The sequence below is a fragment of the Eptesicus fuscus genome, chromosome 1 (assembly GCF_027574615.1).
Source record: "Eptesicus fuscus isolate TK198812 chromosome 1, DD_ASM_mEF_20220401, whole genome shotgun sequence".
NCBI lineage: Eukaryota > Metazoa > Chordata > Mammalia > Chiroptera > Vespertilionidae > Eptesicus > Eptesicus fuscus.
In genome coordinates this window covers 14,459,613-14,602,840 of record NC_072473.1, presented here as the reverse complement: position 1 = coordinate 14,602,840, position 143,228 = coordinate 14,459,613, and the positions used below count along the sequence as shown (strand labels likewise).

The 143,228-nt window shown below is 44.3% G+C and overlaps 3 protein-coding genes and 1 non-coding gene across 9 annotated transcripts; 1 reads left to right on the top strand and 3 right to left on the bottom strand.

Moving 5' to 3' along the window:
- Nucleotides 1-4,557: 4,557 nt before the first annotated feature.
- On the bottom strand, nt 4,558-7,465 carry SAT1 (spermidine/spermine N1-acetyltransferase 1). Of its 2 annotated transcripts, XM_008161309.3 has the most exons (6): nt 7,208-7,465; nt 6,872-6,923; nt 6,694-6,777; nt 5,345-5,446; nt 5,209-5,249; nt 4,558-5,071 (listed from the first exon to the last, which is right to left on the bottom strand). In XM_008161309.3, the coding sequence occupies exons 1-6, from the start codon at nt 7,271-7,273 to the stop codon at nt 4,901-4,903; spliced, it is 516 nt and encodes a 171-aa protein (XP_008159531.1). In that variant the 5' UTR covers nt 7,274-7,465; the 3' UTR covers nt 4,558-4,900. The 2 variants fall into 2 exon arrangements, with proteins under 2 accessions (XP_008159531.1, XP_027994456.1); XM_028138655.2 differs by lacking the exon at nt 5,345-5,446.
- Nucleotides 7,466-33,533: 26,068 nt separating this feature from the next.
- Nucleotides 33,534-67,479, top strand: ACOT9 (acyl-CoA thioesterase 9). 3 transcript variants are annotated; one of them, XM_008161311.3, is made up of 16 exons: nt 33,534-33,714; nt 40,616-40,713; nt 41,673-41,699; nt 42,304-42,349; nt 45,257-45,427; nt 45,670-45,707; nt 52,193-52,276; nt 53,418-53,521; nt 59,484-59,557; nt 63,728-63,795; nt 64,257-64,368; nt 64,786-64,876; nt 65,051-65,136; nt 65,819-65,906; nt 66,051-66,201; nt 67,188-67,479. In XM_008161311.3, the coding sequence occupies exons 1-16, from the start codon at nt 33,695-33,697 to the stop codon at nt 67,316-67,318; spliced, it is 1,389 nt and encodes a 462-aa protein (XP_008159533.1). In that variant the 5' UTR covers nt 33,534-33,694; the 3' UTR covers nt 67,319-67,479. The 3 variants fall into 3 exon arrangements, with proteins under 3 accessions (XP_008159533.1, XP_054576730.1, XP_027994454.1); XM_054720755.1 differs by lacking the exons at nt 33,534-33,714; nt 40,616-40,713 and adding an exon at nt 40,936-40,983; XM_028138653.2 differs by lacking the exons at nt 33,534-33,714; nt 40,616-40,713 and adding an exon at nt 40,936-40,983 and having other exon boundaries at nt 41,673-41,726.
- Nucleotides 60,384-60,454, bottom strand: LOC114229576 (small nucleolar RNA SNORD56). Its single transcript, XR_003615589.1, has one exon. It is a non-coding gene; the product is annotated as a small nucleolar RNA SNORD56 (small nucleolar RNA).
- A 16,020-nt stretch (nt 67,480-83,499) lies between the features above and the next one.
- Nucleotides 83,500-102,654, bottom strand: PRDX4 (peroxiredoxin 4). 3 transcript variants are annotated; one of them, XM_028138654.2, is made up of 8 exons: nt 99,588-99,937; nt 95,984-96,101; nt 93,729-93,845; nt 91,614-91,736; nt 87,958-88,088; nt 86,908-86,942; nt 83,831-83,877; nt 83,500-83,613 (listed from the first exon to the last, which is right to left on the bottom strand). In XM_028138654.2, the coding sequence occupies exons 1-8, from the start codon at nt 99,829-99,831 to the stop codon at nt 83,610-83,612; spliced, it is 819 nt and encodes a 272-aa protein (XP_027994455.1). In that variant the 5' UTR covers nt 99,832-99,937; the 3' UTR covers nt 83,500-83,609. The 3 variants fall into 3 exon arrangements, with proteins under 3 accessions (XP_027994455.1, XP_054576716.1, XP_008159530.1); XM_054720741.1 differs by lacking the exons at nt 83,831-83,877; nt 99,588-99,937 and adding an exon at nt 102,323-102,654; XM_008161308.3 differs by lacking the exon at nt 83,831-83,877 and having other exon boundaries at nt 99,588-99,936.
- Between the last annotated feature and the right edge of the window lie 40,574 nt (nt 102,655-143,228).

The following is a 143,228-nucleotide window of genomic DNA, read 5'->3' as shown; positions in this document are numbered from 1 at the left end:
ACGGGATGAGAAAATAATGTATAGAAAAGGCTAAATATAATAACTGGTTCCTGGAGAGTACTTACTGTTAGCTCTTATTATCAACCGTTATGTTGATAACCATCTGGAAGCTACTAAAACACTTTTCTGGGCTAATGTGAGCCCCAAGAAAGAAAGAGGTGCCAAAACCGGTTTGGCTCAGTGGATAGAGCGTCGGCCTGCGGACTGAGGGGTTCCGGGTTCGATTCCGGTCAAGGGCATGTATCTTGGTTGCGGGCACATCCCCAGTAGGAAGTGTGCAGGAGGCAGCTGATTGATGTTTCTCTCTCATCGATGTTTCTAACTCTCTCTCCCTTCCTCTCTGTAAAAAATCAATAAAATATATTTTTTAAAAAAAAAAAGAAAGAAAGAGGTGATGGGGGAAGAGGATGCTGGGAGAATATTCCGAAGAAGAGCACTTGGTGGCCTTTGATAAGTGGGGCAACAAAGGCAATGATGACGGGGGTGGTTCAGTAAGGGTATAGGCCTGCCAGTCTGAGCTGTGGATGACTGACTGCCTTCAAGCTCTGGCTTGCAGCACAAAGGGTTGAGAATGAAGCACAAGCCACCCTGAGCTGACAATCCTCAGGAGGAGAGGATGAAGCAGGAAAGCAAAGATGAGGCCAGTCAAGCAAACAGATAGACTCCTAGGAGCAGACATGGTCACCTGCAGACTGAACGGGAAGCCAGGCCTGCCACAGTCAGGAGGAGGTAAATAGTTCCCCGTGGCATGACCAGCTCCATCACTTGCTATTGAGCAGCCACTTGCCTCAAGGAGCAGTGATAAGTGCCATCCATCTAGGCCCTGCTGGGAACTCACAGGATAGGGCACAGTGGCCTTACGTCATTCATAAATCATTAGGTTTCTTCTGAGTTGTTGCTTTCTGCATTTCTGTGAAAAAGACTCCACTTTCTTCCCCTGGAAAGGCTGTCCCATGAAATCTCAGCAGTTGATGATCTTGGGCTACCGCTGGGACAATGACAGACTATAGCTCTACTATGGACTTTAGTCAGATCCGTAGCAGGATGTCACAAGCCTATTCGCAGACAAACCCAGCTACTTCCCGTTTCACTAAAGAATGGCCCCCAAGTGTAAGAGTAGAGATGCTGGCAATTCGGATGTGCCAGATAGAGGCCATAAAGTGCCTGCGTTAAGGGGAAAGGTGAGTGCAGTGCAGTAATAAATTTTGAGAGACAGAAACTGAGGTGACATTCATATAACTTTTATTACAGTATATCATTATAATTATTCTATTTTATTATTAGTTACTAGAGGCCCAGTGCACATCCATGCACCAGTGGGGTCCCTCGGCCTCTCCTATGGGGATTGGGCCGAAACCGGTTCTCTGACATCCCCCGAGGGGTCTGGGATTGTGAGAGGGCACAGGCTAGGCAGAGGGACCCCACTGGTGCATGATCCAGGCCAGGGAGGGACCGTGGGAGGGCTCCAGGGCTTGTCCGGCCCTTCTGGCCCAGTCCCGATCAGCCGGACCCCAGCAACAAGTTAACCTACCAGTCGGAGTGTCTGCCCTCTGTTGGTCAGTGTGCGTCATAGTGACTGGTCGAACGGTAGAACAGTTGGTCAGACACTTAGCATATTAGGCTTTTATTATATAGGATTGTTGTTAATCTCGTACTGTACCTAATTTAGAAATTAAACTTTATCATAGGTATGTATGTGTAGGAAAAACATAGGATATTTAGGGCCTGGTATTACCTGCGGTTTTAGGCATCCACTAGAGGGTCTTGGAAGCATTCTCCGTGGATAAGGGGGGAACTGTATAAAAATTTTGATTTTATGTTTTTTTAATTTGCCAGCTTTATTTTTCTATTTATTTTTTTAATCCTCACCCAAGGATATTTTCCCATGATTTTTAGGGAGAGTGGAAGAGAGAGGGAAAGACAGAAACTTCCATGTGAGAGAAACACATTGATTGGTTGCCTCCTGCACAAGCCCGACCAGGGCCTGGGCCGGGGCAGAGCCTGCAACCAAGTACGAGCCCTTTGGTCCATAGGCCATCGCTCTAGCCACTGAGCCAAACCGGCTAGGGCTGCCAGCTTTATTGTCTTTACTTTATTTTTATTGTTGACACTATTACAGATGTCTCAATCTCCCCCTTTCCCCTCTCCACCCCCCCGTTTGCCCACCTGCACCCAGCCCCGCTGCCCCCCTCTCTGGCCATCACCACACTGTTGTGTCTGAGTTATGCATAAACACTGAGTGGCCAGATTATTATGATCTCTGAACGCTTAATAATCTGGCCACTCAGTGGATAGCCTATATAATAAAAGGCTAATATGCAAATTGTCCCCTCGACCAGGAGTTCAACCAGCAGGCAGGCCAGCCAACCACCCATGTCCCCTCCCCCTGGCCAGGCTGGCCGGACCCCACCCATGCACGAATTCATGCACCAGGCCTCTAATATATATATATATATATATATATATATATATATATATATATATATACATATATATATATACACACACACACACACACACATACACACACACACACACACACACACACACACACACACACACACTGACTGGCCAGATTATTATGCGTTCAGAGATCATAATAATCTGGCCACTCAGTGTTTGTTCTTTGGCTAATCCCTTACCCTTCTTTCATCCACTCCCCCCTCACCCCTGATTTTATAAGTTTTTTAAGGGATAGAATAAACTTAGCAAATAATAGTTATTAAAAAAAAATACACACACACCAGAGAAAACCCCAAAATAGCCTTAGGCCAGCAATACTATTCCCAAATGACTGTCAGGGATAATATTTTAGTAAAATAGTAATTTTAGTTATCTTTACAGAGGTGTTGCTTACATGGACTTTTCTCCGTTTCCAGGCTTACGATTGTTTAATATTTCCTTTCATATCATTTCCCCAGAACATGTTTTCTTACTTGCCCAGTGATTTCAGGCTTTTCAGGTTTGTTTTATAGTTCAGTTTTTAAAGGGGTGTCTTTGTGATTGAGGTGAACATATAGTGAGCTGGTGCTGGGGTGTTTCAGCTTCCAATATTAAACTTCAGGGACTTGTTTAAAATGGACACAAAAATTTCATAAAAGCTTTTGTGCTGACAACACTGGGCCTTTAGGATTAAGCTCTAAGAATGAGAAAACAAAGAGTTGTTATTGTAAGTTGCTTGGTTAATCTAATTTATTCACATATTTAACCACAGTCAGCAGGTAGTTGTTTTCCTCAAAGAGGCTCACTTTCCAAAACACAATTTTCAAAATGTTTTCTTTCCCCACAAGCTCCTTGTGTTCAGTTAACCCTTTTTATGCTAACCAGCGTCTTGCCTGTGGTTACTGGCCACCTAGCAGGACCCTGGTTGTGGGTGGACTCTGTAGGCCTGTTTTGGGGGCATGCTGAGCCACCAGTAAGATCTCCCCCGTATTAATCCAATACGGGTCCACACTTGTTTATATGGCTGCCGTCTAATTTAGGAGCCATAACAAACACTGAAACAAAGGGATTCAAGGCAAAATCCCCCTTCGGAGGAGCCCAATATTTATTTCCTAGACCAGCGATTGCCAACCTTTCGGTTGGTGACCACTGTCCTAGACAACACAGAAAGCAGAAGTGGAGGATGGGTTTTTCAGGTATGTCAACTTCTTTTGGAAAATATTAATCTTGGAAATCGGTACAATTGTTCTTATCAACTACCATTTTCCTTATTGTGGTCATTAGCGGGTTGAGGAATTATTTTTTAAAAATTATTTTATTGATTTTCTACAGAGAGAAAGAGAGAGGGATAGAGAGTTAGAAACATCGATGAGAGAGAAACATCGATCAGCTGCCTCCTGCACACCTCCCACTGGGGATGTGCCCACAACCAAGGTACATGCCCTTGACCGGAATAGAACCTGGGACCTTTCAGTCCACTGAGCCAAACCGGTTAGGGCAGGGTTGAGGAATTTAGATCAGTGTAATGGGTATAAAAGTAGTTCTAAAATAGTCTCTTCCTCATGCCTCTTCTGAACTTCATTTTTAGTCATGGGGAATATTTTCTTTCTTTCCCCCTGGTGGTTTTAAGCACGTTTTAAGGAACTGCCCTCCAAATAGGATGCTAATTTCCCTTCTTGGCACCTGTGTTCAAGTCCAGCCTATTTGCAAATGTCCTGTACGAATGTGGAATTTTTTGTTCCTGCCCGATTAGCAAAGTGATCCACTTTTCCTTCTGAGTAGTATTTTATGTAGGATGAAACTGTTTTGGGCAAGGTGTTTTTGCTCTAATGTTCAGAATCCCACCTCTGACTCTTCCTTGTGTAACATATAGGCTTATTTATGGAGTTCCAAAGCTCTGGAAAATTCTGCAGATGAAATGTACAGTGTCAGCAATATAAAGTTATCTTATAGGTGTTGCTACTAATAAAACCTTGGATTTCAACTGGCTTCTTTCCAGAGTTGTTTAGACAATTACAAAGTTTTAGGTTATGTTTCTTGGCCATTTTATTTTATATTCAATAGGAAAACTGTCTTAAGAAATAAAGGATTAGTAAAAATGCTTACAACAAACAATGAAATCAAAGCGTAATTTATTAAAAAAGAATCAAAACAGAAACTCTAAGTACCAGTGTGTACATTGTACACATTTAAATGACTCACAAGAATGAAGTTTTTTCATATACATTAAGATTACACCACCATGTTATGTTATCAAAAGATGTTCAAGGATAAATCTGACTCCAAACTGCATTGCCATCTTAAAGTGACCACATTTCAAACATGCAACAACGCCACTGGTAATAAAGCTTTGGAATGGGTGCTCATTCTCTTATTTCACTACAAACATGATAGAAAGAAGATAAGTTGAGAATTTGCTCTAAAATACAATGGGAGGTGTAGTCTACACCAGCACTCCTCACTCCTCCGCTGCCATTTTTAGCAAGTACTCCTTGTCGATCTTGAAGAGTCTCCATCCCTCCTCGCTGGACAGATCAGAGGCACCTCTCTTTTTGTAGAAGTTGATAGATGGTTTATTCCATTCTGCCACCAGGAAGTGCATGCTGCTGCAGCGACATTTCATCGCAACCTGTTACAGAGTGGAGAGTGAAATACAAACTCAGTGACATTTTACTTGCTTTCCAGGATCCAGTTTTGATTCAGTCATTAAAATAATCTAGTTAACTCTTACAAATTTAGGAACCCAAAACCAAAACCAAAACGTACCTGGCTTAGATTCTTCAGAATTTCTGATCCTATCCCAAAGCCTAAAAGGAAGAGAAGTACCATTGAAAAAAATGTCACTTGAAGGACTTCCAGCCCTGATTTCTCTTTAGAGCCACCCTTCTGAACTCAACCATACCTCTAAAATCACTCATTACGAAGAAGTCCTCAAGATACAAGAGTTTTCCAATCCATGGGTCATAGGTAAAATAGTACATGGCGAAACCGACAATGCTGTGTCCTGTAATCAGAGTATCATGTGAGCTCTGGACAAAATGGATTCATAAAAGTTGTAGTTGCAAAATCCAAAGCCTATCATAGGTTTTAAAAACATACATGCATGTATTAGCGAGAATGCTTTCATTACTTGCCAGAGCAAAACTGCTATAGTCTTAAACTAAAGCCACACATTATTCACATCCTATTGATATACTGGTATGGTGACTTGGGGATAAGGCTTACACGGCAGTTCAGAATAGTAAATATCTGTAGTTTAGAAACCCTGCTTCCTTAAGGTCAGGACATTAGGCCAAAAATGCAACATTTAATTTCAGAACTTGCCTTCCATTTCAAACATTTTCAATTTGCTCTCCCCAGTTTTTAAGCCAGAAGAAGCAGAGGTAGCCAGAAACAGATATTATGTAACATCCATATATCTCTAAAAAATACTACATCCCTTATGCTTTCTGCTCATTTCTTCTAGCTTGGGGAACAGACTTCCGGGGGAAAAAGAAGTAAGCACCTACTCAAACAACTTCCCCTTTTAGTTCTGGGTTGTTTTTTTTTAACCAGTTAATAGGGACCAGCAAAATAAATAAAATCAGACTCCCTTTTATTGAGTGTCTATAATTCCAAATGGAGGCAAAGGTTTCAAATTAAACTTTCTTGCCATTTGCTAGTCCTTTGTAAATATAGGAAGCGAGTAGAATAGAGTTTCTGATCTACCGTGTTTAATATCTACCGTGTGATAGTAGGGCCTTACCTCATTTTATCATGATCATCTACTTTATTGTGTAAAGGATCTTTTAGTTACCTCCCCGCCCATCCATGTACACGGAAGGGCCATGTACATGGCGAAGCTAGAGACTGTAACCTGAAGATTGGGACAAATTAAGAAAAAAACGTGATTTAACAGAATTACAAAAATAAGAGGTTACGATAGGGTCAAACAAGAACCATTTATGAAACTGAGTTACAACAAATGACATACCTAAGTCTCTTGGGTCTCCACAGCACTCTAATACTTACTTTTAAACAGCTCAAGTTACTTCCGGTCTCCACGGCACTCTGATACTTAAATAGCTCTTTTAACCCGCCCTAATAAGCGTAGTACCTCTATTTTATTTCCTCATTAGTTAGAACACTAGCTGGCTATTATTTCTGGCCACATCTCAGTAACTTAGCCTGTGTTGTCAGTAGTTCTACACAGCAGACTACGTTTATATAACACTAGGCCTGTCTGGTTTCTGGAAGGGGAGGGCGGTTTACCTTCCGGAGTGATGTGCTCCTTGGATACTTCGGCCACCAGGCAGTGGTAGAAGGGATGCTCTCCGAAACCATCCTCCAGCAGATCTGCGAGAAAGGGGGGTGGGGACAGACAGTGTTGGCCTCGGGGAAGGTGACAGGCACCTGACGCGCCTCCTCCTCCCCGCCACTGTTGTGTTACCTTTTTCAGTTATTATTACTTGTTCTTCCATATATTCATATTTAGCCAGTTCCTAAGGCGATGCACATAGGAGAAAGGAAAAGAGGCAGAAAACTGAGTGAGGGCCCGGTCAGCCTAGAGAGAAGGTGGGGGGGGGGGGTTGGCGAGGCAGGGCAGGGCGCGGCGGGGCGGTGATTCATTGGGGAGTCCCATCCAGAGCCGCTGCCCGGCAGGGGGTGGGGGAGGAGGGTGGAAGGAGAACCGGCCTGAGTCACAGACTCAGCGGAGAACGCAGCCTCCGATCTCCCGTCTCGGCCCCCCCACCCGCCCTGGGAGAAGCCGGCTCCTCCGGCTAACCTTGATCAGGCGCAGGATGTCACTGCAGTCGGCGGCGGTGGCGGGGCGGATCACGAAGTTAGCCATTTTCGTCTTTTGCTTTTCTTCCCTTTGCGGACTAAGCCTCTGTACTTGAACAACAGGAGAAAGTGGTTCTTCATTCGTTTCCCGGGAGCGGCCTCTTCTCAGTCAGGCTGGCACCATGACCCGGGAAGCCTCGGTGAGCAACTGAAAGACGTGACCAGAGCCGATGGGGAACTGCGAATCTGTGGCGCAGCTGACAGTCTTTTTAGCGCGAAGAAGCCCCGCCCCCGTCGTGAGGCGATGGCTCCTCGTCCAATGAGGCTGCGACCTCCCTCCCCCTTCTTCCGGGTGTCGTCCCCTCTTCCGGCGCCCGTGTGAACCCTTCAGGCGCGGGCGGGGCGATGACGCACGCGACCAGTTCTCTAGCGGCGCCCTCTAGCGGCGTTTTGCTGAATCTTCCGGAAGCCCGACGTTGGAGCCTAGGTGTCCCCAGTCACCTTTGCAACAGGAAAGAGGGTGACTTTACTGTTTCCCACCAGCGAGTGACTTTACTGTTTCCTCCTTGACACGTGAGAGAAGGGAACTCAGGAAACCTGGCCTTGGGCGATGGGGCTTCGAGCAGCGGTTCCCGAAACTGGGGCCTGGGGGAGTCTTTGGGCTCCACGATCCTTTTAGGGAGTCTGTGTCAAAACTAGTTTCATAACAATAGTAAGACGTCATTTGCCTTTTTCAATCTCCGTAGAATTTTCCAGAGGCAACCTGATGTGTGATTAAGTCATTACTCAGATGACTTAAGGAATGGGTTCTTGTATATTCTGTGTTTTGTAGCATTTCCTAAAGTAAGCTATTTGGATTTCTCAGTAATTTTTTTCTCCTGTACAGTACTTGTAATTTTTAGAGTTAACAGAAAGTTTTCTTTTATACTTTTTTCCATTTTAAATCTTTCATCTTCCTTGTGGGAACACTCCTAAGTTACACTCTTCATAATTTCCTTTAGTGAAGGTCTGCTTTTGTAAAATTTTCTGTTGTGCTTGTATAAATGTATTTAATTCTTCTTAAAACTCTTTTTAAAAAATATATTTTATTGATTTTTTTACAGAGAGGAAGGGAGAGGGATAGAGAGTTGGAAACATTGGATGAAAGAGAAACATCAATCAGCTGCCTCCTACTGGGGATGTGCCCGCAACCAAGGTACATGCTCTTGACCGGGATCGAACCTGGGACCCTTCAGTCCGCAGGCCAATGCTCTATCCACTGAGCCAAACTGGTTAGGACTCGATAATTTTTAAATGTCAAAATGTTTGAGAACAGTTGTACTAGAATATAGTTATGTCTGGATTGTACCCACTGGAACAATTATTCAAACCTCTTGCACAGTTTTTCTTTTACAACCCACCTTCCCAGACAGACCCTCCTGAGGGGCTTGCTTGGACTGCCCTGCCTGGGTTTCCGGATGAGTCAAAGAGAAAGCATAAAAGGGGCCTGCAGTGTGTTCAGTCTGTAAAATGAGAGGTTGAACTATCACCAAATGATCCCCACCCCAAACATTCAACAAGTGATTTTCTGCCTTTGCTAGGAATATCCCACATGTAGAAAAGAAAGCAAAAGTAGGTTCACAGTTACGAGAACCTTCTGGGGATGTCATTCGTAGTGAGTCACAGTGGGAGTTTACGAAATGTCTTTCTCAATGATCTTTAAAAATGTCATTAATTCTCAGTTGCCTAAGCTACTGTAGGTGTTTTCTTTCCTGACACCTTGACGCACGGATGACCATTCGTAGGCTCTTCCCTCCACCTACTTTGGTCAAACATGCAAGAGGACTTAGGAGAACTTGCTACAAATTTACTGCTAATTATAAATTAGACTTCCATGACTAGGCTGTAATGATAGCTGCCTAGTTGAAGCAAAATCAAGCCATTTTAATATATATATATATATTTATTGATTTCAGAGAGGAAGGGAGAGGGAGAAAGAGAAACTTCAATGATGAGAGAGAATATTGACTGGCTGCCTCCTGCACGCCCCCTACTGGGGATCGAGCCCACAATCCGGGCATGTGCCCTTGACTGGAATCGAACCTGGGACCTTTCAGCCCACAGGCTGATGCTCTATCCACTGGGCCAAACCAGCTAGGGCAGTGGTCGGCAAACTGCGGCTCGTGAGCCACATGCGGCCGCGGTTTGCTGCTCTGTTGACTAATGAGTTTGCCGACCACTGAGCTAGGGCAAAAAAAAAAAAAAAAAAAAAGAGCCATTTTTGATTTGGATTGCTTAGTGTTTTAGAAATTGAGCCAAAACCAGTTTGGCTCAGTGGATAGAGTGTCGGTCTGCGGACTGAAAGGTCCCAGGTTCGATTCCAGTCAAGGGCATGTACATTGGTTGCGGGCACATCCCCGGTGGGGGGGTGTGCAGGAGGCAGCTGGTCGATGTTTCTAGCTCTCTATTCCTCTCTGTGGAAAATCAATAAAATATATTAAATAAAAATTGATTATTTCATTAAAATGCATTATAATGTTTTTTCTATTTATTTTGTTTTTCCAGTTTTTCATGCTCTTATGCTTTGCTTTGTCCTTATGACAAGAGTCTGTCATAATGAAAACAGATGGCTAAAAAGCTAATTGTGGTTGTGTTTGTGCACTAGTAGAAGCTTAGAACCCTAAGAAATTTGAATTTTCTTCATGGCAGTGAATCAACGAGGCCCGTGGTTGGCAAACTGCGGCTTGAGAGCCACATGCAGCTCTTTGACCCCTTGGGTGTGGCTCTTCCACAAAATACCACGGCCTGGGCGAGTCTATTTTGAAGAAGTGGCATTAGAAGAAGTTTAAGTTTAAAAAATTTGGCTCTAAAAAGAAATTTCAATCGTTGTACTTTTGATATTTGGCTCTGTTGACTAATGAGTTTGCTGACCACTGAACTAGGCTTTTCCATTGTCATAAATAGATAGATGCAATGGATGAAAAACATTATCCCCTCTTGATACTGGGGTCCTATCTAATAAAGAGGGAATATGCTAATTGACCCTTATGCCATCGCAAAAGATGGTGGTGCCCACAGCCAATAAGGAGGGAATATGCTAATTGACTGCCCCGCCCTCAAAGATGTCGGTACCCACAGCCATAAGATGGTGGCGCCCAGTCCCCTCAGCCCTGCCAGGGCACCTGCCTTTGGAGTCTCCCAATCCCTTCAGCCCCCCAGCCATCCAGGGCCAGCCCAAGGTGCAGGCAAGCCTCGGATTGTGGCTGCCCAGCCGCGCAGGGCCACCCAAGGCTCAGGTAACCAGGGCCAGCTGAGGCTTGCACTGCCGGCAGTGGCAGCGGCAGAGGTGTCGCCTTCCCCTGATCGCCAGGTCACCTCCCGCCCCTGAGGGCCTCATTGCTTGGTCCCCCCCAAACCCGGGCGGGGCTGACAGGCCCAGACACTGCATCAGCGGTGGAGCAGGGAAGCTAGATCCGGGAGGCGGATCCAGCCTCGCTGCTCCTGCAGACAGGCCGGACACTCCAGCAGCGGGGCTGAGGGGACTGGGCGCCGCCATCTTGTGGCTATGGGGGCTGCCATTTTGTTGCGGAGTGATGGTTAATTTGCATATTACTCTATTATTAGATAGGATATATGTGTGTGTGTTTGTGCACACTATCTAATAAAGAGGGAATATGCTAATTGACCATCACACCCTCACAAAGATGGCGGAGCCCACAGCCAATAAGGAGGGAATATGTTAATTGACTGCCATGCCCTCAAAGATGGTGGCGCCCACAGCCACAAGATGGTGGCACCCAGTCCCCTCAGGCCTGCTAGGGTGGCAGGTGTGCGGCACAGCTGGGCCCGCCCCCAGGTGGGTCCAGCCACCTTGTGCGCCTGCCTCCGGAGTCACCCAGGCCCCTCAGCCCCCCAGCCACCTAGGGCTGCCCGAGGCTCAGGTAACCAGGGCTGGCCAAAGATTGTGCTGCCAGCAGTGGCAGCAGCAGAGGTGTGATGGGGCATCGCCTTCCCCTGATTGCCTGGTCACCTCCTGCCCCTGAGGGCTCCTGGACTGTGAGAGGGAGCAGACCAGGCTGAGGGACCCCCCCTCCAGTGCATGAATTTTCATGCACTGGGTCTCTAATATATATATGATGCTGGCCCTGGTATGACCCAAGCCATGCCAATCAGAGTCTTTTCTCATTTGTGCCAAGAAAGTCCTTCCCTGGAGACTAGGCTTTGGGTGGTGAGCACATTATATAGTACTAGAGGCCCAGTGCACAAAATTTGTGCACGGGGATGTGTGTCCCTCAGCCCAGCCTGCACCCTCTCCAATCTGGGACCCCTTGAGGGATGTCTGACTGCCCGTTTAGACATCCCTCTCACAATTCAGGACTGCTGGATCCCAACTGCTTGCCTGCCTGCCTTCCTGATTGCCCCTAACTGCTTCTGCCTGCCAGCCTGATCACCCCCTAACCACTCCCCTGCCAACCTGATTAATGCCTAACTGCTCCCCTGCCAGCCTGATTGCCCCTAACTGCCCTCCCCTGCAGGCCTGGTCACCCCTAACTGCCCTCCCCTGCAGGCCTGGTCCCCCCCCCCAACTGCTCTCCCCTGCAGGCCTGGGTTCCCCCCAACTGCCCTTCCCTGCAGGCCCAGTCGCCCCCAACTTCCCTCCTTTGCCAGCCTGGTCACGCCTAACTGCCCTCCCCTGCAGGCTTGATTGCCCCCAACTGCCCTCCCTTGCAGGCCTAGTCCCTCCCAACTGCCCTCCTCTGCTGGCCATCTTGTGATGGCCATCTTGTGTTCAAATGGGGGCAGCCATATTGTGTGTTGGAGTGATGGTCAATTTGCATATTACTCTTTTATTAGATAGGATAGAGATCTTATAAAGTTGCACACCTGAAATTTACATAATGTTATTAACTAATGTTACCCCAATAAATTTAATAGAAAAGAAAGTCTTTTCCTTTCTGTTAGCATATCTGGGAAGATGTGGAAGTCTGGGACAATGACTTTGACCTGCCATCACATTTGAGTTTCTGGCTCTGCATAGCCACATCTGGGTTGGGCTGCATCCTCCCAACCACCACTGTTGCCTACTTTGACTGTCTCACTCCCCAACTCCACTCACCATCACCACTGCACACACTTGTAAAGAAAATGGAGCCAAATGATCAGAAAGTCTCCATTTCACTTAACACAGAAAGAAGTGTGCATAAGAAGCTCCTTGGCCAGATAAGGAGGTTGGGTGGTAAATGCTGTTTGGGAATATGCAGAAATAGGGGTGATCACACTTTAATTCACATGAATGTGCCCAGTTCTGCTCATTTCTGACCCTCACAAAAGGAATGCCTGTAGCAAACCAAAGAATAAAAAGCTATACCAGTAGACTGGGACGGAAACATTCTGCTGTTGTAAGGAGTCATCCCAAGCCCTTATCCTATATAATAAAGAGGTAATATGCAAATTGACTGTCATGCACTCGCACAAGATGGCTGCCCACATGTGGGCACAAGATGGCTGCCACAAGATGGCCAGCAGGGGAGGGCAGTTGTGGGCGATCAGGCCGGCAGAGAAGGGCAGTTGGGGGGGACCAGGCCTGCAGGAGAGGGCAGTTGGGGGCGACCGGGTCGACAGGGGAGGGCAGTTGGGGATGACCAGGCCTGTAGGGGAGGGAGGGCAGTTGGGGGGGACCTGGCCAGCAGGGGAGGGCAGTTAGGGGTGACCGGGCCGGCAGGAGAGTGGTTAGGGGGTGATCAGGCTGGCAGGCAGAAGCGGTTAGGGGCAATCAGGCAGGCAGGCAGGTGAGCAGCTGGGAGCCAGCAGTCCTGGATTGTGAGAGGGGTCCCAGACTGGAGAGGTGCAGGCTGGGCTGAAGGACACCCCCCAGTGCACAAGTTTTGTGCACCGGGCCTCTAGTACTATGTTATAAAAACCTAATATGCTAAGTGTTCAGTCATCCGTTCAACCAATCAAAGCATAATATGCTAATGATATGCTAAGGCTGCTCAACTGCTCTCTATGATGTGCACTGACCACCAGGGTGCAGACGCTCTGACAGATAGGTTAGCTTGTTCCTGGGGTCCGGTTGATTGGGACTGAGAAAAACGGGCCGTACATGTCCTGGAGCCCTCCCACGGTCCCGCCCCAACTGGCCAACCTCCCTCTTGCAATCCAGGACCCCTCAGGGGATGTCAGAGAGCTGATTTCAGCCCGATCCTGCAGACCAGGCCAAGGGACCCCACTGGTGCACGAATTCGTGCTCTGGGCCTCTAGTCTATAAGATGAAATCTATTTACCCTTCTGGCCTAAATCTATCCCAGGCTATTACAATTGCAATCCATGGGGTCCTTACTGAGGGTCACAAAAATTTATGGCAGAGACAGACCATAGAGACTCTTTGGTTGAAGTTTAACAGATATGATCATGCCTCTTTTCTTCCTGTATAGTGCTCTATGTGAGGAGGCCAGCATAGTGGCAATTTTACTAAAGCCACAAAGATTATCCCCTGGAAACCAGATGTAGAGGCTGAGTGATTTTTAGATAAAGACATGGACATATTCAAAGGCTATGAATGTTTATGACTTAAGATTGGTCTTGTTGACCTAAGAGTCATTGGTCTCTACCATGAACACTTTAAAAAATATATTGTTTTGTTGATTTTAGAGAGGAAGGGAGAGGGGAGAGAGAGCTAAAAACATCAATGATGAGAATTATTGATCGGCTGCCTCCTGCATGCCCCCTATTGAGGATCGAGTCTGCAACCCAGGCATGTGCCCTTGACCAGAATCAAACCCAGGACCCTTCAGTCCCATGCTCTCTCCACGGAGCCAAACCAGCTAGGGCAACCATGAACACTTTATTTCAAGGTTCCACAACACCAAGACAGTTATATGAAAGCAGGTTGTATAACTGTACAGAAACTTCATTTCTTTAATATGACCTTTTCTCCTTTCTTTCCTTTAGATTCAAACTGGCCTCATCCAGCACCTAACTCACCTGTTTCCTTCTCCCTTGCATGTCCACTCCCTTAATCATTAAGCCCGCAGGACAGTGAGGCTCTGGTCAGCATCACGTAACCTTAGGAATAAAACCTTGGGTCTGTTGACCTCAGAGACAGTTTCAGTCAAACTAGAGATAGCATCTAGGCCTCAGCTGTGTTTCAGCTCCAGGCCCTGCAAAGTGGCAAAACCAGATGGAGCAACGCCATGGCTGATATCAGGACCAGAAGTACTGATCAACTACCTGGTACCCTAGCACCAACCAATCAGTAGAGACCTCGACCCTAACTTCCTTAAACACCATAACTAGTGATTCCCCCCCTATATAAACCATCCCCTAGAAGCCAACTGGGAGCTAGGCCTTGCAGTGGTTCTCAACCTTTCTAATGCTGCGACCCTTTAATACAGTTCCTCATGTTGTGGTGACCCCCAACCATAAAATTATTTTCGTTGCTACTTCACAACTGTAATTTTGCTACTGTTTTGAATCGTAATGTAAATATCTGTGTTTTCCGATGGTCTTAGGTCCACAGCAGCGGTTCTCAACCTGTGGGTCATGACAGGTTGAGAACCGCTAGCAGGGTCGCCTAAGACCATCGGAAAACACAGATATTTACATTACGATATTAGGACCCCTCAGGAGATGTTGGAGAGCCGGTTTTGGCCTGATCCCTGCAGGCCAGGTGGAGGGACCCCACTGGTGCACGATTCTGTGCATTGGGCCTCTAGTACACTTATAAATGGCTAAGATGGTAAATTTTATGTTATGTGGGGTTTTGTGAGAGGGCACAGGCCAGGCTGAGGGACCCCACCGGTGCAAGATCGGGGCCGGGGTAGGACTCGGGAAGGCTCCAGGGCATGTCAGGCCCGTCTTGCCTAGTCTCAACTGGCCGGACCCCATCAAGCTAACCTACCAGTTGGAGCATCTGCCCCCTGGTGATCAGTGCACGTCATAGCGACTGGTCGAATGGTTGGACACTTAGCATATTAGGCTTTTATTATATAGGACTAGAGGCCCAGTGCACGAAAATTCGTGCACTTAGTGGGACTCCTCAGCCCAGCTTGCACCCTCTCGCAGTTTGGGACACCACGGGGGATGTCTGACTGATGGCTTATGCCTTCTCCATGGGGGATTGGGCCTAAGGTGTTAGTCGGACATTCTTAGCGCTGCCATGGAGGCAGGTGAGGCTCCCACCACTGCAGCTGCGCTGGCCAGCCATGAGCTGGCTTCTGGCTGAGCGGTGCTCCCCCTGTGGAAGCGCACTGACCACCAGGGGGCAGCTCCTGCATTGAGCGTCTGCCTCCTGGTGGTCAGTGCGCATTATAGTGACTGGTTGTTCCTGGTCGTTCCGCTGTTAGGGTCAATTTGCATATTACCTTTTTATTATATAGGATAGTAGTGTTAACTAAATGCATATTATTCTGTAACAGATCTCCAGAACTTGCAAAACTGGAACTCTATATGTACATATTGAACAATTCTCCATTTCTCCCTCCCTCAGCCCCTAGTAACCACCATTCTGTCTCTAGGAGTTGGAATATGTACTTTAGATGCTTCATATAAGTGGAATCATATACAGTAGTGTCTTTTTATGACTGGCTTATTTCACTTAGTAAAAAGTCCTCAAGATTTATCCATGTTATAGCCTATGGCATAAATTTCCTTTTTCAAGGCTTACTAATATTCCAATTTATGTATATACCACATTTCTTTTTAAAAAAGATTTTTATTGATTTCAGAGAGGAAAGGAGAAGGAGAGAGATAGAAACATCAGTGATGAGAGAGAATCATTGATCGGCTGCCTCCTGCACACTCTTCACTGGAGATTGAGCCCACAACCCAGGAATGTGCCCTGACTGGGAATCGAACCATGACCTCCTGGTTTATAGGTCAATCAATGCTCAACAACTGAGCCACGATGGCCGGGCGATACCACATTTTTTTATCCACTCACCCATCAATGGATATTTAGGTTTTCTCCACCTTTTGGTTATTATGAATAATGGTGTAATGAATATAGAGGTGCAAATGTCTCTTTAAGATCTTGTTTTCAATTCTTTTGGTTACTAGAGGCCCAGTGCATGATTGAATCATGCACGTGTAGGGTCCCCTACACGCTTTCGCTTTCGATCGTGATGGAGCTGGGTGCCTGTCCGCTGGTGCACCAGGCCTTTCAGAAGCCTCCGGCACGGTGAAGGCTTCCAAAAGGCCTGGTGCTGGAGCGGACAGGAACCCAGCTCCCACGCTTTTGATGGTCCGCGGCGGGATGTGAGCTCGCTGCCCCAGAGGCCCCTTCTGTGCTGCAGCACAGCCATGGCGCAGACGCTGAGCTCTCGCCGCCACTGGCGACGCGAGCTCAGCGTCCTGCTGGCCCAATCGGCTACCCCGGCCACCCCGAGTCCCGCCCCCTGCGCCTCCATCTGGGCCAATCATGGGCGTAGCGGAGTGATGATAATTTACATATTACCATTTTATTAGGTAGGATATACTCAGAAGTGGGATTGCTGATCATATGGGAGTTCTATTTTCAATTTTTTGAGGAGCCTCTATAGCAACAGTGCACAAAGGTTCCCTTTTCTCCATATCTGCACCAGCACTTGTTATATTCTGGGTTTGTTTTTTTATTTTTTTGGGGGTAATGGTCATCCCAATAGGTGTGAGGTGATATCTCATTGTGATTTTGATTTGCCTTTCTCTGATGATTAGTGATGTGGGCATTTTTTTTTTATTGAATCTATTGGGGTTGGCATTGGTTAATAAGATTATATAGGTTTCAGGTGCACGTTTCTGTGATATATGATCTTCATATTGCATTGTGTGTCTACCACCCAAAGTCAAATCATTTTCTGTTACCATATATTTGACTCCCTTTACACTTTATGATCCCACTCTCCTTTGAACATCTTTTTATATGCTTATTGGCCATTTAAATGTCTTCTTCTGAGAACTGTCTATTCAAGTCCTTTGCCCATTTTATTTTTTAAAATATATTTTTATTGATTTCAGAGAGAAAGGGAGAGAGAGATAGAAGCATCGATGATGAGAGAGAATCATCGATCGGCTGCCTCCTGCATGCCTCCTACTAGGGATCAAGCCTACAACCTGGGGAGGTGCCCTTGACCAGAATCCAACCTGGGGACTCTTCAGTCCGCAGTCCGATGCTCTATCCACTGAGCCAAACCAGCTAGGGCTCAAGTCCTTTGCTCATTTTTAAATCAGGTGTTTTGTTATTGAGTTATAGTAGGTCTTTGGGTATTCTGGATATTGACTTCTTATCAGATACATGAATTGCAAATATTTTCTCCCATTCAGTAAGTTGCTTTTTTACTCTGTTGGTTGTTTGCTTTGAGGTGTGAAAGTTTTAAAAAGTTTGATGTAGTCTCATTTGTCTATTTTTTGCTTTTGTTGCTTGGCAAGAGAGAGTTTTACATAATGTAACAATCCTGGAAGCGACATGCTATCACCTTCAGCATATTCTGCTAATTAAAGGCAAGTCACAGATCTTGCCCACACTCAAGCAGAAAGGGTAATACAGAGGTGTAAACACCGGAAGACAGGATCATGGGGGTCACCTTGAAGTCTGTCTGCATTTGAAGGGCAGTAAAAGCCTGCTTGTTATTCAACAAATATTTATTAAGGTCTGCTTCCTGCCAAGCACTGTGCTAGGGGAATGCTGAAATTAATAAGGCTTAGTCCCTGCCCTCCAGGGACTTATAATTCAACATTACAGTCCCTGACAGTTCTAGTTACGGTTGGAAGGGATTCAGCCACCTGGAGAAAAAAAGATAGGAACAATCAGAACTGAGGGGCAGAGACACAGTCAGTCACCCATTCAGCATGACCTACCTTCTCCAGGCCGCCCTCCCTTTCTCTCCTTCTGAAGTCGTGCCCAAAGAGAAGACTCAGCTCATGGTCCAAGACTTAACTCCTCATAAATGTGTAGGAAATCTGCAAAGTGCAATCAGCTATCCTTAGGCGTCCTGAAATGTCACCTCTATGAATCTGAGTATGGAGGTTACTCAATAAGATCAGTCTAAATAATTGCCTATTGGTACACAAAGTAGAAGACACCCCCTGTTTTCCCTGTGGCCCCGGGGCATACACAATAGATATTAAAGTTCAGAATCCAGCTTCCCATTCTTTGTACCATTCATAAACTGGCAATTACATGCTAACAGTGATTCCAGGAAAATAGAGGATACTTCAAAGAAGGAAACACAGTTGGAAGTGAACTCCACTTGAGCAGCCTCTGTTGACCTGAAAATAAAAGAGACCCACGTGCTTGCCTCGTGTGAGTGGATAGTGGGTATATTCTGCTGGAGACAACAGAGGTTATTACCTGAGAACTCATGCTGGAGGTGGTGGAGGATATGGGGCGAGTCATTCCTTATTGGGGGATGATGGAAGTGGGAGAAGGGTGCAAGATCAAAAGGGGACCCAAAACCACAGGATTGAGAGAATTGTAATACTTTTTAAGGTCTCCTTAAGAGATTAATCATAGGAGGCTGCTACAGGAGAGGAAGAAGTGAGATACACAACTAGCATTTCTTAGTGTCTACTATGAGTGGCATGGCATGCCTTGGTTGGCATTTTACAGATGTGATTTCATTTAGTCTTTTAAAAAATTGATTTGAGAGAGAGAGAGAGAGAGAGAGAGAGCGAGAGAGAGAGAGAGAGAGAAAGAGATTGTTCCACTTATTTATGCATTCATTTATTGCTTCTTGTATGTGCCCTGACCAGGGAATGAACCTGCAACCTTGGCGTATCGGGATGATGCTCCAACCAACTTAGCTACCCAGACAGAGTTCACATAGTATTAATTACTTATTTTTTACATATGTCCTGCTATGTCATCTAGATTTTTTTTTAATTGAAAGGATATTTATCGGTATACTAAAAAAAGGGTTAACTATACAGTTCCATTCAGAGTTTCAGGGAATATAATCAGTCATTTAAATAAAGCTGGCCTGGATAAATATAATCTGAAAGAATAAGGATTTTTTCCTTCAAAGCTCTTTAGTCTGGGTTGTTGAGCATTTTGTCATCATAGACATATAGAATGTTAATGATTCTCTAGTCCCAAATTCCTCATCTGAGAAAACCGAAGCCCATAGGATAAAGCACGTGTCCAAGGTCACACAGCTAGAAAGTAGCAGAGTCAGAAATACAACTGAGAGCTCCTGACTCTTAGGCAAGAGATCTTTGACTCTACACCCTGTAATTACAGCTCTCATAGATCTTCTGACAAACATGGAAAGTTTAAAAACAGATTTTATAAAATACTGTCCTAGGGCTGGCCCTTCGGCTAAGAACTGTAAATATTCAACACATTTGGTCCCCTTTTCACAAATTAAGTTTCTCTAGCACACACCTTGATTAATCACAACAAGAATGCTTGCTCTTGACCAGTTCCAGTCTTCCCAACATGTCCCGCTTCCCTTCTTTGCCCTGCATCTATGCCCCCATACCAAGAATGGGACTGATAAGTAGGACTGCAGTATGGATCGGGAGCGCCTACAGCCTGAGATAAGTACTAGTAAACAATCAACTTGCTAAGAGATCCCTGCACCCTCAGAGGCTGCCCCCATCCAGACTCCTTCACAGAAGGAGAATTCTAGAGGCCATAGGACTTTCTGCTTGTGGAGGATTCCTCTCTGGATGTCTAGTCAGTGAATCTGGGGCATCATAATAACCATCATTCTTTCTGAGATAAGTGCTATCCTACTTTGAAAATGGTCCACTGTTCTTCATTTATGTTCTTCCCTCTTAGAGAGCGTACCTCACTATCAGACAGGAAATTTGCGTTTTCTTATCCAACCAAGTGACTTAGACAATGCCAACCTGTTGGCACGGAGCCGAAGGGTAGTTGACTCAGTAAGTACGTTTTTTAAAAATTTAAATATGTTTTTTTATTGATTTCAGAGAGGAAGGGAGAAGGAGAGAGAGATTGAAACATCAATGATGAAAGAGAATCACCAATCAGCTGCCTCCTGCATGCCCCCAACTGGGGACCAAGCCCAAAACCCGGGCATGCGTCCCTGACTGGAATTGAACCCGGGACCCTTCAGTTCACAGGCCGACGCTCTATCCACCGAGCCAAACCGGCTAGGGCAATAAGTAATTTTTGATTGGTGGAGTTGAGTTCACTGGTTTGGCAGGAAAAGTAGGGATTTTTGAGGTCAGACAGACCTAGATGCAAACCCCAGAGCTGCCAGTTATCAGCTGTGTGATTTGGGACAGGTTTTTGAAACTCAGGGTGCTTATCTGTAAAATAGGGTTAAAAGTTTTCTCCTTCTAGGGTTGTGAATATTAAATGCTATGGTAAAGTCCTTTGTAGAGTGCTTAAAATATACACTGAGTGGCCAGATTATTATGATCTCTGAACGCATAATAATCTGGCCACTCAGTGTATATCCTATATAATAAAAGGCTAATATGTAAATTGTCCCCTCAACCAGGAGTTCGACCAGCAGGCAGGCCGGCCAACCGTCCATGTCCCCTCCCCCTGGCCAGGCTGGCCAGACCCCACATGCACGTATTCATGCACCGGGCCTCTAATATATATGTGTGTGTGTGTGTGTGTATGTGTACACACACACACACACACACACATACACACACACACACACACACACACACTGAGTGGCCAGATTATTATGATCTCTGAATGCATAATAATCTGGCCACTCGGTGTAGTAGGTACCCTCTAGTGATAATTCCAAAACATATGTCTACTTGGTAATATAAGAATAGCAATTTTGGATTAGGAAGAATAATTGTGAATGTTTCAATGAGGCGAGAGAAGGATTTGTCCCTAAATCTATTTTTATCCTGCCTTTACACAGGATCATTCTCATATTCATTGACCTATGTCACGAAACTTTGACTTTCCTCATGAATAACAAATGTGCAATGATTCTGTTAATGTTCCCAACCAAGGAGTCCTGTACCAATGGTCATAGAATCAGGAGTCAACATTGCAATGCCTATTGCACTCTGCCCAGAGTATTTTGTCTGCCTGGGCATGGTCTCTATTGATTGGTTGGGTAGTTGGTAAGTGCATCTGGTCCTGATGTGAGCCATGGAGTTGTTCTGTCCAGTTTTGCAAGAATTTGTTCTGTGGAATTGTTCCACTTTCCTGGGTTCAGAGCTAAAACACAACTGAGGCTAAGATATTATTTTTTTCATTTTTTTATTAAGGTATTATATGTGTACATATCTTACCATTGCCCCCCCACCTCACTCCCATACATGCCCTCACCCCCCAGTGTTTTGCGTCCATTGGTTATGCTTCTATGCATGCATACAAGTCCTTCGGTTTATATCTTATCTCCCCCACCTCTCCCTAACCTTCCTGCTGTAATTTGACAGACTGTTTGATGCTTTACTGCCTCTGTATCTATCTTTTTGTTCATCAGTTTATAATGTTCTTTATTATCCACAAATGTGTGAGATCATGTGGTATGTTTCTTTCATGGACTGGCTTATTTCACTTAGCATAATGCTCTCCAGTTTAAGATATTATTTTTAACGCTATCTCAGTAGTCAACAGACCCAGGACCTTGTTCCTAAGATTATTGGATTCTGACCAGAACCTCATTGTCCTGAGGGCTTAATGATTAAGCAAGGGAGAAGGGAGGTGGGTGAATCCAGGGCATTAGGTGAGAGGCCAGTTTGAGTCAAAGGAGAAAATAAAGGCCAGATTAAAGAACATAAAGTTTCTGCGTGATTGCAATCTGGAGGGATCAATTACAGAGAAAAAAGGTAAATGTTTCAATATTGCTTTCAAAGGTGTAAAGCAGGGGTGGGGCACCTTTTTTCAGTCAAGGGCCATTTGGATATTTATAACATTATTCGAGGGCCATAAAGATTATCAACTTAAAAATTAGCCTGCTGTACTTGGTCAAACATTGAATTAACTCACCCCTAATGGCTTGGCAAGGCCAGACCAAATGATTTCTCAGTTCTTATACAGCCCTCGAGCCAGATGTTCCCCACCCCTGGTGTAAAGAATAAAAATTATTTATATCTGCAAAACAAAAGATTTGAAAAATTACCAACATTTCAAATAGAGAGTCATGCAATTTTAGCTCTTCTCACCAGTTCATTCAGTCGAGTGTAATTCAACTTGCTCTGCTGGAATCCAGTTTCCCCATTAGTTCTCTCGGCCTTGACTGACAACTGAGGGTGATAGGGCTGGTGATGAGGTCAGTGATAATTCCAGGAAGTTTACAGGGCCATCCGTCACGTCTTGTATGACTTGCTTGGGTGCCTCGATCACTAGAGATTTTGGAAGATATACCCCAAGTGGGAAACATTTTCTAACAGTTTCTTTGCCATTGTGAGGGCATCATCCTTGTGGCAGGGGAAAGCTTTAACTCATGCAGAAAACATATACACAACAAGAAGAACATATCGATAACTCAGACTAAGTGGCAATTGAATGAAGTTCAGCCCAAATGGTCTAAGGTAGATGAAGGAATGCAAAAAAAAAAAAAAAAAATGAAAAGAACGCCAGGGAACTGGGAAGAACAAAGTAGCCATTTTGGGTTTCCCATAGCCCTAACTATAGGTTTCTAGATTATTTTTTGTTTCCCAGTTTGGTCCCTCTCACTCTGCAGAATCCCATGATTCAAACAGTGATTGCTGTTATACAAATCTGGAATCAGGAGCCTAATTCCCCAGATCTACTCCCATTATCAGTTTTTCAGGGCAAGACTGGGGTACAAGACTGTGCCCTCTGGTGGAGAAGGACACCACTCACTCCACATCTGTAATAGCTCTTTAGACAATGCTTGCTAGTCATCACAATTTTTTTAAAAAGTTATTTAATGTCTCTATAACCCGATCTCCTTATCTATAAAATAGAAATGATGGGATTATCCCTCTCCTAGGCTTTGTGAGGATTAAATAAGATAATTGAGCAATAAGTGCTCCATAACTAATGCTTCTAATTCCTCATTTTTAAAAAATATATATTTTTATTGATTTTAGAGAGAAAGGAGAGGGAGAGAGAGATAGAAACATCAATGATGAGAGAGACTCATTAATCAGCTGCCTCCTGCATACCCCCTACTGGGGATTGAGCCCACAACCTGGGCATGTGCCCTTGACCGGAATCGAACCTGGGATCCTTCAGTCCACAGGCTGATGCTCTGTCCACTGAGCCAAACCGCCCAGGCCATTTCCTCATTTGTTTAATAACTATTTATTATGTATTTTTCAACATGTTAAGCACTGAGATAAATATTTGATACATGGTAGCTATCATACTGCTATTTAGTTACTTGGTCAATCCATATTATTTCATAATTACAGTGTATCAGGCACCATGCCTAGTATAAGATCCACAGCAGTAAATAGACTCTGCATAAGCTTTTCTGGTTCTCCCTTATGAATTCTTTGGACTTATTTATTTATTTAAAAATATATTTTATTGATTTTTTACAGAGAGGAAGGGAGAGGGATAGAGAGTTAGAAACATCGATGAGAGAGAAACATGGATCAGCTGCCTCCTGCACACCTCCTACTGGGGATGTGCCCGCAACCAAGGTACGTGCCCTTGACTGGAATCGAACCTGGGACCTTTCAGTCTGCAGGCCGACGCTCTATCCACTGAGCCAAACCGGTTTCGGCTCTTTGCACTTATTTAATGATACCTTCTCTTCAGTGAATGAGATCACTGTTAGATGTCTTCCTATGACATGCCAGGTTCTGGCTGACTATAGGCTGGAAGGGGGTATAAAAATGGGAAAAGCCTTTGGCTCATATAGGCAGATAGGAGATAAGCTGCTCATGATGAGGGCTTTTTCCTTCCTTTCGCTCCCCTTTTCTCCCCTTCTCCTCCCCTCCCCTCTCCTTCTCTTTCCTTCCTTTCCTTTCCACTCTCTCTCTCTAAAAATCAATGGAAAAAATATTCTCCGATGAGGATTAAAAAAAAGAATGCACTTTTTACTATAAGAACTCTTAACTTTTCTTTCTTTTTTGAACACTTCTGGGGTTTTACTTAGCTGTGTTTCTGAACTGCAAACCCTAAGACCTGAATAAATCTTATTCATTTATCTCTAGCCAAAGTCTCCAGACTCTCTGAGTTCATTCGACATGACCCATTGGGGGACTTTATGCTGCCTGAAGCTGCAGCTTTGGGCTCTGCAGAGTTTGAGGTTCTGTTCACAAAGGGTCACACTCTTGCCAATGCACATAGCAAGGATCATTGAACTACAAGTATGGCTATTGCCAGGGCTTTGGATTCCTGTGGTCAAAGAATCACCATCTTGGCAGGGGTAATTGCCTTCAACCAGCAGGAGGATGTAAGACTGCTGTTATGCAATTGGGCAGGGAGGAATGTGTGTAGAACTCAGGTTGGTGTGTGTGTGTGTGTGTGTGTGTGTGTGTGTGTGTGTGTGTGTGTTTATATATCCTATATAATAAAAGCCTAATATGCTAAGGGTCCGACCTTTGGACTGTTTGACCAGATGATATGATGTGCACTGACCACCAGGGGGCAGATGCTTCAACCGGTAGGTTAGCTTGCTGCTGGAGTCCGGCCTATTAGGACTGGGCAAGAATGGTCGGACATGCCCTGAAGCCCTCCTGCGGTCCCTCCTCGGCCCTGATTACGCACTGGTGGGGTCCCTCAGCCTGTCCTGTGCCCTCTCACAATCTGGGACCCCTCGGGGGATGTTGGAGAGCCAGTTTTGGCCCAATCCCTGCAGGCCAGGCTGAGGGATCCCACTGGTACATGAATCCGTGCACCAGGCCTCTAGTTTATTATATTTATACTAGAGGCCCAGTGCACGAAATTCATGCACGGGGGTGTGTCCCTCAGCCCAGCCTGCACCCTCTCCAATCTGGGACCTCTCTCACAATCCAGGACTGCTGGCTCCCAACTGCTCACCTGCCTGTCTGCCTGATTACCCCTAACCGCTTCTGCCTGCCAGCCTGATCACCCCCTAACCACTGCCCTGCCAACCTGATCGATGCCTAACTGCCCCCCTGCCAGCCCTATCACCCCCAACTGCCCTCCCCTGCTGACCCGGTCACCCCCAACTGCCCTCCCCTGCAGGCCTGGTCCCCCCAACTGCCCTCCCCTGCTGGCCTGATCACCCACAACTGTCATCCCCTGCCGGCCATCTTGTGGCAGCCATCTTGTGTCCATATGGGAGCAGCCATCTTTGACCACATGAGGGCGGTCATCTTTGTGTGTTGGAGTGATGGTCAATTTGTATATTACTCTTTTATTAGATAGGCTAAATTTTTGGTGGGTGTAATAGGCAAAATAAAAGCCTCTCAAAGATGTCCCCATCCAAATTGCAGGAACCTGTCAATATTTTAGGTTACATAGCAAAGAGGTGTTAAAGTTGTAGATGGAATTAAGGTTGCTAATCAGGTGGATTTAAAGTAGGGAGATTATCCTGGTGAGCCAAGTATAATTACATGAGTCATTAAAAGTGGAAGAGAGATGCTCAGCTGAGGTAGCTCAGTGGTTGAGTGTTGACCTATGAACCAAGAGGTCATGATTTGATTCCTGGTCAGGGCACATGCCTGGGTTATGGGCTAGATCCCCAGTGCGGGGCATGCAGGAGGCAGCCAGTCAATGATTCTCTTTCATCATTGATGTTTCTATCTCTCCTTCTCCCTTTCTCTCTGAAATATATATATAAAAAAGTGGAAGAGAGAGGGTCAGAGAGTCAGAGGGATATGTGAAGAAAGGCACAGAGAGATGCAACGTTGCTGGCTTTGAAGAGGGTGGAAGGGGGCCATGAACCAAGGGGTGCAGGTGGCCCCTAGAAGCTGGAAAGGGCAAGGAAATGGATTCTCCCCTAGAGCTTCAGGAAAGAAAAGAGCCTTGGTGCCACTTTGATTTTAGCCCCATGAGACCCATGTCAGACTTTTGACCTCCATAACTGTAAGATATAAATCTGTGTTGTTTTAAGCCACTAAGTTTCTGATAATTTGTTATAGCAGCAATAGGAAACTAATGTAGTGGGTGAGACTCAAAGGTATCCAAATCACATTGTTCAGCACCAATTCACTCTTGCTGTATCAGGGGTACTCTGCCTATTCCTCTATTAGAATAGATGTCATTAAATTACACTGATTTGTTTCCATGTTCCCCTCTCTCTCAGGCTGTTTGCTTCTCCTGGTCCAGGACTGTGCCTTATTCATCTCTGTATTCTGAGTCTCTCAAATGTCACTGAATCTCTGTGTGTCCATGGTGGTGGCACAGAAAGTGGGAGGCACATGGGGAGGAGACGCAGTGTGGTGGCATCAACATTAGAGAGGGCAAACACAAGAACTGGTGGGGACTGAATCCCGTTGACGTTAGCTCTCTGTGGTGTGGGCTGGCAGAGTTTGGTAGGCTGCAGGCACGGAGAGGTAGTGTCACAAGCAACTTGGTCTTGGCAGGGCTCTTGGTCCAGGACTGATTCAACAGAATTCTGAGCCTCCTGGATATGCCCCATCAACAGTGAGCTCCTCTCTAATCCCCTGCCACCCACTCCACCTCCTGCCACCCACAGTGTTTCTCAACTCGTTGTTCCAGACTGGAAGCCACAGACTTCACTTAGATACAGAGCAGCTCCAATCACCAAAGTATTCAATTGGGTTTCCTGGGAGTGACACTTTCTCTAGTTTTCTAACACTAGACCTTTGTACTTTGAAGGACCCTGAATGTACAGTTTACTAGCAAACCCAGACTCTGGCAGGCTTGGCTTGAGACATGTATTCCAGTCCATTAGAGCAGATTTCTCGCAGTGTGTGTGTGTGTGTGTGTGTGTGTGTGTGTGTATCTACACTGAGTAGCCAGATTATGATGATCTCTGAACGCATAATAATCTGGCCACTCAGTGTACTTATGGATAAGGGAAAGCTTGAAAATCTTGATATGTCAAGGGATCAGGAGATAGTGGCCCCCAGCCTCTGGCTAGTAAGTCCTCTGCTTCTTTCTAACTACCCACAATGCAGTTCTTATACATTGAAAAACCTTATTTTAAAATCCCAACTCTGTGGTCAGTCTACACTGAGTGGCCAGATTATTATGCGTTCAGAGATCATCATAATCTGGCCACTCAGTGTGTTTGTGTGTGTGTGTGTGTGTGTGTGTGTGTGTGTGTGTGTGTGTGTATGAGGCCCAGTGCATGAATTCGTGCATGGGTAGAGTCCAGCCAGCCTGGCCAGGGGGAGGGGACATGGACGGTTGGCCGGCCTGCCTGCTGGTCGAACTCCTGGTCAAGGGAACAATTTGCATATTAGCCTTTTATTATATAGGATATACACTGAGTGGCCAGATTATTATGCATTCAGAGATCATAATAATCTGGCCACTCAGTGTATGTTTTATTGATTTTAGAGAGAAAGGAAGAGAGACGAGAGAGAGAGAGAGAGAGAGAGAGAGAGAGAGAGAGAGAGAGAGAGAGAGAGAGAGGTGTGAGTGAGAAACATTAATCAGTTGCCTCCTGCAGGCCCCCAATGGGAACAAAGCCTGCAACTGGAAATCAAACCAGTGCCTTTTTGGTGCCTGGGACGATGCTCCAACTAACTGAGCCACACCGGCCAGGGCACAAAATACAAATTTACACCTGAAAGCATGTTATGTAAATTTAAACAACTAGCATGATTTTAGCATTTATAAAATATGCAAATCTTCACTATAAAGTACGTTCCAAAAGCTGTGTGCACTCTGAAACAGGATGTTTTGCAGAGATGGTGGAGCATGTTTACACTCCGTTCCCTCATCCTGGTGCAGCTGCCATGGTATTGGAGGTACTTTTTGGTTTTCCTTGGGCTGAGAAACGGCAGGGTTCGCACCCTGGCCCAGCTGAACAGGCTGCCCTGGAGTCTGAAGGAAGGCTTTTTTTCCCAGCCGGGACGGTAGCAGTTGGGGTGGTGTGAAAAAAAAATGATGAACAGTGGGTGGGCAAGAGAATGGGGAGACATAGGATGCAGAGTGAGGAATGAATGGAAGAGAACTGAATTTGTTGGAGAAAGTGGCTTAAGTGGGAGGCAGGGTGGGCATGCCAGGGTGAAGACTGTAAGGTTCGGCATGGGTAGGGGAAACAGCCATTGAAATTTTACCACTTAAGCCCTATTTTATTGAAAGAGGCCTCTTTATTAAAGATGACACCCTGAAATGAAGATGTCCTATCCTAAAGAGGCCCTCTGATCCCCTGTCACTAATCGCATGACATGTCGTGAATACTCGCCATTTTGAAGCAAGAGGAAATTGTTAGAGGGAAAAGAACGTTGCTAAAGACACAACGTTCGCCCTGGCTGGTTTGGCTCAGTGGATAGAGCGCCGGCCTGCGGACTGAAGGGTCCCAGGTTCAATTCCAGTCAAGGGCACATGCTCGGGTTGTGGGCACGATCCCCAGTAGGAGGCGTGCAGGAGGCAGCCAATCAATGATTCTCTCTCATCATTGATATTTCTATCTGTCTCTCCCTCTCCCTTCCTCTCTGACATCAATATAAAATATATATATATATATAAAAATAAAGACACAACGTTCTAGGAGCTGCTATAAAAGTGGAGCCTAGGAAAGGCAGGGAAAGTGATAAAAATCACTGCCATTTCCAAATCACCTAGCTTGGGTTTCACTTCTGTTAGAGCAAGTGGATAAAATACTAAGGATTTATGTAATAGTTCACTGGTCTTTCCAGTTTTTTTTAACATTGAGAGGGAAAAATACCTTTCCATTGTTTCCTCCTCCCTCTCCCACCTTTATTCTATATCCTTTTGTATAATCACTATAATCTGGGAAATAAGGTAATTTAAAAAATATATTTTTATTGATTTGAGGGAGAGAGGGGGGGAAGTGAGAGAGAGAGGGAGAGGGAGAGGAAGAGAGAAACATCGTTGTGTGAGAGAGAAGAATCAATCGGTTGCCTCCTGCACTCCCCCTACTAAGGATCAAGCCTGCAACCAGGGCAGGTGCCCTGACCCAGGGTAGAACTGGTGACAGCTTGCCCTGACCGGTTTGGCTCAGTGGATAGAGCATCGGCCTGCGGACTGAAGGGTCCCAGGTTCGATTCCAGTCAAGGGCATGTACCTTGGTTGTGGGCACAACCCCAGTGGGGTTGTGCAGGAGGCAGCTGATCGATGTTTCTCTCTCATCGATGTTTCTAACTCTCTATCCCTCTCCCTTCCTCTCTGTAAAAAATTAATAAAATATATTTAAAAAAAAAGAACTGGTGACAACTCGGTGCATGGAATCATACTCAACCAACTGAGCCACACTGGCCAGGGCAAGCTAATGTTTTAACAGTGGTTTCTCATTCTTATGTAATTATAGCATGAATAAGTTTGTTTGAAAGATAATGACATTTCCAAGAACATTTCCTACCTGATTAGATATCCAAAAGTATATATGATTCAGCAGCCCAAGGTAAGATGGTTACTAGATACTTTTCATAATTCTAAATGGAACTGACAACACATATTGTTAGGTTTTATTTGATTTGATTCTTCTACTTGTAATAATGACATTGATAATATCTTATGTATCTGTTAGGTGCCTTTTATTTTATTTTAACCCTTTGCACTCGCTTGCTTTTTTCTCGATTCCTTTATTCTAATGCTAACCGTGTCGAGTCACACTCGACATCCGAGTGCAAAAGGATAATGATACATTTGATGCGAGCTCTGTTTTCCTGGCACCATATCATAATAGAACTATCTATATATATAAAAGCCTAAGCAACTGTTCGGTCACTATGATGTGCACTGACCACCAGGGGATAGACGCTCAATGCAGGAGCTGCCCCCTGGTGGTCACTGAGCTATCACAGCAGGAGCGCCGCTCAGCTGACCAACGGGTGCCAGACGAGCGGCAGCGAGCCTACCGAGCAGCGGAGCTGCAGTGGCAGGTGCAGGGGGGCTGGGATGACAGGAGCAGCAGGCAGCGTTGGACTGCCAGTTTCAGCCTGATCCCCGCAGGCCATGTCAAGGGAGCCTACCGGTGTGCAAATCCGTGCACCGGGCCTCTAGTTGGAACATAATAGGAAACAATAAAGGTGGGGCGAAGAATCTGTTACAGTGATTCTCACCACTAGACAATTGTTGCATGTTTCCTGGTCTGATTTTGTGACCACTTTGTCTTCTAATCCCTGCTATCTAAAATTTGGTATAGCATATGTGCTTTATACACACACATACACACACAGACACACACACAGAAATCAGGGTTGCTAAGCTGTTTTAAGAATTAATGCATGCTGCCAGTTGAGATAACTGTAGACACATGGATGAATGCTGGGTGGCTAGGTTTTAGCTGGGGTTCTCTGAGCTTAGGACTGAGGTATGTGAGCTAAGCGATAAGATCATTTCCCCCTCTTTAAATAACACATGCAGTGGACATCTATAAGATTGGCTGCTTGGTACTCTTTTTTTAAAAAAAAAATACATATTTTATATATTTCAGAGAGGAAGGGAGAGGGTGAGAGAGAAACATCAATGATGAGAGAGAATCATTGATCCGCTGCCTCCTGCATGCCCCACACTGAGGATCGAGCCCACAACTCGGGCATGTGCCCTGACCAGGAATCAAACTGTGACCTCTTGGTTCATAGGTTGACGCTCAACCACTGAGCCACGCCTTGGTACTCACAAGCTGGGCGCTTGGTACTCTTTTTCCTAAAAGTGCTTAATATCCCCGTCACAGTGGCTACTTATGGAAATAGCCATGTTAGTAGATTCTGACCTGGCAATGGGTCTGGGTTGAGGGGGGTTTCTGAGAAGTCAAATGGGCCAATCATAAGACCTTTCCCTGCTGCCACAGGCAACCAGTCCGGGGGGGGGGGGTGGTGGTTGCAATGCTCCAGAGCATCGTTGCAGATGCTGGGGATGCAACAAAACTGAGAAAAAAAATTCCTGCCTTTTGGGGGCTTCCCTAGCAGGAAAGGAAAACAAGTCAGCAAGCGGGTTAGCAAATAACATTTCAAACGTAGACCTTTTGGGCCAATGAATCTCTTCTCAGGACTTTTCGTACTTAGGATGCAGATTTGGGGGTCAATATCTATGCCCGTGACTGTGGTTGTAAGATGGAGCTCCTTTGTCACACGGAGAAAGCCATTATACAGAAGAAAAGAGAATGAAGCCAGTGCACAAAGGAGTGGCTTCCAGCTATTCCAGTCCAAATTGATTCTGTTTACACACCAGTGAGAATACGTCTGGCTGGAAGGTGACCTGATTGCACACAAATTATAAGCTTTCCATACCCATTGTTATGCCATCTGTGTAACCTGGGAAATTCTCTTGAACTTAATTTTTCTCCCTGAACTTCCCGTCACCTCAACCTAAAAGTTCAAATTTAAAAACAAAAAAACCCGAAGAGCATAATTCAATAAAATATTTATTGCACTGTTAGGTGTGGCAAAGTATAAAGAAGTATCGCTGACACAAAGCAAAACAAAACCATCACTGAACAGGTGCAGACAATCTGGACCAAAATAAAGAAGACATCCCTGCAGGCCAAAAGGAGAGTCTTCTGGATGCCAGACTGATCAAAGGGGAAAATGGGTGAAGACAAAAGAGAAAGCCAAAGACCATGTCCCATTTGTAATTATGAAATTATTTTTATGTTAATCCACACCCGAGGATATCTTTTTCCATTGATTTTTATTTTTATTTTTTTAAAAATATATTTTATTGATTTTTTACAGAGAGGAAGGGAGAGGGATAGAGAGTTAGAAACATCGATGAGAGAGAAACATTGATCAGCTGCCTCCTGCACACCCCCTATTGGGGATGTGCCCGCAACCAAGGTACATGCCCTTGACTGGAATCGAACCCGGGGCCCTTCAGTCTGCAGGCCGATGCTCTATCCACTGAGCCAAACCAGTCAGGGCTCCATTGATTTTTAGCAACCGAGGTACGTGTCCTTGACCAGAATTGAACTCGAAACCATTCAGTCCACAGGCCTACACTAACCACTGAGCAACCCGGCTAAGGCTAAAATTATTTTTTTAAATAAAAAGCCTGCTTACTCAGGCTGGCGTGGCTCAGTTGGTTAAGTGTCATCCCATGCACCAGGAGATCCCCAGTTCAATCCCAAGTCAGGGCACATGCTCTGGTTATCAGCTGGATCCCCAGTAGGCAGTTGATTGATGTTTCTAAGTCTCTCTTCCTCCCCCTCTCTGAAATCAATAAAGACATATTAAGAGAATAAAAAGCCAGTTTAATTAAAATTGGCACATTTTTGGTAAGCATGGGGTATCAGAAGAAACACACAACATGAACCCTGCCTTCTAGGAAATTACCATCTTCTTGAAAGACACCCTCATTACCTTATTTCCTCTTTAGACCGCTTTCCTACGTTTGAAATGTTATTTGCTAACTTGCTTGCTGAGTTGTTTTCCTTTCCTGCTAGGGAAGCCTCCAAAAGGCAGGAATTTTTAAAAATCAGTTTTGTTGCATCCCCAGCATCTGCGACGATGCTCTGGCGCATTGCAAACAGCCCAGTAAGAATTCGTTGAATGAAATGCAGAATAAGGTCCTAGGGCAGTGATGGCGAACCTATGACACGTGTGTCAGCACTGACACGTGTAGCCATTTCTGATGACACGCGGCCGCTGAGGTTTATTAAATACAATTATATATAACAATTATACATTTACGTTATTTAAAGTATAAATATCGCGAAATAATGTTTTTTCCTCAAAGTGACACACTACCCGAGTTATGCTCAGTTTTTTGGCGAAGTTTGACACACCAAGCTCAAAAGGTTGCCCATCGCTGTGACCTAGGGTAAAATCATAAGGGCGTGACCTTGAATTTCTCTAGCCCGGCCTAGATCTCTAACTTGTCAACACTAGGGGGCAGGCCGAGATTAGAAGAGGAACGGATTTTTTCCCCCTTCAGGGCAGTGGTTCTCAACCTTTGCTTACTTTAGCATCACCTGGGGCTCCATTAGACACATCCTTAAGACTAAGGCCACACCCCTGACTTAACTAAATCAAGTCTCCAGCGGGTGGGGCCCAGGCTGCAGTAGTTTGGAAAAATGCCTGAAAGATGACAACGCACAGCTAAGAACAAGATGGATGGGGAGCCGAGGCGTGGCCGTCAAAGTCGCGCGGCTTTCAGCGAAGAGGGATAAGGGGGACATTCCCTAAGGACCTGGCAGCACTTCGCCCCCACCTCACACCCCGGCCACGCTCCGCGGTGCATTTAATCCGCAATGGCGGGGGTAAGCCGGGCCCGAGGCTGATTGAGTGGGGAGCTCCACGGAGACGGACGCCAGTTTCCCGCCAATGAGCTGAGCTGCAGGCCTAGCGTGGCCCCGCCCCTGGCAACGAGGGCCCGCCCCTGGCAACGAGGCCCCGCCCCCGGGCAGCGAGGCCCCGCCCCCAGGCCGCGTGGGCGGAGGGGCCCGCCCCCGGCGGCCGGGCTAGCGGGGTGCGGTCGGCCTGGGAAGCGAGTTCTGGGCTCCGTGGCGCTCGCTGTCGCACTTGCTCTCGCACTTGTCCTCGCTTCTGCTTCCCTCCGCCGGGCCCGGGTCTCTGGTCACGTGCACAGCGGCCGAGCGCGATGAGGCCTGTGGCGCTGCGGTAGGTGGCTGGGGGACCTGACGTGGCTTCAGTTGGGGGGCGCCCACGCCTGCCCGCGGCGCTGCTAGCGGGCCCGGGCGGAAGCACCGGGTTGGCGGCGGGCGGCACTAATGCGTTGGCATTTGGGCGGAAAGTGAGGCTGGAAGGAAAAGGGCGCCCGCCTGCCGGGACCACGCCGGGACCGGGTGCGCCGCCGGCCTGGGGTGCGGCACCGCGCCCCACCTTAGCGTCTTGTGGCTTTGAGTGTGATATTAATAGCGAAGCGGCACTTGAAGGGAGGAAGTTGGGTGTTCCCTGAAATTCCTTTGCGTTTGCTCATCCAGGGTGTGGTTTGGAGGGGGATAGCCCCTTATCAGAAAGCTGGTATTTGGAGTCCCCTATCACCTTTTCGGCCCTTTGCCCTCCTTTGGAGAACATTTTTAGGGTTAAGGGCTTGGCCTACTTGGACTCAGACTTAAGTGTGTTGTAATGTAGGGTACTTACTGGGCTCTCAGGACTGTATGACGAGGACCCCTGGTGCTGATTGCGTCTTTACCTTTAATGAGCAGCAAGGCAAGGGGGGAGTTTGATTGGATCACTTGGACAAAGAAGATGCTATTTTGTAAGTGTCATTATCCCAGCTTACCCAGTTGAGGCCTAAGGCTTTAGATTTCAGGGTGTCTGGCTCTCTCCCAAACCCCTTCACTGGAGCCTTCCAGCTGTTCAAGTTCTTTTTGCCTGTCTGGGTCCCCGGGGGCCCTTCACCGTTCTAGCTTCTGGAATCATCCAGCCACAGTTGCCCCGCCCGGCCCCTGTGGTGTGGCCCACAGTGCCTCTGACAGTGATTCCCCCGCAATTCTCTTGGAGGTCCTGGTTCTCTCTCAGGGGGTCTCTGTGAACCTTGCTATCACTTGAGAAAAGTTCTCTGTGTGTGTGTCTCTTGTTTATACCACTTAAAAAGCACCCTTTTTTATACTATTTGAAGACAGGTTTAAAGTCAGGTTCAAAGAAGGACCACGGGGGTGGGGAAAGGGGGACATATGTAATACTTTCAACAATAAAGATTTAAAAAAAAGGATCACAGTTGGACATCATGGGAAAGGCCCTCTACAAACTCCACAGTCTTGCTTTGTGCCTTCTTCCAGGAAGCCTTTCTTGATCTCTCCCCCCCAATTTGGAAGTCCGCTTTCTTTGCAATGAACACACATAAATTTGCATTCCTTTCCCGTGAGTCCTATTGAATCCTAAGAAGGTACTCCTTAGTGCCTAAGAGAAAGAGTTCATCAATGAAGATGGACTGTCCGAGATGATTAGGTTATTTGACTGGTGGGCAATCTTTGTAGCTTCTTTTCCTCCCACTCACAAAAGAGCCACCTGAATTGGTTTATTTCTCAATTGAAGCATTCCTTCAGAGTGGCGGGCAAGAATGGCGTTGCCTGTTATTGTACTGAAAATTCTTCCCAGACACCCACCTTAAGCTTGGGATCCAGAACAGAGCCAAGCCACTTCTGTGACTCCTTAAGCAAGCCGTGGAGAGCTTGGGCTCCTTTCGTTGGAAAGATTCAATCAGGGAGCACTAGGGCCTGAGTTTCCCCAAAGCCTTTTGACAGTTTCTTCTAAAGGCTTAGGGGTTTGGCTCTAAAACGCCCGACGTCGTTTCAGGGAATAAGCCAGTTACCGTGGGGTGCCTGGGCGTTGGGTAATGACTAAATCATTCTCCCTCTCCCTTTTCCTCTCTGCTGCATATATAAAGGGAAGTAGCGGAGATTGTGAAAAGAGCAACTGCATATGTGCCTGTGTGTGTGCATATGTGCGTATGGAAGAGGGATCAGAAGAACTGGGCTCTCTCTAGTTGACTGGCTCTGGGAAAAGTCATCTAATTCTTTGAACCAAAAGTTTTTCAGGAGGTTGATCTGAATTAGAATTTTTAAATATAAGGGCCTATGAGGGTGTCAAAAGGGGGTGGTCTGTGAACCTTCTGAAATAGTATATACTGTTTTTATATATCCATTTTCATCAGATTATCAGTAGATAGAATACTAAATTGGAAGTTATAAGCTGAATGTTTAAGAGCAATAGAAATTTGTTATACCATTTTTTGATTAGTATAGTCCAGTGGTCGGCAAACTGTGGCTAATGTGTTTGCCGACCACTGACCTAGACTCTCGATTCCAATAATTACAGGCTGTTGTTGTTCCTTGTGATATAGTCAACAATTTTTTAAAGTATTCAAGTTATGCCTTTGTTCTGTTACAAGGATATTATCTCCAAATTTGTTAAGGCAATATACAAAGAACAGGGCTGCAGGACCGCAGTTTTCCAAATAATTTGTCTCAAGTGTTTCTCTATATCCATCAACTCCATTTGGTTCTCGATTCAGACATGGCCCCTCATAGTGCCTAGCTTATGCTTTCTAAATTTCTAGTCCTTTTTTACTTTTACGGGAGACTTTGGAGAAGTATGACTTTCTGCAATAATAATAGCTGATGTAGGTGTTTTTTTTGTGTGTGTGTTTTTTTGAGGACTTTGCCAGTGTATCAGGCATACTTCTAAGGGTTTAACATAATAACTTCTTTATCTTTATGACAATCCTATGGGATAAGTACTATTATTATCCCAATTTTACAGATGAGGAAACTGAAGCTCAGAGAGGTCAGATAAGTTGCCCAAGGTCACTCTGCTAACAAACAGCATGTTCAGCCTCTTAACCTCTGTACTGTACTGCCTCTCCCTCAGGCAGCATAGGATGGTTTTCATCACTCTTCAGAAAATGCTGTCTGTTGGGGTAACAAAACAAAAATGCTTATGTATATGTATATTCACCCAGTTTATGAGATGGTTATATACCTCCCATTAGTTTGTGATGCATATCTATACTAATCTACACTAATAAAAGAGTAAGATGCAAATTGACTGTACCTTCATGACGGCCACCAGCCAATTAGGAGTGAGTATGCAAATTAACCCAACAAAGATGGTGGGTTAATTTGCATACGTAGGCGCCAAGCGGCCGGGGGTGGGGCGGGACGCTTGCATTGTCGCCATGGTGACGATGCAGGCGTTTTGCACCGCCCCAGCTGCTCCAGGCCTCTGGGTAGCATGGGAAGGCAGAAAGGCAGCTCCAGCTGGAGCAAAGGCAGTGCCGACAGCCAGGATAAGGAAGGCCCATTCTTGTACGAATCTTCGTGCATCGGGCCTCTAGTTCAATATATTTAGCTACTCAGAGTCAGGTCTTATTTCTTATATTGGGAGCATTTATTGCATCTATTATAACTGCTAGTTAATATTTTGAGGGCATGATTTTTTGCTTTCAGCTAATAGTAGCAATGAGAAATATTGTAACCGAAATCAAGGTTCGGCTGCCTGTCACCACGAAAGCCATACTCATGAGACAGATGCTGGTGAAAAAGGAAAGAGGTTTATTCAGGTATCGGCCACTTTTAAAAAAATATATATTTTTATTGATTTTTTACGGAGAGGAAGGGAGAGAGATAGAGAGTTAGAAACATTGATCAGCTGCCTCCTGCACACCCCCTGCTGGGGATGTGCCTGCAACCAGGGTACATGCCCTTGACTGGAATTGAACCTGGGACCCTTCAGTCCGCAGGCCGACGCTCTATCTGCTGAGCCAAACCGGTTAGGGGCGGTGTTGGCCACTTTTGTCCTAAGCCCATCTTCACACCTCAGTGCAGGCAGAGGTTTTTATAAGGAGGGAGAGGGAAAGCAGAACAAAGAGATCAAGGGGAGGAGGTTGAAAAGTTCTCTACATGCAGGCGAACACAGTTCATTCTGTTCAAGTGATGGTCTGCTATGTGCCATCCCAGTTTTCATCATCCTGGTTTTACATCATCCTGGTTTTACTGTTGAAGGTCAGCAATTCTAGAGCTGGGATAACTGAAGGTCAGAGTCTCTATCTTCTGAAGTTCCTAGGATTCGTATACAAACACTAGAGGCCCGTTGCACGACGATTCATGCAATAGGCCTTCCTTCCCCTAGCTGCCGGCACTGGTTTTCCTCTGGCACCCGGGACCCAGGCCTTCGCTCCGGCTGCAGTGGAGAAGCCAAGCCTCGAGACTAGGCTTCTCTGCTCCGGCCACAGCGAGGCTTGGCTTCTCCGCTCCAGCCGCAGCAGAGAAGCCAAGCCTCTTCAGTCTTCAGTCTTCGCTTGGGCCAGAGCCTTCAGTCTTCGCTCCGCGCCTGCGTATGCAAATTAACCTGCCATCTTTGTTGGGTTAATGTGCATACTCCTGGTTGGCTGGTGAGCGGCATGGAGGTATGGTCAATTTGCATATTTCTCTTTTATTCGTGTAGATGCTGTTTACCTATAAGCTACATATTAGTCTGAGTCAGCATTTACAGAAACAATGTCAGAACAATGGTGGGGTGAGTTACAGTTGCCCACTGTTACAATATTATCTTTCTCCAGTGAGCTTTTAAAAACCCAATACGTTCAGTTGCAGAATGCTAGTGTCTGAGAAGGCAGAACGAAGGACTGTTTCCTTCAACAAGGGATTTGAACCTACAGAAAATACGTAAAGTGAAATAGTGAGAACAAAAAAATGCAGGTCATGTTCTAAGAAAATGCAAATTAGAAGGTCAAGACTTCGAAGACTGAAATATTAATATACGTATAAAAGTATAGAAGTGGAAGGTTTATTGTGAAAAAAATAAAGCCAATATATATAAGGTAGAGAGACTTATTACTTATTTGATTAAAGAATAAACACAAGGCCCGGCTGGCATAGCTCAGTGGTTGTGTCAACCTATGAACCAGGAGGTCACGGGTTCGATTCCTGGTCAGGGCACATGCCCGGTTGCAGGCTCAATACCCAGTGTGGGGCGTACAGGAGGCAGCTGATCGATGATTCTCTCTCATCGTTAATGTTTCTATATCTCTCTCCCTCTCCCTTCCTCTCTGAAATCAATAAAAATATATTTTTAAAAAAGAATAAACACAAAACACAAACCCCAAACACTCCAGCAAGTGTTCTGCTGTTAGTGGACCAGCAGAGATTGTATCACAGCTAGTGTGATGACTGTATGGCTAAGGAATTACATGTAGGTCTTACCAAATGTTTTTACTGAGAGACTTTTCCTGAATGCTGTCTATAATTCTGGAGAGGAATCTATAGTGAAGTTGGGCTCTAAAGAAAATTAAAAATATATTTTATGTTGCGGGGGAGTCATCACTTGTTCTGGTACTAGGTAGTAAGAATTTACTAGTAACTGGAGCTAGAGTGAGTAACAGTATTTAGGGATCATGACCTCTTCAATATCTTGTCTTCTTTACCTGTGCTCTCAACAGTTAAGTTTGTCAATCCCTGATATATATGTGTTATTCGTGATATGACAGTGTATGGCTAGGAGTCAACACTGAGAGCAATAGTGAATAAAAACCAACTTAAATAACTTATTTTGGGAGAACAGGGTAGGCACATTTGAATAATTAGCTTTTATTTTTATTTCATTGGGGATTAGAAAATTCTGCCTAAGTGCAATAAATACTGTCTTTGAATCTGGAAAGGGTTAATTCTCTTTTCAAAGTTGATAAACTTATAGTTGGGTTTAGCTTATCTGTTGAGGAAATATGGTGTGATAATGAAAAAAAATATATGTTCATAATTATTTATTCATTTACCAAATCAATTCTGTGCTTCTGAAGCTAATAAAATAGAAAGAGCAAGAATAAATCCATTAAACCTGGTTGATATCTTTTATGTGTTTTGTAACTAGATACCTAATTGGTCTCTGTGCTCAAGAAATATTTACTCTGAGCTCTGGCCAGTGTGGCTCAGTTGGTTGAGTGCTGTCCTGTGCACGGAAAGGTTGCCAGTTCAATTCCTGGTTAGGGCACATGCCTGGGTTGTGGGCTCAATCCCCAGTAGGGGGCGTGGAAGAGGCAGCTGATCCATGTTTTGCTTTCTCTCCCTCTCCCTTCCTCTCTCTGTAAAAAATCAATAAAAATATTTTTTTAATCCTCATCCAAGGATATTTTTCCATTGAGTTTTTAGGGAGAGTGGAAGAGAGAAGGAAAGAGAGAAACATTGATGTGAGAGAAACACATCGATTGGTTGATGGTGGGGAGGAGCCTGCAACCAAGGTATGTGCCCTTGACCAGAATCGAACCCGGGACCCTTTGGTCTGCAGGCTGATGCTCTATCCACTGAGCCAAACCGGCTAGGGCCAATAAAAGTATTTTTTAAAAAGAAACAAGAAAAAATGTTTACTCTGAGACTAATGGATGCCAGAGGAGAGGGGTTTGGGGGACTGGGTGATTAGGGTGAAGGGACTGAGAAGTACAAATTTGTAGTTACAAAATAGTCACAGGATGTAAAACATAGCAAAACAAATATAGTCAATATTATTATAATAACTTTGTATGGTGGGTACTGAAAATACCAGGGGGAATACTTTGTAAAATATATGATTGTCTAACCACTATGCTGTACACCTGAAATGAATACAAAATAATATTGAATATAAACTGTAATTGAAAAATAAAAAAAGAAATGTTTACTCTGGTTAGAGAGATGATTTATGGAGTAGCCTCATATGCAAATGTGCATACACTGGAGAAATAAGTATAGACTCCTAGAAGACAATATACAGTACAGTCATGCATTGCTTAATGACAGGGATAGTTCTGAGAAATGCTTTGTTAGGTGATTATGTCGTGTGAACATTATAGAGTGAACTTACACAACACAAACCTAGATGGTATAGCTTACTACACTCTTAGGCTATATGGTATATCATGTCACATATGTGGTCTGTTGTTACCAAAATGTTATTTGGTGCATGATTATGCTAAGGATGTGGGACAGCCCAGTGCTCTGGGAAGAGGCGCAGGTCTTTGGGGTTGCCAGGGGAGAAGCCATGGAACCCACTTTAAGTGTGTTTATTCTTGTTTTTTTTTTTGTAGGTTTTCTACCTTGAGCAGGGGGCTGCTTACTCCTGGCAGAGGACTGACTCAAGGGTTCCAGAATCCTGAAAAACAGAGAGTCTTCCACATTCATGAAGGCAAGTCTGGGTGTTTACTTTTTAGACTCAAGTGGTTAAAAACCCTGTTTTATTTGGGAGGCATCTAGATAGAGAATTCAGGGCAAATGAGGCATACTGCAGGTAGATATTTCATAAACTTCTTATTTATAAAATGACCAGGACAGCTGTGGGCAGAGATCACATCACATTCAGAACCTTGGGGACTGAGTTCTTTTAGTTAAATGATTTCCACTTCCCATGTGTAGGTACTGAAGAGGAAGACACGGAAAAAAGAAATCTGATACATAAGTAAGAGATGGATACTTTAGTTGTACCAACTAAACACTCCTAGTACATAGTTTTTAGAGGGACCCTGTTTAATCCATGTTTAATTGAAATTAATTTCAATTATTAATCTGATATGCTAATTATGGATGTCTTTATCAACTTAGGAGTACTCATTATAATTAAAATTGTGGATTCTTTAAAAGGTCCACATAAATATATATGTATAAATATAATTTAAAATTCTACTTTCCTTCTTGGCCCTCAGCACTGGCCTTGCTTCTTACACTGACTAAACCAGTAATAATCGTTTTACGTTAGCGAGCATCAGTAGTCTGTATGCTGTTCCAGGTACTTTCTGTTCATTTATTTAAGGAACTCAGGAGAAAAAAAATCGGAAATAAGACTAATTTACTAATTGTATTTTTTAGTTTTCTATGATTTATTTGTAATTAGAGTTTGCACCAAATTTATGGGATTTATATAATTGACAAAAAGTCAACCATTTTCCCATGTTAATCTAACCATATTTGGTTTTGCTCAGTTAGTTATTGAAGGACAAGGACCATTAATTTCCTGTAACTGGAATATATATTGTTAAATGCTAGGAAAAAAAAACATGAACTCAACACATTATTTGATATCCTAAAGATTTATTTTTTAGTTTTGAATCGCTACTGCTTATCTAATTTATTTTCCCTTTATCCATATAGCATCTTCACCTATACACGTGAATAATGGTGTGTGTGGTAATTAGTATCAACCAAGTGATTATTTTTTTATACTAATTCTTCTACTTTGGGGCAGTGGGCATTAACTAAAATTAAACCGCATTCTTTGCCTTTCCTTGATTTACATTTTTGCTTGATTTTTTCTGGCTTAAGCTTTTTTAACAATTAGCATAGTGTAAATATATGAGAAATCAATTAGAATGATACTCAGATTTAGATATTATTGTTAGTGCCTGAACTAATTTGATTTACTGCCTATAAGATAGATGGGGATTCTGTTCATAGTATCTCCATCAAAAAGGCGCTCCCACTAACACTGATATTGCCCCATCCAATGAATAATTGGAATTATCCTTTTTTTTGGTTTGCTTATATAAACCCTGTGATTGGCACAAGGGTATTCTTTTCTGCGCCTAGGAGACAATAATTGTTTCACGTTTTCAGGAAGCAGAGACCTAAACCCTTCTCTGAGCTATTTTTGTGGCATTAAATGAAAATTCATGGATCTTTAAAGCTTTTGAGTGCATGAATCGCTTTTCATAGTTCTTGCGCTTGTTGCCATCGTTCTCATATTTCTTTGTTTCAAGGGATGACCTCTTTATTTTTCTTTCAGTTCGAAATAAGCTGCGGGAGATAGTAGGAGTATCTACCAACTGGAGGTACGCTCTCTTGTATATCATTCTTTCATTCCTGGAGTGGTATGCTAGGCTGTTATTAGGATCAGTTGATGGTCTCATTGTAGGGTGGGGGAGGGAGGAGCTGTGTATGGAAATAGATTGAAAGGTGCTTTTTTTTACTTGAGGGAGAAGATCAGCATTCCAACATATTCATCAGTTGATGCATTGTTGTCATAAAATAATGTGATTTACATGTACTCCATATTTTTCAAAGTGCATTCAGGTATATTACTTCACTGGTTCTCAGCAAGAGTTGTGAAAGGCTTATGGCATATGTTCCTATCCCTTTTTATGTATGATGAAACAGAAACTTCAAGAGATTCAACAATTATCAGGGTTTGGGATTTGAACCCAAGTTTCCTGGTTTTTCTATTTCATGCAGCCCGACTCCTTTGTTGTATCTTGCTAGTTCACAGTTAACCAGGTTCTTACACAGTCTTTCTCTTTCAGTATTTTCCTGATATAAAATAGGATAATGTTCCTCTTGGTGCACAGAATTTTGAGGCTAAAATGAGATAAAAAGTTTAAGTGGTCACTAGGCATACAATAATCTATTGTTGGTGCCCTGGCTGGGTAGCTCAGTTGGTTAGAGCATCATCCTGATATGCCAAGGTTGCGGGTTTGATTTCCAGTCAGGGCATATACGAGAATCAAGTAGTGAATGCATAAATAAGTGGAACAACAAATCAATGTCTCTCTCTCTCTCTCTCCTCCCTCCCCCTTTCCTCTCTCAAGCCAATAAAAAACATAACCCATTGTTGGTATAAAAGTCATCCAATGACTTCTTTATAGGAAAATTTCAACTTACTAAGAACTAGGAAAAAGAATACCTATGTCCCCATCATCTGGATTGGATACTATTAACATTTTCCCAGATTTGCCAATATATACATATTGGCTAAACTGTTTCTAAGTTAATTATAGGTATCACAACACTTCAGCATACATCTCCAATAAATAAATATATTCTCCTATGTAACAAAATCAGTAGTCATATATCTTCCACAAGCAAGACAGTCTGTAACATAATGAAATTGACAATGATTCCCTAGTAGTATATTATACATTTATATTCATAATTCCTCACTGTTCCTCAAATGTCTTTTGTAGCTTTCCCCCTCTCCTAAAATTACTTTCCCAGAATGCCCGGGTTTACACATAAGTCTAGCTTTTTAAAAAGCATCAAGATCCAGCCCAGCCAGTGTGGCTCAGTGGTTGAGCATTTACCCACAACCAAGAGTTCACCAGTTCAATTCCTGGCCAGGCACATGCCTGGGTTTTGGGCTCCATCCTCAGTAGGAGGCGTGCAGGAGGCAGCTGATCAATGATGTTTCTCTTTCATCAGTGTTTCTATCTCTCTATTCCTCTCCCTTCCTCGCTTTAAAAAAAAAATCAATAAAAACATATTTAAAAAACAAAAACAAACCAAAATCCAATAAAGGATTGCATATTGCATTTGGTGGTTAGGACTCTTTATTCCCCCGCCCCCTAATCTAGAATAATAGTTAACCCTCTGTCCCTTTTTATCATCACGAACTTGACTTTAAAGAGGCCAAGCCATTTGTCTTGTAGAATGGTCCACATTCTGGATTTACCTGGTGCCATTTAACTTATTCCTCTATTCCCTATATTTTTTTTGCAGGCTAAACTTTTCTGGCAATAATAAATACTTCATAAGTGAAGCTTAAAAAGCTATCTTATTTTATTATTTTTTTAATCCTCACCCGAGGACATTTTCCCATTGATTTTTAGAGAGAATGGGAGAGAGAGAGGGAAAGACAGAGAGAAATATCAATGTGAGAGAAGCACATCGATTGGTTGCCTCCTGCACGAGCCCCAACCAGGGCCTGGGCCGGGGAGGAGCCTGGGACCGAGGTACATGCCCTTGACCTGAATCGAACCCGGGACCCTTTGGTCTGCAAGCCGATGCTCTATCCACTGAGCCAAACCAGCTAGGGCAAATAGATATCTTATTTAATGATATTGTAAACATTTTAGTTTCCTATTCCCTTGTTTCTCTCTTCTCTTCACCTTAATTATCTCTTTTCTTCCCTTTCTGTTTCCTTCTCATATTCTCTTCCGCTTTACCTTTTGCTCTGCTTTCCATACCTCTTTTCCTCTTTTGGATATACTTCATTATTCCTCCGCTGTCTTTTTCCTGAAATTGACGAGAGAGAGAGAGAGAGAGGGAGAGGGAGAGGGAGAGGGAGAGGGAGAGGAAAGAAGAGAAGAGAGTTGGGGCACAGAGAATATGAGAACTGTCAAGTAGAGAAATGGGAATATGGAATTCAGTGGCCATGTCATTCTTTAACCTGTGTATGTATATATACTATTGTGTCCATCTCTCTATTTTTACTTTGATTTCAGATATTCTATTATTTGCATATACTTTTTGATGAGGGTGAATATACGGTTCATTTGGGTATATCCATATCACTTATAAGTATGTTTTTCTTATCTACTAGCCTCAGAAGTTTTTTTAAAAATATATTTTATTGATTTTTTACAGAGAGGATGGGAGAGGGATAGAGAGTCAGAAACATCGATGAGAGAGAAACATCGATCAGCTGCCTCCTGCACACCCCCTACTGGGGATGTGCCCGCAACCAAGGTACATGCCTTTGACTGGAATCGAACCCGGGACCCTTGAGTCCGCAGGCCAACGCTCTATCCACTGAGCCAAAACGGTTAGGGCAAGCCTCAGAAGTTTTAACAGAAAATTTTAATTTCACTCAGTAGCAGGTGTGAAGGGAGGGAAGGAAGAGGAGATGAGGTAGGCCCAGACCTTCTCTTTCCTCCTTTGATGGTGCCTGTCTGGCCTGTGTACAACTGGGATTGTGGGACAGCACTGCTCCTGTGTTTCCTGAAGCTTTTGTCCTTTCTTCTCAGAGACCATATGAAAGCAATGGAGGAAAGAAAATTACTTCGTAGTTTTTTGGCGAAGTCACAGGAAGCACTGCCCCCTAGGAGAATGAAGGACAGTTACGTTGAAGTTCTCTTGCCTTTGGGCAGTCAGCCTGAATTACGAGAGAAATATTTGACTGTTCAAAACACCGTAAGGTAACATAGCACTATTTTTATTTGTGTTGTTTATTTCCTTTCTTTATTGCAACTTTGAGATATCCTTCACACACCATACTATTCACTTATTGAAAGTGTGCAATTCTGTGTTTTTTGTGTATATTCAGAGAGTTGTGCAGCCATCACCACAATTAATTTTTGAACATTTTCATCACCCCAAAGTGTGCTATTTATTTCTACAGAAATTATTTTCACTTAATTCCGTTTTCTTTATTTCACAGATTTGGCAGGATTCTTGAGGATCTTGACAGCTTAGGAGGTACTGGTATTATTTTGGTATTTCGAAATACATACTTAGACTAATACATTGAATCCTATGGCTAGAAAGGAATTATTTTTTATTAACTTGCACAGAAGAGGCTATTGTAAAAGAGGAGAAAAAAACAGCTACTACCTCTGAATTGGCATAATTTCCCCAAAAATGTAGATTCCTACTTATCAGTTAGAAGCTAATTAATCCTCCTTTTTAATAGCTTTTTAAAAAGTCTTAAATTTACAGAAAATTTGCAAACAAGTACAAAGAATTGTTCTTCCCTGAATCATGGAAGAGTATGTTGCTGACATGCATATCACCCCCAAATATTTTTTTTCTTTCCCCCCCATAACTCCCCTCCACCTGGTTCCCACCCCACCCTCTGCCCTTATCCCCCCCCACTGTCCTCATCCATAGTGTACGATTTTTGTCCAGTCTCTTCCCACACCTCCCACACCCCTTTCCCCCCAAGAATTGTCAGTCTACTCCCTTTTTATGCCCCTGATTCTATTATATTCACCAGTTTATTCTGTTCATCAGATTTTTTATTCACTTGTTGATAGATATGTATTTGTTGTTCATAATTTTTATCTTTACTTTTTCTTCTTCCTCTTCTTAAAGAATACCTTTCAGCATTTCATATAATACTGGTTTGGCAGTGATGAACTCCTTTAGCTTTTTCTTATCTGTGAAGCTCTTTATCTGCCCTTCAATTCTGAATGATAGCTTTGCTGGGTAGAGTAATCTTGGTTGTAGCTTCTTGCTATTCATCACTTTGAATATTTCTTGCCACTCCCGTCTGGCTTGCATAGTTTCTGTTGAGAAATCAGCTGACAATCATATGGATGCTCCCTTGTAGGTAATTAACTGTTTTTCTCTTGCTGCTTTTAATATTCTCTCTTTGTCTTTTACTCTTGGCATTTTAATTATGATGTGTCTTGGTGTGGTCCTCTTTGGATTCTTTTTGTTTGGGGTTCTGAGTGCTTCCTGGACTTGTAAGTCTATTTCTTTCACCAGGTGGGGGAAGTTTTCTGTCATTATTTCTTCAAATAGGTTTTCAGTATCTTGCTCTCTCTCTTCTGGCACCCCCATAATTCGGATGTTGGTACGCTTGAAGTTGTCCCAGAGGCTCCTTACACTATCTTCATATTTTTGGATTCTTTTTTCTTTTTTCTTTTCCGGTTGGGTGTTTTTTGCTTCTTTGTATTTCAAATCTTTGACTTGATTCTTGCGATCCTCTAGTCTGCTGTTGGATCTCTGTATATTATTTTTTATTTCAGTCAGTGTATGCTTAATTTCTAGCTGGTCCTTTTTCATATCCTCGAGGGTCTCACTAAATTTATCGGCCTTTTCTAGAAAATTCTTGTAAAACCTTATAACTGTGGTTTTGAAGTCTATATCCAGTAGTTTGCTTTCCTCCATTTCTTTCATTTGTGACCTCTTTCTTTGTCTCTGCATTTTGGCTGCTTCCCTGAGTTGATAGAGTGGCTTTGTGTGCTAGGTGTCCTATAGGGCCCAGTGACTCAGCCTCCCCAGTTACCTGAGGTGGACACTCTTGGTGCACCCCTTTGTGGGCTGTGTGCACAGTCTTGTTGTAGTTAAGCCTTGATTGTTGTTGGTATCACTGGGAGGAATTGACCTCCAGGCCAATTGGCTGTGAGGATCAGCTGTGTCTACGATGGGAGAACTTCTGTGCTGGAGACACCCTTATGAGGCAAGACTTGCGTCAGTGGGGCTTTGGTGCTCACTGAGTCTGTCCCTTGAGTGTGTCCCTTATGGATCTGAGGAGTTGTAATCTGGATGGTCCTACTCTGACCCCTGGGTACACTGGCTCTTGCATCTCCAAGGAGGTGCTAATTTAGCCTCTGCCTGAGGCCACCCAGCAGGAGCTATGGAGAGATCTGCAGATTCCTCTTCTTTGTTTGGGTTTTGGAGGTGCCCAGATGAGGCCCAGCTGTGAAGAAATGCAAGCTGCTGTGTGGCCTTGGGCCTTCTTTTGGATGTTCTGGGTCTCTCTGACTCAGCTGCAGTTTGTTAGGTAAGTTTAGATTTCAAAGGACCAGGCCATTCATATGCAAAAGCCTCTGCGCACAGCTTGGATGGGGCGGGGTCTCAGGGCAGAGAAAACAGCTATGGCTGACCTTCAGCCCTGCCCTAAGAGGCCCCTGGGTCTCAGTGTCCCTTGGTACTCGCTGCAAGCACCTCTGAGAGAAAGCCGCCCTCGAGTTCCGCCCACTGCCAGACAGTTCAGTTTCTCCCCGTATGAGTCTGAGTCCCCAGAGTCTTGCCCGGAACTGGAGTTCAGAGCAGTCGGGAGCTTGTGTCTCCCTCCCGCTTGAAAAAGCCAGCCACGTACTCAGTTGCCAGCCCTCTCCGCATTCGCGCGCCTCCGTACCTCTGCACTTTACTTCTGCAGCTCCTCTGAGTCTCAGTGTGCTTTTCTCTTCCCTTCTAGTTGTAGAATTTCCACTCAGCCAGCCTTCCTGTGGTTCTGGATGATGTCAGTTTTGTCTTTTAGTTGTAGTTTTGAAGTTGTTGTGCGAGGCAGCAAGTTTAGGTGTTTACCTATGCTGCCATATTGGTTTCTCTCACCCCCAAATATTTTCATGTCTGTTTCCTACCAACAAGGCCCTTCTCTTACAGAACCACAATACAACCATCAACATCAAGAAGTTAACACTGGTACATTAGATTGTCTAGTTCTTCAATGCCCTTCAACTTTCCCCCATGGAAGGATCCAGCTCTGAATCCTATGTTGCATTTAGCTGTCATGCCAGGAATAGTTCCTTAATCTTCCTCTGACTTTTATGACCTTGACACTTTTGAAGTTTATAGGCCACTTTTGTGGAATTTCTCTCCATTTAGGTTTGTTTGATGCTTCCCCGAGATTAGATTGAGGATGTGCATCTTTGGCAGGAATGTCACAGAAGGGATGCTGTATTCTTATTGTGTCTTATCAAGTGGTACATGATTCTGATTTGCCCCATTACCGTGATGTTAACTTTGATTCCTTGTTGAAGGTGGTTTTGCCAGACTTCTTCACTGGAAAGTTACTCTTTTCCCCTTTGTAACTAATAAGTACCTTGAAGGGAGGTACTTTGGGACCTTGTAAATATCCTATTCCTCATCACACTTTCAACTTATTACTTTAAAATCCATATGGCCTTAGCCAGTTTGGCCCAGTGGATAGAGCAGTAGCCCTCAAACTGAAAGGTCCTGGGTTTGATTCTGGTCAAGGGCACGTATCTCGGTTGCAGGCTCTATCCCCTGTCCTGGTTGAGGCACATGTGGGAGGCAACCAATTGATGTGTCTCTCACACATCAATGTTTCTCTCTCTGTGTCTCTCCCCCTACCTTCTACTCTCTAAAAATCACTGGAAAAATATTCTCGGGTGAGGATTAACCAAAAAAAGAAGAAGAAGAAGAAAAACAAGATAAAGAAAATAAAATCAATATGGACTAAGGGATTCCTATTTTATTGATTGGGTTATAATATGTTACCTGTACTATCATCTGTTTGGATACCCAAATTGTCCCAGGACTGGCCTAATCCATTCAAGCTAGCTTTTGTGGGTTTTTCTTGATGTGTCCCTATCATTTTTTTGAGCACTTTCTGTCTTTCTGACATGGCAAGATGTTCTAGGTTCATTTCTACTTTCCCTGCCCCAGTCATGGAATCAGCCCTGGTTCTTTTTAATGGAAAATGATGTTTATTTATTTTAAATGCTTATTTTAGAGAGCGAGGAAGGGAGATAGATAGAAACATTGATGAGAGAGAATCATTGATTGGCTGCCTCCTGTATGTCCCCTAGTGGGGGTTGAGCCCACAATCCGGGCATGTGCCCTGATCAGGAATCGAACCGGGGACCTCTTAGTTCTTGGGTTGATGCTCAACCACTGAACCACACCGGCCAGCTGGAGAATGATATTTAGAAACCAAGATCTGGCTGCTGGGAGGGGAGTGATCATTGCTGCTGGGGTATGACTGCTCCCATGCCCTTTCATTGAATGAGCTGGGGAATGTATGCACATACACACATTTACCTGTGTTTATCTATCTGTTTCTCTGTGAAAACCATGGGTTCATACTGATAGTTCAGTTCCACACCACAGTTTCATTCTGATGTCTTTCCTTTTCATATTTGTAATTGCTTTCTCCAACTGGCTCCATTATCTTTAATATTTTACTTACTTGATCGGTTCCCCTGGATGTAGCCAATGTCACATCTCTGCCATCCCTAGTTTCTCGTGGCTGCTCCCCTCACTGGGGTCTACTCTATGCAAGTCCCTTTCTGCAGGTCACTGTCCTCATTGTGCTCAGAGTCACCATGCTGGGCCATCACTCTTGTTACCTCTCTGCATGTCCTCCTGACCCCACTTGGCTTTCAACACCCTGCTCTGGGCCACCTTGGTTACTCCTAACTAATGACTTGTGGATTGAACTATGGGAAAGGGTTTAAAGAAAGGCTTTAATAACTTAAAAAATATAGACATAAGCCCATTGTTAGGCTTATACCTAGCTACTTTTATCTTCAGATTAAATAAACCAGGTTACAATTTCTTAATGGCCTTTAAGAAAATTACACACACACATGTTTGACTTTGATTTACATAAGTGTCCCTAAATTTACAAACTCCGCCGAAACCGGTTTGGCTCAGTGGATAGAGCGTTGGCCTGCGGACTGAAGGGTCCCAGGTTCGATTCCGGTCAAGGGCATGTACCTTGGTTGCGGACACATCCCCAGTGGGGAGTGTGCAGGAGGCAGCTGATCGATGTCTCTCTCTCATCGATGTTTCTAACTCTCTATCCCTCTCCCTTCCTCTCTGTAAAAAATCAATAAAATATATTTAAAAAAATAAATTTACAATCTTCCCTGCCACTGCCCTGTTTTTTCCTCATTACCTCCTATTGGTGGCCAATCCCCTGCACCTGTTTACTTGATCCTATTCCTTCCATTTCCTCAAGGAACTTGCCTTATCACGTCTTTAAGTCTCTTTTATCTTTAAATGAAAAGTAGGCAAAATTCACTTCCCTATAACACTCTCCAACTGTCTTTCTCACTTCAGAGCTAACTTTCTGGAAAGAACTAGAAAAAATCGTATGCTCTTATTGACTCCGTCTCCTGACCTCCTGTTATTTCCCAACCCTCCATGTTCTGGCTTCTCCTTATGCCATTGAACTGCTCTTGCCATGCTCTCCGTTGGCACCCTCATTGCATGATCTACCCTTCAGGGCTTACTCAACTCCTTTGTGGCTCCTGCTGCTGTCAGACTTGTCCTTGGGCTCAGCTGCCAGTTCCTCCTGCCGGGTTGCCCCTTCCTCTTCTCCTGTGTATGCTCCTCTGTCTCTGTTGATCCCTTAAATATCAGTTACCCCCAGGGTTTTGTCTTCTGCCCTTTTTTTGGTTATCTGTACATTCTCTAGAAAATCATCTCTTTTATTCCCCAGGCTTTAGTTGATATCAGTATGGGGAATACTTAGGAAGGTACATTTCCTGGCCTACTTTTCTGAGTTCCAGACCAGTTTGTCCTATCTCCTGGGCATCTTCATGTAGATGGGCCAGAGGCTTCTCGAATTCGACATGTGGAAAACAGCCCCCTTTCCTCGTTCTGTATTATCTTTTTCAGTGAATGGTATACCATCTTCATTCATGCCAGCTGGAAACCTGGCTTTAGTCAAGTCTCCCTTCTTTTTAGCTCTTGGATCTTTTTTGTTCTCTTCATTTCCACTGCTCTTAGATGAATATGGTTTTTTTTTTTTGGGAGGGGGGGACCACAAAGGCTTTTAAATGGAGTTTCTTTGCCTTTAGCTTCTCCTTCCCCCAGTACATCTTTTAGCAGGTACGTGGATGGAAAATTCATTGTCACACAGAAATACTTATTGAGCACACACCCAGTGCTGTTGGTGGTAAACATTTGAATGAATCACAGAGGAAGCAGGGAGGCCACGAAACACAGAAGTATAATGATATTTGTAAGGTGCATAGAACCATACTTGGCACATACAAATGGTTGCTGAGTGATGGAAAGTATACAGATAACCACAGGGTATTATGGGGAAGGCGGGATGACTCTGAGTGAATTAATTGCTTTATGATTAAGAAAGAGTCAGGAGGAAAACAGGGAGCCGAGTCCCTGTGATTGCTTTCCTTTTCTGAAGATGTTAGATGCCATCAGACTTGTGTGCTGGGGTCTTTTTCTGACTTAGGCACCGTGTCTCTCTGGAGTGCTGACAAGCCACCTGATGGGCCTATGCTTTGGGCTTCAATTTCCTCACCAAATCTAAAACCGATTGGACAGCTACATTAGAGGGTCCCCAGATTTCTTCAATGTATAAAAGTCTTGGGTCATAGGATAAGACCACCAGTGAGACATGGGGGGTTGGGTCTTCAAAACAAGATAAGACTTTTTCTAGATCTCAGGAGTGAATTGTAAATGTTGAGAAATAATTCTACTTTGCTTTTATTTGGTTCTCTTCTGTTTTCCTACAGTTCTTATTTGCTACATGCACACCAAAGTTCAGGAAGCTAAGATGTCTCCTTTATCGATAGTTACAGCCCTGGTGGACAAAATCGGTAAGTGATATTATTTTCTATGCATACTTTAAATTCTTAAAAATTACAAGACATTATTTTCTAAAATTTAAACCATTTTTTATTTTTCAATTACAGTTGACATACAATATTATATAGTTTCAGGTGTGCACCCCAGTGATTAGACATTATATAACTTAGTAAGTGATCATCCTGATAAATATTGTACCCATCTGACACCATACACAGTTATTAGAATACTATTGACTGTATTCCCTATGCTGTACTTTACATCCCCATGACTATTCTGTAATGACCAATTTAATTGCAAGATATTATTGAGATTAAAATTTTATGGGGGAATTTTTATGCATGTGGAAATGTCTAGAATGCTATATACCAAAATATTTATTATAATCATCTTTAGGTTGAAGGATTTTGTGTGGTTCCAGTTTTATTTTTTTATATTCTTTACATTGTCTACATTAAAAAAAAAAAAAAAGACATACAGCCTGGCTGGCATGGTTCAGTGGTTGAGAGTCGACCTATGAACCAGGAGGTCACTGTTTGGCTAAGGTCATAGAGAGTCACCTGAGGACTAAAGGCTCCTGGGTTTGATTCCGGTCAAGGGCTCGATCCCCAGTAGGGGGTGTGCAGGAGGCTGCCGATCAATGATTCTCTCTCATCATTGATGTTTCTATCTCCCTCTCCTTCTCCCTTCCTCTCTGAAATAAATAAAAATATATTTTAAAAAAAGACAAATTTCTTTTGTGTGTCAAAAAAGTCATTATTTTTGGAAGACAAGAAATGTAGTGAAACTTACCAACATTTCCAACGAAATGGAATTTACCAAATATTAAACGAAATTCTCCGTTTGCAGCACAGGAAAGTTTGGGTATGATTTTAACTCCGATTGATTTTCTTTTTTTTACCCTTGGTTTTTTTTTTTTTAAAATATATTCCATTGATTTTTTGCAGAGAGGAAGGGAGAGGGATAGAGAGTTAGAAACATCGATGAGAGAGAAACATCGATCAGCTGCCTCCTGCACACCCCCTACTTGGGGATGTGCCCGCAACCAAAGTACATGCCCTTGACCGGAATAGAACCTGGGACCCTTCGGTCCGCAGGCTGACGCTCTATCCACTGAGCCAAACCGGTTTCGGCTGATTTTCTTTTTTGCAGATATGTGTAAGAAGAGCCTAAGCCCAGAACGGGACATCAAGTTCAGTGGCCATGTTAGCTGGGTTGGGAAGACATCTATGGAAGCGAAGATGCAAATGTTCCAGGTGTGTAACGCCTAAAGATGGCCCCCTTGTTTCAATACAACCCACTAGTCTTAGTTAAAGGAAAGCTTACTTAGCTGTGTGTCCATAGACAGCTATGTAGCCCACCACTTCTAGACAAACTATTGGAAGTTCAGGTCACACAGATGGTGGGTTATTAATATCCTCCTCCTGGACAAAGACCGACACATTATTTGGTGTTAGTTTCCTAGGGCTGCTATCACAAAATACTGTAAACCAGGTGGCATAAAACAACAGAAACATATTTTCGCACCATTTCGGAGGATAGAAGTCCAAGATCAAGGTCTCAGCGGGATTCTCCCTCTAAAATCTGGAAGGGAGAATCCTTCCTTGCTCCTTCCCAGCTTCCGGTAGTTTGCTGCCAGTCCTTGGCATTCCTTAGCTCGTAGCTGTAACCCTTCAATTTCTGCCTCATCGTTACATGGCATTTCCTCTTGTGCATCTGTGTCTCCTCTCTTTATAAGGATATCAATAATATTGGATTAGGCCAAAACCGGTTTGGCTCAATGGATAGAGCGTCGGTCTGCGGACTGGAAGGTCCCAAGTTTGATTCCGGTCAAGGGCATGTACATTGGTTGCGGGCACATCCCCCGGTGGGGGGTGTGCAGGAGGCAGCTGGTCGATGTCTCTCTCTCATCGATGTTTCTAGCTCTCTATCCCTCTCCCTTACTCTCTGTGAAAAATCAATAAAATATATTAAAAATATATAATATTGGATTAGGGCCCACCCTACTCCAGTATGACCTCATCTTAACTGATTATATTGGCAACAACTCTATTTCCAAATAAATGCATGTTTATAGATACTTCAACATATATTTTTGGGGACACAATTTAACCCAGAACAGACACTTAGACTATCACAGCAGTTAGGAACCTCTAATGAGCAAAACATAGAATAGCTACTATAAAGAAATGAAGAAAATTGACAAGGAAAACTACCTCAAAGGGGATAATAGCACAGAAATCAAATAATTCAGCATATGTCTAAGATTTCATTATGAAAACTTATTTAAGAATGACTTTTTAGTTTAGCCAGGGTATTCAGTAGACCTGTTATTTAGAAACATTTTTTTTTCTGTTATGGAATTTTGAAATACTTCACCTTTTGGAAAAAGCTTGAAGCTTGCCCTGGTCGGGTGGCTCAGTTGGTTAAAGCATCATCTTACACACCAAAAGGTTGTGGGTTTGATTCCTGGTCAGGGCACATATCTAGGTTGCAGGTTCTATCCCCGGTTGGGGCATGTATGGGAGGCAGCAGATCGATGTTTCTCTCTGCCTCTCTCCCTTCCTCTCTCTCTCTCTAAAGAAATCAATAGTTATTTGTCAAAAATAGTTAAGTAGTTTTTTAATCCTTATTCAAGGATATGATTTTTAGAATTGATTTTAGAGAGAGAGGAAGGGAGAAAGAGAGAGAGAGAGAAACATCGATGTGGGATTGGCTGCCTCCCATACCCGCCCTGGCTGGGGATTGAACCTGCAACCTTTTGGTGTATGGGGTAGTGCCCCAACTAACTCATCCACCCAGCTAGTGCTTAAGTAGGTTTGTATTTGATGCTCTATGTAAGCGGTTGGATTCTGTAACTCCAGTGCAGCTGTAACTGACAGTAGTACTGTTTTTAAAACAAAATACCATTAAGTTGTTGGGGATGCTGTATGATTTGTCCACATACTTTTTAAAAAAAATGTATTTTATTGATTTTTTTACAGAGAAGAAGGGAGAGAGATAGAGAGCCAGAAACATCGATCAGCTGCCTCCTGCACACCCCCCACTGGGGATGTGCCCGCAACCAAGGTACACGCCCTTGACCGGAATCGAACCCGGGACCTTTCAGTCCGCAGGCTGACGCTCTATCCACTGAGCCAAACCGGTTTCGGCTGTCCACACACTTTTTAAATCTTCATGGTTGATTCCTAGCCTGCTCAGTGTCACGTGCAGCAGATTGCTGGCATAGGACCAGCATTCTAGGGAATCTTGACAATTTGAATCTTGGACAAGTCAGTTGAAAAAGAGATACAAGGATTATTGGGAGGAGAGAACCAATGAAAATCAGTGTTAGGCAAGTACGAACTTTAAAAAAAAATTTTTCATTTCTCATTGGCTATTTTGCCTAATAACTCATTACTCGAGTGGTCCTTTCCATTCCAGAGAGGAGCTTGATGATAGGTGCCTCCAGTTTGGGTGTATGTAGGTTCAAATCCCAGCTCTGCTGCTTATTAGCCACATGACTGTGGGTAAATCACCTTCTCTGAGCCTCTGTTTTCTCAAGTGCAACATGGAAGCAGTAGCAGTACCATATTATATGGTGTGGTACAGATGAAATGGAAAACAGCCCCCCCCACATGAAGAACTTGTTACGTTGCCTGTCACACAGTAACTACTAATCACATGTTGACAATAATGCTAATTTATTATTGTTACTATGGAGAGGATCCCAAATCCTTGTTCTGGGCTTGACCTTCAGACCTAACTTTCCAAGTACCTATTATATCTCCCCCGACACGGGCTCCGGCTACCTCCCGTCCAGTGCGATTCAAATTGAGTGTCAGCTTCGCTTCTAATCCTGATCTTCCTTCAGTGTTTCCCCTCTGTCATCCTCCTGGTTTCCCAGCTGCAAACCTTTGTGATAGCTTAAATTTTCCCCTTTCCTGTGCAGCCTTTTGCCAAGTTTTACAAATTCATCGCCCTCCGCAACTCACCAGGGTCCTTTCTCCCTCTTGCCCTTGGCCCCTGTATTCTGTTCAAGCCCCCCCTGCCTCCGTGTGAGTACCTGAACTGTCTTTCATTTAGTCTGCCTGCCTGTTGCATGTTTTCACCCTCTGTTCATTTTATACATTTTTATCAGGCCTTCCAAAGCTGATCTTAAATCACATCACTCTCCTTCTCAAAAACCTTGACCATTATCTGCTCATTAAAGTCTACACTCCTTTGACGAGTTAGGATCCAAGGGTCTCCAGAACCTAGCTCCAACATCATTTAAATACCTTCTTAGAGCTCACGGCTAGACACTTTGAGCATCCTAAGAGTAGGGAGTTGTTCATTTTTGCATTCCCGATACTTGGCGCTAGTAGGTGTTCATTATAATAAACCATAATTTAAACAGGAAGCAAGTGGCTGAGTATCGTTGCTTATGCTTTTTCCTTTTCCTGAAATCCTTGTGTTCTGGCTCTGCACATCCACATTCCACTTGTGCTTCCAGGTCACTCCATGCTCGAATCCTTCCCTGGTCCTCCAGCTCATAATACCTGTTCCTTCCCATGATGCCTTCCTCAGAACCCTTTCTCTGACCTGCTGATCTCTGCTCCTCAGAGCTGCGTAGGAACGTGTTTTCTCTTCTACTAGGTCATATGCTTCTCAACAACAGGATGTGGGTGTGAGTCACCAAGCCCACTTCCTTTTTTTTTTTTTATTGAGGTATTATATGTGTACATATCTTACCATTACCCCCCCACCCCACACCCATACATGCCCTCATCCCCCAGAGTCAAGCCCACTTCCTGACGTCCACTCATTTAACAGTTCACTTAGCAATCATATATTGCCTGCCATTCTGTGTTAGGTATACAGCCGTGAGCAAAACCCAGTTCCATTTCCTTGGAGTTTACATTTTGGCAGTCTTCAATAATTCCCTGCCTCGATTCATACATTGGCAGTCATTGATCAGGTATCTGCTGTGGGCCAGTCTTTGTGCTAAGTGCTTAGGGTACAGATGTCAATGAATATGGCCTTTGTCCTCAAGGAACTCATGATGCAGTGGGGAGGCAGCCACTTAAAGAAATGATCGTGGTATAGTATATTAAGTATTTATGCAGCATTTCTCAACAGGGACACTATTGGCATTATATGTGGGGGAATTCTCTGTTCGGCAGGACTTTCCCCTGCATTGTCAATTGTTCAGCTCCTTGCTTACCCCCATCCCGCTAGTAAGGTCTCCCAAGTCATGTGACAACCGTACCCATTTCCAAATGACTCTACAGGGGTGAGCACCACTGTCGGGAGAGGACTTTCCATTTAGCTGGAAAACAAAGGAGGGAATGATGAGTTGTGTCTGGGGAGAAGGGATGAGTGTTTGCTGACTGGGCCGGGGAAGGGCGGTTGTGATGAATGTAGCCCTGAGGAAGGCATCAGGCAAAAGCTTGGAACAGAGGTATCCAACAGCATGGCCCATTCCAGGGCCTCCAAGTGGTTAGCTGTGGCTTGGAGGGAGGGGGAAAGGTGCGGGTATGAAGAAGTTGTTTGGGAACAGCTGGAAAGGAATTGGGCTCTGTGGTGGAGGGCTGTATATACAGGGCAAACAGGCTTTGAGCAGATGCTAGAAGAAAGTCAAGGTGGGAGGTACTAGGGCCCAAACAGGCATTAGTGATGAGGACTAGTGACGAGGAAGGAACTGAATGGACTCTCAGGTTATGATGGGATTTTATGATATGATTGTCCTGGAAGTACAGACTTCCCAGGGATAATGAAACACCTTAAAACTTCAAAGGCCGCCGAAACCGGTTTGGCTCAGTGGATAGAGCGTTGGCCTGCGGACTCAAGGTTCCCAGGTTCGATTCCGGTCAAGGGCATGTACCTTGGTTGCGGGCGCATCCCTGGTGGGGGGGAGTGTGCGGGAGGCAGCTGATCGATGTTTCTGGCTCTCTGTCCCTCTCTCTTCCTCTCTGTAAAAAATCAATAAAATATATATTAAAAAATTTCAAAGGCTTTTGTGCATTGTAAGTATTTAGCTTAATCCACAGATTTGTCACTGATTTTTTTTAAACATTTTATTGATTTTTTACAGAGAGGAAGGGAGAGGGAGAGAGAGCCAGAAACATCGATGAGAGAGAAACATCAGTGAGCTGCCTCCTGCACACCCCCCACTGGGGATGTGTCTGCAACCAAGGTACATGCCCTTGACCAGAATCGAACCTGGGACTCTTGAGTCCACAGGCCAACGCTCTATCCACTGAGCCAAACCAGCTAGGGCTGTCACTGATCTTATTCCTTCTTGGGAGCCCCTTTGCTCAGCTAAGGGATCCTAAACGGGCTGGTGGTTGGCACAGTAAGGTTCCTGAAAACGCTAATGTCTAGGAGAGTGGCGGGAGGTCCACCTGGCCCTGTGTGCCATTTTGAGGACAGGTAGGCCTGGAGAAAGCCAGACTTCTGTCTGAAGCAGGACAGTGAAATGATGATGTAGAAGGTCCCTCTGAGACCCCTTTCATTGGGGCCCAGTCAGGCACAGCTCCGCAGCCTTAGCTCATGTCCATCCCAGCATTTCCCGCAATGCACTGTTTGGAATTTTGGGTGCCTTTCTCCTGCTAGACCACAGGTTCCTGGTCACACTGCTGTCCCCACACAGAGCCTAGTTCTGTGCCTGGCAACTCAGCAGCTGGTGGTTCATGAATGTACTTCTCCTTTTGTTTCTTTTTTTTTTTTAATTGTTGAGGGTATTACAGATGTCCCCCATTTTCTCCCCCTTTGCTTCCCTCCTCCGGACTTTGCCCCACCCCAGGCCTTCACCGCACTGTTGTCTGTGTCCATGGGCTATGCATATATGTATATAAGTTCTTTGGTTAATCTCTTCTCCCCCTCCCCACCCCGTATCGCCTCTGAGGTTTGTCAGTCTCTTGCATGCTTCCATGTTTCTGGATCTATTTTGTTCGTCAATTTATTTTGTTCATTAGGTTCCACATATAAGTGAGATCCTGTGATACTTGTCTTTCTCTGACTGGCTTGTTTCACTTAGCACTGTACTCTCCAGGCCCATCCATGCTGTCTCGAAGGTTAAGAGAACCTTCTTTTTTTAATAGCTGCATAGTATGCCATTGTATAAATGCACCACAGTTTCTCCTCTTTTTCTAATTGCTGCCTTTCTCAAAGCATGCACACTATCTGTTAGAATTGTAGTAGTCTTCCCAGGAAATGCATTTTTTACACCTGCATTTTCTTTCCTTTGTTCTTTAGTTACAAGACAGTGAATATTGTCCTGTTTTGGAAGCAACATTTGTAATGGTGGCCCGTGATTCTGAAAATAAGGGGTAATTGTTCTTTTTTTCTAATTCTTTATTTTGAAAAATTTTAAAGATACACAACACCAGAGAGAAGAGCATAATGAATGTCTATATACCCATCACCTACACTTGAGTTTTAATATTTTTGCCATATTTGCTTCATCTGTTTTTTTTAGTATATTATTTTCTTTATAATATTTTAAAGCAAATCCCAGACATAATGACATTTCACCTCTAAAAACTTTAGTTTAGGCATCTCTTAAAAAAATGAGGATATTTTTGCCTGGCTGATGTGGCTCAGTGGTTGAGCATCAAGCCATGAACCAGGAGCTCAGGGTTCAATTCCTGATCAGGGCACATGCCTGGGTTGTGGACTCAATCCCCAGTAGGGGGTGTGCAGGAGGCAGCTGGTCAATGATTCTCTCTCATCATTGATGTTTCTGTCTCTCTCTCTCTCTCTCTCTCTCTCTCTCTCTCTCTCTCCCCCCCTTCCTCTCTGAAATAAAAAAAAATATGTATTAAAATATTTTTAAAAATGAGAATATTTTCTTAAATAACTACATTACCATTAGTACACCTAACAAAAATACTAGCCAATCCTTAGTATATTCCAATAGTTCATATTCAGTTTTCCCCAAATATCTTTTTAATGATCTGTTCAAATTAGATACAAACAAAGTCCACATATTGTATTTGATTTTTATGTCTCGTAAGCCCGTTTTGTTGGTCAATAGCTTCAGTGAGATATAATTCACATATAGAATTCACCCATTGAAAGTGTACAATATTATGGCTTTTAGTTGTGCGGTCTCTAGAATAGTTGTGTGTCTCCACTGTCCCCCTCTTTCTCCCCCCACTCAGACCCCAAGTATCAACACTCACTAGGTGAGCTGCTGTTGACGCAAAATGTTAGCATCATTGCATGCCCCCTGATTGTTTTATCAACTCTTGAAAGGCCGGATGGGTTCTTCTAGACCAGGGGTGGGGAACGTCCTGCGCGCGGGCCATATAAGGCCCGTGAAATCATTTGGTCTGGCCCTGCCAAGGCATTAGGGGTGAGTTAATGAAATGTCTGACCGAATAGAGCAGGCTCATTTTTAAGGTGATCATTTTGTATGGCCCGTGAAGGATGTTATGTTATAAATATCCCAATGGCCCTTGGCAGAAAAAAGGTTCCCCACCCCTGTTCTAGACAATGTCCAATTTTCTGGATCTGTCTCATTGCTTCCTCATGGTATTTTTTTCTTGGACTTGTTTCTCTATTTCTCGTATTTTCTATAAACTGAAGTTAGAGCTAGAGCCTTGATTAGATTCAGGTTCAGCTTATTGGGTGCGAGCACTTCATAGGTGATGCTGTGTATCTCGTGTCTTGTATTGCATCGTAGAAGGAGCTATAGATGGTCTCCCTCCTAGCGATGCTAAGATTGATGCATGGGTTCAAGTAGTGATAACCTGATCTTGCCACTGTCAAGTTCAGTTTATCCGCTTATGATCAGCAATGATCTACAGGGCAGGGTATATCCAATGTATATATACTTCGCCATCCCCGCACAGAGCTAGCTCCCCATCAGTCTTTCTCCAGGGCTCTTAATGCCCTTTGTTGATCATTGCTTTAATCATGTGGGAGTGTAAAAGGATTCTCAAGTTCTGTTATTCTTTCAACATTTATTAGCTGGAGTTCTGTAAAGAAGAGCTGTCCCTTATCAACTAGGGCAGTTTGGTTTGTAAAGGGAAGTCAAGATGAATGTTTCATTCCTGTCTTTTACTTACACATTTGCAAAAGAAGGAGTTGGTTAATTAGCTAGTGACAACATGGTTTTTCTACTATTTTGGCTTTAAAAAACAATATCTTTGTGAATGCGTGGATTTTAACATATAAATGTATTTCCACAAATTGTAGCCAGTGCTCTTGCTGCTCAGAGGATACTATCTTTGGTCAGTGGGAGCCCCTTTAAGCTGCCTCCTGTGATAAGCCCTTTTGACATTTCCCCATTGGTTTTTGATACCTGCCTGCTCTCTGGTGCAAGGAGATATCTTGGGCTCATCTTACACATTTCCTGCCCCAGGCCTAGAAACAGCCATTTCCCCAAGGAGTCCTGGGGTTCCTTTTAGTGGGAACTGGTATTTAGAGACCAAAATCTAGGCACTAGAACTGTATACTGTTACTAGTTTATCATCATGTCTAGGCCTTTTTAGTGGACAGAGCTTGGGTATATATTATAAAGCAAATAAACAACCTCATGAGTTTATAGTGTCATTTTCAAGTTTAATTGTACAGGCCTTAACTTATTTGGCTTTCTACTTTATCTTTTTTTCTCTTAAATTGATTGATTGGTTCCTAACAACAGTTACACCCAAGGTCTTCACCTGAGAAAGACCATCTAATTGTGTGTGGGGAGTAGAGTGGGAGAGAGTTACAGGATTGCTGTTTGTACAGGACTGTGTAGAGGCCGTTGGGGAGTCTAATTTGTATTAGAAACTTGAGTAAGGAGTTTGCAATGAGAAGTCATTTCTGCTGCGTGGAAAGCTGACATGGAAAATGTGATAAGATTGAAAAATACCTTGGCAACTGGTCTGAGTGAAGAATGCAACCATCTAGCTTCAGTCCTCCCACCATCCCCAGCTGACCTGCTTGCTGCTCCGGTGCCTGGCCTGGGGCTCCTTTGCCAGCACTTGGGGGGCATTACCTGAAGTTCCTCTCCCAGCTGATGTATTTCAGTTTCCCAAACTGCCATTTCAGGTCTTTTGTTGCCATTGTTGTTTCATCAAACTTTTGGATTCTACCACAGTGAAATACTATGTTCCTTTTTGCTCACTTTTCTATTTTAAAAAACTTGACACCTACAGAAAAATAGAATAATGCAACGAACACTTATATATACCCTTTACTTAAATTCGCCAGTTAATGTTTTGCCACCAACCTATTTCCCCATCCTCTATAAATATACATACACATTTCCCCCCTGAATCATTTGAAAGTTTGAGACTGTTTCACCCATAAATAGTTTAGCATATATCTCCTAAGAATAAGATAATTCTCCTACATAACCTCAATGCTTTTATTATACCCAAGAAATTGAACAGTGATATCATTGTATTATGCAATATATGATCCATATCCAAACTTTGCCAATTGTCCCTAAAATATCCTTTATGGCTTCTTCCCCTAAGGCAGATTTGGTCAAGGATCATGTATAGCAGTTGCTTACCATGGTTCTTTAAATTAGTCACCCTGCCATTTTCTGCCTTGACATTTTTGAAGAGTTGAGTCCAGACGTCTCGTAGGATGTTCTGCAACCGACTTTGACTGCTTCCTCATGATTAGGATCAGGTGAAACATGTTGGCAAGCAGCTACGTCCTTTTGACAATGTGAACGTTCTACTGTGCAGATGGGCCTGTAACCAGAAGCCTCCTCTGTTGTTCCCGAGTCCTTGTGTGAAGCAGTCAGTCAGCATTATTCAAAATGAACAGCAAAGTCCTACCGGTGTGGCTCAGTGCTTGAATGTTGACCTATGAACTAGGAGGTTACAGTTGGATGCCCAGTCAGGGCACATGCCCAGGTTTCAAACTCAGTCCTCAGTGGGGGGCATGTAGAAGGCCGATCAAATATATTTTTAAAAAATGTTATCCTATATAATAAAAGGCTAATATGAAAACCGACGGTCGCTATGACGCACACTGACCACCAGGGGGCAGACGCTCAATGCAGAAGCTGCCCCTGGTGGTCAGTGCACTCAGCCAGAAGCCGGGCACACCGCTGGTAAGCCCAGCGGCAGTGGCAGGAGCCTCTCCCACCTCCATGGCAGCACTAAGGATGTCCGACTGACGGCTTAGGCATGCTTCCTCCAGGGAGCGTGCCTAAGCCATCAGTCAGACATCCCCCAAGGGCTTCCAGACTGCAAGAGGATGCAGGCCGGGCTGAGGGACCCCCCCCCCACCCAAGTGCACGAATTTCGTGCACTGGGCCTCTAGTTCTCTAATAAAAATGGAAGATTAACTATTACCCACTAGTTTTCAAGTCTTTGCTGTTTTTTAAAGAATATTTTAAAATATATTTTTATTGATTTCAGAGAAGAAGGGAAAGGGAAAGGGAGAGATAGAAACATCAATGATGAGAGAGAATCATTCTATCCACTGAGCCAAACTGGCTAGGGCAGATAATAACATTTTAATTTATACTCTTTTCTTCTCTTTAGGTCGGCATTTGTAAATCCACTCATCCCTGAAGGCCCTAAGGAAGAAGCGCTCTTTAAACAAGGAGAATGTATATCAATTTTTTTATTATAAGATAAACTTTTAAAAGCACATTAACTGTACTGCAGAAGAGATTATGTTTAAGAGTATGCATGGACTCCTCATATTAGTCAGGTGTCTTACTCATTCCAAGAATTTACTGAAATTAAAAATACTTTATTTTTTGTTCCATGAAGTTCATACTTTGAACAGTTTTATCGATCAGCCAATATTTATTAAGTGAAGTAATTTTTTCTCATTGTTAATGAAATGGTAAATGTATCTTTAATGTAATAACTTCGTTGGGGCTCTAGGTCAGGATGATTATAGCTGGTTTTACACTGAGCTGGCAAAGAATCACAAAGTTTTTGTGAGATGTATGGACAATTTCCAAGGGGATTGTTACAGTCTGGAAGTACAGCCCAGTTCAGAAACCCCAGTGTGCAGTGTGACCCTCCTGACACCGTGGTTCCTTATTGTCCCGTATTTCAGTGAACAAGGGGAGAAGGGTCGCCTTCAGCTCCATGTCATTACTGAAAATGGCTCCCAGTGCTGAGGAGAGGATGACCATCCATGAGATGTTTCTTAACACACTGGATCAAAAGTAAGTAGGCTGGCCCGGCCGGCGTGGCTCAGTGGTTGAGCATTGACCTATGAACCAGGAGGTCACAGTTCGATTCCTTGTCAGGACACATGCCCAGTTGCGGGCTCAATCCCCAGTGTGTGTGTGTGTGGCCGGGGGGGGGGGGTGGCGTGCAGGAGGCAGCCGATCAATGATTCTCTCTCATCAGTGATGTTTCTATCTCTCTCTCCCTCTCCCTTTCTCTTTAAAATAAAAAAAGTATATTTTGAAACAAAAAGTAAATTAGGCTGGTGAGATTCCACGTTAGGAATGCATTCATCCTTGGTGTTCTCCATAGCCGGGCTTGCCTGAACATATTGGAAATTGTTTGCAAATATTTTACTTTTTAGCAGCTAAACCATGGCCCTAACAGGGTTTACTGATTCTCTATTTGCACAGGACTATAAGTTTTCAAAGTCGAGTTTTGCCCCCTAATGCAGTATGGATGGAGAAATCAAAACTGAAGAGCTTGGAAATTTGCCACCCTCAGGTATTGTGATATGGTGAAAAATCTTCTGAATAGGATAACTTGCATCCATGATATTCATCTAAGATATGACATCTTTAAACTGGCCTCTGTTCTTTGGCATTGTTAATTTCTTTGTTCTGTATATGCGTGTGGCCATGAGCTTGTATTTCCTATCATTCATTTTATGCCCTATAGGAGAGGAATATTTTCAATCGGATCTTTGGTGGTTTCCTTATGAGGAAAGCATACGAACTCGGATGGGCTACTGCTTGTAACTTTGGGTAAGTTAGATTTAAGGTAGTGTTGACTTCTGAGAAGCAATGTTTACTACCCCACTGAAATGAAACTTTTTTTTTTTTTTTTTTTTTTTTTGATACGCCGGAGAATGAAAATGCACAGGTGTGTTCCAGAAAGAGCCCACTGAAATGAAACATTTTGGACCAGTCTGGATGTGTTGGGGAATTTGTTGTGTTTTTAAAATAAATGTCACACTTATACCAGCTGGGTTTGATCCTCATTTTAGAAGTCTGTTACTCTGACTAGGTAAATTAGCACATTACAGGCATACCTCGTTTTATTGCGCTCCGCTTTATTGCACTCCACAGATGTGTTTTTTACACATGGAAGGCAAGACCTTCCACCAGCGAAAAGGTTATGCCTCGCTTTATTTCAATGCTTACTTTATTGCGGTGGTCTGGAACCAAACCTGCAATATCTCCGAGGTCTGCCTGTAAAGACCTCTGAGAAAGGGAGGTGATAATATGCTGAAGGGAAAAGATACAGTGACTTTGGCACTGATCTGGTCACAGTGATGTGTCTTACCATTCCTCGCTGGTATGATTGCTTTCCCCTTTTCTAGGTTTATTCTCTGATCATTTAAATTTCACTTCAGTCATTTGTTAGGGGAAAAATAGAGAGCATCTGAATTTTACACTTGACCCCAAATTCTGCCTCTCCCAATAGTGGTTCCCGACCATTTGTAGTGGCGGTGGATGACATCATGTTCCAGAAACCTGTTGAGGTTGGATCATTGCTGTTTCTGTCTTCCCAGGTAGGTGTGCGACAAGATAAAATACAATTTATGAGCATTCGGGCCTAGAAGAGAAGTTTTGATATCCTACAGCTATTGCTTCTCTTGTGACTGCCTGTTCCCCTTCCCAATGTGATGGGCTCCCTCGTGTCTACAATCTCTTAGGTTTGCTTTACTCAAGGCAACTACATTCAAGTCAGAGTCCACAGCGAAGTGGCCTCTCTGCACAATAAAGAACACACAACCACCAATGTCTTTCATTTCACGTTCATGTCGGAGAATGAAGTGCCTTTGGTTTTCCCCAGAACATATGGAGGTAAGCAGCCAGGATTGCTTGTCCCTAACAAAGGCAGGAACTTTTCAAGAAATTTTCTCCTTTCAAATTGTTGTAGGAAGCATACTGAGGCCTCTTAACTCAAGAGCACATCTTTAAAAAATATATATATATATATATGTATATCCTATATAATAAAAGGTTAGCAACCATAAGTGTAACAACCAGAATGACTGCTCGACTAGCCGCTATGAGGTGGGGGACTGGTGAGGGGAACCGGGTGGCTGGAGGTGGAGGCGAGGTGGGACCCGGGGCCAGTGAGGGGAACCAGCTGGCTGGCGGTGGCAGCTGGGTGGGACCGGGGACTGGTGAGCAGGCAGAAGACGGGCCTGATCGCAGGCTAGGCCCAGGGACCCTACCTGTGCATGATTTCATGCGCTGGACCTCTAGTATATATATAATATTATATTATATTAAAATATATATATTTATATTATTATATTATATTATATTATATATAAATATATATATTATTAATTTCAGAGAGGAGGGGGAGGGGGAGAGAGAGAAACATCAATGGTGAGAGAGAATCATTGATCTGCTGCCTCCTGCACGCCCCCTACTGGGGATCGAGCCTGCAACCTGGGCATGTGCCCTGACGGGGAATCAAACCACTGAGCACCTCTTTAGGAGATTGCGCATTTTCAGGTTCTGCAGCCCAGAAGGCCAGGGTGCCTCCTGGCCCCGCAGGTGGCTGTGGCTGCTCTGCCCACCTGGCTGTTGCCTGAAGAGCTGGTGCCAGCTGCAAGCAGCCACTGGAGGTCAAAGACTGGTCCCGCCAAAGGAAAGGGGCGGGAGTCGAGGCTTGCTGCCGTGGGAACCTTGCGCACTCCTGGCCCAATTAGCGCTTGCTGAGCACCAGTTCTGCGTTCTCATGGCTGCCCAGTGTTCCCGAGTAGTCCTGTGTTTGTACCTTGCTGTTCTGAGGCACTGCAAGTTTCTCCATGGTTATCTCTCTTGTGTTTCAGAGTCCATGTTGTATTTAGATGGGCAGCGGCATTTTAACTCCATGAGTGCATCGCAGACCCTGAAGAAGGACTACCTTCTGAAGCCCCAGGGAGAGCCACACTTGTTGGAGACCAGCGTTCCTAGTGCCTGACGAAGGCCTCCTCACGTGTATAGGTTTAGTGCTTATGCTCATCCCCCCTAGAGAAAAAGAATGTATTCAGCTTTTAGGATGATTAGAAAAGTAGAACAAGAGAGTGGCCGGCTGGGGCAGAGGGAGAGAGAGTTATTAAATAATAAACACTTTCAAAACGATTGAAATTGTGAATCCACCATGTTGCTTCCTGTCTGCTGAAGAAATCAGGACAGATGCCTTTGTATGCCATTGGAAACCTCTTTTTCTCACACATATCACAGGCTATCCATGCGTCCATGGCTTCTTGCCAAGGCATTGGGAGGCCATTCTTTCAGCCTGACCTTTGCGGCAGTTCCCCTGTGTCCTCTAAATCCCAGCAACCCTCCATGATTCCTTAGTGTTTTGCCTCCCCCTGCTTTCCAGCTTTCGTTGTTAGCAAAGGGTAGATGAAAGGGGGGGGGGGCGAAGGGATTTGACGAAAGAGGTGGTATTGTGAAAGATTTGTGGGAAGCTTTATTTTTTCTTTTTTTTCTTTTTGTGGGAAGCTTTAGATCTGAAGCCATAAGCGGAGATGTTCAGAGATGAGCCAGATGAGGAAACAGGACTGTGTGTTCACTCTTTCACTAGACAGCTCTTGGTACTCTCTGCTGGCACTAGGTGGGATATACAATTAAAAAACAAGTCCTGCCGAAGCCGGTTTGGCTCAGTGGATGGAGCGTCGGTCTGCGGACTGGAAGGTCCCAGGTTCGATTCCGGTCAAGGGCATGTACATTGGTTGCGGGCACATCCCCAGTGGGGGGTGTGCAGGAGGCAGCTGGTCGATGTCTCTCTCTCATAGATGTTTCTAGCTCTCTATCCCTCTCCATTCCTCTCTGTGAAAAATCAATAAAATATATATATTTAAAAACAAACAAAACAAAAAAACAAGTCCTAGCTGGTTTGGCTCAGTGGATAGAGCGTCGGCATGCGAACTGAAGGGTCCTGGGTTTGATTCCAGTCAAGGGTATGTAGCTCGGTTGCAAGCTCAATCCCTGGCCCTCATCGGGGCTGGGGCGCATGCAGGAGGCAACCAATCGATGTGTCTCTCTTACATCGATCTTTTTCTCTCTCTCTGTCCCCCTCCCTTCCACTCTCTCTAAAAATCAATGGAAAAATATCCTCGGGTGAGGATTAACAACAACAACAAAAAACCCACCCAAGAACAATAATTACAGCTGCGTATGCTTGTGGATCATACTTGCTATGTGGTAGTTCATTTATTTCTTTTTAAAAAATATGTTTATTGATTTCAGAGAGGAAGGGAGAGGGAGAGATAGAAATATCAATGATGAGAGAGAATCATTGCTTGGCTGCCTCCTGCATGCCCCACATTGGGGAATGAGCGCCCAACTGGGCATATGCCATAACCACTGGGAATTGAGCCATGACCTCCTGGTTCATAGGTCGACGCTCAACCACTGAGCCACACTGGCTGGGCAAGCTCATTTATTTCTTCCATCAGTACTATGTGGTAGGTTCTGTAACCCCTCATATGGTTAGGTCAGGAAGCTGAAGTACAGAGAGGTTAAGTACCGCTAGTAGGTGGTGGTGCTGGGATTCAGAATGAGACTGCGTGGGGCCAGGGTACTCTTGACCAGTAAGTACACTAGACTGCTTTCTAGGAATGTAGCAAGGGAGGCCACAGCCAGTATCAATCACAGTGTCACCTAGGGGGGCTGTACCCAATCTCACAATTACCAAAGGGAGGTAACCCTTGAGTTCGAAGCCAAGACACGGTTTCTTCCTGGATGGGACAGGAAGTCGATCAAGGTCAGAAGAGACAAAGACCAGGCTGCAGAAAAGAAAAAAGTCATCTCTGGAAAGGAAGGAAGCAGTCTTTAGTGGGGTTCCAGATCAGTAGTCACAAATTTGGCTCTGCCTCAGCGTTAGCTGGCATGCTTTTATTTTTTTTTAATTTTATATATTTTTAATATATTTTTATTGATTTTTTACAGAGAGGAAGGGAGAGGGCTAGAGAGCTAGAAACATCGATGAGAGAGAAACATTGACCAGCTGCCTCCTGCACACCCCCTACCGGGGATGTGCCCACAACCAAGGTACATGCCCTTGACCGGAATCGAACCTGGGACCCTTGAGTCCGCAGGCCGACGCTCTATCCACTGAGCCAAACCGGTTTCGGCTAGCTGGCATGCTTTTAAAATCATGCTAGTTTAGTTTTTATGGAAATCACAGTTACTATGAACAAACCTTTCTGACATCCTCAGTCCTGGGAATGAACAGTAGCCTGTGTGGCACTAGAGTAGTTTGCTAGCATCAGTCTTTGCCTCCTGAGCTTCATCTGGCCCTTTAGCACAGCGATTTGCATATCTACCCACAACCCAGTGGGGCCCCTGAGGTGGCTTCCAGGGAGGGATGAAAGGAGAGGGACGGGCTCTGGGGAGTTGTGTGAATGTGTTAAGTGGAGTTCAGTGAAGAGACCTAATCCTGTTGTGTGAAATGTACATTATCCATTCATCCATTTATTGCTGTGCACTGTAGCTTTTTCTAAAACTTTCCTTGCTATTTTAAGCAACCTATAATAATAAAAGCGTAATATGCTAATTAGACTGACCTCCTTCTGGACGACCTTCCAGACGAAGCTGGGGCTGTGAGGGAAGCCTGGTCCCGGGTGCCAGAGGGAAGCGGGTGCTGGCAGCCATGGGAAGGAAGGCCTACTCTTGCACGAATTTCATGTATCGGTCCTCTAGTGTTGCAGTAAATATCTTAAGTAGTTAAAATATTTAACCCTTAAATTATTTTCTTAGGAAAATTGTAGAGAAGTGATGTCCAGCGCAAAATAGTACATATGTTGAAGGCTTTGCGTGTATTTCACATACCCCTCCAGAACAGTTGCACATGTTCATACGTTGAAGTACATACATGTTGAAGGCTTTGCATGTATTTCACATACCCCTCCAGAACAGTTGCACATGTTCATACGTTGAAGTACATACATGTTGAAGGCTTTGCGTGTATTTCACATACCCCTCCAGAACAGTTGCACATGTTCATGCGTTGAAGTACATACATGTTGAAGGCTTTGCGTGTATTTCACATACCCCTCCAGAACAGTTGCACATGTTCATGCGTTGAAGTACATACATGTTGAAGGCTTTGCGTGTATTTCACATACCCCTCCAGAACAGTTGCACATGTTCATGCGTTGAAGTACATACATGTTGAAGGCTTTGCGTGTATTTCACATACCCCTCCAGAACAGTTGCACATGTTCATACGTTGAAGTACATACATGTTGAAGGCTTTGCATGTATTTCACATACCCCTCCAGAACAGTTGCACATGTTCATACGTTGAAGTACATACATGTTGAAGGCTTTGCGTGTATTTCACATACCCCTCCAGAACAGTTGCACGCGATCACTTACTCATCAGCAATTGGCCTGAACTTAGGCACATTTCATCCTATTCTTTTATTATTTTATTTTTTAAAAAATTTCTTTATTGATTAAGGTGTCACATATTTGTCCTCATTATCCTATTCTTTTAAAAACATCTTTGCCATTTCAATAGGCAAAAAATGACATTCATTAATTGCCTTTCTTTTCATTCTACTGGGATTGAACTTTAAAAAATTTGCTCATTGTCTTTTTTAATCCTCACCTGAGGATATTTTTCCATTGATTTTTAGAGACAGTGGAAGAGAGAGGGAAAGAAAGAGAAATATCAATGTGAGAGAAACATATCGACTGGTTGCCTCCTGTATGAGCCCTAACTAGGGCCTGGGCCTGGGAGGAACCTGCAGCCAAGGTACATGCCCTTGACCAGAATCAAACTGGGGACCATTCAGTTTGCTAGCTGACGCTCTATCCACTGAACTAAATCGGCCAGAGCTCATTGTCTTTTTAGCTGTTACTTGTTCGAGTAATTTTGGATATTGGAGTCTTAACCACAAATCTGTTATCTACCAATATAGTTTTTTAAATGATAAAAATGAGAGGTTTTTGTTTAAAAAAATTTTAAAAAATATATATTTCATTGATTTTTTACAGAGAGGAAGGGAGAGGGATAGAGAGTTAGAAACATCGATGAGAGAGAAACATCGATCAGCTGCCTCTTGCACACCCCCTACTGGGGACGTGCCCGAAACCAAGGTACATGCCCTTGACCGGAATCGAACCTGGGACCTTCCAGTCCACAGACCGACGCTCTATCCACTGAGCACACCAGTTAGGGCAGGGCTAGAGGTTTTTAAAATATATTTTTATTGATTTCAGAGAGGAAGGAAGAGGGAGAGATAGAAACATCAATGATGAGAATCATTGATCGGCTGCCCCCTATACTCCCCACACTGAGGATTGAGCCCACAACCCCGGGCATGTGCCCTGACCGGGAATCAAATCGTGACCTCCTGGTTCACAGGTGGACGCTCAACCACTGAGCCACGCAGGCTAGGCAAGAACTAGAATTTTAATACAGGATTTTAAAAAGATGAGAGGAAGCAGACCATGTAGGATACACAATAGATTCTAGATATTTAGTGTTCTGTCCCTCTACTTTAAAGAACAGCAAACTTTTAACCAGTACCAGCTCTGCCATGTATCTAGTGTGGAATTTCCTAATGTGGGTTGGATGTGGTTTAGTCCATGCTGAGATATCCCAGTATTACTTCAGGCATTTATTACAAGTTCTTCTTCTTCTTCTTCTTTTTTTTTTTTTTGCTTAGGTATTTCTTCAACGGGCAGACTTTTTATTTATTTTTATTTTTTATTAAGACAGCTCAAAGTTTTTAGCATTAATTTCAAGGGGATATGTCCTGGTATGGCCATCCAAGTTGAGGCGTGTCCGCCCTTAACCTGTGTGTGATGGGTCCAACCTCGCTCTGCAGTCTGAACTGCAGTCTGTGGTAAGCAAGACAAGGTAGGGTCCTTCCCAGGAGGGTTCCAACTTGTTTCCCTTCCAAGTCTCTTTTTTAAAATATATTTTATTGATTTTCTACAGAGAGGAAGGGAGAGGGATAGAGAGCTAGAAACATCGATGAGAGAGAAACATCGATCAGCCGCCTCCTGCACACCGCCCACCGGGGATGTGCCCGCAACCAATGTACATGCCCTTGACCGGAATCGAACCCGGGACCCTTCAGTCCGAAGGCCGACGCTCTATCCACTGAGCCAAACCAGTTTCGGCCCTTCCAAGTCTTGATTAGAACAAACGTAGTCTGAACCAGAAATGCAAGAGGAGGGCCTTGGGTCAGGAGGCCTTCTAACCTGAGAGAGATTAAAGTAAAGAGATACCCAGTACATAGTTCTTAAGAAATTGGTCCCTAGTCTCCATTGTAGGAAGATCTTGAGGCATTCCAGGGCCTATTCGACTGTAGGTCAAGAAAAGAAGTTTAACTTCATTTGTCCTTGGGTGTGGCCAGCAAATGACACTAATTGAATTTCTGCTATCTGTCTCCCTGAGGAAGTTGATATAAGCTATTTGCCCTCTGGTTAGGGAGGCAAAATGCTAATCATTCACTCTTAAGTGTCCTTGGTTTAGAAAAGATGGGATTTACCCTGTTTAACCATCTAGTTTCCCTATTGTACTTATCCTGGCTTATTGGCATGTGTCATTTATATAACTTCCTTTTAACATTTCTCTCTCCAAACCTTCTATAACTTTCACAAACATTCTTATAACTTTAACTCACTTTTTCCCCCCTACAAAATGCATGTCTATGCCTCATGTCCTCTATTATCAAAACCATACAATTTCCTTCCAATTCAATTAGAGAAACCTTAATTTTCCAATGATAACCAAAAAGTAAACAGCCAGTATTTCTTAAACCACACCTTCAATCAAAGACATTATGTTAACATTTCCAATTCTACTATAGATTTTCTGTAACAAAAGCTGAAATTAGGTGAACTGAAAACTTGAAATATTTAGATGTTACCCTAAACGGTTTGGCTCAGTGGATAGAGCGTCGGCCTGCGGACTCAAGGGTCCCAGGTTCGATTCTGATCAAGGGCATGTACCTTGGTTGCCGGCTCATACCCAGTGGGGAGTGTGCAGGAGGCAGCTGATCAATGTTTCTCTCTCATCGATGTTTCTAACTCTCTATCCCTCTCCCTTCCTCTCTGTAAAATATCAATAAAATATATTAAAAAAGAAAGAAAGAACTATTTAGATGTTTATCATTTAACCCAGCAATGCTCCAAAGCCTTTAAGTTACCAATTAGGTACATGAGGCTGGAGAAAAGATGGAGCGGGGAAGGCAGCAGGCCCTGCAGCCTGTTCTAGGACTGCAGTTTCCAGGCCCCCAGCCACTTGGATTTGAAACTGCCACATTTTGCCTTAGTGATAACATGCTAACGTTTGGGTGATAATGAGTTCAGCTGATAGTATCAGGACTGTTCTTTGGGAATGGGGAGAGAATGCTGGCCTTGGGATCTAAAGGCTCAGTGAGGGGTCCCTTCCTTTTTCTCTGTGAAATGGGCAGTCTTTAAGGGTTGTGCCTTTATCACTGGTTTCTTCAGAAAAGAGTTCACGCTGGTGTGCTTTGCACTGTGTCATACGTACCCAAGAGATGCTATACTATAGATCAGCAGTCGCCAACGGGTGGTCCGTGAGGTCCGAAAGGTTGGCAACCGCTGCTCTAGATCCTTTCTGGCAACCCGAATACCCTGTCTCCATGTTCCCTTTGCTGCCTGCATGCTCTATGACATGATCTACTTTCTCTCATCTCTTTGTGTAGAACCAGGAGCTTGATTCCTGAAGAACTGAAGTCCTTCTCTTACCCCCAGGGAGTTCAGCATTTTCTTTTTGATGAGTTTGTGCAGGGAGAGACCTTTGATCCTTCTAAAGACATTTGATTCTTTGGGATGGCTGGGCTCACCTGGAGGTTCTTCTGCTTTATGTGGCATTGGCCACTGGGGTCACTGGGGCAGCTGTGTTCATCCGGGAGCTTGCCTAGTATGGGAACATCTGGCACCTCAGCTGGGGTGGCTAGCATGGGTGGGGGCTGCCCAGGCCTCTCTAATAGGCTGGTTGGATTTCTTTAATGGAGGCTCAAGGGGTCCAAGAGCAACCAGACACATTTTTAGGTCATAACTATATCCTCCTCCTGCCTTTCAAAGCCATTTTTGTGGAGGGAATGATCGGTGGTGTCATGGAAGCTGACAAAGATGAGCACTGGGAAAAGGCTACAGGTTGGATGATCAAGAGGTACTGGTAAGAAAAAACAATTTCAGCCCTGACCGGTTTGGCTCAGTAGATAGAGCGTTGGCCTGTGGACTCAAGGGTCCCAGGTTCGATTCCGGTCAAGGGCATGTACCTTGGTTGTGGGCACATCCCCAGTGGGAGGTGTGCAGGAGGCAGCTGATCGATGTTTCTCTCTCATCGATGTTTCTAACTGTATATCCTTCTCCCTTCCTCTCTGTAAAAAAATAAATAAAATATATTTAAAAAAACAATTTCAAAAAGCTGGATGACAAGCGTGCAGCTCTTTCCTGGGTGAATTCCTTGGACACTGGTGCTAGTGAGATGCTGTTTTATAAACATTTTATTGACAAGTAACGTTGGGAAACTGCCTAAGATAACCCTCCTCTGATATGTTAGAATGGATATTAGCTTACAAAAGACTGAAAAGTAGGACCATAAGAACACCTGTTTAACTTGACCATGGACCTTTTTCTTTTTGTTAACACCTACAAATAAATAAAAAACATTAGGAGTTTTTATAACTCTTACAAAGCTGGGATCACACTCTTTATTCTATTTTGTTTTGTTACATGAAAGGCCAGTATAGTATACAGTATGTCCAAGGAGTAAATCATTTGCACTATTTTGCTCTGAAAAATCAAATATTAGTATAATGTTTCTTTTTGTTGTTGTTAATCATCACCAGAGGATATTTTTCCATTGATTTTTTTAGAGAGAGTGGAAGGGAGGGAGAGAGACACATCAATGTGAGAGAGACACATCTATTAGTTGCCTCCTGCATGCGTCTGGACCAGGGTCAGGGATGAGCCTGTAACCAAGGTACATACCCTTGACCAGAATTGAACCGGGACCCTTCAGTCCATGGGTGGATGCTCTATCCACTGAGCCAAACCAGCCAGGGCAGTTTTATGTTTCTTAAAACCAAATTTTGGATAACATTTTAGATCCCACTGACATTTTCATCTTTCAAGAGTTAGCAGTTTTGCTTTGGAGTATAATTGCTGTCATTGTTGATGTTTTATAAAATTAACTTCTAGCAATGTGTTTAACTGTACAAGGAATTCTGAATAATAATATTTTAGCATTTAATCCTTTACAGATGAGAAGAGGGAGGTGAAAGGAAGTGCATCAGGAGGAAGGTGAAGGTTAGTTTATAAGCTATTTGCCTCTGTTTTGGTACATAGAATACAAGTTTGTGTTACCCATTTCTATTTCTGGGCAAGAGCCTGAAGTTCAAAATCAATGCTTGGTGCTTTAACATGAAAGCTTAGGGATTCTTTATTTGTTTATAGAACCCCATGGCAACTTGTATGTTAGTGAAGTGTGGCAAAAACATCAGTTATAAGATGTAATCATGGGGCTGGGTGGGCCTTGGTGGGGGGAGGGGAGAAAAGAAGATGTAATCATTACAAAATAAGAATTTTTATGGATAGCTAAAGCATGCTGGATTCTTTCTATGTGTCAGGCACTGTGTTGTTGACATTAAAACGTATTTTCTTGACCTGGCTGGGTAGCTCAGTTGGTTAGAGCATTGTCCTGATAAGCCAAGGTTATGGGTTTGATCTCTTATCAGGGCACATACAAGAATCAACCAATGAATGCATAAATAAGTGGAACAACACATTGATGTTTTTCTCGCTCTCAAATCAATCAATAAAATTTAAAAATGAACTTTCTCATTTAATTCTTACAATCGTCCTTTGAGGTAAATACCATTATTACCCCCATTTTGCAGATGAGGAAAGTGAGGTTTAGAAAGGGGAACATAATTTCCCAAAGCCCACCCTGTACCTTTATAGGTGCGGTAGACACAGACTAGATCTAGAATCTTGGCCCTTTGCCACATTTTATACATATTTTCTCAGCTGTTATGATAAAAAGTTAACATGATTTTATGTATATGGTATGAATATTATATATATATATATCAGAACATGATAGAATCTCAACCATAATAGATGAGGTTGGCTGAAATATTTTTAGCATTAAAAAAAACCTCTTAGAATAAGACTTTTGCTACATTTGTGATTGACTCTTTAAATTGACTTGTGAATGTTTTCTCCTCCTCGCTTGGCAACAAATAATGAATTACTATAAAACAGGTAATAGGAAAGAGGAATTAAAAAATAAGGCTTTAGCCCTGACTGGTTTGGCTCAGTGGATAGCGTCGGCCTGCAGACTGAAAGGTCCCGGGTTCGATTCCGGTCAAGGGCATGTACCTTGGTTGCCGGCACATCCCCAGTGCGGGGTGAGCAGGAGGCAGCTGATCGATGTTTCTCTCTCATCGATGTTTCTAGCTCTCTGTCCCTCTCCCTTCCTCTCTGTAAAAAAAATCAATAAAATATATTAAAAAAATAAGGCTTTGGTCAGTTTAAAATGGACTTAAGGGTCCTTAATAAATCACATTGTTGCATGAAACTGTTGTATCATAAGATTATTTTGATCTAAGGGGCTCAATCTGAGGTGGATTTGGGGTGCTTTGGTCCAGTTGGGTGGTTTTCTGGCAGGCAGTATGATTTGGGGAAGCGTGCTGGCCTGAATGTTCACACCTGTGAGGTTGATCTATGATTTCAGGCCTCTAGTTCAAGGGGTAGGGTGGGGGGATTCATTGCTTCGAGTCTGATTCTTCCTCCATAAAAGTAGGGGCATTTTTATCATCTCACAGTCTTCTGATTTAGGCCTATATTCCTTCACTTGATTCAGCTGTTCAGTAAGTGAAATATTTTAATGAACATTTCATGAAATATCATCTTAAAAATCAAATCCTATATAAGATTTGTATGATAAAAAGGAGCCTCAGAAGAATAGAGGCCATTCTGAAAACCATTTAGTAATCCAGAGGCACTGAGAAATTAATACCCCAGAGAAAGGATTATAGTAACCAAAGACAGGGTAGGGATATTTTGATTTAAATTTAAAAAAATGATTTCAGAGAGAGGAAGGGAGAGGGAGAGAGGAATAGAAACTCAATGATGAGAAAGAATCATTGATCGGCTGCCTCCTGCATGCCCCCTGCTGGGGATCAAGCCCGCAAGCCAGGCATGTGCCCTGACTGGGAATCCAACTGTGACTTCCTGTTCATCAGTTGAGCACACCAGCCAGACAGGATATTGTGATTTTTGTTTCACAGAAATTGTGCTCTAATAGAGGGAATACTATGGCTAAAACAATATAACGGAAGTAAAATGAAAAGTACAGATGACAAGGTATTGATATAGTAGGCATTTATTTTTATCCTGAAGATATATATATATACTGAGTGGCCAGATTATTATGACCACCTGACGTTTGTAGGCAAATTAGCCGTACGCTGCATCGTATGGGATATGGAAGCCGAAGGCCTGTTCGAACACCTTTGCTGTCTGCAGTTACCAAGATAAAACATCTCCAATTCACACAGGAACACAAGGATTGGACAGTAGAGCATTGGAAAAAAGTCATGTGGTCCGATGAATCACGTTTCCAGTTGCATCATGCAGATGGCAGAGTGAGAATTTTGTGGAAACAGCATGAAAGCATGCACCCCACATGCATGAGTACAACCCTTCAAGCTGGTGGGGGCAGTGTGATGGTTTGGGGCATGTTTTCCTGGCATGATTTGGGCCCTTTAATTCGTGTGGAACAAAGTCTGAATAGCACAACATACCTAAGTATCGTTGCTGATCAAGTTCATCCTATCATGTTGATGGCGTATCCCAATGGAGATGGCTTCTTCCAACAAGACAATGCGCCATGCCACGGTGCTCGTATTGTGCAGGAGTGGTTTCAAGAACATGAGGGAGACTTTACCTTGCTTAGGTGGCCCCCACAATCACCAGATCTCAATCCAATTGAGCATTTGTGGGACGAAGTTAAAAGAGCCATCAGGCAGCTGGTTCCACAACCATCAAATCTCACAGAACTGGACAGTGCTATTCATCAGGTATGGTGTCAGATTCCTCGCATCGCCTTTCAACATCTCGGGGAGTCATTGCCAAGAAGAATCGCCGCAGTATTGAAGGCAAAAGGTGGCCCAACGAAGTACTGATGGGGTGGTCATAATAATCTGGCCACTCAGTGTATATCTTGGGCTATGAAATTTAGTGGGTTGTGATCAGCATTACAAAAATAAAAGCTCAGAATGCATCATGCATAATGGTGTGTGAAACTCATTGTGAACGTGCATGTTGCACACGCATGCATCTGCATACTAGGTCACGATGTAAAATGTACTTTTAACTGGGTCAGGGTCATTAGTGGGAGTATACTCAGTACAAATTAAGATGCCTACTTGAGTTGTACTTAGTTTTGAATTGGTCTGATTTTTTTCTAAATTATATTGGTTAAAAAAGCCCCATAAAATTGTTGGCATTCGTTGTTGCTAATTAGTTGTAGCTTGAAAGGGGGGGCTCAGTAACTGGCAGATGGCTGAGGGATTTCAGTGCGCCGAGCGCCATCTCGTGGCCTTTGGGTTACAATGCAGTGTACTCCCTTTAATAAAAAACTTCTAAATCCTGTTTCTGAGTTGTACAAATGACCAGAATATAAAGTTAAACCACACCTGCAGATTCATTTTTTTAAAATTTCTTTATTGATTAAGGTGTCACATATTTGTCCTCATCCCCCCATTCCCATCCCACACCCCTCCCCACGGCTGCCCCCACCCCCCTGTTGAACTTAACCATTGGTTAGGCTCATATGCATGCACACAAGTCCCTTGGTTGATCTCTCCCCCCTCCCCCCACCCTCCCCTATCCTCCCTCTGAGGCCTGATAGTCCGATCGATGCCTCCTTGTTTCTGGTTCTGTTCTTGTTCATCAGTCTATGTTGTTCATCATTTCCCCTAGATGAGTGAGATCATGTGTCACTGGAAATATACTTATAAGAACTGAATGTGAGACGAGCAATAATAGTTATGGTGACAGGCAAATGAATCAGTCTGTAGTGAGTTTCTTTCTGGACCAACAGTTCTTCTGAGACCCAATTTCAATGTCCACCAGTTCCTTATGTGTACATGTCGGCACTGACTTTTCAGCTCTGGATGGTGGACAAATGGTGGTAACGGAGGTCCGACTCCCTCTGGTTTGGTCTCGGCCGGACCCAGGGGCACGGCTTCACCCGGACTCAGGGGTGCGTGGCCTCACCGGGACCCAGGGGCGCGTGGCCTCACCTGGATCCAGGGGCACACGGCCTCACCCGGACCCGGGTTCCAGCTTCACCCACAGATTCAATTAAAAAAAAAAAATAGCCCTAACCGGTTTGGCTCAGTGGATAGAGCGTCGGCCTGCGGACTGAAGGGTCCCAGGTTCGATTCCAGTCAAGGGCATGTACCTTGGTTGCGGGCACATCCCCAATAGGGGGTGTGCAGGAGGCATCCGATCAATTAGTCTCTCTCATTGATGTTTCTAACTCTCTATCCCTCTCCCTTTCTCTCTGTAAAAATCAATAAAAATATATTTAAAAAATATATATATTTTTATTGATTTCAGAGAGGTAGGGAGAAGGAGATATAGATAGAAACATTAATGATGAGAGAGAATCATTGATCAGCTGTCCCTTGCACTCCCCACACTGGGGATCAAGCCCATAGCCCGGGCATGTGCCCTGACTGGTAATCGAACCGTGACCTCCTGGTTCATAGGTTGACCCTCAACCACTGAGCCATGCTGGTCGGGCTGCAGATTCAATTCTTACCTTCCATCTCACCTTGGCCACACCCTCACCGCTGACCCTAGCCAGTAAGCTCTAAAGTATGTGCCATTTCCCAGCAGATTATCATGAGAGGAAAACCAGTCAGTGCTTTGTCTCTTAAAGTTGGGTCACAGGTACAGTCTTTTCATATAAGGACAGTGCACTCATAGGTGACAGCCTTCAGTGGAGCAATAGGAAATGGGTGTACAATCCCCTCCTCTGTGACACATTCCCTCATCCCAGTTTTTCCTTTTAGTTGCTTATGCTCGCTTTGGAGCTACCATAGGTGGCAGTGTCTTTTAGAGACTGTGGGCTTCTTGTGGGAAGAGATGTCATATCTTTATATCTGCATTGACTAGCAAAGTACCTTGTTCATGTGTAAGTAATAAATATGTTCTGTATGAACAAATGAATGATTTAGGTGAATTTGGGTGTTTGATTTGGCTTCTGAATTTTGTAATTTAAAAAATTGTTAGGGTAAACCTCAAGAAGGTGGACATTTAAAACTATATTTTCAGGATTTTACATAAGTGTACATTATGCCAAAATTGTATTATTATGTGAATAATGGAATTGGTAAAAGTTGCTTTGCTGTCTAAGACTAAATACCATGCTAAATATTTTCCTTCCTTTTAAAAGCTAGGTAAAATTTTTAATGAGTTTATAGAAGCAGTGTATATATACTGTATATGTGTGTTATATCTATACACACACAAACATATATATCTATCTCCCCTGACATGGAGACCTTTATGGAGCTGTTTACCTGAGATACACGTTTTATCTCATTCATATATTAACTAGAGGCCCAGTGCACGAAATTCGTGCACTTGGGGGGATCCCTCAGCCCGGCCTGCATCCTCTTGCAGTCCAGGAGCCCTTGGGGGATGTTGGAGTGGGCCTAAGCCATCAGTAGGACATTCTTAGTGCTGCTGCGGAGGCGGGAGAGGCTCCTGCCACCACTGCTGTGCTTGCCAGCCATGAGCCCGGCTTCTGGCTGAGCAGTGCTTCCCCTGTGGGAGCGCACTGACCACCAGGGGGCAGCTCCTGTATTGAGCGTCTGCCCCCTGGTGGTCAGGACACATCATAGTGACCGGTTGTTCTGCCATTTGGTCGATTTGCATATTAGCCTTTTATTATACAGGATAAGTCTATTCAAAAATATTTCAGTGACATAGCATCAGAAAGTTTATGGGTAATGAAATACAATGATGCATTTCATGATATCAGATTGGGGGTGGGTAGAGTACAGAGCATCATTACCTAGTGAAATAGTGGTTAATGTACTTGAGAACAAAATATACAACCAGGAAGTCTACCGACAGATGGAAAGTTTAAGATGTAGGATTAGATGTGACCATGGACAGAAAAGAAATGTTGGGAGTGGGGACTGATTTCTTGTATGAGATTCTGGGGATTCAGAAATCCCTGGAAGAACAGTCTGCTGCAATCACTGTAAAGCTCGGCATACTGGCAAGACTTAACTGGGAACTATTCAACAGAAGATCAGAACTTGGAGGGAGAAGCATGGAATTATATATGATATATACTAGCATGTGTGTATATAAATGTGTGTGCACTGAAGAGAGATTGCCTAGTGATTTCATAGAACCTCCAAGTCACTCTTGACCTATTATTTTGGATAAGCTCCAAAAGTCATGGCATGGTTTGTCCTGCTGCAGAGGCAGCTACTAAACTCGACTGGTCTCCTTCCCTTAATCTGTTGGCAGCTGTCTCTAGAGGGATTTGTCAACCTTACCACTATTGACATCTTGGGCTAGGTCTTTGTTGTGGGGCTGTCCTGTCCATTGTAGGATGATTGGCAGCACCCCCCCCAGATGTGACAACCAAAAATATCTCGAGATTACCATGTCCCCTGGGGGCAAATTGTGCCGGAGAAGCACTTCTTGATTGCATAGGTCGGCATGTTCTGGGAATAGGTCTCCTATAGCTGCCACCCTGTCAGGTCCAGGGCCCATCCTCTCCAGGGGGACTATCCTTTCTGGATGCTCTTTTTTCCCCCAGTCTTCTGTAAATGGCCACATGAAATCATCTTTAGGATGGAATTTTGGACGTGTGGGCATTCAGAAGTCAGTTGTTTGGATAGTTGATAAAAGGCACTGAAAAGGAGTGCATTTAATGCTGTTTTATTCATGGCTATTTACATTAATTAATATCAAAGTGGTGAGTCAGGATGTATTTTCACTCATTTGTTGGTCTCCAGAAATTACTACACTATAAACATCTGCTTCAGTAATCAAATACTGAGCTCCTTAAGGGCAGAAAACTATCTTTGGTTACTGATATATACCAAGTGTGTAGAGTAGGCAATCGATAGCTGCTGTATGTTGAATGAAAACAGTAATGACTGGCTTTTAGAAATAGATATAAAAATAGCTGTCCTCCCTATAAACATACCTAAAGTGAACATGTTAGAAAAGCTCTAAAACACAGGCTTATTCCATGAGTAAAAAATCTGTACGCTTCAGATTGGAAAGAGGAAATCTGAGACTAGGATTCCAATTGTATTGGAAGTATTGACAAGATTATTACAACCCTTTCCCTTGCAAAGTACTAGCAGTTTTCAACTTTACTAATAGGTTGGCTTCTAAAATTTCAACTGTAAGCTATCATTTAGAACATACTTACATGGCACACCTATAGATACTTACGAAAGTCATTGCCATATTGGGATGGCAAAAGGGGTGATGACATAGCATTGGGGTTCAGCGTTACATATAAAGAGCTAGCTACATATGCTTACGGATTCAAATTTTGTTGAACTAAATTTAAACATGTAAATTGCTACTTATATATTTGGTATAAGTTGAAAACATGAATTTAGAGAAGGGGGTGTGTGTCCAAATAGCTTTATGTTGTACAGAGCAGTGAGCTCTGGGTTCAGCTGTCCCTTACCAGACAACAGTGTGGAAGATGACTGTGCTCAAAACCTGTCCTTTGCTGTCACCCTTAAAGGTACAGAGAGGTGAGCCACGGTGGAGTGGTAAGAGCCACGAACTGGAAGGAGACCGTCTGGGGTTCAAAGTCTGTTTCTACCTTTCTATCTGGCTGTGTGACTTTGAGTAAGTAGTTGATCTGAGCTTCAGTTTCCTCATCTGTAGAATAACAAAATGCCTGGCAGGTAGCAGTACCACATAAATGGCAGTTACTGTTGTTACGTGTTTCATTCAATTGGACATTTCTTAGTTTGGAAAGAGTGAATAACTGCCTATCTTTTGGCATTAGTGTCTGACTTCAACAGTAAATATCTTTGGACCCTGACATGGATGTTTTATATTCTCCAAGAAGTAACTACAATAACACAATGTGGTAACAACATGGCGCCTTTTATTGAAGGCGTTCAAGCATCATGGCCAGAGGAAGTATTTTCAGTTCAGTTTGTCGAAATACTTCAGTTTTCCAGCTGGATCTGGGATTATCTATTGAAAGAAAAAAGCAGATCACTCATCATTAGTTGTCTGATAATAGTTTCCCATCTCTTGACTAAAGAAGACTGTGTTTATGTACTAATTATATCATATATATGTATATAGGAAACACTGGATTTGTCCGACCTACTAATCTCAGCTAAGCCAAAAGGAAAATCATTTGTCAATAAATTAACATCTGTACTCAAGCACCCCCGAATTTACTTACAGCTCTTCTCTCGGCCACCAGGCTTTCATGGCATCTTCGGGTTTGATCTAATTAAACCAAACACATTAAGAGAGCATGGCTACAGATGTTAATGTATTTCTAAAATCATCTGCTGGTGAAGTGTTGGGGTGCCAACAACCTGAAAAGGGGGCAGTGTGTTCAAGTGGATTTTTTTGGAGGTCCAAAATGCAACCTTTTAACCTCAAATTGCAAAGGTAAAAAAAAAAAATACTCAAATACAACCATGGAGCATTAACTTCAATAACTAGTGAATGGAAAAATATTCCAAAGAAACAAAAAAAGCCTCCCTACTAGACCTGTTAATACTTGATAGTTATAGGTAAAGTACATCCATCCCTACATATAAAAAAAAACCTCTTGTAATCACCTTATGATAGTTCTATATGCGTCTTCTATTTTTATTTTTTTAAAATATATTTTATTGATTTTTTTTTACAGAGAGAAAGGGAGAGTGAGAGAGAGTTAGAAACATCGATGAGAGAGAAACATCGATCAGCTGCCTCCTGCACACCTCCTACTGGGGTTGTGCCCGAAACCAAGGTATATGCCCTTGACTGGACTCGAACCTGGGACCTTTCATTCCACAGGCCAATGCTCTATCCACTGAGCCAAACCAGTTAGGGCTATATGCGTCGTCTTCATAATTTTTCTTTAGCATAAAATAAACATTACCTAGTTTTTCAGGCATCACTTCAAGGAGCGTTCTGTTTTTGTCAGTTTATAACCTCTCTGCATTTAAATTCAATTTTTAGGTACTTATGGAATAACTACTCAGTGCCAATAGTGCGCTGGACAATGGGGATATAGGGTAACTACCATGGTCACCACCTCTGAGGCTCATACAAGCACGTGGGAAGGATGTCAGTGTACGTGGCTATTTTGATGCAATGCACAGTACGACTGTGTATGACCCAGGCTGTGTGACTCAGTGGGGGCTGAGATGGCATCAGGGACGGTCTCCGAGTGGAGGTGACATTTAATTTGGTCTTGAAAGACGAGTAGAATTTAGAGAAGGGGACAGGTATTTCAGGCTCGGGAAAGACCTGAGCAAAGTCACAAAGGTGTGAAAAAACAGGGCTTAATTGGAGGAAAGATGAGTCATGATTTGGTGGGAGCACAGCATTTGTGCATGAATCATAGGGAACATGACCTGGGAGAGACTGGTGGGAACAGAATGCAAAGGCTTGAAGGCTGTGCCCTGAATATTTGGACTTTGTCCTGTGGGTGATGGAGAGCCACTAAAAGGTTCTGGTCTGGAGAATGACATGCATTGGAGAGGAGAGATACTGATAAACCAGGAGGCCTGTGCAATATACAGGGGAAAACAGGGATATGGAGATGAAAAATTCATCTATCTTAAACACCAGCACAAAACCTTTTCTGATCCTATATCCCCCTTTCCTACTTTCTTTCCGTCTCCCCGCCCCCAGCTGTATTTCTTGTACTAGTTTCATATTTCATCTTTATTTCATCCTGCTCTCTCAGCACATGCCTGCAATACAAGGTGATGTTAATGCATCAGTCACTGTTGGTTCTGCTCTAGCTCCAGGGGGAAGTGCCCCGAGCTTGATGCTTTTTAAGGCTTCTTAGGTGATACCTGTAGCTTCTGATTCATATTTCTATCTGTGAGCCTCACAATCAATAACTGTAAATTAACCCAATGACTGATTTATAATTTAAAGTACCTAGTGCTCAAAGTCTCTTTAATGCTTAACTTCAAATCCATCAGATCTGTGTAGAGGTGAATATTGTATTGTAGCATTAACTTTGGATCTGGGATTATCTATTTTAACTAATCTGAGTGAGGTTAGAGTGAATTTCTACCTCTCACTGTGTACGCCAATGGTACTGTTTTGTTGTCGTTGTTTGCTAAGGAAGAAAGTCTCACTGTGTACGCCAATGGTACTGTTTTGTTGTCGTTGTTTGCTAAGGAAGAAAGTCTCACTGTGTACGCCAATGGTACTGTTTTGTTGTCGTTGTTTGCTAAGGAAGAAAGTCTCACTGTGTACGCCAATGGTACTGTTTTGTTGTCATTGTTTGCTAAGGAAGAAAGACGACGCATATAGCCCTAACTGGTTTGGCTCAGTGGATAGAGCATTGGCCTGTGGAATGAAAGGTCCCAGGTTCGATTCTGGTCTATATTTTTCTTTTATCCTAAGATAATGATTTCTTCTTCTAATTCTCTAGGTATTTTTCCTAACTGGAGTTGGTGTAAAACTCTTTGATTTTTAGAAGATAACATGTTCATTAAAAAAGGTTCAAGCCTGGCTGGTGTGGCTCAGCGGTTGAGCATTGGCCCAGAAACCAAGAGTTTGCTGGTTCAGGGCACAAGCCTGGGTTGTGCACAAGCCTGGGTTGTGGGCTCAATCCCTAGCAGGGGCCGTGCAGGAGGCAGCTGATCGATGATGTTCCTCTCTCATCGATGTTTCTATCTCTCTACTCCTCTCCCTTACTCTCTCTCTCTCAAGATTAATTAAAACATATTTTTAAAAAAGGTTCAAGCAAGTTTCTAAGTTGTATTTTGGCCAGAGACTACTGGCCAGAGACTACTTCAGGGACTGTCTATAAGCTATACAGCCTCCCCATGAATGTACTTGTTTCAATCTTTTCTTCCTTCAAATGATGAATCATTAGCTTCAATGTTAGTTAAGCCTGTGTTGTTTTTTTTTTTAAAGCTTTTTACTATATATAGAAAAGCTTTGCTTGTGACTGTTTTCTTTGCCCACAATATAGGAAGAAATTCCATAAATGTTCTCTCAGCCCTCTGAATTGATTCTACCCAATCTCTGCTGCTCCCTTTTGTTGTTGTTGATTTTAATGACATATTCTGCTGGATATTAGGCTTTAAAATTCACAGCATGAAGTCCTATGTTCTGCTTTCTCCAGTGTCAGCTACTCTCTCTACATTTCAAAGAATGCCTGTACTCTTCTGATTTTTGCCGAGCAATGTTTAAGTCATTTACAAAATCAAGACAGTGCTATTACAGATGATCTTAAGGTTGGCATTTTTGTTTGGCCCCAGATATCCCCTTAACAGAAGAATCAATTTGACTTACTGTTTCGCTACCAGGTTTCCAGCCAGCAGGGCAGACTGAAAGGAACAAAAATTGGTAAAAGACAATTTAAAAACAGAGGTCAACTGTTGGCTTTTCTCTTCCCGAATGAAATAAAAAATGGAGCCTGTATTAATGAGACCATTTCTAGGCCACTGACCACCTGGCTGTTAGTAGCTTGCTTGCTCGCACCAAGGAAGTTTGGTCACAGAGCTTAGCAGTAGGTAGCTAATCTATTTTCATTTTTGTCAATTATGTTTACTTGCATTTATAGTATAAGAAACCAAATTGAGTGTTCCTCTAAGAAAGTTGGAAACTTTTGGGATGTGGTGAACTGAAAGGTCTGGGTATGGCAAAAATTTCTCTGAACTTACATAAACTTAAAATAAGCTGATTTGCTGTTTCCTGTAGTATTTTGTACTGATGCCATGATTTGCTGTTTGCCAAAAGAGACTTTAAAATTATTCAGAAAGTAGGATTTTATTTGGAATATACCTTGACCCAGGCATTGAGTTACACATTTGAAAGGAATATAAAACATATATTCTATTTTAGGAAAATCTGACCTTTCCCATTTAGCTACCGCAAAAACTTGGGAGTGAAAGGATGAATAGGTTACTAGTGTGATCCTGAATAACCTTGCTGATTACTGAATTACCTTGAGGAAAAAAATCTAAATCAAATAATGTACAGATGCAAATAAAACCTACATTACTAAATACTGCTAGAATGGTACATTTTTTAAGTTTTAGAAACATAATTTGAAATATTACAGCAGCAGAAACTTTTCTTTGTGCTTATCCAAAAGGACTATGCAAATAATGAATACTTTTGGATCTTTTAATTCAGTAAGCAGACTATATTAGTGATATTTCATTAAAAACACTTTAATAATTTGATTTACTAAAAAGATTAGCTAATAATTTGAAAACAATCAGATGACTTTGGAACCATCCAATGTACTTATAGGATAATAAACCAAATTAGTTATACTGCTACCTCTTCTCAAACTAAAAAAATCAAAAGGCTATGATGTTTGGGAGGAAAGAGTACCTTCTCCATGTTTATCGGTGTACTGGAATGCTTGAACCAAACGCAGTGTCTCATCCACTGATCTGCCCACAGGAAGGTCATTGAGAGTAATCTGTCTTAGGATCCCTTTGTCATCAATAATGAAGAGACCTCTATAAAACACAAAAGTAGTAGGGGTTATTTCATCTCAGTTAAGACAAATATTTGTTAATTAATGCGAATCCCTGTAGCATCCACACAGGATTGTTATACAGAATCAACACACTACCTGACTAGTGTACACACACACACACACACACACACACACAAACACGTATATACTATATAATTTTGGATTATAATTTTTAAATTGTAGCTTTAAATTTTTTAAAAAGTTAAATTTATTGGGGTGACATTGGTTAATGAAATTATATAGGTTTCAGGTATACATTTCTCCTTTACCCTCTTTTACCTCCCCCCACCCCCCATTAGCTTTAAAATTTTGTTTTGGTCTCTGAAATGTCCTGTAGTATTTACAGCTTAATCTTCACGTGTACTAGGTTTGGGATTTTACTGTACTGTAAATGAAATGATGAAACTACACAGCAGAGTCTTCCTTGAAGTGAAGAAGTGATCCATCTTTCTCTTCACTGGCTGTTTGGAATGTCTTTTTATTTCCTTTTAATGGTGGAAAAAGACAGGGTCACCAATATAAGTGAAGTCACCTTTCCCTCTAAATCTCTGTATGTGTGACTCACTTCTATGGCCTGGGGAGTAATGACGTAGTTTGATTAAAAAGACCTGTTACTGAGATAGTGATGGCATTGCAAGAGTTAAAGTAGACTAGAGACAAAAATTTTCAAAGAATTCACTGATGTCAATATGGATTTCAACCTAATACTTACTTTAGATTAGAACAAGATCTCAGATACTGGGGCTAATTGCTTGTGTACAAGTATAAATGATGAGATATTTTTAGTAGAAATACATGGTATTACATATCTATTTCATGATATCTTGTTTCATAATAATATTAAACATTACTAAAGTATTCCTGCTTATCTCACAATACATTTTTTGAGTGAGCAACTTGATGTCTGAAATAACTATGACTCACTCCCCTTGGACCAGGTCAACTTGCTTAATTATCCTATCTAATAAAGAGGGACTATGCAAATTGACCATCACTCCATCACAAAGATGGCTGCTCCCACAGCTGAGGCCAAGTTCCCTTAAGGAGCCTTAATGAGCAATCAGCAGAGACCTGAGGCTAAGCCCTTCCCCTCCCCCATGGGGCTTGACAGGGGACCTCAGGCCGCGCCCCCCCCACCCAGCAGGGCTTGACAGGGGACCTCAGGCCATGCCCCCCGCCCTGGCATCAGGCTGGGGGACCTCAGGCCGCACCTCCCGCCTTGGCACCAGGCCAGGTGACCTGAGGCCACACCCCCCGCCCCGCGGGGCTTGACGGGGGACCTCAAGGTGCGCTTCCCGTCCTGGTGCTGGGCTAGGGGACCTCAGGCTGCTCCCCCCGCCCCAGTGCCAGGCCGGGGGACCTCAGGCCATGCCCCCCACCAGGTGGGGCTTGACAGGGGACTTCAGGCCACTTCCCCCATCCCAGCACCAGGCTGGGGGACCTCAGACCACACCCCCTGCCTAGCGGGGCTTGACAGGGGACTTCAGGTCGTGCACCCAGCACCGGGCCAGGGGACCTGAGGCTGCACCCCCCCTGCCTGGCTGGGCTTGACAGGGGACCTCAGGCCGTGCCCCCCACCCAGTGGGGCTTGATGGGGGACCTCAAGGTGCACCCCCCAGTGCTGGGTCGGGGGACCTCAGGCCATGCCCCCTGCCCAGCAGGGCTTGACAGGGGACCTGAGGCTGCGCCCCCCTTGCCTGGCGGGGCTTGATGGGGGACCTCAGGCCATGACCCCCACCCAGCGGGGCTTGACGGGGGACCTCAAGGCACATCCCCCGCCCCGGTCTGGGCTGGGGGACCTCAGGCCATGCCCCCTGTCCTGGCGCCAGGCCAGGGGACCTGAGGCTACACCCCCTGCCTGGCCAGGCTGGACAAGGTTGGGACTGGCCGGGTCTGGATCTAGCCCAATGGGGGATGGGGGGCGCCGGCCAGGTCTGGGTCTCACGTGATTTTGAGGCGCATGTGGGTGGGCGGGGACTTGACTCTGGGTCCCATGGTGCGCCCCAGACTCTGACAGGAGGAAGGTTTTCATATACATTTTACTAATTTTCTTTCATCTCTGACACTTCTATTATAGAGAAAGGGCAAATAGCAATATTAAATTATTTCTTCTAATTAATCCCCTTTTAATATGCACGAATTTCGTGCACCGGGCCACTAGTTATTTATATGGGTGTTCTTTCATGTAGCTGCTTTTACAGCTGAAAACTGTTGTCAATGGCAATCAAGTCTGTTCTGAAGTAAGTGAGCCTGATCTAAAATTTTGAGCTTTCCTCTGTAACACACACCACACAAAAACAAATCTGCCTTTCCTTTGCTAGCAAATTCTAGCTTTTGTCTTCTGTTTTAATTTTGTGAACTGCTTCTTTGGTAGACTTTGAGATTAATACATTTGCCATACTTGGTGTAATATACATGTATGTCTCTTCCACAGAGAAGAAACAGGTCATTATTATAAAAATCAGAAATTAAAATGGTAAAAGACATCTCAATAACAACCCCAGAAGCTAAAGGAAGCAGGGCAATGCTTTCAAATGTGGCAGGAAAACTGCCTTTTAATCTACAATTCTATATCCAGCCAAATTATTAATTATCATGAGAGTAGAATAAAAACATCTGACACGTAAGGTCTCAAACCATTTTACCTTCTAATGATCTTTTACTAAGCATCTATGAAGATGTGTGTCACTAAAACAAGGCAGGCAGTAGTAGGAGCTAGAAAGTTAGGGAAAAGGGGGAATAAAATGGGTATGAGGTTTGTTTCTGGAATAATGAAAATGTTCTAAAATTGATTGTGGTGATCATTGCAAAACTCAATATACTAAAAGTATTGCATTTATGCTTTATATTGGGTGAGTCATATAGTATATATCTCAGTCAAGCTGTTATTAAAAAACAGGATTATAAAATAATGACACTTTCACAAAAAAACATTTAAAAAAGAAACTATTAGCACTGAAAAGCTAATAAACACAACTATAACAAAATTAGTTGTTTTAAGCTAAAATTGCCCCTTTTTACCCAAAGAATTCTATTAGCATTTATTAGCTCAAGTAACCCAGTGAGAACTGTTGGGTAAAATATTTCCTTAATTTTTCCTACTCCAAAGACATAGATTTGCTAAATACTATGATACTTATATTTAGGAAAACCATTATTGGAGTCAGTTTGGAGAAGAGGAGAAAGAAATGGACAAGGAGTTTGGGGACCAGGGTTCAAGTCTGCACTCTGCCATCAACCAATTATATTTCTCTGGCTAAGTTCATGGAACTCTATGAATCTGTTTATCTGTAAAATAAAGATAGGGTTGGTCAAAGACCTTTACATAATATTCCAGCTCTAACAGTCTATGACACTCACTAATTATTTTAAAGAGTGTCTATACCATTTTTGCAAGTAGAGCAAATAATATTTCTTGATCAAACTTTGTATCTCCTAACTCCATTTCAATGAGGGTTACAAATGTATTTGGATTGGTCATAATGTAAAACCACTAAAAAGGTACCTAAGAGTGTGGCCTGAATCTTCCAGATATACACCATAGTCCTTTGCAATCTGATGGGTCAAATCTGAAAGAAGTGGAATCTTTATTGGTCCAAGTCCTCCTTGTCTTCGAGGGGTGTTAATCCTGTAAAAAACAGAACATTTACCTCTTAGAGTTAAATAAATGGTATATATCAAAAGAGCACTTTTTCTCTGCATGTGCACACATGGACAAATGCCACACACCCATTTTTCTCTACATGGACAAACGCCACACACCCATTCTTTCTCTAAAAAAGACAGGCTAATATACATTCTATTTTCTTGCCCTTTCCCCTACTTAACAATATATTCATATCCTTTAAACACTAAATATGGAGCTACACATCACATTTTTAATGTATAAACATACCACATTTTACTAATCTCTACTGACATACATTTAAATTGCTTCCATTTTTTTGCTTTTATAAACACTGCTGGGAACATCCTTGTATTCTTAACATTGTACACTTGTCTGATTAATTTCTAGAAGTAGAATTGATGAATAAAGAATAGAGCCTGTCATAAGCATAACCTTAGAATTGTGATCATAAGGCAATTCCTTGAGAGATAGGCATGAAACAACTGGATATTTTAATATTTTGAGAGACAAAGAAATGCAGTCTACTTGCAGCAGTGAAGGAAGTTAGCTATAATCCCAGACACATAAGTCTTGAGATTTAAGTATTCTTTAAGTTGAAACTGGGGGATGTGGGCTGGTGCCCCAACTGGAAGGCATTGACATAGCAGCCAGAAAACAGGGAAATAATGCTTCCCATGTCTGCAGCCCCAGTTCTGACATCCAAGTAGAAATCTCTGGTTGACATGAAACCTATCCAGCTGAGAATGTATACCAAAGAATTCCTTGGAAAAACCATCCCAAATTATTTGGGATGGCATAGATGTTTTCCCTTACAGGATTTGTGTTTTAACCATATGGAGATACAGAATTACTATAGAAGTGATAAAGCAAATTAAACCCATAGTTTTAATATTCTTACATTGAGAAATAATTAGTACCTATTTGTATAATGAGTTATTTATAATGTTTAAGAGCATTTGGCATATTAGAATAACATATATACCTTGTGATTCCAATTTAAAATGTGTAAATTGAAATTTTATTCAGTTTATAAATAGTAACAAAACAATTTAAAAGGATTTAAGATGCACCATATCTATTTACTAGATTATAAGAATTGCTTATGTTCTTGGAATACTCAAGGGAAATAAAATAAAATATATAATTGCTTTAAAAAATACTCAAGAGAGTTAAATACTTAAGGTAATATAAATTAAATTTGAGTTGTGGCTCCTGAACCAATTAAAATTTTAGTTTTATATACATATACATGCACATATAATTTATATGTACACATAATTGTAAATGGAGGAAAACTTGTTTTGAATTTGTTACTCTATGAATTTAATGTTAAGTTTTAAAAACAATGAACAGTCTTTATCATGCATACAGTTTTGTGCAAAAAATTGTGGACATGATTAAAAACACATCAACACACACATTTCAGATTCTGAAACATGTTGCCCAACTATTTTCCAGAAATGCTGAACTACCTGTGTGTATGGGAGTGCTGTTTCTTCCCACCTTGGAAATCACTACATGAAAATTTTCAAATTTGAAATATTGGCCAATCAAACAGGGGAAAAGAATGACATCTTGTGTCATTTTAACTTGCAATTAATTAGGTGAAACAATTAATTAAAATATTTCTAAAATTAATTTAAAAATCATTGCTTCTGGAAAATTATAAAAGCTATTTTGAGTTTGGCTTAATACTAGACAACTGTGTAACAGAGAAATGGTATTTTAAAGATTTTTTTCCTCCAGATTAAGGCTACCCAAAATTTGTCATAATAAAATAATCATACAATTCAATAGTTTTTGTTATGGACATCTTTTGCATTGAACTTTCCCCCTCAATTTTATTTTTATGTAACTTCATTGAACTAGCATTACCCAGACAAATCTGAATTATCTGATAAATAACTATATTCCTATAATGTTGAGTTGTCTGCCAATAATTTAAAAGTACATCCATTCTTTTTCCTACAAATGTAAATGTAAGGTACTGACCAGGCCAAATGGGTAAACTGTGAATCGACAGAGCATGCCACCACTTCAGTGTTTATGGATCTGAATTCTTCAATTCTATCACCAAAGGCGATAATTTCAGTTGGACACACAAAAGTGCTGAAAGTAAAAAGAAAATATACTCAGTATTCTCAAAATACACATATATGCGAGTTTGAAATGACTTGTCTTTACAAACACATTTAGTATATAAAAATGCACATTAAGAACAACTTTATATATGAATCCTCTCAATATTGAGTAGTCTAAAATGCTTTACAGCTTTCAAAGGATCTATACAAATCTGACATCATTTCATTGTTTTTACATTCCTATACCAGCCTTATGAGCTAAATGCATCTATCTGGATTTTGGAAATGAGGAAATGCCCTCCCATCCCCTCCATTTTTTGATAAAGTCCCGTTGTCAGAAGGGCATGTTTAGAGAATATTACCTTAGGGTAGTGTTTTTCAAGCTGTGGTAGGAATTACTTAAGTCAATTTACTGAGTTCCAATTAGCATTTTAAAACAGTGAAATAGAAAATATGAGAATACATCATTCACAGTAAGGGTGAGTTATGAAACATGTATATATACGTGTGTGTGTTCAGGAATGATACTAAAAATATTTAACAACCTTATTTCAAAACTAGAGGCCAGTGTATGGATTCGTGCACACTGAAAGGAAATTAATTAGAAGGTGGCTGGGGGGGCAGGACTGGGCAAGATGGGCCAGACACGCCCTGGAGCCAACCTCCCATGGTCCCTCACCGGCCGGCCACACCTGGGGTGGCGCCAGGGCTCGAAGGGTGTCTGCGGAGTGAGTGGGGTCCCTCAGCCTGGTCTGCGGGGATCAGGCCAAAACTGGCAGTCTGACATCCCCCAAGGGGTCCTGGAGTGCAAGAGGGCACTCTGCAAAGTTAGTGTCACTTGGCAGCTCCTGTGTTGAGCATCTGCCCCCTGGTGGTCAGTGCATGCATGTCATACCTACGGGCCAATCACTTAGCCTTTTATATATATAGATTGGCTTTAGTGCTGGAGATTTCAAAAAAGGATCAGGTAGGCGGAGCAACTTGGGGAAGGGTGTTGAGAAAGTGGCTATTTACCCTCTGGTATGGAAGTTTTTCAGTATTTCAGTATAGCATGGCTGTACTGGTGCATACAGACTGAATGTTACCATTTATGTATGTGTTAGTGTATTGGGCAGAAATTAAACATTTATTTCCTATTGTGTGTGATGGCCAAGAAAGTTAGAAAAATGTAGATTTAGGGGCCAGGTTCCTACCACACTCCAACATAGGCTTTTCAAATGTTTCAGTTGTTCAAGTGGAGGACTGTCATATGCAAGCAGAAAGTTCTAATCTAGACTACGTCCCTGGAACCTGGGCTATACTGTGTATTTTTAATATTTTCCACAATGTAGGTATGGTCAGTCCCTGCCTTCCTTTCTATTATCCCAAGAAATACTATTTAGAGACACATTTGCCTGACTTCTTAGTGAAGACAGAGAAAAAGGTCTGGCAGAAAACTGAAGGATTGTTTGTGACTTTCATCCTTATAGACTGTGGCAAATGCCTGAGAATTCTTCCTTATCTAACCAGGCCCAGTCTGACTTTATACAGAAACAACAGAAAGAAGCTATCTTAGCCAGAAGACCATTGCTAACATCATGCATAATTAGCTATGTCTTATTCATTATGGAGTTTTAAATAACACTGGAGAGACAGAGCATATTTGTCTGCTATGTTAGACTAATTTCAGAATTCAGGTTTAATGTTTTATTTTACATATGTTTTAACTTTGGTTTTATAACATAAATTTAGAAGGCCTATACTTTTTATATATTAAAACTTCAACTTCTGGTTTCTATTGGAAATTAAAATATATTATACATTTCAGCTAGTCAAGCTAATTTAAAAGGTTATGTATTGTATAGCTTCATGACTTGTATTAGCCTCCATGTACTAATTTTTATGAGAATCCTTCCCATTTGGATAGACTAGGTGTCAGCAAACTTTCAGCCACAGGCCAAATTTAGCCTATCTTATTTTTTGTAAAGAAACTATTTTTAAACAATTTTTTAAATATATATTTTTATTGATTTCAGAGAAGAAGGGAGAGGCAGACAGAACATCAATGATGGGAATCATTGATCAGCTGCCTCCTACACACCCCCTGCTGGGGATTGAGCCCTGACCTTGATTAATGATCGGTAATAACTGAGGTCTTACTAGCTGCTTTGTACATGTATTACTTACAAATCAAGTGGGTAGAAGAAAAAAACCAGGTATTTTCCATGATAATCAGTTAACTTGAGCTCCTTAAATTCTCCATTTATCACAGCGGTTCCTTCCCAATAAGGTGCTGGCTTGGAAACTAAGGAAGAAAAATATAGGATGTTTTATAACACTGAGAAAACGGATGGGATGACAGGAGAAGAGCTTTAGGAAATCAATAAAATCAAGGGTTCTAAACCTTTGGATCTCTTTAACAGTCTGGTGAAGCTTACATACTTCTCAGAATAGTGTTACTGGATATATAAAATAAAATACATAGAATTACAAAGGAAAAATTTATATTAAAATGAAATTATCAAAATACAAAAGACCCATATTGGTGATGTAGTAATACATGTTCCCTTTTATTAAGACTTTAAAAATGCAGGATCTAGCAGTGATCTAATTAACTACCAAAAATAGTGAAGGATACCTGTAACAACCACCAACCACAATATGGCATGAAAATACCCGGGGGTCTATTGACAACAGGTACAAGCTAAGTACTGCTGAAGCTAATGTGGTTTGTTGCTGATGTTTATAATGGAAAGAAATGCTCAATTTCAGTTGGAGGTTATTGACAATGCTTTTAATTCTATTCATGCTCACAGAACCCGCCCCCCCCTACATTCCATCCCTGCACTATACTCTACTGGATCCTTCACTATAGCCCCTCCAAGTTGAATAACTTAATATATTTCAGATAATTAGATATGCCTTTCCCTAATGGCAGTCTTTCAGGTGTACTAATTTAAACATTTGGCCAGTTTCTCACCTACCCATGGAGGACCTGTTGCCACACTCAAAGAGCAGGACATTTGCAAATACATCAGGCCGGAAGTGTACAATCCCAGACCATGGGATTATTTTCCTAGAGGGCTTTGAAAGAAGAGACCCCCTGGAACAGGTTTCAAGTGACCTAATGGAAATTGAATAGTTGGTGCTGCTCTCTTGTAAGGGCATGCTGTAATTCTAGCCAACACGCTTTGAGAATATACCTTCTGTTACATTCAGATAACACTTGAACTTTCAGAACCATTACATATATGGAAGTCAATCCTTGTTTCCAAGTTTGACTATGGTTCCTAGAAAGTAAGGCTCATAATAGCCAGCATTTACTATATTTTGTATAATAGCCAGCATTTTTGGTCACTTTGAAAAGAGACATAAACTTAAGATGAATTTCTCTGTGAAGTTAATATTTAACATGTGATTACTTGTCAGCAGCCTACCTCATATAAATATCCTGATCTGATTTGGCAAAGGCCAAGAGGGGGAATTAGTTAGTAGAAGGGTACTGAACTATACATGCTTTGTATACATTACTGAAAATGCTACTCAATGGGGTTGGTTAACAGGATATATTAAGTAGATTTGTGGTTGGAATTATAATGACCTGTTATTCCTTAATGATTTTAGCATATGAGGACAACCAAATCTGAGAAATAAATTTTGTTCTCAAAATTCTGAGTTTGAAAATTTTGGGTTCTTGATTTAAGAATTACAAAGTTAGTTCAAAGAAAAAAACTGTCATCAATTTATGGAGCAAAAAAAGAATGCAGTTAACTTTGCTAGGATCTATAAATGGAATTCCCAAAGCAACCTCTCTGTGTATTAAAATCTTGAATATAAATCATGTAACAGATTCTGGCAAATGCAAAGCAGTATAAAGGATATTTAAACCTCCTTTTCCCATAACCCCATTAATTTAACTACTGTTAACATTCTGATGTCTTTCCTTTAAACACAAATTTGGATCATGTTGCACCCCTTTAAAAAAAAAGCAACAGTAAATCATTTACAGTTTTCTTGTCACTAAAAATTATTTCAAAGTATGACCTTAATGGCTCTATAATATTCCACTTTATGAATAAAAGTCCTCATATCTTTAATTCTAGATAAACCTACATGACACAGAGATATAGCAAATATCCAAAATTTGAAGAAGTTCTCTGGTAAAGGGAAATCTATTACCACTGTTTTTTCGTTTTTATGAGCAGACTTGGATGGGATTTGTTTCGTATGGGAAATATAATGTAATGCTAGTAAACACTTAACTGGCTGACACAGTTCAAAATATCTTCCCAGGTAAGTGAAACTAATGCCACTTTGAAATACTGTGATTTTAAAAGCACAAGACTGGGACTCCAAGATTTTCCTGCTGGCCTTGACAAAATAAGCTGCCATGCGGTGAGAGGGCCTGGGAATAAAGAAACTGCAAGCGGCTGGTTCCTAGGAATTAAGCATGGCACCAGGTCACAGCCAGGAAGAAAACAGGGACCCTGTCCTTAACCTCCAGGAACTGAATTCTGCCCACCACCATGTGAATTGGGAAGAGGATGCTGAGCTCCAGAAAGGAATGCAGCCCAGCCAACATCTTGACTGCAGCGTTGTAAGATCTAACCCAGCTAAGGCCTCCTGTGAAATAATAAACATGTTGTTTAAAAAAAATAAAAGCGTGAGACTGGTTTCTTAAAAACAAAAAAATCCAAAAGTAGTTAACTTTCAGTAGGAAAGAACTGCACATGTTTAAGAAGGCAAAACAGTTCTTCTCATTTATTACTCCCACTCCATCCTAAGTCGTAACATCCCACTTAACACTGAGGATTCTATGAAGCATACTTTTTACACTGAATATGGACATAGAACATGGTGTAATTGAACCACAATACACATCTTCAGAATGCTGTAGGAAAAGCAGGTTACTTAAAAGCAAGCAAGGGACAGTCTTTATCCTTTAATCCCTGCCCACTTCTTTTTGGCTAATCTTAACATCTAGATGCAGCAGGCCATAACTTTCTCAGTATCTCAGTCTGACGTGTCCTTCCTGAAAGTGGCCATTACCTGTGTACACTGGACAGAAATGCAAATAATCAAAAGCCAAACTGGCAGGACACAAATTTGCCATGAGGTTTATCATCAACCAAAATACATTACTTTGAACCGCCTTTTTCTTCCTTTCCTTACAAAGAGCCTTCAAAATACACCCTGTAAGAAGTTCTTCATTTCTAAGCGACACAAAGAATACCCACTTATTATATGTTTTGGGGAAGGGCTTTTAATAGTCTTTATAAGATGAAAACAAAAGGAAAAAAGAGAAAGGTGAAACGTTTGATCACCTGAACATTTTGTTTAGCCAATTTTCTGTTTAATCAAACTTTCTATGAATCATTATTCAACTTAACCTGGTCTTCCCTGGAATAGTACTTGGAAACAGACGCGATATGCTGCAGCCACTTTGCAATGTTTGAGGAAGTGTTTCAGTTTGCACAACATCCTCCGATGCCTGTAAGTCAGGGACCTGGACCACCCGCTTTCCTTTTTCTGCGGCTTTTGGGGTAACCACTACTTACAAAATCTGATTAGTGGAAACAATCCCTTTCTCACAGCAGGAACCCTCCTCCCTTGCCCCGCTACGAAAGAGCCAGGCCCGCCCAGGGACCAGAGGCAGGACTGGGGGGAGGGGGGAGCGCCGCCCAAGTCAGGCTCCCCGGTAGCCTAAGCAGGGCACACGGGTCTCGTGGTCCTCCCAACTTCCCGCCTCCCTCAGCCACCGGTCAACCCCCCTTGGCGGGGCACCACCTACTCTTGGCTTTGCTGAGGTGCAGGGAGTGGTCGGCGGCCGAAACTCGGGACGCCTCCCCCGGGTACACTTGTCCCCCCGCGTAGAAGTGGCACTCCTCTTCACGGGTTCGGGGCCTCTCCTCTGCCTCCAAGCCCCGCAGAGTCTGGGCCAGCAGCAGGAACAGCAGTAGTGGCAGCAGCAGCAGCCTGAGGCTCCTGCTGGGGGCTGGAGTCTTCGCGGCTGGCAGCAACCCCTGCGCCTCCATGACCACGCGAGCGCAGACGCACGTTCTTTGGCGAGAGCGCTACTTCTCCCGCCGCCAGGCAGCTACAATCGCGCGCTGGACACCCCCGCGAGCCCGGCTCGGCCTCGCGAGAGCTGCCCCGCCCTCCCCCTCCGCCCCCCGCCCCCCGCCCCCGCTCCCCGCGCTCCGCTCTCCGGATTCCAGGCTGCCCCTACTCCCACCGCAACCCTCTCAATCCCCCCACCCCCCACCCCTAAGCCCTGCCACGTGGCCTGCTGGCCGCTGCCCGCTTTTGCGCCTGCGCCTTGGGGAGGACAGGCCTGGCACTCAGCCCAACTCAGCAAAAGCTGTGTTTCTGGAGTGGACAGTGACTGGCCTGGCCTCAAGTGCTCCTGTCTTCTGCACAGTTTCCACGCCCATCTCTTTCAAAAAGCCTCTACACCGCACACCATCCCCCTTAACAAACTGAAACTAACCTATCTGCCTTTGATCCTCTTGCATTTTATGCTTGTAACAGTTTTTTTCCTTGAAGTGATCTGTGTGAACAGTGCCATGACTACCCCCGCTAGTTGCAGATCTTTTAAGTCCCCAGAAACTTGGGAGAAGAAAGGTCTAATCATTTATTCTCCAGCAAGCAAGGGCAGCCAGGCACTTAGGTGACCTACGCCTGTCTCAAGGTATCTTTTCTTCTTCTATTTTTCCCGTGAAGACTTGGAAAGTTCCCAGGAGCCCAGACTTTCTCCCAGCACATTATTGTTCCATTTTATGCCAATTATGCCATCACATTATGGGGGCCAGAATCCCTGTTATCCTCCTGTGAGCTCTTGTCATCTTTGTGAATCCCGCAGAAGTCTGTTAGACTGTCAGCTCCCTGGGATGTAAGTCGGTGTGGAATTCATCTTTGTTCCCAGGGCACCTGTACATGGCATTTGCTACTGTAATCACTTGTTTTTATAAGTGACGCCTAACACTCCCCACAGCCTGTCTCCCTTTCAAGCTGTTTTCACGTATTATATACCCTTACCGCTGCGACGACCCTTCGAGGCAGCGAGGACACCTGCCCTGTTCACACCTGTCTCTCATCCTAGCCCTGCCCACTCTATGCCCCGCCCTCACGGGCATTTGCGCATGCGCCCTGGGGACAGGCCGGAAGGCGCATGCCTAGGCCGCGGCCACCCGGACGCCTGACTGGTGGGAGACCCTATGATGGCGTCCACTGTGCCTGGTCTCCCGCCCTCCCTTCTGCCCTCCCTTCTGCCGGCTCTAAGCATTGTTTGAGGCCCTGCTCGTCCTTCTAGGCCCATCTCTTCCCAGAGCGTCCTTGAAGACTGGCCTCCCCCCTTTGTTGCGACTGGCCTGCTGCCATTACAGGTGCCGGGCCTGCCTGGCCTGCCGGGCCTGTCGCCATTTCAGGAGCCTGGCCAGCCGCCATTACGGGAGCTGTGCCTGCCGGGCCTGCCGCCATTACAGGTGCTGAGCCTGCCGGGCCTCTCGCGCCTGCCGCCATTACAGGAGCCGGACCTGCCGCCATTGCAGATGAGGGGTCTTCACACTCAGCCTGTTTTACATCCTCCTCATCCTTCCCCACCCCTCGCCTAAAAAGCCTCACTGCAGCCCACCATCCTGCCTCCTCCCCAAAGGTGAAATGAACCCTCTGCCTCTGAAATGTTTGCCTTTTATACCTTTAACGTTTATTTTCCTTTTCCTTGGGCTGAGCTGGGTGAACAGTGCCCTGACTTCCCGCACCGGCCGTAGCCCTTTTAAGTCCTGGGAAAACTTGGAGAAGAAAAGTCTACCCTGAAAAGCAGTGTCTGAAGACACTTTATTCTCTTCCAGCAGGAAAGGAACGTTTCCAGCCGGGAAGTCACAGCTTGGTGACCTAACACTGTCTGCCTTAAGGTATGTCTTCCGTTTTAAATCAGCACTTGGTGAGTTCCCAGGACTTACCTTTCTCCCAGCACAGTGTTGTTCCCTCTCTGACAATCACGCCATTCCTCACTGTTTTGCTAGAATGGCAGGTGAGGACTGGGGCGGGGCAGGAGAGGTAAGACCCGGCACACACCAAATGGATGGGAACCATTGGCAGTCTTTGTGTCCCCAAGATCCCACCTAGCTTCCTGAGCCCTCGTCGTCTTTCCGAATTGCTCGGAAGCTATCCTAACCGTTTGACTTTTCTCTATTAGATTGTCAGCTACCTGGGGTCGAAGTCGATGTCAAACTCATCTGTGTCCCAAGGCTCCCGGCACATGGAAGTTGCTATTGTAAGTACTTGGTTTTGTAAACACCACCAGGAGCCTGTCTGGGTTTCAAGTTACTTTCACATATTCTATCTTTGCTCCTGTGCCAACCCTTTGAGGCAGATGGGAACCTGCCCTGGCCAAACTCACCCCTCACCCCAGTCCTGTCCATGAAAAGTTTGCTTTCTGTTCCCTGACCCCTGACCCCTGTGGGTATAGGAAGAAAAATATGAAGCCACCTCCCTTTTGCTGCGAAGGGGAGAGCTTGTCCTTACCCATAACATTGTCTGGCAGCTCTTCACTTTCCGGGGGCGTGTAGATAGCAGTCCTCTGACTAGGGGGCTCCCGCCGCTCCCGTCCTCCTCTTTCTGTGGCCTCCTGTTCCACATGCAAGGGGAGTGGGGCACTGGGGGTTCGGGACTGAGTCCGAGGGGTTCGGATCAGGCGTCTGCTGCGAGATCGGCTTCGGTGATCCATGTTGAATAAACAGCCACGCAGCCTCAGTGAATTCTAGGCCCTATGCTGGGCCTCTACGTTTGGGAACTGGGAGAGGAAGCTTGGGTAGAGAGTTATTTCCTAACAACTCTGCTCTGGGCCGAGCTGAGGTGCCCCAGTTGGCAGCAGGGGTTGCCCACCACGTGGGCACGTGAACCTCCTGCCCACTGGAGAGGCCAGATAGGCCAGCTCCCCAGCGCCAACGGTGCGCCCCTCAGTTCCAGCGGAATCCTTGGGCAGTTGAGGTTCTGGGTGGCAGTTTGCTCTGAATCCTTCTGTCCAATGATATTTCCTGAGTGCCGCCGCCTCAGGCAGGCATTGTGCTGTCACAGTGGCAGGCAGTCACAGGGAGCTTGGGCAGGGGCACTGCCCCCACGGCACTCACCAGCCAGCTGGAGCCAGTTACCCATGTGAATAGTATAAAACCATCAGGCACACAGAGGTGGTTCTATGTATAGAATGCACCTGAGAAACACCTGGGGAGATGAAAAACATTCAAGTGTATGGAACCCGCCCCAGAAATGATGTCAAAGTTCTGGGGAGCGGGGTGGTCCCAAGTGTCTATGGGTTCACAAACGATGTGTCGGTGAAAATCCACCCCTGATGGAGGTTAATAGCACAGGTTTGGCGTCAGCTGGTTCTGGGTTCCAATGTGAGTTCTACCGCCGCTTGTCCCTGTGGCCTTGGGAAGGGTATGGAACCTCTCTGAGCCTGAGTTTCATCTGTAGATGGGTGACTGACGTTAATACCTTCCCCATGTGACACTGAAAGGATAATGAGTTGATGATATAAGTGTAAAACCTAACTTGGAATGTGGACCAGACTTAGGGACTCACTTCTAGTGCTCCCGACAGGAGGAATGCTTTGTGCCTTCTGAGGCCAAATCATAAAAAGGATTGTTTCTGTCTGTCTTGCAGGGAGATTACTTTTTGTCCATAAGTTTTTTGAGATGAAATTCAGAAAACATTATTCTTACAAAATGTGCAATTCAGTGGTTGTTGGGGTCGTCATATTGTTCTGCTTTGTGCTCACTCCTGTCTAATTCCAGAAGGTTTTTATCACCTCCCAAAAGAAACCTCATGCAGGTCAGCAGTGAATTCCTCCCTTTTCTAAACCTTTGGCAAAAACAAATGTGCTTTATTTATATATAGACTAGAGGCCCAGTACCCTTCAGCCTGGCCTGCACCCTCTCCCAGTCCGGGATCCCTGGGGGGTTGTCCGAATGACAGATTAGTGGGCCTAAGCCATCAGTCGGCCATCCTCAGTATGGCCACGGAGGCGGGAGAGGCTCCCACCAATGCCTCTGTGCTCGCCAGCCATGAGCCCGGCTTCTGGCTGAGTGGCACTCCCCCTGTGGGAGCGCACTGACCACCAGGGCCAAGTTTCTGTGTTGAGTGACTGCCCCCTGGTGGTCAGCGTGCATCATAGTGACCGGTCATTCCACCATTTGGTCATTTGTATATTAGCCTTCATTATGCAGGATATACGCTGTAGATGAGGCCCCCGAGAACCATTAGAAATGGACAAAATTCACTGTTAACTCATTCTCAAGTTGCCCCTACTTAAAACCAATTGCCCCCCTGTGGGGCGTGTGCTGCACCTTGGGAACCCCTGGGCTGGACACTTTTCCTCTCTGAGCTGCATTTCTGAATACATACGCATATTCCATGGGAATTGTAATCTCTTCTCCGCCTACCTCGCTGGGTTATCATGAGGAGGTTCTGAGCTGATAAACCTAGAAATGTTTCATCAAGTTAGTGATGTGTAAATGGGAAGGGATTGTTATTTTGAAGTCCAGGGGAACCCTGGCTGGTAGCAGGTGCTGATTAGGGGAGGAGGGCCTGATTGTTTCCTGGGACTGTAGCTATGGAAGCTTTGCAGAGGGTTCCACAGGAGGGGCGGGCTCTGCCCTGTATCAGTGGTTATCCTTGGAGGCCCTGATGGGGGGTGGGGCCTTATGGGGGGCGCTACGGGGGCTGCGAGGTGAAAGGGGGAGTAACTGTCAAACCTTCCCACTTGGTGCCATTCTTTAAATTGTAGTGGCTGTTCTGCAGCTGTACCCACCCAGGGTGGGGCTCCAATTTCCTGGAGGGGGGTGGGGGCCCAGCCATGGTGAGCCAGGCGGGCTAGGAGGGCAGGTTTAGTGAAGCCCTCTGCGAGGTTCAGAGCGCTTCTGCTGTGGAGATAGAGCTGCTGCTTTCCTCGGGGGAAGGGTCAGACCTTGGCGGGCCGCTCAGGCCTGCCTCCACCCAGGTCTGGAGTTGTAGGGAGGAGAGGCATGCCCGGCCCCAGCAGAGGGGGCCTGGCAGTGGTGGGCCACGGGCCCCAGGTGCCTCGGGGGCACTGATGTGTGGTTGCTGGCGTGCTATTGTTGTAGGTGGGGGAGGAGATCGGAAGTCAGAGTTGTGGGCTGCAGCTACCCCGAGGTTGGGTCTCCTCGTCCCCCTGGGGGTGCGGGGGCTGGAGCAGGGAGTCTGTCTGCCCTCTTGGGGCTGGGGTAGGATGTCCATGCACAGGGATTGGAAGAGCTCCCCGTGGATGCTGCACTTCCTTGTTTGCAGTCTGGACTCCTGTCAGACACTCTCCTCAGACCCCAGGGAACTTGGCTCCAGCTGCCCACCCCCTGCTGCATGCACATCCTTCTGCTGGTCTGTGAATATGCAAATTGGTCGTTAACTGGGACACCTTAACAGACAATTAGCATATTATCTCTTTATATGTATAGATTTGCCTATTGTGGACTTTTCATATGAATGGAATCATACAATGTGTGTCCTATTGTATCTGGCTTCTTTCACTTAACTATAATGTTTGCAAAGTTCATTTATGTTGTAGTATATATTGGGACTTCATTCTTTTTATTGTGAAAAATATGCATAATACTATTTTAGCCATTTTTAAGCATGTGGTTAAGTGGCATTAAGTACATTCACATTAATGTGCACTTATCAGTATCATCTTTCCCCAGAATTTTTCATCTTTCCAAACTGAAACTATTTCCTCTAAACAATAACTCCCCATTCACCCTTCCTCTTTGCCCAAGGAAACCACCATTGTACTTTTTGCCTCTGAATTTTACTACCCTAGGTGCCTCTTATAAGTAGAATCATACAATATTTGTCCTTTTGTGTATTCTTTCACATAAGCTTAATAGTTTTTTTTGTTCTATTAAAAGGGAACATTATTTATTTATTTTAAAATGTATATATTCTTTATTGATTTCAGAGAGGAAGGGAGATGGAGAGAATGATAGAAACATCAGTGATGAGAGAGAATCATAGCTGGGCTGTCTCCTACACACCCCATAGTGGGGATTGAGCCTGTAACCCAGGCGCATGCCCTTGGCCAGAATTGAACCCGGGACCTTTCAGGCCGCAGGCTGACACTGTCTACTGAGCCAAATGAGCCTGGGCTAAGCTTAATAGTGTTTATATTATGAATAGTGACCCGGATCAAGAAATTCGTGCAAACTAAAAGGGGATTCATTAGAGGAAATAATTTGATATTGCTATTTGCCCTTTATAATAGAAGTGTCAGAGATGAAAGAAAATTAGTAAAATATATATGAAAACCTTCCTCCTGTCAGAGTCTGGGGCACACGAAGGGACCCAGATTCAAGTCCCCGTCCACCCACATGCACCTCGAAATCACGTGAGACCCAGACCTGGCCGGGCCTTCCCCCTATTGGGCTAGATCTTCAATGTTTAGATAGTTGAGCCGAACCGGAACACATGGCACACAAGACAGAATGAGTATGCAATCACACAGGGTTTATTTACCTATTCCTAGTGGGTCCTAGGCTCCAGCAAAGACCACCCGGCGAAGCACACTGAAGGACTGACGACAAAAACAGAGACAGGCAGGCGGCCACAGTTGGTTCAGGCTCACACAGCACAGCAATCAGTGGATTGTCTCTCGGAGCGACATGGAGTCCTCCTCTTATCGGGCAGGAGACCTCAACTCAAGACGGTCTCAGGGTTGTATAGACCGTGGTAAACAGCTTGTGTCCTTATCAGTGTGGGCCAGACGGTGTGCCTTATGCTGGGAGCAGGGCGTTTGCACTTTAAGCAGGGGTCCTCAAACTTTTTAAACAGGGGGCCAGTTCACTGTCCCTCAGACCGTTGGAGGGCCAGACTATAGTTTAAGAAAAAACTATGAACAAATTCCTATGCACACTGCACATATCTTATTTTGAATTAAAAAAACAAAATGGCAAAAACACCCGCATGTGGCCCGCGGGCCGTAGTTTGAGGATGCGTGCTTTAAGGGCTCAGAGCTTTTACATCAGGCTAGTGGGGTGTTCATTAATTTTGGAAGTTACAGAGTATTGGGGGTTTCAATACAGCAAACATTTCACACAATAATTATTTCATATATTAGAGGGGTTACATTATTATAACGTTCCACCCGGTGGTCCTCGAGGGACATATATGGAGGGGGATCCGAGGGCCCAAAATTAATTTAGTTTATTCTTTCAGCAGCGTAAGAGTCTAATGAAGAGGGAGATGAGGTAGGTAATGGCTAAGAGAAATAAAATGGTTTTAGCTGTTTGCCAAGCAGAGGTAAGGGAGTTGCATCCTTTTTGGATGTAATAGACGGAATTAAAAAGATTCCAGTGGGCGGTACAAGGTCCAGTCCTCCAGAGAGAAACGACGGTGGTCCCGAAGTCACAGTATCTATGGAGGTCAGCCAGGTCCCCAGCTGTGTTGAGGGTCATGCTGTTGGGTATCAGGCGCAGGTGGTCGATGGCTTTTGATGTTGCTCCAAGTTTCTTGATGGTGTCATCAGAGTGTTTCTGGAGTTTTTTTCACTTAGAAATGGTGTCATTAATGGAAACAGGGATGGTGTAATGCTTCGGGTAATAGAAAATTGGATAGGTACAGAGGGATGAAAATACAGGGAAGTTCTTTCAACAAAGGAGGAATATTGGGTGTCATTAAGATATGTAATATTCATAGTGTGAGAAAGAAGGTGCAGTTATTAGAAGGATCAAGAGGAAGGTCAGAATTCGAGGTGTGGTCATAAAATGTAATATTCACAAAGCAGGTAAGGAAATAAAAATGGCCTAAGTTATATATAAGGGGTTCTGGAGTATAGGGTTGCATGGGTACCCAGAAGAGGGATAGTTGAAGTGGGTTGGCAGCAATGTAGATATTAGGTGTGAATTCAACAAGGGAGTTTCGGGGGAAGAAGTAAGGTTCAGCATAAAGTAGGTCAGAGTCGGGTTTAGCCCAGGTACCGTCAGGTAAGAGTGTAGGGAGATTTAGGGTCGAGTATCCAACTAGGTGTTCGCCTCCTATTGTAGAAAGAATAGTGAGTTGGCAAGAGAATAAATCGCAGCCAACAGGTTTAGAGAAATCAAGCATAGCAGCTGAATCACTCCAAGTTGGGTTGAAGCCATGTCCCATAAGCATAAGGCTATGAATGTCTTTAAGAGCACTGGTAAGGAAGTTTTGGGTTTGTTGGCAGGAGTAAAGTAGTTGGAAGTCTGAGAACCTGGTGTTGAGATCCTGAAGGTCTACATGAAGCTGGCGGATGTTATCGTCCATGGTTTGTACTGCAGCTGAGAGTAGTTTTAGTTGTTGTTGGGTTTGGATTGCTAATTCACAGGCTGAATTGAAATTTCTCGATATAAGGTGTAAGACTTCATCAGATCTAGAGTTTTGAAGTTTGGTGTATTTTTGTAGGTCTAAAGATATTTCCGCAATTTTGAGTGTTAGCTATAGAGACCGTGAGAGAAAGGGCGGCAATAGCGAGTCCAAATTGAAGCAAGTGTCTGCGGTTTGTTTGTCCAATAGATGGCAGTGATGGAAGGTTAACTTGGAGTTTATTTCTTAGGGGTGCGCATTGGGGAATGATAGTAGTTACTAGAAAATCTTGTTTTGTAAAGATAATAGTTGTAGAGTGGATTATAGGTCTGTAAATAATTCTGATTGGGTTGCTTGTTTGGGTTATAATTGGTGGTGGTGGGGATGTAGAAGGTTGAGGATTGGTGATGCCATAAGAGAATACTGGTTGGTAGTGGTATGTTCTAAGGCATACTGTGCTGTTATAACATCCTCTATGAATAACGCAAGGTTGAAGAGGGTTTTTTGTAAAGCAGTCAGTAAAAGAGAGTTGTGTGTAGTAAAAATCCGTGATGGGTAATACAGTGTGGTTTGTAATGGGTGAGTAAGAGTGTAGGTATAATTTGTTCCATGCGCCATCCATATAGTGGAGCATGTATTGTTTGTATCCCTGTGATAGGGTTCCTGAAAGTCTGCGTGTGTTTGTTGGATTAATGTTTGCTCCAAAATTGTCGAACCATGCAATAGGTTTCAGACCACATGAGATGTTATATGTAAGGTTTACAAGGTGGTCCTGAATATTTAAACATGAATGGTGTCTCAGGTCAGGGTTAGAGATGATATTAGGTCTGATTACTGTTTTAGGGTATTGGTAAATGTATGTGGTGGAGCTACTGGGTGAATCGGCGGTGTCTAGGATATTGCCAGTGGTGAATTTGGACGGAATAGAAAAGTTGGTCCAGGAGGTGATGGGGAGTGGGCCATAAGAATATGGATTGGTGCGAAGAGAATTGAATGAAGAAGCATAGGTTTGATATGTCTGGAGTAGGTAGGGTAGTTTGAATCCCGTGAATTGGGGGTTAGAGACACAGCCACCTGTAAGGTTATACAGGGGCATAGATCTGTTGAGGAGGAAGACTAGAAATTTGTAGTTTCCTCTTGACCATGAAACGTTTGCCCAAGTGTAAGGGTCTCCATCAAGGGTACAGTAGAGAGTGCTTCTAAGGGTATTGTAGATATTGTGTGTTATGTTAGGAAGTTTCACAATGGGGAGTCTTCGGTATGTGTTATGAAACTTGGAAGATAGGGGTATGTTAGTGAGATTTGCAAGAATGCATGCTCTGTGTCTGGATGATGTAGTGTTACAGAGGTGAGATCCATTAAAGAAGTAGACAGGTTTGTCTTTAAGTGCTGTGTGTGTATTGGATATGACTCCTGGCAACTGTGGTGTTCTGAGGTTTGTTTTCCAAAATCCCAAAAATTCGGGTTGGTATATTTTCCATTTAATAGATTCATACTGTTTGACAGTGTGTGCCTGGAGAAGCCATAAGACTTGAGGAGGGATTTTTTCCGTGGCATTGAAGCCATTGAGAACAGTAAGATTTTCAGCGCATGCTCCATGAATTAAATCAAGGTCATGTTTTATTTTCTGTTTAAATAAATTTTCTATGTTGGACTGGGTGCCATTCGGGATAAATGCAATGAAGCATATGTGAGCTATTTTACCAAATTTAGGGTTGTTATTAATTTGAAGTAAAGGATTGTTGAAATTTTCAAATACAGGTGGTGTAATGAGATCTGTAAGAACTTGTGGAATATGTCTGTATGTCCAGAAATTTTGGTCTGAGGTTAACAATTCCTGAGGGGTTATAGCATCCTCCAGTGGTGTTATGAGAGGTGACTCCTGAGGCATGATACATGAGTCAATGCAGAAGTTGCCAAAAATTGGAAAGATTGGAAAGCCTGTCAGATAGTATTGATAAATGTAATACCATTTTCTGTGACTACATGAGTCATGTTAAAATGTTTTGTCCTATTGAATCCTAGTGGAAGAATTGGGTTGTTAGGTGGTGGTGAAAAGAATGGATGTCTGTTGAATATTGGCGTTACTGTGGATGTGGGGGAAGCATTTGAGGAGTCATCTGAGGAGTCATCCTCATCCTCATAGTTGTTTTTATCCTTGGACTCATAAGAGTCATAAGAGTCATAATCCTCGGAATCTGTTCCTTCCTCACCTGTGTACCAGAAATGCATTAATCTTTCCATAAAGGGAATGACATTGAGATTTGCTCTTTGTATGCATGTCAGGTTTTCATGAGTAACAAAGGGATCTATGCTTTGAATGGGTTGAGAGTAAGAGGATTTGTTAGTGATTTCATATGTTGTAGTTGATGGTTCATAATGTTGTGTGTCTAAGATTGATACAGATCTAGTGGTGAGTGCATCTTGAAACCATTGAAGTGGTATGCAGTTTTTCAGTTGGGCGTGGTAGTGAGCTCTAAGGGTCGTTTGCTCAGAATTTAGTGCAAGGGTTTGGCAAGTGTGTTCAGCAAGGTATGCAGGGCAGAGTTTATAGGTGCTGTGATAGTGGATAGAGGTATTAAAATCAAAGTGTCCGATAGAGTATAAGAATTAATAATCATTGTTTGTGACTATGTGTACAGGTGGGTACACATAATGTTTTCCCGATTTTTTCAGGATAGGTATGTGTAAGAAAGATAAATGAAGGGATTGTCATTGTGGTAGTAGAGGGAGCAGTGGTAGGGTTAGAGGTAGAAGTAGTAATCATAGAAGTCTGGGCATTGCAGGTATCAATAGAAGTGGCCGTATTAGCAGAGGCAGCAGTAATAAGGGAGAGTATAAAGGCTAGAGGTAGCAGAGAAAATCTAGTTCCATGTCTCCCTGTTCTAGATCCTGAATGATGTCCTGTGCTAACAGAACGTGGTGGATTTCTTCTTGAGTGATACTGGGTATGCATTGCCATGTTGGCGGCACAAGGGGAAAGGGTGGGGATTGATAGTTATTGGAGTGTAAACAGCAAGGAAGGGGGTTGCTAATGAGAGTAGTTGGGATAGGATGTGGGTCTCTATTAGGAGAGTAGATGGCTACCTCCACCAAGCGAGTATAATGCTGTAAGAGGTGGAGGTAATCAATAGCAATTTGCCCTGGGAGATATTCAGCAAATGCTTGAATGTCATCCAGCGGGTTATGGAGACGTTGTCTCACCGGGCCTGTGAGGCTGGTCTGTAGGTTTGCAGGATATTCAGAATAAGAGTCGGGTGGGGGTATCCAGGAGTACCAAGGATCATTACATATCTGGGGGTGAAGTCTTAAGTGATAATTGTCAAGAGCAATACTAGGGTAAAGAGGAATTGTTGGGGATGGGGCTGGTTCCAAAGGAGGGTTAAGTGGAAGTGGGGTGGAGGGAGGAGTAGGGTAAATGGGGGGTTGGTTTGGTATGGGTTGTGGTGGTACTGGGACTGCTGAGATTTCTTCTAGAAATGCATTTAGTTGTTGTTCCCAGGTTTCCAGTGTCTGATCACTGAAAAAGAGAGGGGTATTATTTGTTTAGGATGCAGAGGGTATGATTATAAAAAGCGGAGCAGGGGTTTTTTAAGGCTTCTAGGGTCGCGTGGACGGTAGTGGTGGGCTCGGTGGTGTTGGTATTGTTACACGAGCGATATGGACACCACGTCCAATGGGGTGTCAGTGGGGTTGCTAGGAGTGCTATAAGGAGGAGGAGTCCAAAGAGGGAGGTGCAGACGATCCTTAAGCACATTGTTAAGGAGTCATTTGAGGGTCAAAACTAGAACTAGTGTGGTAAGGATTGAGAAGGGAGTGAGAGGAGGTATGGATCAATATAGAAGTTTTTGAGTGAGCTTTTGGATCATGCCAGAGAGGTAGAGTTTTGTATTTTGGTTTGTTGTAGGCGTCCTAGACTGTTTACAGTCCAGAAGAGTGGTGATCCAGAGTGGGCGATTATTTCCTGTGGGGATAAGGAGCCGTAATTATTGGATTTAGTCAAGATTTTATAGGGTAATTTTTTTGTGATATTGGGGGGTGGTTCATGATCCGCAATGGGATTATTTAGAATGTGTGGCTGGAGTAACTCTTCTATTGGGGAGAGTCTATTTACCCTAGGTCTGGAGTTTAGTTGTGGACATGCTTTGTCTAGTAATTCTTGTAGTGTCTTGAATGACCAGTCCATGAGTAGTGTATGTATTTTGTGTTTGAGGAGGCCATTGTGTCTTTCTATTTGTCCAGCCGCTTGTGGATTATAAGGCAGGTGGAAGTTCCAATCAATGTCTAAGTCTTGTGCTTGTTGTTGGACTGATGATGCTGTGAAGTGTGTGCCTTGGTCTGATTCAATGATTTGTGGTGGACCGTAGAATGAGAACCATGTTGAGAGTGCTTTCATAGTGGTTTTTGCATCTGGATGTCTTGAGGCGTAAGCATAAAGGATTCCAGTTGCTGGAATAGCGCATGCATATTTGTCTGCGAAGGGTACATGAAGTGGTCCAATAAAATCAATTTGTAAGACTTGATTAGGCACAAATGCTTTAGTCCAGGGGTCCTCAAACTTTTTAAACAGGGGGCCAGTTCACTGTCCCTCAGACGGTTGGAGGGCCGGACTATAGTTTAAAAAAAAAAACTATGAACAAATTCGTATGCGCACTGCACATATCTTATTTTGAAGTAAAAAAACAAACTGTCAAAAACACCCGCATGTGGCCCCGCGGGCCGTAGTTTGAGGACGCCTGCTTTAGTCAGGCTGGGTGGTGTAAGAGATTTAACTGTGTGAGCGCCTTTGCATTGTTCACAGGCATTGATTGCTTGTTTAATGAGTTTGATGGGTGCCTTCAGGTTTCTTTTAAGGAACCAATGGGCAAGGGAGGAGTGTCCTAAATGTCCTAATGCTGTATAAATTGTGGTGTAAAGGTAAGTTCTGGGGTTGGTGAGGATAATTTGTATTTGCCTCCTTCCTTTTTTAATATAAGTTTTGGAAGAGGGGCGACGGACCAGTCATTATTTTCATTTCTTACTAGTTTTTGCTAATGATTTTGAATTGTCCGTGATGGTGATGTTATCCCTTGGTGTAATTCCTTTTGGTAATGTATCTGCTATTGTGTTGTGAGTGTTGTGGGTGGGTGTTTTGTCTGTAGCATGAGCGTTGACATGTGTAATGTATATTTTAATTTGTTTGGAGAGGTCGTGGAGATTTATCCAATAGTCTTGTGACCATAAAGGTATGCCATTAATTAAACCAGCCTGATTGTTGCCATTTTCCTGACCATGCAGTGATTCCTTTACAAACTGCCCATGATTCTGAAAAGATGTCCATTTTGGACTTAGGATTGTGAATTGAGTCCTTAATGGCTAAATATGTAGCTATAAATTCAGCATGTTGAGCAGATTTGGACTTACCGGTCGCCGTTAGCGCCCTGTATGTTGCTGGGTTGAAGGCTGCTGCTGTCCATTCGTACTGGTCACCGGTTACGGAGGCGGATCCGTCTGTAAACCAGGCATTTTTAAGCTTAGGGCTATATTGTGGCCCTTTCACACCGATTGGATCGGGTGGTTGCACAAACTTGTTGGCACAGGTAGGTGGTTCTACCTCAAGTTTGTTGACCTCCTCGGTGAGGAGAGCCGGTTCACTGGAGCCAGAGGTTTCGCATGTGTTAATGTACCACTTCCACGCGAGAACCTTTTTGTCAATTTGGGAACCTGCCAATTCTTCAGGTGACATTTTGAGCCATGCCTTAAGGGGCAGTGTGCTGCGCACGGTTATTGGGTTAAGTCCGGTCAGCGGCTCTACATGCAACAGTGCCACATACAGTGTCCAGATTAGTTTCTCAAAATGAGAGAATTTGTGGTAAGAGTAAGGGAATCTCTGAGTCCAGAATCCTACAGGTATTAGCTTTTTGTCTTCTCTTCCTCTTTTCTATAGTCCCCAGCTGCCATGTTCTGCCATGAAACTGATGTGTAGTACTATTTTGTCTCCTGGTCTGATACTTTGTAGGGATTGAAAGTGGTGTATGTAGTCCTTTAATTGTTTAAATGCTTGTTCCTGTTCTTGGGTCCATATGAAATCTACTGCCTTCCTGGTGACTTTGTATATGGGTTTTGCAATGTCTGCTAGGTATGGTATGTGTTGACTCCAGTACATGAAAAGTCCCATTAATTGTTGTGCTTCTTTTTTGTTGGTTGGGCTTTTTAAGTTTAGTAATTTGTCTATTCCTCTGTTCGGTATGTTCCTACCTTCAGAGCTCCAATGGATGCCTAAAAATGTTGTTTTGGTGTCTGGGGGCTGGATTTTGTCAGGATTAATTGTCCAGCCTAGTGATCTTAGGTGTGTTACTAGTGACTCTAGATCAGATTGTAGAATCTCTTTGTCATTGTTACAGAGTAGAGTGTGATCTCTGTATTGTATGATTGTGGATTTGTATTTTGTGAGGTCAATGTTGTTAGCAAGTGCGATTGTGGGAGAGTTTTTGTATCCTTGTGGGAGTCTTTTGAATTGGTGTTGTTTGCCTTGCCATGTAAATGTGGTAATGGGTCTGGATTTTTAGCTATAGGTATGGCAAAGAACATGTCTGAGGGATCAATTGCTGCGATAAATCTAGGGTTGTCGCTCTGGATAATATTGATTACTTCTTGCGCATCAGGCAGGCAGCCATCTATCTTTGGTGAGACCTTATTCAGGTTGCGACAGTCAATTGTGATCCTGTAGGTGCCGTTAGGCTTTTTTACAGGCCAGATTGGGCTATTATAAATGCGCGATCTGCCTGGTTCTATTATATCTTCTTCCAAAAGTTTTTTAAGTGCTTTGGTTACATCCTCATGTCCTCCTTTCAGAGGGTATTGAGGTGTGAACGAATTTGTATTTGGTTCTGGTAATGTTAATGGAGGTATTTGTAGTGCAGTGAGGAAAGTTTTGATTTTATGTATCCTGGGTGTGTGGGAAATGTGACAAAATAATGTTGGTAGGATGTCCATACCTAATATGTTTTGAACCTGAGGTGAGACTAGGAATGTGATTGGGATTTGTTTGCCTTTGTGTACTATTTTCTCTCGTGTTGGGTAGGCTGGGGTCACATTTCCTGTGATTCCTTCAATATGTACTGTAGGTCCTTTCTTTGGTTCTGCATTTAAATGTTTTTGTATGCGGTGGGTTTCTTTTAGCAGTGAGACCTGCGAGCCGGTATCTATTAAAAATATTTTATATTGGCCGAAGCCGGTTTGGCTCAGTGGATAGAGCGTCAGCCTGCAGACTGAAGGGTCCCAGGTTCGATTCCGGTCAGGGGCACGTACGTTGGTTGCGGGCACATCCCCGGGTGGGGGGTGTGCAGGAGGCATCTGATCAATGATTCTCTCTCATCGATGTTTCTAACTCTCTCTCTCTCTCTCTCTCTCTCTCTCTCTCTCTCTCTCTCTCCCCCTTCCTCTCTGTAAAAAAAAAAAAAAATTATATTGTAATGGCCTGCTTCCCAGGGAGATTTGGAAGGATATGAATGGTCTGTTGTCATTTATTATGTGGAATGACGTGTCTATAACTAATGGGGTGTTACTGAATATAGCACTTTAGGTGGGATTTCTTCAGGGTCTGTAGTGTAGAAGTAATGTTCTGGCATTGGTGTCTGGTATGGCCCCCTATTGCCGAACTTGCTGTGGTCGGCGGGGGCCTCTCCAGTTTCCCTGATTCTGTCTGAAGGGGTTTTGACTATTTTGAAGTGGGGTGTTGTCTCAAATCTCTCTCCTGAAGGGGTTTCTTTGATTTTGTGGTTGGGTTGGTGGGTTTCTGTTGAATGGGTTGTTATTACCTCTTAATGGGTTATTTCTAATTGGGTTGTTATTATTATTATTATTTATGAATTTATTGTCCTTGAAGAACGGATTGTTCCTCCTCCAATAATAAGCTTGCCCCTGTCTGTATTGGTCATCCTGTTTTGATTGGTTTGGGGTGTTTTTAAGGGCTTTAGAGGTCCTCTATACTATTGCATGGGAAATGAATATTTCTTTGATTCATTTGCCATGAAGGCGAATTTATTTTTTGCTGATAGGTCTTGGTGCAGTTGGATTTTCCTTTTAATATCCTCTGCAGTGTTGGACCCTGCGATAAGGTTTTGAAGCTGCATTTTGTAGCCATCTGGAGCGTTTCTTATTAGTACCTTGACTATCCCTTCTACATCTGAATTTTCCCATGGTGAGCTCAGATCTGGTTTATAGAGGCCAGTTAGGATCACCAGTTTCCCCAATTGGGTCTGTAATTGTGTAAGAGATTCCCAGTGTTCTGAAAACTGTCCTGAAGACAGGTCCACTGATGGAAATGCTCTTCTCCATGCATCTCCTATCCAGCTCCTTAATGGTCTTACTGTATTTGAGTGTTGTTCTGCAGTTTCCTTGAGTGCTGTTTTTAATTTGGCTAATTCTATTGCATCTATCACTGCTGTGAGTTCATCTGCACTTAACATAGATCTGTAGCCTCCAAGTTCATATATTTTTACAAGCCACTCTACGTCAGTTAATTCTCCTTTAATCAGTAGTTTTCTGAGTTCTTCTAGTTCCTGCCTTGAAATTGAGGTGAATTCTACTGTTTGCTCAGTCCCTTCATTTTCCGATTTTATTACCCTCTTTTTCACTACTGCTGGCTTGCTGGAGTATTTTGCAACTACCTTCTGTGCCAGTGATCTTCCCTTGTCAGTGTCCTCCAGCAGGTGATGGATTGTCTGTAGTAATATTCCTACTACCTCCTGTGGTGGCGCTCTTTCTATTACTGGAATCAGATTGTTAGGATCTACGATGTTTTGGTTGAGGCCTGGGGCTGTCTGGATTTTATATTTGGCCCTCAGGGCATCCTGTACTGGCCTCCATTTGCTTTCTGATGGTATGTTAGGCTCGGTAGGGTCATTTCTTTTGAAAAGCTTGTTAAAGAAGTTTTTAACTTTCTGCATGGTGTTGAGTGAGACGGAGTCTTGGTCCGTACCTACCAAACGGACAGAATCCTTGTGTATGCGGTGTGTTCCTATTGCAGTATGTGGTTTCTAGATGGAGAGTTGTTAGTTTTTTTTTTGTTTTTTTATATAAAATTAGAGTTTTAGCTAGCTTCTTCAAAATTTTGTTCATAAGTTTGGCTCTGCTGTAAATTTATTCTTCAAAAAGTTTCATTTTTCTTTACTTTCAGTTTCCTTTAATTTAATTCCTTGAATTTGAAGGGGAGTTTCGATTTTGGACCGAAACTAGGCGACCCGGTTGTGCTCCAGTGTCGAGTCTCCGGATTGGGAATAGGTCGGTTGGTATAATCTGCCAGCTCGGCTCCGCTTGGAAATCTGTTGGTGGTAGGTTAGGGCGGCAGGAGAAAGCAAAGCGGGGAAACTTCTGGGATAAAAAGTGAAATGATAGACAAACTTCTTTTACATAGGTTGGTATAGGATGGTTAACAGTCAACAGTTAATAACACTGAGGGGATTTGTGGTCTCTGTAGAGTGGTGCCTATGCTTTGAGGGGTCTGGAAAAAGGAAAATTACTTTGATATTCCAATGATATGTTATCAGAGCTGTAAAAACAGACTCAGTTGAGGTAAGGATTGACCTTTGTCAGGGAAAATACTGGCCTAGGACATGACTACTCACCATAAACTGCTCTTAGTTAAAGATATTTTCATTTCAGACCTTCCTTTGTGGTTGCTTTCGATCTCTGTGTTGGCAAGGCCGCCATGCAGGCCTTCCCTGAGCTAGTCAGGTTACCATGAGGCTCCTTTTTGTCCAGGTAGCACAGCCAGATTCCTTGTAGGATTGGGGTCTTGACCCAAGTCAGAGAACCACTGCATACTTCATAAATATAACTCGACAGAATGAGTGAAAATAGAAGTGGTGAAAAACAGAGAAAGGGAATTTTTGGAATAAAGTGGAGAAAAGACAAGAGGAGATGGGGAAGAATACCAGGAAGTTGTGATGGGGCCAAGTGGGAAAAGCCAGTGACTTTTCTCATCCACATAATAGTCCGGGAGAATGCAGAACTTCCACATCTGGGACTGCTTTCCTGTCTCTCTAGGCCTGAGTCTTCCGGATTGTTCTTAGAATTTATATATTGGAATAGCTCCAGTATCATATTATCCCTGCACTTTCAAGCCTGGGTATTCAGACCTGGGATTTTCTGAGTCAGGCTGTTTTGTATATTTATTTTTTTATTTTTTAAAATGTATTTTATTGATATTTTACAGAGAGGAAGGGAGAGGGATAGAGAGCTAGAAACATTGATGAGAGAGAAACATCGACTAGCCACCTCCTGCACACCCCCTACCGGTGATGTGCCCGCAACCAATGTACATGCCCTTGACTGGAATCGAAACTGGGACCCCTCAGTCCACAGGTCGACGCTCTATCCACTGAACCAAACCGGTTTTGGCTGTTTTGTATATTTAAAAGCCACCTAAAAAGTCTTGGTATTTGTAGGCTGTCGATGTCACTGCAGCTTCAGGCACCTAGTCAAAGTAGGTCTATCATTGTGGGGAGCCCTTCGTCTTCACTGGCGCCTCCATGAGCATGCGAGATCAGACACATGTTCTTTGATGTGAGCTCTACTGCTGCTACCAGGTAGTTACAATCGCGAGCTGGACCCCCCCCCCCCCCCCAGCCCATGCTCTCCTCCTTGGCCCCGGCCCTTTCTCCACTCTCCCACCCCCCACTCTCCTGATTTCTGGCTGCCCTGATTTCCACTGGAACCCCCCAAGCCCTGCCACTTGGCCTGCTGGTCGCTGCCCGTTTTTGTGCCTCCAACATGGGATGGACTGGCCTGGTGCTCAGCCCAACTCAGCGAAAGCTGTGTTTCTGGAGTGGCCAGTGACTGGCCTGCCTTTAAGCGCTCCCATCCTCTGCTCGATTCCATGCCCATCTCTTCCAAAAAGGCTCAACGGGGCACACCATGCCCCTTAACACAATTAAACTAACCTATCTGCCTTTGATGCGCTTGCATTTTATGCTTGTAACAGTTTTTTCCTTGAAGTGATCTGTGTGAACAGTGCCATGACTACCCCCGCTAGTTGCAGATCTTTTAAGTCCCCAGAAACTTGGGAGAAGAAAGGTCTAATCATTTATTCTCCAGCAAGCAAGGGCAGCCAGGCACTTAGGTGACCTACGCCTGTCTCAAGGTTTCTTTTATTCTATTTTTCCCGTGAAGACTTGTAAAGTTCCCAGGAGCCCAGACTTTCTCCCAGCACATTATTGTTCCATTTTATGCCAATTATGCCATCACATTATGGGGGCCAGAATCCCTGTTATCCTCCTGTGAGCTCTTGTCATCTTTGTGAATCCCGCAGAAGTCTGTTAGACTGTCAGCTCCCTGGGATGTAAGTCGGTGTGGAATTCATCTTTGTTCCCAGGGCACCTGTACATGGCATTTGCTACTGTAAGCACTTGTTTTTATAAGTAACGCCTAACACTCCCCACAGCCTGTCTCCCTTTCAAGCTGTTTTCACGTATTATACCCTTACCGCTGCGACGACCCTTCGAGGCAGATAGGACACCTGCCCTGTTCACACCTGTCCCTCATCCTAGCCCTGCCCACTCTATGCCCCGCCCTCACGGGCATTTGCGCATGCGCCCTGGGGGCAGGCCGGAAGGCGCATGTCTAGGCCACGGCCATCCGGAAGCCTGTCTGGTGGGAGACGCATTGATGGCGTGGACTGTGCCTGGTCTCCCGCCCTCCCTTCTGCCGGCTCTGGGCATTGTTTGAGGCCCTGCTCATCCTTCTAGGCCCAACTCTTCCCAAAAGCGTCCTTGGAGACTGGCCTCCCGCCATTACAGGTACTTGGCCTGTCGCCTTTACAGGTGCCGGGCCTCTCGCGCCTGCCGCCATTACAGTATCTGGGCCTCTCGCGCCTGCCGCCATTACAGTATCTGGGCCTCTCGCGCCTGCCGCCATTACAGTATCTGGGCCTGTCGCGCCTGCCGCCATTACAGGAGCTGGTCCTGCCGGGCCTGCTGCCATTACAGGAGCCCGGCCTGTCGCGCCTGCCGCCATTACAGGAGCCCGGCCTGTCGCGCCTGCCGCCATTACAGGAGCCCGGCCTGTCGCGCCTGCCGCCATTACAGGAGCCCGGCCTGTCGCTCCTGCCGCCATTACAGGAGCCCGGCCTGTCGCGCCTGCCGCCATTACAGGAGCTAGGCCTACCGGCCCTGCGAGGACTTTCGCGCCTGCCGCCATTACAGATGAGGGGTCTTCACACTCAGCCGCTTTTACATCCTCCTCATCCTTCCCCACCCCTCGCCTAAAGAGCCTCACTGCAGCCCACCATCCTGCCTCCTCCCCAAAGGTGAAATGAACCCTCTGCCTCTGAAATGTTTGCCTTTTATACCTTTAACGTTTATTTTCCTTTTCCTTGCACTGAGCTGGGTGAACAGTGCTCTGACTTCCCGCACCGGCCATAGCCCTTTTAAGTCCTGGGAAAACTTGGAGAAGTAAAGTCTACCCTGAAAAGCAGTATCTGAAGACACTTTATTCTCTTCCAGCAGGAAAGGAACGTTTCCAGCCGGGAAGTCACAGCTTGGTGACCTAACACTGTCTGCCTTAAGGTATGTCTTATGTTTTAAATCAGCACTTGGTGAGTTCCCAGGACTTACCTTTCTCCCAGCACAGTGTTGTTCCCTCTCTGACAATCACGCCATTCCTCACTGTTTTGCTAGAATGGCAGGTGAGGACTGGGGCGGGGCAGGAGAGGTAAGACCCGGCACACACCAAATGGATGGGAACCATTGGCAGTCTTTGTGTCCACAGGACCCCTCCCAGCTTCCTGAGCCCTCGTCTTCTATCCGAATCTCACAGAAGTTATCCTAACCGTTTGACTTTTCTCTATTAGATTGTCAGCTACCTGGGGTCGAAGTCGATGTCAAACTCATCTGTGTCCCAAGGCTCCCGGCACATGGAAGTTGCTATTGTAAGTACTTGGTTTTGTAAACACCACCAAGAGCCTGTCTGGGTTTCAAGTTACTTTCACATATTCTATCTTTGCTCCTGTGCCAACCCTTTGAGGCAGATGGGAACCTGCCCTGGCCAAACTCACCCCTCACCCCAGTCCTGTCCATGAAAAGTTTGCTTTCTGTTCTCTGACCCCTGACCCCTGTGGGTATAGGAAGAAAAATATGAAGCCACCTCCCTTTTGCTGCAAAGGGGAGAGCTTGTCCTTACCCATAACATTGTCTGGCAGCTCTTCACTTTCCGGGGGCGTGTAGATAGCAGTCCTCTGACTAGGGGGCTCCCGCCGCTCCCGTCCTCCTCTTTCTCTGGCCTCCTGTTCCACATGCAAGGGAGTGGGGCACTGGGGGTTCGGGACTGAGTCTGAGGGGTTCGGGCCAGGCGTCTGCTGCGAGATCGGCTTTGGTGATCCATGTTGAATAAACAGCCACGCAGCCTCAGTGAATTCTAGGCCCTATGCTGGGCCTCTACGTTTGGGAACTGGGAGAGGAAGCTTGGGTAGAGAGTTATTTCCTAACAACTCTGCTCTGGGCCGAGCTGAGGTGCCCCAGTTGGCAGCAGGGGTTGCCCACCAAGTGGGCCCGTGAACCTCCTGCCCACTGGAGAGGCCAGATAGGCCAGCTCCCCAGCGCCAACGGTGCGCCCCTCAGTTCCAACGGAATCCTTGGGCAGTGGAGGTTCTGGGAGGCAGTTTGCTATGAATCCTTCTGTCCAATGATATTTCCTGAGTGCCGCCGCCTCAGGCAGGCATTGTGCTGTCACAGTGGCAGGCAGTCACAGGGAGCTTGGGCAGGGGCACTGCCCCCACGGCACTCACCAGCCAGCTGGAGCCAGTTACCCATGTGAATAGTATAAAACCATCAGGCACACAGGGGTGGTTCTATATATAGAATGCACCTGAGAAACACCTGGGGAGATGAAAAACATTCAAGTGTATGGAACCCGCCCCAGAAATGATGTAAAAGTTCTGGGGAGCGGGGTGGTCCCAAGTGTCTATGGGTTCACAAACGATGTGTCGGTGAAAATCCACCCCCGATGGAGGTTAATAGCACAGGTTTGGCGTCAGCTGGTTCTGGGTTCCAATGTGAGTTCTACCCCCGCTTGTCCCTGTGGCCTTGGGAAGGGTATGGAACCTCTCTGAGCCTGTGTTTCATCTGTAGATGGGTGACTGACATTAATACCTTCCCCATGTGACACTGAAAGGATAGTGAGCTGATGATATAAGTGTAAAACCTAACTTGGAATGTGGGCCAGACTTAGGGACTCACTTCTAGTGCTCCCCATAGGAGGAATGCTTTGTGCCTTCTGAGGCCAAATCATAAAAAGGATTTTTTCTGTCTGTCTTGCAGGGAGATTACTTTTTGTCCATCCATTTTTTTGAGATGAAATTCAGATATCATTATCCTTACAAAATGTGCAATTCAGTGGTTGTTGGGGTCGTCATATTGTTCTGCTTTGTGCTCACTCCTGTCTAATTCCAGAAGGTTTTTATCACCTCCCAAAAGAAACTCATGCAGGTCAGCAGTGAATTCCTCCCTTTCCCCAAGTCGCTGGCAAAAACAAATCTGCTTTCTTTGTATATAGACTAGAGGCCCAGTACCCTTCAGCCTGGCCTGCACCCTCTCCCATTCCGGGATCCCTGGGGGGATGTCCGAATGTCGGATTAGTGGGCCTAAGCCGTCAGTCGGCCATCCTCAGCATGGCCACGTAGGCGGGAGAGGCTCCCACCACTGCCACTGAGCTCGCCAGCGGTGAGCCCGGCTTCTGGCTGAGTGGTACTCCCCCTGTGGGAGCACACTGACCACCAGGGGGCAGTTTCTGCGTTGAGTGACAGCCCCCTGGTGGTCAGCGTGCATCATAGTGACCGGTCATTCCACCATTTGGTCATTTGTATATTAGCCTTCATTATGCAGGATGTACGCTGTAGATGAGGCCCCCTAGAACCATTAGAAATGGACAAAATTCACTGTTAACTCATTCTCAAGTTGCCCCCACTTAAAATCCAATTGCCCCCCTGTGGGGCGTGTGCTGCACCTTGGGAACCCCTGGGCTGGACACTTTTCCTCTCTGAGCTGCATTTCTGAATACATACGCATATTCCATGGGAATTGTAATCTCTTCTCCGCCTACCTCGCTGGGTTATCATGAGGAGGTTCTGAGCTGATAAACCTAGAAATGTTTCATCAAGTTAGTGCTGTCTAAATGGGAAGGGATTGTGATTTTGAAGCCCATGGGAACCCTGGCTGGTAGCAGGTACTGATTAGGGGAGGAGGGCCTGATTGTTTCCTGGGTGTAGCTATGGAAACTTTGCAGAGGGTTCCACAGGTCTCAGAGGGGCGGGCTCTGCCCTGTATCAGTGGTTATCCTTGGAGGCACTGGTGGGGGGTGGGGCATTAGGGGGCGCTAAGTGGGCGGTGAGTCCAAAGGGGAAGTAACTGTCATACCTTCCTGCTTGGTGCCATACTTTAAATTGTAGTGGCTGTTCTGCAGCTGTACTTGCTCAGGGTGGGGTTCCATTCTCCTGGAGCAGGATGTGGGCAGAGCCATCGGGAGCCAGGTGGGCTAGGAGGGCGGGTTTAGTGCAGCCCCCTGTGAGGTTCAGAGCGCTTCCGCTGGGGAGATGGAGCTGCTGCTTTTGGGAGGGAAGGGTCAGACCCTGGTGAGCTGCTCATGCCTGCCTCCACCCGGGTCTGGAGTTGTAGGGAGGAGAGGCATTCCCGGCCCCAGCATAAGGCGCCTGGCAGTGGTGGGCCATGGGCCCCAGGTGCCTTGGGGGCACTGACGGGTGGTCACTGGGATGCTATTGTTGTAGGCAGGGGTGGTGGGGGAGGAGATCGGAAGTCAGAGTGTGGGCTACAGCTACCCCCGAGGGTGGGTCTTCTCCAGGCTGGTCAGCCTCCTCGTCCCCCAGGGGGTGCGGGGGCTGGGGCAGGCAGTCCGTCTGTCCTCCTGGGACTGGGGTATGGTGTCTGTGCATGGGGATTGGAAGAGCTCCCCTTGGCCGCTGCACTTCCTTCTTTGCAGTCTGGGCTCCTGTCAGACACTCTCCTCAGACCCCAGGGAACTTGGCTCCAGCCGCCTCCTGTTGCTTGCACATCCTCCTGCTGGTCCTTGAATATGCAAATTGGTCGTTACTGGGACACCTTAACAGACAATTAGCATATTATCTCTTTATATGTATAGATTTGCCTACTGTGGACATTTCATATGAATGGAATCATACAAGTGTGTCCTATTGTATCTGGCTTCTTTCACTTAACTATAATGTTTGCAAAGTTCATTTATGTTGTAGTATATATTGGGACTTCATTCTTTTAATTGTGATAAATATGCATAATGCAGTTTTAGCCATTTTTAAGTATGTAGTTAAGTGGCATTAAGTACATTCACATTAATGTGCACTTATCAGTATCATCTTTCCCCAGAATTTTTCACTTTTCCAAACGGAAACTATTGCCTCTAAACAATACCTCCCCATTCACCCCTCCTCTCTGCCTGAGGAAACCGCCATTGTACTTTTTGTCTCTTAATTTTACTACCCTAGGTGCCTCTTATAAGTAGAATCATACAATATTTGTTCTTTTGTGTATGTCTTTTTTCACATAAGCTTAATACATTTTTTGTTCTATTAAAAGGGAACATTATTTATTTATTTTTAAATGTATATATTCTTTATTGATTTCAGAGAGGAAGGGAGAGGGAGAGAATGATAGAAACATTAGTGATGAGCTGAAATCGCTTTGGCTCAGTGGATAGAGCATCGGTCTGCAGAGTGAAGGGTCCCAGGTTCGATTCCAGTCAAGGGCATGTATATTGGTTGTGTGCACATCCCCGTTATGGGGTGTGCAGGAGGCAGTTGGCCAATGTTTCTCTCTCATCGATGTTTCTAACTGTCTATCCCTCTCCCTTCCTCTCTGTAAAAAATCAATAAAAAAATATATTAAAAAAAAAAAAAAGAAACATCAGTGATGAGAGAGAATCATAGATGGGCTTTCTCCTGCACACCCCATACTGGGGATCGAGCCTGTAACCCGGGCGCATGCCCTTGGCCAGAATTGAACCCGGGACCTTTTAAGCAGCAGGCTGACACTCTATCTACTGAGCCAAACGAGCCTGGGCTAAGCGTAATAGTTTTTACATTATGAATAGTGACCCAGAGCAAGAAATTCATGCAAATTAAAAGGGGATTAATTAGAGGAAATAATTTAATATTGCTATTTGCCCTTTCTCTATAATAGAAGTGTCAGAGATGAAAGAAAATTAGTAAAACATATATGAAAACCTCCCTTCTGTCAGATTCTGGGTCACACGACGGGACCCAGAGTCAAGTCCCCGTCCACCCACCTGTAACTCAAAATCGTGTGAGACCCAGACCCGGCCGGGCCTTCCCCCCATTGGGCTAGATCCAGACCCGGCCAGTTCCACCCTTGTCAAGCCCTGCTGGGTAGGGGGCGCAGAGCCTCAGGTCTCCCAGCCCAGCGTCAGGCCGGTAGGCGCAGCCTCAGGTCCCCTCGCTCGGTGCTGGGGCAGGGGGGTGCGGCCTTAGGTCCTCTTTCAAGCCACGCTGGATGGGGGGTGCATTCTGAGGTCCCCCGGCCTGGTGCCAGGGTGGGGGGCATGGCCTGAAGGCCCTTGTCAAGCCCCACCTGGTGGGGGGCATGGCCTCAGGTCCCCTGGCCTGGCACTGGGGTGGGGTGTGGGGTCTGAGGTCCCCTAGCCCAGCACCAGGATGGGAAGCACACCTCGAGGTCCCCCGTCAAGCCCTGCTGGGTGGGAGGCATGTCCTGAGGTCCCCCGTCAAGCCCCAGGGGGGTGGGAGAGGGTGTAACTTCAGGTCCCTGCTGATTGCTTGTTAAGGCTCATTATGGGAACTTGGCCTCAGCTGTGAGTGCAGCCATCTTTTTGATGGAGTGATGGTCAATTAGCATATTCCCTCTTTATTAGATAGGATTTTAAAAAGTTTTTTACACTTAATAGTTTTTTAAAAAAATATATTGATTTTTTTACAAAGAGGAAAGGAGAGGGATAGAGAGTTAGAATCATCGATGAGATAGAAACTCCGATCAGCTGCCTCCTGCACACCCCCCCCTGGGGATGATCCCCCCACCAAGGTACATGCCCTTGACAGGAATTGAACCTGGGACCCTTCAGTCCACAAGCTGACGCTCTCTCCACTGAGCCAAACCAGTTAGGACTAGGATTAATAGTTTTAAGGTTCATCTATGTTGTGGCATGTATTGGATGAACCTTGAAATTATTAAGCCACTCCTTTTTTTTAAAAAAAAATGTTTTTATATATTGTAGAGAAGAAGGGAGAAGGAGAGAGAGATAGAAACATCAATGATGAGAGGGAATCATTGGTCAGCTGCCTCCTGCACGCTCCAAACTGGGAATCGAGCTGGTAACTCGGGCATGTGCCCTGACCAGGAATCAAACTGACCTCCTGGTTCATAGGTCAACACTAAACCACTGAGCCAAGTGGGCTGGGCAAAGCCACTCCTTTTTCTGGCTGAATAATATTTCATTGTATGGACATACCAATCTTTGCTTTCATATTAACAAATTGATGGATATTCAGGTTGATTATACTTTTAGACTTGTGATTAATGATATGATGAATATTCACATGCAAGTTTTTAAAAAATTGTCCCAATTATGCCCCCAATTAATTGATTATCCGTCTAGACTTAGTGGGACAAACACAGGTGACCAGGAGTCAGCAATAACGGCCTATCCCCTGGTACTTCAATGTCTAGACAGCTGAGCCGAACCGGAACACATGGCACACAAGACAGAATTAGTATGCAATCACACAGGGTTTATTTACCTATTCCTAGTGGGTCCTAGGCTCCAGCAAAGGCCACCCGGTGATGCACGCTGAAGGACAGACGAGGAAAACAGAGACAGGCAGGGGCCGCAGTTGGTTCAGGCTCACACAGCAGAGCAATCAAGGGCTTGTCTCTCGGAGTGACGTGGAGTCCTCCTCTTCTCGGGCAGGAGACCTCAACTGAAGAAGGTCTCGGGGTTGTATAGACCGTGGTAAACAGCTTGTGTCCTTATCAGTGTGGGCCAGACGGTGTGCCTTATGCTGGGAGCAGGGTGTTTACACTTTGAGGGCTCAGAGCTTTTACATCAGGCTAGTGGTGTGTTCATTAATTTTGGAAGTTTCAGAGTATTGGGGGTTTCCATACAGCAAACATTTCACACAGTAATTATTTCATACATTAGAGGGGTTACATTATTATAACGTTCCACCCGGTGGTCCTCGAGGGACATATATGGAGGGGGATCCGAGGGGGCCAAAATTAATTTAGTTTATTCTTTCTGCAGCATAAGAGTCTAATGAAGATGGAGATGAGGTAGGTAATGGCTAAGAGAAATAAAATGGTTTTAGCTGTTTGCCAAGCAGAGGTAAGGGAGTTGCATCCTTTTTGGATGTAATAGACGGAATTAAAAAGATTCCAGTGGGCGGTACAAGGTCCAGTCCTCCAGAGAGAAACGACGATGGTCCCGAAGTCACAGTATCTATGGAGGTCGGCCAGGCCCCCAGCTGTGTTGAGGGTCATGCTGTTGGGTATCAGGCGCAGGTTGTCGATGGCTTTTGATGTTGCTCCCAAGTTTCTTGATGGTGTCATCAGAGTGTTTCTGGAGTTTTTTTCACTTAGAAATGGTGTCATTAATGGAAACAGGGATGGTGTAATGCTTCGGGTAATAGAAAATTGGATAGGTACAGAGGGATGAAAATACAGGGAAGTTCTTTCAACAAAGGAGGAATATTGGGTGTCATTAAGATATGTAATATTCATAGTGTGAGAAAGAAGGTGCAATTATTAGAAGGATCAAGAGGAAGGTCAGAATTCGAGGTGTGGTCATAAAATGTAATATTCACAAGCAGGTAAGGAAATAAAAATGGCCTAAGTTATATATAAGGGGTTCTGGGGTATAGGGTTGCATGGGTACCGAGAAGAGGGATAGTTGAAGTGGGTTGGCAGCAGTGTAGATATTAGGTGTGAATTCAACAAGGGAGTTTCGGGGGAAGAAGTAAGGTTCAGCATAAAGTAGGTCGGAGTCGGGTTTAGCCCAGGTACCGTCAGGTAAGAGTGTAGGGAGATTTAGGGTCGAGTATCCAACTAGGTGTTCGCCTCCTATTGTAGAAAGAATAGTGAGTTGGCAAGAGAATAAATGCAGCCAACAGGTTTAGAGAAATCAAGCATAGCAGCTGAATCACTCCAAGTTGGGTTGAAGCCATGTCCCATAAGCATAAGGCTATGAATGTCTTTAAGAGCACTGGTAAGGAAGTTTTGGGTTTGTTGGCAGGAGTAAAGTAGTTGGAAGTCTGAGAACCTGGTGTTGAGATCCTGGAGGTCTACATGAAGCTGGCGGATGTTATCGTCCATGGTTTGTACTGCGGCTGAGAGTAGTTTTAGTTGTTGTTGGGTTTGGATTGCTAATTCACAGGCTGAATTGAAATTTCTCGATATAAGGTGTAAGACTTCATCACATGTAGAGTTTTGAAATTTGGTGTATTTTGGTAGGTCTAAAGATATTTCCACAATTTTGTGTGTTAGCTATAGAGACCGTGAGAAAAAGAGCTGCAGTAGCGAGTCCAAATTGAAGTAAGTGTCTGCGATTTGTTTGTCCAATAGCTGTCAGTGATGGAAGGTTAACTTGGAGTTTATTTCTTAGCGGTGCACATTGGGGAATGATAGTAGTTAGTAGAAAATCCTGTTTTGTAAAGAGAATAGTTGTAGAGTGGATTATAGGTCTGTAAATCTGATTGGGTTGCTTGTTTGGGTTATAATTGGTGGTGGTGGGGATGTAGAAGGTTGAGGATTGGTGATGCTATAGAGAATACTGGTTGATAGTGGTACGTTCTAAGGCATACTGTGCTGTTATAACATCCTCTATGAATAACGCAAGGTTGAAGAGGGTTTTTTGTAAAGCAGTCAGCAAAACAGTTGTGTGTAGTAAAAATCCGTGGTGGGAAATACAGTGGTTTGTAATGGGTGAGTAAGAGTGTAGGTTTAATTTTTTCCATGTGCCATCCATATAGTGGAGCATGTATTGTTGGTATCCCTGTGAATAGGATTCCTGAAAGTCTGCGTGTGTTTGTTGGATTAATGTTTGCTCCAATATTGTCGAACCATGCAATAGGTTTCAGACCACATGAGATGTTATATGTAAGGTTTACAAGGTGGTCCTGAAAATTTAAACCTGAAGGGTGTCTCGGGTCAGGATTAGAGATGATATTAGGTCTGATTACTGTTTTAGGGTATTGGTAAATGTATGTGGTGGAGCTACTGGGTGAATCGGCGGTGTCTAGAATATTGCCAGTGGTGAATTTGGAAGGAATAGAAAAGTTGGTCCAGGAGGTGATGGGGAGTGGGCCATAAGAATATGGATTGATGCGAAGAGAAGTGAATGAAGAAGCATAGGTTTGATATGTCTGGAGTAGGTAGATTAGTTTGAATCCCGTGAATTGGGGGTTAGAGACACAGCCACCTGTAAGGTTATACAGGGGCATAGATCTGTTGAGGAGGGAGACTAGAAATTTGTAGTTTCCTCTTGACCATGAAACGTTTGCCCAAGTGTAAGGGTCTCCATCAAGGGTACAGTAGAGAGTGCTTCTAAGGGTATTGTAGATATTGTTGTGTGTTATGTTAGGAAGTTTCACGATGGGGAGTCTAGGGTATGTGTCATGAAAGTTGGAAGATAGGGGTATGTTAGTGAGATTTGCAAGAATGCATGCTCTGTGTCTGGATGATGTAGTGTTACAGAGGTGAGATCCATTAAAGAAGTAGACAGGTTTGTCTTTAAGTGCTGTGTGTGTATTGGATATGACTCCTGGCAACTGTGGTGTTGTGAGGTTTGTTTTCCAAAATCCCAAAAATTCGGGTTGGGATATTTTTCATTTAATAGATTCATACTGGTTGACAGAGTGTGCCTGGAGAAGCCATAAGATTTGAGGAGGGATTTTTTCCGTGGCATTGAAGCCATTGAGAACAGTAAGAAGTTCAGCGTATGCTCCACGAATTAAATCAAAGTCATGTTTTATTTTCTGTTTAAATAAATTTTCTATGTTGGACTGGGTGCCATTCGGGATAAATGCAATGAAGCATATGCAAGCTATTTTACCAAATTTAGGGTTGTTATTAATTTGAAGTAAAGGATTGTTGAAATTTTCAAATACAGGTGGTGTAATGAGATCTGTAAGAACTTGTGGAATATGTGTGTATGTCCAGAAATTTTGGTCTGAGGTTAAAAATTCCTGAGGGGTTATAGCATCCTCCAGTGGTGTTATGAGAGGTGATGGGTCGGGGAGTCCTGAGGCATGATACATGAGTCAATGCAGAAGTTGCCAAAAATTGGAAAGATTGGACAGCCTGTGAGATAGTATTGAGAATATTTAATACCATTTTCTGTGACTACATGAGTCATGTTAAAATGTTTTGTCCTATTGAATCCTAGTGGAAGAATTGGGTTGTTAGGTGGTGGTGAAAAGAATGGATGTCTGTTGAGTATTGGCGTTACTGTGGATGTGGGGGAAGCATTTGAGGAGTCATCTGAGGAGTCATCCTCATCCTCACAGTTGTTTTTATCCTTGGACTCATAAGAGTCATAAGAGTCACAATCCTCAAAATCTGTTCCTGCCTCACCTGTGTACCAGAAATGCATTAATCTTTCCATAAAGGGAATGACATTGAGATTTGCTCTTTGTATGCATGTCAGGTTTTCATGAGTAACAAAGGGATCTATGCTTTGAATGGGTTGAGAGTGAGAGGATTTGTTAGTGATTTCATATGTTGTAATTGATGGTTCATAATGTTGTGTGTCTAAGATTGATACAGATCTAGTGGTGAGTGCATCTTGAAACCCTTGAAGTGGTATGCAGTTTTTCAGTTGGGTGTGGTAGTGAGCTCTAAGGGTCGTTTGCTCAGAATTTAGTGCAAGGGTTTGGCAAGTGTGTTCAGCAAGGTATGCAGGGCAGAGTTTATAGGTGCTGTGATAGTGGATAGAGGTACTAAAATCAAAGTGTCCTATAGAGTATGAGAATAAAGAATTAATGTTTGTGACTATGTGTACAGGTGGGTACACATAATGTTTTCCCGATTTTTTCAGGATAGGTATGTGGGTAGGATGTGTAAGAAAGATAAATGAAGGGATTGTCATTGTGGTAGTAGAGGGAGCAGTGGTAGGGTTAGAGGTAGAAGTAGTAATCATAGAAGTCTGGGCATTGCAGGTATCAATAGAAGTGGCCGTATTAGCAGAGGCAGCAGTAATAAGGGAGAGTATAAAGGCTAGAGGTAGCAGAGAAAATCTAGTTCCATGTCTCCCAGTTCTAGATCCTGAATGATGTCCTGTGCTAACAGAACGTGGTGGATTTCTTCTTGAGTGATACTGGGTATGCATTGCCATGTTGGCGGCACAAGGGGAAAGGGTGGGGATTGATAGTTATTGGAGTGTAAACAGCAAGGAAGGGGGTTGCTAATGAGAGTAGTTGGGATAGGATGTGGGTCTCTATTAGGAGAGTAGATGGCTACCTCCACCAAGCGAGTATAATGCTGTAAGAGGTGGAGGTAATCAATAGCAATTTGCCCTGGGAGATATTCAGCAAATGCTTGAATGTCATCCAGCGGGATATGGAGACTTTGTCTCACCGGGCCTGTGAGGCTGGTCTGTAGGTTTGCAGGATATTCAGAATAAGAGTCGGGTGGGGGTATCCAGGAGTACCAAGGATCATTACATATCTGGGGGTGAAGTCTTAAGTGATAATTGTCAAGAGCAATACTAGGGTAAAGAGGAATTGTTGGGGATGGGGCTGGTTCCAAAGGAGGGTTAAGTGGAAGTGGGGTGGAGGGAGGAGTAGGGTAAATGGGGGGTTGGTTTGGTATGGGTTGTGGTGGTACTGGGACTGCTGAGATTTCTTCTAGAAATGCATTTAGTTGTTGTTCCCAGGTTTCCAGTGTCTGATCACTGAAAAAGAGAGGGGTATTATTTGTTTAGGATGCAGAGGGTATGATTATAAAAAGCGGAGCAGGGTTTTTTTTTAAGGCTTCTAGGGTCGAGTGGACTGTAGTGGTGGGCTCGGTGGTGTTGGTATTGTTACACGAGCGATATGGACACCACGTCCAATGGAGGGTCAGTGGGGTTGCTAGGAGTGCTATAAGGAGGAGGAGTCCAAAGAGGGAGGTGCAGACGATCCTCAAGGACATTGTTAAGGAGTCGTTTGAGGGTCAAAACTAGAACTAGTGTGGTAAGGATTGAGAAGGGAGTGAGAGGAGGTATGGATCAATATAGAAGTTTTTGAGTGAGCAGTTGGATCATGCCAGAGGGGTAGAGTTTTGTATTTTGGTTTGTTGTAGGTGTCCTAGACTGTTTACAGTCCAGAAGAGTGGTGATCCAGAGTGGGCGATTATTTCCTATGGGGATAAGGAGCCGTAATTAGTGGATTTAGTCAAGATTTTATAGGGTAATTTCTTCGTGATACTGGAGGGTGATTCATGATCCGCAATGGGATTATTTAGAATGTGTGGCTGGAGTAACTCTTCTATTGGGGAGAGTCTATTTACCCTAGGTCTGGAGTTTAGTTGTGGACATGCTTTGTCTAGTAATTCTTGTAGTGTCTTGAATGACCAGTCCATGAGTAGTGTTTGTATTTTGTGTTTGAGGAGGCCATTGTGTCTTTCTATTTGTCCAGCCGCTTGTGGATTATAAGGCAGGTGGAAGTTCCAATCAGTGTCTAAGTCTTGTGCTTGTTGTTGGACTGATGATGCTGTGAAGTGTGTGCCTTGGTCTGATTCAATGATTTGTGGTGGACCGTAGAATGAGAACCATGTTGAGAGTGCTTTCATAGTGGTTTTTGCATCTGGATGTCTTGAGGCGGAAGCATAAAGGATTCCAGTTGCTGGAATAGCGCATGCATATTTGTCTGCGAAGGGTACATGAAGTAGTCCAGTAAAATCCATTTGTAAGACTTGATTAGGCACAAATGCTTTAGTCCAGGGGTCCTCAAACTTTTTAAACAGGGGGTCAGTTCACTGTCCCTCAGACGGTTGGAGGGCCGGACTATAGTTTAAAAAAACAAACTATGAACAAATTCCTATGCGCACTGCACATATCTTATTTTGAAGTAAAAAAAACAAACTGGCAAAAACACCCGCATGTGGCCCCGCGGGCCGTAGTTTGAGGACGCCTGCTTTAGTCAGGCTGGGTGGTGTAAGAGATTTAACTGTGTGAGCGCCTTTGCATTGTTCACAGGCATTGATTGCTTGTTTAATGAGTTTGATGGGTGCCTTCAGGTTTCTTTTAAGGAACCAATGGGCAAGGGAGGAGTGTCCTAAATGTCCTAATGCTGTATAAATTGTGGTGTAAAGGTAAGGTCTGGGGTTGGTGAGGATAATTTGTATTTGCCTCCTTCCTTTTTTAATATAAGTTTTGGAAGAGGGGCGACGGACCAGTCATTATTTTCATTTCTTACTAATTTTAGATTAATTGCTAATGTTTTTGAATTGTCTGTGATGGTGATGTTATCCCTTGGTGTAATTCCTTTTGGTAATGTATCTGCTATTGTGTTGTGCAGTGTTGTGGGTGTTTTGTCTGTAGCATGAGCGTTGACATGTGTAATGTATATTTTAATTTGTTTGGAGAGGTCGTGGAGTTTTATCCAATAGTCTTGTGACCATAAAGGTATGCCATAAATTGCCATTTTCCTGACCATGCAGTGATTCCTTTACAAACTGCCCATGAGTCGGAAAAGATGTACATTTTGGACTTAGGATTGTGAATTGAGTCCTTAATGGCTAAATATGTAGCTATAAGTTCAGCATGTTGAGCAGATTTGGACTTACCGGTCGCCGTTAGCGCCCTGGATGTTTCTGGGTTGAAGGCTGCTGCTCTCCATTCGTACTGGTCACCGGTTACGGAGGCTGATCTGGCATTTTTAAGCTTAGGGCTATATTGTGGCCCTTTCACACCGATTGGATCGGGTGGTTGCACAAACTTGTTGGCACAGGTAGGTGGTTCTACCTCAAGTTTGTTGACCTCCTCGGTGAGGAGGGCCGGTTCACCGGATCCAGAGGTTTCTCGTGTGTTAATGCACCACTTCCACGCGAGAACCTTTTTGTCAATTTGGGAACCTGCCAATTCTTCAGCTGACATTTTGAGCCATGCCTTAAGGGGCAGTGTGCTGCGCACGGTTATTGGGTTAAGTCCGGTCAGCGGCCCTACATGCAACAGTGCCACATACAGTGTCCAGATTAGTTTCTCAAAATGAGAGAATTTGTGGTAAGAGTAAGGGAATCTCTGAGTCCAGAATCCTACAGGTATTAGCTTTTTGTCTTCTCTTCCTCTTTTCTATAGTCCCCAGCTGCCATGTTCTGCCATGAAACTGATGTGTAGTACTATTTTGTCTCCTGGTCTGATACTTTGTAGGGATTGAAAGTGGTGTATGTAGTCCTTTAATTGTTTAAATGCTTGTTCCTGTTCTTGGGTCCATATGAAATCTACTGCCTTCCTGGTGACTTTGTATATGGGTTTTGCAATGTCTGCTAGGTATGGTATGTGTTGACTCCAGTACATGAAAAGTCCCATTAATTGTTGTGCTTCTTTTTTGTTGGTTGGGCTTTTTAAGTTTAGTAATTTGTCTATTCCTCTGTTCGGTATGTTCCTACCTTCAGAGCTCCAATGGATGCCTAAAAATGTTGTTTTGGTGTCTGGGGGCTGGAATTTGTCAGGATTAATTGTCCAGCCTAGTGATCTTAGGTGTGTTACTAGTCACTCTAGATCAGATTGTAGAATCTCTTTGTCATTGTTACAGAGTAGAGTGTGATCTCTGTATTGTATGATTGTGGATTTGTATTTTGTGAGGTCAATGTTGTTAGCAAGTAGGTGGTGTGCGATTGTGGGAGAGTTTTTGTATCCTTGTGGGAGTCTTTTGAATTGGTGTTGTTTGCCTTGCCATGTAAATGTGGTAATGGGTCTGGATTTTTAGCTATAGGTATGGCAAAGAACATGTCTGAGGGATCAATTGCTGCGATAAATCTAGGGTTGTCGCTCTGGATAATATTGATTACTTCTTGCGCATCAGGCAGGCAGCCATCTATCTTTGGTGAGGCCTTATTCAGGTTGCGACAGTCAATTGTGATCCTGTAGGTGCCGTTAGGCTTTTTTACAGGCCAGATTGGGCTATTATAAATGCGCGATCTGCCTGGTTCTATTATATCTTCTTCCAAAAGTTTTTTAAGTGCTTTGGTTACATCCTCATGTCCTCCTTTCAGAGGGTATTGAGGTGTGAACGAATTTGTATTTGGTTCTGGTAATGTTAATGGAGGTATTTGTAGTGCAGTGAGGAAAGTTTTGATTTTATGTATCCTGGGTGTGTGGGAAATGTGACAAAATAATGTTGGTAGGATGTCCATACCTAATATGTTTTGAACCTGAGGTGAGACTAGGAATGTGATTGGGATTTGTTTGCCTTTGTATAGTATTTTTCCTCATGTTGGGTAGGCTGGGGTCACATTTCCTGTGATTCCTTCAATATGTACTGTAGGTCCTTTCTTTGGTTCTGCATTTAAATGTTTTTGTAAGCGGTGGGTTTCTTTTAGCAGGGAGACCTGCGAGCCGGTATCTATTGTTCCTCCTCCAATAATAAGCTTGCCCTTGTCTGTATTGGTCATCCTGTTTTGATTGGTTTGGGTGTTTTTAAGGGCTTTAGAGGTCCTCTATACTATTGCATGGGAAATGAATATTTCTTTGATTCCTTTGCCGTGAAGGTGAATTTCTTTTCTGCTAATAGGTCTTGGTACAGTTGGATTTTCCTTTTAATATCCTCTGCAGTGTTGGACCCTGCGATAAGGTTTTGAAGCTGCATTTTGTAGCCATCTGGAGCGTTTCTTATTAGTACCTTGACTATCCCTTCTACATCTGAATTTTCCCATGGTGAACTCAGATCTGGTTTATAGAGGCCAGTTAGGATCACCAGTTTCCCCAATTCGGTCTGTAATTGTGTAAGAGATTCCCAGTGTTCTGAAAACTGTCCTGAAGACAGGTCCACTGATGGAAATGCTCTTCTCCATGCATCTCCTATCCAGCTCCTTAATGGTCTTACTGTATTTGAGTGTTGTTCTGCAGTTTCCTTGAGTGCTGTTTTTAATTTGGCTAATTCTATTGCATCTATCACTGCTGTGAGTTCATCTGCACTTAACATAGACGTGTGGCCTCCAAGTTCATATATTTTTACAAGCCACTCTACGTCCGTTAATTCTCCTTTAATCAATAGCTTTCTGAGTTCTTCTAGTTCCTGCCTTGAAAATGAGGTGAATTCTACTGTTTGCTCAGTCCCTTCATTTCCCGATTTTATTACCCTCTTTTTCACTACTGCTGGCTTGCTGGAGTATTTTGCAACTACCTTCTGTGCCAGTGATCTTCCCTTGTCAGTGTCCTCCAGCAGGTGATGGATTGTCTGTAGTAATATTCCTACTACCTCCTGTGGTGGCGCTCTTTCTGTTATTGGAATCAGATTGTTAGGATCTAGGATGTTTTGGTTGAGGCCTGGGCTGTCTGGATTTTATATTTGGCCCTCAGGGCATCCTGTACTGGCCTCCATTTGCTTTCTGATGGTATGTTAGGCTTGGTAGGGTCATTTCTTTTGAAAAGCTTGTTAAAGAAGTTTTTAACTTTCTGCATGGTGTTGAGTGAGAATGGAGTCTTGGTCCGTACCTACCAAATGGACAGAATCCTTGTGTATGTGGTGTGTTCCTATTGCAGTATGTGGTTTCTAGATGGAGAGTTGTTAGTTTTTTTTTGTTTTTTATATAAAATTAGAGTATTAGCTAGCTTCTTCAAAATTTTGTTCAGAAGTTTGGCTCTGCTGTAAATTTATTCTTCAAAAAGTTTCATTTTTCTTTACTTTCAGTTTCCTTTAATTTAATTCCTTGAATTTGAAGGGGAGTTTCGATTTTGGACCGAAACTAGGCGACCTGGTTATGCCCCAGTGTCGAGTCTCCGGATTGGGAATAGGTCGGTTGGTATAATCTGCCAGCTCGGCTCCGCTTGGAAATCTGTTGGTGGTAGGTTAGGGCGGCAGGAGAAAGCAAAGCGGGGAAACATCTGGGATAAAAAGTGAAATGACAGGCATAAACTTCTTTTATATTGGTTGGTATAGGATGGTTAACAGTCAACAGTTAATAAAATTGAGGGGATTTGTGGTCTCTGTAGAGTGGTGCTTTGAGGGGTCTGGAAAAAGGAAAATTACTTGGATATTCCAATCATATGTTATCAGAGCTGTAAAAACAGACTCAGTTGATTGAGGTAAGGATTGACCTTTGTCAGGGAAATTACTGGCCTAGGACATGACTACTCACCATAAACTGCTCTTAGTTAAAGATATTTTAATTTGAGACCTTCCTTTGTGGTTGCTTTTGGTCTCTGTGTTTGCAAGGCCACCATGCAGGCCTTCCCTGAGCTAGTCAGGTTAGCATGTGGCTCCTTTTTTGTCCAGGTAGCACAGCCGCCTTCCTTGTAGGATTGGGGTCTTGACCCAAGTCAGAGAACCACTGCATACTTTATAAATATAACTAGACAGAATGAGTGAAAAGAGAAGTGGTGAAAAACAGAGAAAGGGAACTTCTGGTGTGAAGTGGAGAAAAGACGAGGAGAGAGGAGATGGGGAAGAATACCAGGAAGTTGTGATGGGGTCAAGTGGGAAAAGCCGGTGACTTTTCTCATCCACATAATAGTCCGGGAGAATGCAGACCTTCCACATCTGGACTGCTTTCCTATCTCTCTAGGACTGAGTCCTCCTGATTGTTCTTAGAATTTATATATTGGAATAGCTCCAGTATCATATTATCCCTGCACGTTCATGCTTGGGTATTCAGACTTGGGATTTTCTGAGTCAGGCTGTTTTGTATATTTAAAAGGCACCTAAAAAGTCTTGGTATTTGTAGGCTGTCGATGTCACTGCAGCTTCAGGCACCTAGTCAAAGTAGGTCTATCATTGTGGGGAGCCCTTCGTGTTGTGCACCAGCGCCTCAGACACATGTTCTTTGATGTGAGCTCTACTTCTGCTGCCAGGCAGTTAAAATCGTTCGCTGGACCCGCCCATCCCCCCCTCCCCCCCGCCGCCCCTGCCCATGCTCTACCTCGAGAGAGCTGCCCCGCTCTCCCCCTTGGCCCTGGCCCTCCACCCCCCCCCCACTCTCCGGATTTCTGGCTGCCCTGAATTCCAATGGAACCCCCCAAGCCCTGCCACGTGGCCTGCTGGCCGCTGCCCGCTTTTGCGCCTCTGCCTTGGGGTGGACTGGACTGGTGCTCAGCCCAACTCAGCGAAAGCTGTGATTCTGGAGTGGCCAGTGACTGGCCTGGCCTCAAGCGCTCCCATCCTCTGCTCGGTTCCATGCCCATGTCTTCCAAAAACCCTCAACACCGCACACCATCCCTCTTAGCAAACTGAAACTAACCTATCTGCCCTTGATCCGCTTGCATTTTATGCTTGTAACAGTTTTTTCCTTGAAGTGATCTGTGTGAACAGTGCCATGACTACCCCCGCTAGTTGCAGATCTTTTAAGTCCCCAGAAACTTGGGAGAAGAAAGGTCTAATCATTTATTCTCCAGCAAGCAAGGGCAGCCAGGCACTTAGGTTACCTAACCCTGTCTCAAGGTATCTTTTCTTCTATTTTTCCCGTGAAGACTTGGAAAGTTCCCAGGAGCCCAGACTTTCTCCCGCACATTATTGTTCCATTTTATGCCAATTATGCCATCACATTATGGGGGCCAGAATCCCTGTTATCCTCCTGTGAGCTCTTGTCTTATTTCTGAATCCCGCAGAAGTCTGCTAGACTGTCAGCTCCCTGGGATGTAAGTCGGTGTGGAATTCATCTTTGTTCCCAGGGCACCTGTACATGGCATTTGCTACTGTAATCACTTGTTTTTATAAGTGACGCCTAACACTCCCCACAGCCTGTCTCCGTTTCAAGCTGTTTTCACGTATTATATACCCTTACAGCTGCGACGACCCTTCGAGGCAGATAGGACACCTGCCCTGTTCACACCTGTCTCTCATACTAGCCCTGCCCACTCTATGCCCCGCCCTCATGGGCATTTGCGCATGCGCCCTGGGGGCAGGCCGGAAGGCGCATGTCTAGGCCTCGTCCACCCGGACGCCTGACTGGTGGGAGATCCTATGATGGCGTCCACTGTGCCTGGTCTCCCGCCCTCCCATCTGCCCTCCCTTCTGCCGTCTCTCAGCATTGTTTGAGGTCCTGCTCTTCCTTCTAGGCCCAACTCTTCCCAAAGCTTCGTTGAAGACTGGCCTCCCGCCTTTGTTGCGACTGGCCTGCCGCCTTTACAGGTGCCGGGCCTGTCGGGCCTGGTGGGCCTGCCAGGACTGTCGTGCCTGTCGCCTTAACAGGAGCTGGGCCTGTCGTGCTTGCCGCCATTAAAGGAGCTGGGCCTGTCGCGCCTGCCGGGCCTGGCGCGCCTGCTGCCATTACAGGAGCCGGGCCTGCCGCCATTGCAGATGAGGGGTCTTCACACTCAGCCTGTTTTACATCCTCCTCATCCTTCCCCTCCCCTCGCCTAAAAAGCCTCACTGCAACCCACCATCCTGCCTCCTCCCCAAAGGTGAAATGAACCCTCTGCCTCTGAAATGTTTGCCTTTTATACCTTTAACATTTATTTTCCCTTTCTTTGCGCTGAGCTGGGTGAACAGTGCCCTTACTTCCCGCACCGGCCATAGCCTTTTAAGTCATGGGAAAACTTGGAGACGAAAAGTCTACCCTGAAAAGCAGTATCTAAAGACACTTTATTCTCTTCCAGCAGGAAAGGAACGTTTCCAGCCGGGAAGTCACAGCTTGGTGACCTAACACTGTCTGCCTTAAGGTATGTCTTCCGTTTTAAATCAGCACTTGGTGAGTTCCCAGGACTTACCTTTCTCCCAGCACAGTGTTGTTCCCTCTCTGACAATCACGCCATTCCTCACTGTTTTGCTAGAATGGCAGGTGAGGACTGGGGCGGGGCAGGAGAGGTAAGACCCGGCACACACCAAATGGATGGGAACCATTGGCAGTCTTTGTGTCCCCAGGACCCCTCCCAGCTTCCTGGGCCCTCGTCTTCTTTCCGAATCTCTCAGAAGCTATCCTAACCATTTGACTTTTCTCTATTAGATTGTCAGCTACCTGGGGTCGAAGTCGATGTCAAACTCATCTGTGTCCCAAGGCTCCCGGCACATGGAAGTTGCTATTGTAAGTACTTGGTTTTGTAAACACCACCAAGAGCCTGTCTGGGTTTCAAGTTACTTTCACATATTCTATCTTTGCTCCTGTGCCAACCCTTTGAGGCAGATGGGAACCTGCCCTTTCCAAACTCACCCCTCACCCCAGTCCTGTCCATGAAAAGTTTGCTTTCTGTTCCCTGACCCCTGACCCCTGTGGGTATAGGAAGAAAAATATGAAGCCACCTCCCTTTTGCTGCGAAGGGGAGAGCTTGTCCTTACCCATAACATTGTCTGGCAGCTCTTCACTTTCCGGGGGCGTGTAGATAGCAGTCCTCTGACTAGGGGGCTTCCGCCGCTCCCGTCCTCCTCTTTCTCTGGCCTCCTGTTCTACATGCAAGGGGAGTGGGGCACTGGGGGTTCGGGACTGAGTCCGAGGGGTTCGGGCCAGGCGTCTGCTGCGAGATCGGCTTTGGTGATCCATGTTGAATAAACAGCCACGCAGCCTCAGTGAATTCTAGGCCCTATGCTGGGCCTCTACGTTTGGGAACTGGGAGAGGAAGCTTGGGTAGAGAGTTATTTCCTAACAACTCTGCTCTGGGCCGAGCTGAGGTGCCCCAGTTGGCAGCAGGGGTTGCCCACCAAGAGGGCCCGTGAACCTCCTGCCCACTGGAGAGGCCAGATAGGCCAGCTCCCCAGCGCCAACGGTGCGCCCCTCAGTTCCAGCGGAATCCTTGGGCAGTTGAGGTTCTGGAAGGCAGTTTGCTGTGAATCCCTCTGTCCAATGATATTTCCTGAGTGCCGCCGCCTCAGGCAGGCATTGTGCTGTCACAGTGGCAGGCAGTCACAGGGAGCTTGGGCAGGGGCACTGCCCCCACGGCACTCACCAGCCAGCTGGAGCCAGTTACCCATGTGAATAGTATAAAACCATCAGGCACACAGGGGTGGTTCTATATATAGAATGCACCTGAGAAACACCTGGGGCGATGAAAAACATTCAAGTGTATGGAACCCGCCCCAGAAATGATGTAAAAGTTCTGGGGAGCGGGGTGGTCCCAAGTGTCTATGGGTTCACAAACGATGTGTCGGTGAAAATCCACCCCTGATGGAGGTTAATAGCACAGGTTTGCCGTCAGCAGGATCTGGGTTCCGATGTGAGTTATACCGCCGCTTGTCCCTGGGGCCTTGGGAAGGGTATGGAAGCTCTCTGAGCCTGAGTTTCATCTGTAGATGGGTGACTGACGTTAATACCTTCCCCATGTGACACTGAAAGGATAATGAGTTCATGATATAAGTGTAAAACCTAACTTGGAATGTGGGCCAGACTTAGAGACTCACTTCTAGTGTTCCCGACAGGAGGAATGCTTTGTGCCTTCTGAGGCCAAATCATAAAAAGGATTGTTTCTGTCTGTCTTGCAGGGAGATTACTTTTTGTCCATACGTTTTTTGAGATGAAATTCAGAAAACATTATTCTTACAAAATGTGCAATTCAGTGGTTGTTAGGGTAGTCATATTGTTCTGCTTTGTGCTCACTCCTGTCTAATTCCAGAAGGTTTTTATCACCTCCCAAAAGAAACCTCATGCAGGTCAGCAGTGAATTCCTCCCTTTTCCCAAGCCTTTGGCAAAAACAAATCTGCTTTCTTTGTATATAGACTAGAGGCCCAGTACCCTTCAGCCTGGCCTGCACCCTCTCCCAGTCCGGGATCCCTGGGGGGATGTCCAACTGATGGGTTAGTGGGCCTAAGCCGTCAGTCGGCCATCCTCAGCATGGCCACGGAGGCGGGAGAGGCTCCCATCACTGCCACTGTGCTCGCCTGCCATGAGCCTGGCTTCTGGCTGAGTGGTGCTCCCCCTGTGGGAGCACACTGACCACTAGGGGCCAGTTTCTGTGTTGAGTGACTGCCCCCTGGTGGTCAGCATGCATCATAGTGACCGGTCATTCCACCATTTGGTCATTTGTATATTAGCCTTCATTATGCAGGATATACACTGTAGATGAGACCTCCTAGAATCATTAGAAATGGACAAAATTCACTGTTAACTCATTCTCAGATTGCCCCCACTTAAAATCCAATTGCCGGCTCCGTCGGCCAATGGATAGCGCATTGGACTTCTAAAATCCAATTGCCCCCCTGTGGGGCGTGTGCTGCACCTTGGGAACCCCTGGGCTGGACACTTTTCCTCTCTGAGCTGCATTTCTGAATACATACGCATATTCCATGGGAATTGTAATCTCTTTTCCGCCTACCTGGCCGGGTTGTCATGAGGAGGTTCTGAGCTGATAAACCTAGAAATGTTTCATCAAGTTAGTGATGTGTAAATGGGAAGGGATTGTTATTTTGAAGCCCATGGGAATCCTGTCTGGTAGCAGGTTCTGATTAGGGGTGGAGGGCCTGATTATTTCCTGGGACTGTAGCTATGGAAGCTTTGCAGAGGGTTCCACAGGCCTCGGAGGGGCGGGCTCTGCCCTGTATCAGTGGTTATCCTTGGAGGCCCTCATCGGGGGTGGGGCCTTATGGGGGGCGCTACGGGGGCTGCAAGGCAAAAGGGGGAGCAACTGTCAAATCTTCCCACTGGGCGCCATTCTTTAAATTGTAGTGGCTGTTCTGCAGCTGTACCCTCCCAGGGTGGGGCTCCAATTTCCTGGAGGGGGGTGGGGGCCCAGCCATGGTGAGCCAGGCGGGCTAGGAGGGCAGGTTTAGTGAAGCCCTCTGCGAGGTTCAGAGGGCTTCTGCTGTGGAGATAGAGCTGCTGCTTTTCTCGGGGGAAGGGTCTGACCCTGGTGGGCCGCTCAGGCCTGCCTCCACCTGGGTCTGGAGTTGTAGGGAGGAGAGGCATGCCCGGCCCCAGCAGAGGGGGCCTGGCAGTGGTGGGCCACGGGCCCCAGGTGCCTCGGGGGCACTGACGGGTGGTCACTGGGATGCTATTGTTGTAGGCA

Excerpts from the sequence above, each read along its gene's own strand:
- SAT1 (XM_008161309.3), bottom strand. The coding sequence starts at position 7,273 with ATGGCTAACTTCGTGATCCGCCCCGCCACCGCCGCCGACTGCAGTGAC. Across the intron at positions 6,924-7,207 it reads ACATCCTGCGCCTGATCAAG|GAACTGGCTAAATATGAATA; the intron begins GTTAGCCGGAGG and ends GCATCGCCTTAG. Across the intron at positions 5,072-5,208 it reads TTCTGAAGAATCTAAGCCAG|GTTGCGATGAAATGTCGCTG; the intron begins GTACGTTTTGGT and ends ACTCTGTAACAG.
- ACOT9 (XM_008161311.3), top strand. The coding sequence starts at position 33,695 with ATGAGGCCTGTGGCGCTGCG. Across the intron at positions 65,907-66,050 it reads TGCTGTTTCTGTCTTCCCAG|GTTTGCTTTACTCAAGGCAA; the intron begins GTAGGTGTGCGA and ends ACAATCTCTTAG. Across the intron at positions 66,202-67,187 it reads TTTCCCCAGAACATATGGAG|AGTCCATGTTGTATTTAGAT; the intron begins GTAAGCAGCCAG and ends CTTGTGTTTCAG.
- PRDX4 (XM_028138654.2), bottom strand. The coding sequence starts at position 99,831 with ATGGAGGCGCAGGGGTTGCTGCCAGCCGCGAAGACTCCAGCCCCCAGC. Across the intron at positions 91,737-93,728 it reads CAGTTTACCCATTTGGCCTG|GATTAACACCCCTCGAAGAC; the intron begins GTCAGTACCTTA and ends TGTTTTTTACAG. Across the intron at positions 83,878-86,907 it reads GGAAACCTGGTAGCGAAACA|ATCAAACCCGAAGATGCCAT; the intron begins GTAAGTCAAATT and ends TGGTTTAATTAG.